The sequence below is a fragment of the Tachysurus vachellii genome, chromosome 8, assembly GCF_030014155.1.
Source record: "Tachysurus vachellii isolate PV-2020 chromosome 8, HZAU_Pvac_v1, whole genome shotgun sequence".
NCBI lineage: Eukaryota > Metazoa > Chordata > Actinopteri > Siluriformes > Bagridae > Tachysurus > Tachysurus vachellii.
This window is the reverse complement of record NC_083467.1, coordinates 4,982,290-5,097,166: the sequence shown is the minus strand read 5'-3', so window position 1 is coordinate 5,097,166 and position 114,877 is coordinate 4,982,290. Positions and strand designations below refer to the sequence as shown.

The following is a 114,877-nucleotide window of genomic DNA, read 5'->3' as shown; positions in this document are numbered from 1 at the left end:
AATCTCTCTTCATATTTTGTTCTCGCCAATCTTCACAAGGCAATGTTTGATGCTGTGCTGAAGAATCAAAAAGAACAAGAAGAAAACATTAGAATGCAGATGTTTCTCTGGGTGTTTTTCGTATCCTGCCCAAAGAATCAGGGAATCTAAAACTAAACTATAACTATAAACAGATCTATAGAAAATACCAATTTATTCTCTTTTTCTTTCTTTTTTTTAAGACCAAATTTTTAAATTTGTAATGTACTTGAATTTATGGCAGAATTCTAAAAATGGTGGGGACATTATTTGTGTTCTACATCAAATAATGTCACATTGTGTACAGAACAATAAGCTACGTAAGCTTGAAGCAGAATGTAAGAAAAAAAAACACTGATTATTAATATGATTAATACTGTACACAAGTTACTACTTATGTTTTCATAAGTTTACTTATATAAACCTTACATAAATCTGAGTAATGTTTACTTATAAGAAACTGCAGTAGTCTATTTGAACTAGGGATGAGCGAGTACAGCATTATCTGTATCTGTTAACCATATGAATTATCTGTATCTGTACTCGGAGTGGGTGGGGCCTAACCCAGAAGTAGGCGGGGCTTGAACCGGTATGTTATTTTAAGCATGCAATTGATATGGGTTGATCAGAAATTGTTATATTTATTGCTGATTAGAAAAATATTTACAGGACAGCATCAGGATTGAGCTTCAGATCAATGGTTTTGATCACGATAGCAAACGAACTATATTACAGAACAAGTTTTGCAACAATGAAAACAAAACAATGCAGTGCAATTATGAAGTAAAATGTAATGAACAACATAACTTTCTTTTTTAACTTTTAATTTTTTTATGATCAGTGTGATTTCGTTTTAAATTTTTTGGGTTTTTTTTTATTTCCACACCAGGTGTGTGTGTGTGTAGCTTAATAAATAATTTGTAATATTTATAACACTAGCTTACTACCTTTATGTTTTTATGAAATACAGCAAAAACGTGTCAGACACTCAGTGTCTGGTTACTGGTTAGAGACAGCTGAAGGTTTAAAAAAGAAAAAATCTCTGAGTCGCATTCTACCAAGCAAGCACCACGTCTGAACGAACCCACGTTTACCAGAACTCTACTGGTTAGTAAGTATGTATTACTAACGTTACAACCCGAAGTAAAAAGCTGAAGAAACCCTAAACGTTAACGGAAAAGACCCGCGAACCCGAGTGACTGAGGGAGAGACAGAGAGCTGTTCTGTGTGTGACTGTGAGTGAGCAGAGCGAGACACAACAACACAATACATCTGTATGTGTATAGGGGAGGGGCGCTGTGACTAGCCTATCACAGAACGCTGACACAGTCAGCTACCCAATGATGATTTTCATTCAATTCGAGCACAGATATTGACTCGTATTACTCGTATAATACTCGTACTCGGCAGAAGTGCTTTATCCGTACCGGATACTCGTTTCAGCCGAGTATCCGGCTCATCTCTAATTTGAACCCAAAGCAATTCAGATCCAATCACAATCATACTGTGTGTGTATATATAGGTTGTTAGACACAGATTAACAATCCAACGATAAACTGCCATCTATCCAGCGGCTTAAGCTGGGCCAAAATCGGATCATGCAACAGGGCGGTGTCCTTTAATACACCGGCATATCAACATCTAAAAGGTTGAATAAGAAATCAAATCCAGTTGAGTGCTGCCGTTAAAAAGTACCCTCAATCAATAAACTGAAGCAGTGGTGTAATGAGGAGTGGGACAAATTTTCTGTAAAACAATGTAAAAGATGACGTGCAGAAATAAACCTTTAGAGGAACCGAACATACACTTTGTACTATATTGTCAAAAAGTGCAATTGTGTAACTAAGAACTTGAGCATATGAGCAAGTTATGTGTGAGCAATTGATGATGAGACTCCAAAAAGTAGGGCATCAGGGTGGATCAGGGTAGAAGGTTTCAGGATCACTCACATAATGCCTGAGCCAGGAGAAGTCCATTCCCTTATCTCCAACACTTTCAAGTCTTTCTTGATTATGATCTACAGTATGGTGTCAAACACTGCACTAAAATCAAGCAGTACAAGCAAGAAGACCGTCCCATCAAACATCAGAATCAAGAAAATGAAGTCTGATCTCTGTGACCAAAAAAAAGCGTGACAACTGTGTGAGGAAACAACTTATTGATAAATGAGGTCAGAGGCAAATGGCCAGATTAGTTTGAGCTGACATGAAGCATACTATCATACTGTGTTGAGCAGAAAAGCATCTCTGCATGCACAAAACAATTAACCTTGAGGTGGTTGAGCTACAACAGCAGGAGAGTTCTGTTCCATACATGTCAGCCAAGAACAGAAAACTGAGGCTCACCCAAACTGGACAGTTTCTAGTCTTTTTCCATTCTTTAAATGTGCAGGTTGAAAAAATTATAATTATATATTTATAAAAATATAGGTTTTTTTTTAATTAACAATTTTTTTAATTAGCCCAATTATAATTTTATCTAATTCGCAAAATATGTGAATTATACCTTTAAAAACTTTTCTTTACTGTTTTGGTGTCAAACTACTAGTTGATTTCTCAAACCCCCAATTATCAAAAACATGATGCATGTAAACAACATGGACAGCAATGTCAATCACTTCTAATGAGGTGGACCTGAATTCTTTAACTCTAACTTCTCCAACTGAACATAACATGACATTTTGCATGGATTTGCACAAAACTTGAACCCTATTTGCTGCACCTGGAATCTGATTACAGAGCAATAAAAGGAAGGCTGTTATATAACTAGGTTGCTTTGTAAGAGACAGCTCTCTCCCCTGCCCTTTAATTATTTCAGGTCCCAAAAACAATCTTGTCAAATTTAAACATTTACAGAATCTGTAAATCTCATTTTGACAGACAGCCAGAAAAGTGAATTTGAATTGTGTGAACTACTTGAGGAAATTCAAGATCTTCTACCAGTCCATGGTGGCAAGTACCATATAATGTTTTTGGTCTGCTGGGGGTAGCATCAGTACCAGGGATGGCAGCAAGATTAACAAGCTAATTCACAAAGCTGGATCTCTCATTGGACAAAAACTGGAGATGTTTTGAGCCAGTGAAGAACGGGAGGACACTGAACAAACTTCTCTCCATCATGGACAATCCTTCTCACCTACTCTACAACACAATAGAGTCAGCTGAGCTTATTCTCCAAAAGACTCATTCAGATATGTTGTCACAGAGAATGTTACAGGAGGTCATTCTTACCATTCGCAGTAACATAGTACAACAGCTTACCTGTGTGTGACAGGGCATAACACTTTCACATTGCACTACTACAATGAACATAATTCTTCATATTCATTATCTACTGCCAGTTTGCACATGTGCACGTTGATGTAAATACTTATGTAAATGTAAAGGTTCTACAACTGTGTTTCATATCTGCTCTACTACATTTAATTTTACTTATTGTTGTATTCTACATTGTTACATTCTACAAAGTTTTTTTCTTAGTTCTTAGTCTTATATTGTGTGCATGTTGTGTATATATATATATATATATATATATATATATATATATATTTAAATATAAATAATTTTTTTTTTTTTTTTTTTTTTTTTTTACAGCTTTTTCCCAATATTAAAAAGCCACAGTTGTAAAAATGGAGTTTCAACTAATAAAGTACCATTCCATACAAATCCAAAGCCTCATCCATGTTGAGTCACACAGTCTAGAAGCAGATACCTACCGAAAGCTGCAAGAAATATCCAGGCTTACCAGCAGACTTGCTTGAACGCTTCTGCTCAGCAACAGGTGATCGATTTGATGATTGAATTTTGCCCTAAATGTTTTCTCATGGTTGCATTTTAATGCTCGTTTCACTTTACCACTAGATGTCGGGAGGCACCAGGGTGAGGGAGAAACCCTCATTCATTTTAGTGACTTAATTCAGTCATTCTAACATTTAAAAAACAAAAACGTGAACGTACACAACCTGCACCAACCTGATATGGGAAATGTTGGCTGGTTAAACTAGTAAAGAACATTTAAAAATAACCTTTAACTTGAATGGTCGCCATGTGCATGTGAACAGCATGGTATTTTTTGCCATGAGAAGAGTCATGATAAGGTGGTTGTTTTTAGCCCTGAACTCTCGCCATCAAAAGTAGTGTGAGTGAGTGGAGGGGATTCTGGGATACAACTTGCTTTGCTGTTATAGTGGAAGGAAACTGACGTAACTGAACGTCGCAAAATAATATAGCTTCATTTTTAGACTCCAAGTTAAGGAATGAAACGGTTTGACACGTGGACCTGGTAACGCGACTGGTCGTTTGAAACTTATTTTGTGCTTAATTATTTGTCGGTGTTCATTTTTGACAAATAGCACAGAAAAGGAAGCGCGAGTAAAGCGGATACACGCGAGTGTAAAGCGGATACACGCGCGACTCTTCCGCACCGGAAACTCTCGAAAACTTCTACATTTTTGGAGATTTGTCTTACACGAGAAGAATCTGATGAAGAATCTCATGAAGGAACAACCGATTTTCACTGTTTTCAAACTGAGTATAAAGTAAAAAGAACCGCCGTCCAATGGCTTCTCAGGGGCCGGGACGCAGAAGAACTCCGAACAGAACCGCAGTGACTCCAGAGGAAGATGCGCTGAATGTAATAGCACGAGAGGTGAATATTTATGTCTCTGTGTATTTATGGATGTAAGTTTCTATATAAGACACATACAGCTGCTTGTATCTTGACTGTTTCTGTGGCCACCCGGTAAAACGTTAGGACACCTACATTTACATGTGTTGGTCATTTGAATAGCTGTAAGTGTAAAGTTAAAAGTAGATTTTCTGTCTTATTTTATTTATCTCAGGTCGCTAATACTCAAGTCTGACCCCTAATCACAGTTGGTTTAGTAGCAAACCTTGCATTAGGTCATTTACAATCCAGCTGTATTTTGTAATATCTTTATTGTGTTGGATTTATTGAACATATGAGTAGTTGTTGTTTTTAATGCGAACTGTGAGGATCCCAATAGAGTCTCAGGTCAGCACAAAGCTGATATACAGTCACAGGTGCTGTGTAACACACTTTGCTGGGCTTAGACAATTTAACATTAAATACTCCTTTCACTAAGAAAGGAGTATTACTCTTTAAGTATTAAATACTCTTTTCACTAAGTGTAGAAAATTCATTGCATAAAATATATTACAAGATCTTAAAGAGCATAGCTGATTTTCATTCTAGTAATTTATGTAGCACCATCCAGTTCTCTTTTTTTAGTTATTTTGTAAAGGCTACTGTATAAAAAAAATCATATTATTGATAAACTTATTTGTTATTGATATAATGGCTATTGACTGAATTAACTGACTGAATCCACTGTAAATTTCTATTTTATGTAGTGTTATTTAGTGTTATTTTGTTTCAGCAGATATTAAACAGATATGTTTACAAAAATACAGTATTTTTAAGTAGGCCATTTGGAAGTAAAGAGTTTTAGTCCTTTTATAATGGAATGTATAAAATCTATTATAGATATTGAATACCCAGATGCCTGTCCAGATGATGATCATGCCATATAAAAGTAAACTTTGTATATACATCTTACTCTTTGAGCTATGAACTGAAGATGTGCTCATGAAGAGATGGTCACAATACTAGTCGGTCATCTACAGATCTTCTGTATGTAAAATTGAGTTTTTTACAGTTTAGGTCTGTTGCACCACATTTTTTAAGTGTACACACACACACATCACCAAAACAACACATATAGTAGAATTGTGGTACCATTCAGAGACAAATTATTAAATACATTTTATTGTATGTACATTTCTTTTATTAAAAAATAGCATATTAATCATTACTACACAATACATTATGGTGGTAATGTATTATCAGTTTTATATAGCATTTCTTTGTTCTAATGTTAGTTTTGACCCCTTTTTAAGTGCATACCATTTGATGAAATCTATATTTGCATTGTTTACACAAAGCTGTCTACTGTAAAATAGGTTTGCTATATGAAGTTTTATATTTCAGTCTTGACAGTAGGATAGTATATAAAGTTTTACTTTTCTAAAAGATTCTACATAATTTGAATGTGACTAAAATGTGTTTGGGGGATAGGTTGAGATCAAGGCTGCCATTAAGTGCTTTGAGTCCTGCACTGATTCTCTATAACAAGAGTTGTAAAAATAGAAGGCCCTTACCGTGTCAGCTGTCAGCACTGGCAGCTGTGATATGAGGCTCAGCACAAGGCCTAGAATTTCAACATAACATTTACATTTTTAGGGTCATATGTATATTGCCTTTTGACCATTTCCCAAAAATTAAGTGCTTGGTAACTTATAAGTGCTTTGAAAAATACAAATTTATTAAAGAGTCTGATTTCAGAATCAAGCAATAAACATCTAAAAGTTACACTTTTAGGGAACCAAAGCTGAAAGGCTGCCAGTAAGTTGTGAAAGGACTCCAGGATAAAGAAAAAAATTAAGAATCCACTTTAACTGAAGTGGTAATAAAAGTTTATTTTAGGTTCTACTGTTTAATCTAAGGTGGAAGGTTTTTATAGTGCATAGAGCTGAGGAAGGTTTAAATGTCATATGAAGTCAAAGCAATTTGTGTGGATCTCAGTGAAAATGTCCAAATAAGGATAATCAGCAGCAGCTAGTTTTCCAGCCAAAGAAGAAACCGACTAAAAACAAAGCACCATCGAAAAACACTAATAGTTAAATTCTTCAGCAATTTGTTCACCCAGCTGTTTCAGATAATCTGCTTTGCATTTGTGAGGTTTCCCTGTCTGACGTTTGCTTCCCTGATTTTAGCAGAACACTGATAATATATTTTAATAATGATCAGCTGTGTGGAGCATTCACATGGTGTCTTTGATCTGTCCATGTAATCATTTGCCCAAGAATCATAGATGGACTAAATCTAAATTAATACAAATGATCTTTTGAATGGAAATAAATTACTGAAGCTGTAATGATGGGGGAAATATTTATAAGATTGTGTAATACAAACTAAAGAGGATTTATAGATTTATTTAGCAGTTTTTTTAACCTTTCTTTTTTTATCTCAGGAAGAAAACATTAAATGGATGAGATTATACCTCATTTGTCTTATTGTCTTAGTGGTAAATTTTTATTTCTTGGCTATTTTTGCATCTCTCTCTCTCTCTCTCTCTCTCTCTCCCTCCCTCTCTCTCTCTCTCTCTCTCTCTCTCTCTCTCTCTCTCTCTCTCTCTCTCTCTCTCTCTCTCCCTCCCTCTCTCTCTCTCTCTCTCTCTCTCTCTCTCTCTCTCTCTCTCTGTGTGTACAATTAAAGGTAGGGTCTCCGATGTTTGAAAGCCAATGTTGACATTTGAAATCACCAAAACAAACATGCCCAAATGGGTCCCACCCCTGTATCGATACACATACATACGTAACCCAGGCAACTAATGGAAAGAAATGTGTCTTTATCATAGCTGAAGGGAAGAACAATACGATTGCAGATAATCAAACAAAAAGCAAAAATGACACACAAGCATAATCATGCAAAGGACGGCATATATTAGTTCTGTGAAACAAAGCAAAACCTGAGATTCCCGAGTCAATAACTCCTGAGCTAAACGCTGTTACTAGCAAAATGCGTTTGTAGCTGCTTCTCTACATTACTACGATAGAAAAGAGGTGTTATTTGTTTAGTAACAGTGTTTAGCTCAGGAGTTATTGACTCGCGGAAACTCCAATCTGTGAAGCCAACTTCCCGCTCCTTCAGTTCTCTCCAGCGCTGGAAAGCTGATCCTATATTAACACAGGTCCTACTTCTTTCTTCAAATTCTTGCCTTATCGTAAGCCTTTCTTCGCTTTCTTTCTTTTTTATCCTCCATGTCAATGTTAAAACCGCTTTCTGCTAATCTGCTCACACATGCGTACTGAACACTCTCTCCGCTCATATTGACAAGACCCGCCCCTTTCTGCTCATTGACTACACTTTTGTTTTGATTTTTGTTTAGTTTGTCGGCCCAACGCAGTTTTCTGAAGCATTTCTCAAACATCAGAGATCCTACCTTTAAGCCATACCTACAGAGATAATTCCTAATCCGTTTTTCCTAATTGGCAGACCGTTAATTCTGGTTCACTTCTGAAATGTACTAACGTGTAGTTGAGAGTAATTGAATGAGAGCATGTGGCCTGCCACAAAAGAAGCCTTGGACATGAGAGTGCAGATTCCACTCCTGGCCACAAAGAACATGTCTCCCTTGCATAATGCAGTCAAACATTCATCCTGTGTGGCAAGCTCTAGTGAGAGCTTGTGCCACTTCTATTGACTGAACTTTCCAAGCTTGATAGAAGGATTAAAATTGTCTGAAAACAGACCAGATTAGATGTTTGGTACAGGCTTTTCTGTATCTTCAACGTCTTGTACAGATAGCACTAAAGATTTTTAGTTTTGTAGTTTCATTTCCCACATATACAGCAGAGGCCAAACGTGTATATAGATATAGGCATTCAAATTCACAGCTTCACAGTTTTCATGCAGTTAGGTTAATTAGACATCTGCTCTATTTCCATTTTAAAACTTATGCAATTAAGATGTTTAGTAGGTCAAAGGTTTACATACTTTTTGTTAGTGTTTTGTGGTTTTGCCTTTTTAATTTTTTGAACTTGAATTGTGCTCTTGCTCTGGCATTTCCCAGAACACTGCAATTTTTGCCCATTATTTGTTGATCCTTCATTTTAATATTTACACAAAACCTTTGTATTTATTAAAATGTAATGTTGGATATAATATTTAATTCTCCTCCTAAATGTGTGTAAATTTCCACATTAAAAGACTAACCAGTGTACACATAATTTAATTGATTGATTTGGCTTTAAATCATAATTTGCAATGGTTCTGCACTTTTATTTACTGATTCTGGTGTCAAGTTTAAACTACTTATTTATTCATTTCCATTTGCAGGATTTAGCAAATGCTCTTATTGATAGTTAAGAGAGTTACGTGAATGCTCTTAGTACTTATAATATTTGTAATATCATTAAAGTATTAATAATATAAGTAATATTATTAATTAAAGAACATAAAAAAGAAAGACAGCACAAACATAAATTAAGACCAATATAACTAGTCATTTATTTCTGACAAAAGAATTTTGCTCTATAAACAGAGGATGGTCCAGTATGTATAATACTGATTATATTATTAAAAATATATTCACTTGCTTTTATGAGTCAAATGGGGTTCATTGCTGCATACTATGTTTTGTGTATATGTATATGTGTGTTTTAATGGTAATTCTGTATGAAACGGAGTAGTGATTGGGGTCTTGTTACAACTCATTTTCTATGAATAGTACAGGAAGGGTGTGATAAATGACTCAGCTATCTAACTTCCTGTTATGGTAAAATGAGTTCACTAATTTGTTGTGTGTAGTTCCTTGGTTTTTTCCCACAATTAAAAAAATCTAGAAAGGAAAAAGCATTATCAGTTTTTCAGGATTTTTCAATGTTTTTTATGGCTCCAGCTTTTTATGGCAGGAGGTGGAAGCATTACATTATCAGGTTGTCCTTCTGTCTGTTCATCCACCTTTCTGGGATTCTCATGAGAATGATCTCTCTAAAACAAGTGTTTTTATTTATTTTTATATTTTGAATGTTATTTTCATTAAACTGGCAAATTAACTGATAAGATTATGGAATTGATTCAAAAAGGGTCAAGGACAGAGCAAAGATTTGTTGCATGCATTGTTGGCACAGGTTTTACACTGCATATTATTCTTGACTCAACCCTCCCATTTTATCTAGGCTTGGGACTGGCACTGAATGTTAACTGAGTTAACCTCTCAGTGGCTGAGTCAATGTGAGAGCACAGGATCTTGCAACTGGGCCACTCTCTTCATCGTACATGGTTTTATTTTTTTAACCTCAAAATGGCAGTCAGTGACATAAACAACATCCTCCACAGGGTAGAGTGTGGGTGTTACAGTCCACTGTTCAATTAAGACTTTAAGAGACTTTAAAATAGAGGCTATACCACATAAAGCAAACCTCTCATCAGCAGTCGGAATCAGAATTGGAATTCACTAAAAAATAAAGATATGAACAACAACATTTCTGAGAGAAAGGCCAAAGTTTAGAGAGGAAAAAAGATATGAGCAATATCCAGAACTCATGGGTCAAGCATGGTGATGGTAGTGCATTGGCTTGGGCTTTCATGGCTGCCACATTCTGTCTGATTTGTATTGATGATGGAGCTCTTGATGATATCAACAGAATGAATTTGTAAAAAGTTTCTCTGAAATCTACTGAGAAATGCATCTAATTGGGAGGAACTTCATCATGCAGCAAGATGATAATCCAAAACACACTGCCAACTCACTGCCAAGGACTTCAGCAGGGCAAAAAAGACCTTACCCAGACCTTAACTACCCAGACCTTAACCCAACCCAGACCTTAACCCAACTGTGCCACATTTCACTTCCTGATCTGAACTTTCTTGTCTTTATTTACATGCCAGCCCTATTCCACTGAGGCCAGTCTTTTTGGTTATGGTATTTTGTAGTTTTCTATAGATTGTATTTTCAAAGAATTGCAGAATTGTGTATGTAAATATAAAATGTAATTACTGAGATATGTCAATATTTTTGTTTTGTTTTAAGGTGGGAATAGAACACAAGTGTTGACAAGTTATAGTAAAACTATAAAACTTTCTCCTTCAGGCAGAGGCCCGACTTGCAGCTAAGAGGGCCGCAAGGGCAGAGGCTCGTGAAATCCGCATGAAGGAGCTGGAGAGACAACAAAAAGAGGTAAAAACTGGTTTCTAATTAAAACTCATACAACCAGCAGTATAATATCCAGCTACTGTTAATTTTCACTTACAAATCATAACGTTTTAATGTGGATTCAGCACAGTACTATAGACTATATAACAGCTTTGTTGGATCACTTTAATAAATGGCAACATTTTTTGTACAGGAAATTAAATTCCCCTCTCATGTTAATCTCACTATATTTTGTATCAAGTATCAGATTAGAAGTACTAATCTAAGTTAATTTTCAGTTTTAAATATTAGCCTTAGCCTAGAATAAGTTTCAAGTAATTCGAAGACCTTGATGCAGCCAATCATTTGGAATTTGGTGGATTTTACATGGACTGTCTGTATGGCCAACCTCTTATTCTAATTTATTTAAGTTTATTTCTAGAGCACACTGCTGTGAATTGGAATTGGCACATCAACATTACAGCAAAGGACAGGGTGACCAGACACACTAAAATATAATAAAAGCTACAAAGTGTAAATGAATGGACATATGATGTAAAATATTAAGGATTAAACACAGTCAAATGCCAAGGAGAAAAAATTGGTCTTAAGGCAAGATTTTAATTTGTCAGTAGTTAATGTATTCCACAGGTAACATATTACACAGTTTGCAGGCAGCAACAAAGCATGCATGCTCACCCTTTGTTTTATTCACGAAATGGAATGGTTGGCAGTAAAGTATTAGTAGATTAAGGTGTGTTGTCTGAAGTATAAGTACTAGACATTTTAAAATTGATTCTATACTTGACTGGGCCGGTGAATAGATGTCTATATTATACTATACTATACTATACTATACTATTCTATACTATACAATACAGTATATAATTGTTAATGACTTTTGGTTTTCTGGTTCTCAGTGGAGCTATGGATTTAAGGATATCTGTGCAAGTGTAATTGCATATGTTTTAACTCCTTCAGATTCTTGCAAGTCAAGTTAAGTATGCAGTGAAATGCTTTAAGTTTTCGCATATCCCAGGTTATTATGAGCCTGGGGTCAGAGCGCAGGGTCAGTCATAGTACGGCACCCCTGGAGCAGGTGAGGTTAAGGGCCTTCCTCAAGGACCCAACGTTGATGTCTCAGCAGCTTGTGGGTTTGAACCCCGACCTTCTGATCAGTAACCCAAAGCTTTAACCACTGAACCATCACATCCTGTGGAAATCACCAATAATCAGCAATAATAACTACACTTCAAAGGAAAAATGATCTGACAGTTCACTAAGGTAAACTCAAAGTCCAATGAGGGCTGAAACCCATAATCCCCCCCACTGCAGATGTGCAATCTAACCAATAGTATGCTGGGTCCTGGCCTGCCCATTTACCAGGTTGTGATTAGAGAATGCACTTTTAAATGTGGACAGAACTCAGAACCTAATTATTGTCTCCTTGTTTACTGTGTATCCCGTGGTATTTCTATTTGTGAATGGTGCATTGGCAAAGGCTTCAAACACCAGCAAGTAATGGCAGAAAGAACCAGAGATGGATGAGAACCTGGCCCCCAAATTTCAGGCTGTAAATCTACAACAGAGGTCTGTACATCAAGGGGAGTTTGGTTGTCATAAGTTAGTATAGATAATTTGGTATGTGCAGAAAGAAGGTGCCTGCTGAGAAGGTGCCTGCCTGCTTCCCACAAATGTTCCTGCTTCTGCAAACAAAGTATTACATTTGGCACAATACAAGAATATTTAGTAACATTCAACAGCATACAGGAATAAATTATATAAAAGTGAAAGAACAACTGATTCTTATCTTCCAATCAGCTACATGGTGGTGTAACAAATGAGTTATTAAGCTGCAGGTCTTCTGGTATAAGTCAACTTTGAACATCTGGATTCCTCCCATTCCAGATTGCATGAAGACTGAACAGGAATTTTAAGTCATTTTGCCCTCAATCCTGACCAGGTTCCTCAGCCATGTTATACTTTGAGGATGTTGTTGTGAGGGTTATTAGAAGTGTTGGGTTTTCATCAAACATTTCATGACAGGGCCAAAAGATTTATTTTGGACTCATTAGACCAGGAACTCTCTTCCACTTTTGCTGAGATGTCTAAGAATAGAGATTTTATTCAGTATTAGTTTTCTTCTTCCCAGTGTTCCATAATCCCTGCTTTGTTGGACTGTGTGGCCTGTTGTTGTCCTGTGAGTAGCTGTGGATTTCACTGGCTCCTCAAGATATAAGCAAAATACTAGGTGGTTGAGGCATTATGTTTCTGTCTTGTCTGTCCAAAAATCCATCCCTCCAAATGTCTGTATAAGGTCCAGGAGTTATTGGGGTTGACAGTTTGGGTCTGTTTAAAGACTCTGCATCTTCCCTTTCTTGTCCTTGATCATTTGAGTTAGTATCAGGTCTTGGGTTTGGTTTTGAGATTTAGTTGGGCTGGAAATGTAGATGTGAACACTGTATCGTACATGGTCTGTGATATTAGCTCTTTATGTGTGTCTCACTGGTGATGGGTAACACATTTGCTACTGTTGAAGACAGTAGAAAAAAGGTAATTATAAACCCACTCAAATGGGCTGCTAGACTCTACACTGGATGGTCTTGATTACCAACTGAATATTACATTACTCTCATAATGTTGCAATTGGTCAGAAGGTTATCTCCTTTAAATTATGCAATAAGCTACTATATAGCAAATTTTACATCTGCCACATAAAATTTTGTGGTCACTGCTATAGACTGATCAGGTCAACTGAAGTCATCCTATTAAGGTTTGCATTATTTTGAAAATAACTTGTTTTTAGACTTAATTTTGTTTGATATTTACATTTCTGTTTAAACAAAATGCCTCTTGTAAAAAATCTTTTTTTTCTTCTCTGTCTCATATTGATTTGGCTTTCCTGCTCACCTTCCATTCGTGCTTTTCTGATGTTCCTTCTGTCCATCTGTCCTGTAGATATTTCAGGTCCAGAAGGTAGGACCCTTGCTTGTCCATTTGGGCCAACTCTAGATATATTGGCACCCTTTATGGAAATGAATAAAAATTTTAAACATTTAGTGTCATAAATTATTCTAATAGAAGATTTGGATCTTTGTGTATTTTATATAATTTGTTGTTTATACTCTTGCAAGGTGCCAATAAATCAGAAGTTGACTGTAGATATGCATCTGTAACATGATTTTTTTTTTTTTATATATCGCTAGTTTTATCTGTGCACACTTTAAATATCACAGATATCATGTCTAGTCATTGGAAAAAAATTGTACACGGCTCTGAAATCTGTCAAGGCCTAAATAACAATTGCGTGGTCCTCACCAACTTCTACTAACAGACAAATGAGTTAATTGTATTAATTTTTTCCCAAAAAGTAAACTATCATTACAAAATGATGTAATTATGTAATGATGTATTTATTTATGATGTAATGTCATTAGCATTACAAAATCCAGAGGGAAAAATAAATGCACCTTATAATTCAGTACCGTGTAGAACTACATGTAGCAGATTCTTTCTTTCAGTTTAGCAGTCTCTCACATCCTTTTGTAAAAACTTTGGCCCATTCTTCTTTACAACATTGCTTCAAGTCAGGGGGCTTTATTATTATTTCAATCCTGTACATTTGGTACAGTACACACTGAGACAAAACAACATCCCTCCAGAACCATGAAGCTGCAAAAAAAAAAAAACATATCACCTTTATGTCAATGTCATCTGAGGTTATTTTCTTGTTTAAAGAAGTTGATGAGGACTAGACAAATGTCATTTTAGCCCTGATAAATAGAAAGATTGAACTGAAGGAGGGTGTATCTTTTTTTTCCTCATGAATGTAAATATACAACATTAAAAGCCTTCACTTTGCAGTAGAAACAATGTTTTTTTCTATCTTGATGTTTTTTCCCTCTCTTTTTGTTCTGCCCTTTGTTTCCATCTGCAATCCTTCCTCAGAAGTACTATGGTCTGGAAAACCTGGAAAACAAATGGGGGGACATTGAGCAGTGGATGGTATTGCTAGATATTTTTTTGTGGAACTCTGGGAGCTAATTTCTCTCTCCCTCTCTTTCTCTCTCTCACTCTCTCTCTCACCTTCTCTCGCTCTCTCTCTTTGTGTATGTGTTTTTTTTTTTTGACAAAATATTGCAATAATGAGGTTTCAATGTAACTGAATTGCAGTACTTTCATCAAAACGCTGTAGTGTATGGCATTATAAGATCCATTAGCAAGAGTGAGCACTTTTTATACATTTATTGATAATATTGATACAATATTGTATTGCAATATTGTTTTAATGACTGATAAGAGTAAGAAGGAAAGTTTGTATAGGAGGGTATTTATATCATGTGTTAATGATTAAGAGGTAACTGTTTCTAATTTTTAAAAAATATTGAGCAAATGGTGTAGAACACATCATTGTTTGCGGATATTGTTAGGCTATATAATTGACATTAATGCTGAACAGTAGAGTTTATTCAACCCACAACTCCATTTAAGGAATTAAAGTGCTGTACAATTGCAAATCTAAAGGCACAGTGCCCCATTAACAAGCAGGAAGTGAGAACAGTAAGTTTAAGCTCATCATTTTTACTACAATATAACGAGCTTATTGTTTTTTGTTTTTTTTTTCAAATCTCTTCTTTATTGATATTGAAATATTTATGGACCTGACTGTATGCATGTCCAAAAACCAAAAAAAAACAACAACAAATGCTGTGAATCGGGCTGTATTCTCTTTGTGTTTCCTTTACTTTTTGCTTTTCTCCCTCTATTTTTTTTTTTCCTTTTTTTTGTCCTAACAGGAGGACAGTGAGCGGTATACACGCCACTCAGAGAGACATGTTTCGGTTTGTATATCCTTCTCTTCTTTTCCTTCACCTGCTGATTCTTAATTGTGCTTTCTGTCCTTTTTATTTTACCCTGGCTCTTTTCATAGCAGGCTGTTGAAACCTTTAGCATACTTGCATAAAAATAAGCAACCCTTACTGCAGCAGCACAAACTAATATCTATTTTAATAAATCTGTTGTGTAAAGATGTCATGTAACTTTCAATCATTATGAATAATAATAGGCTCCTGTGCTCATGCCACATAATGCAAATTTTAGCATCATTAATATTTTACATGAGCATGAGTTCATGAACTCAGAGTAGTTCTGGCAGTACCATGCAGTGTATCTTGATGTTATAAAAAATACTAAAACTCGTAAAAAAACGAATAAGTTGTGATTCAGCTTGTGTGGCTCAGCTATATTACATGCAAAAAAACCATCAAAATGTTGGAATCGACTTGTCTAAATTTATAATCTGATCTTTTTTTTGTTTTGTTTTTGATCTACGTGTCTTTACAGGTGTCAGATGATGAAGATTGTATGTCATTGGGGAGCAAAACCAGTGTGCGGGTGAGTGGACAGAAATTTATATTTACTTATTTATGTATTTTTCAGTAACACAAGTACACTGTATAGATGGTTCAGCTTCCACTGCAAGTGTTAAATTCACCTGTATCAATTTCTATACCAATTATAGAGGTGTGCATTGCCATTCTGTCCTGCCAGATTAGAAATTCCATCATATGAATGGAATAACACCTATATTTGCGTGAGCAAATTGTTTAAAAATATGATCATATGATTAAAAGTCATTTTCATGTTATGGACCTGTCGTTTTTATGAGGAATTTGGGTTATTATTAGGGATGCACCGATACCACTTTTTCCTCTTACGATCCGATTCCGATACCAGAGTTTGCCAGTATCGGCCGATACCATTCCGATCCGATATCTGTGTTCTTTTATACCTTTAAAACTAAAGAATGTACACAACTCGCTTAGTTATTAAGATTTATTTGTTTCTGGCAAAGAAATACAAAAATGCCCATTACTGGATGAAAAATGAAAACACAAGAAATTAAAGTAAAGTATTAATTAAAGTATTAATACAGTAGCGAACAGTACTTTTAACAGTTAGTGGTATAACAATCTAAACCATATATACTGCAATTATTAAATTTTTTTCTGAAGAAAAGGCAATATTTTAAAGTGAATCTTAAATTAGAACTCTTGAAACACAATGCAAAATGTATTAAACAGTAAACCTTGCACTCATCAAAAAAAGTGCAATGCAACATTGCAACAACAAATGGAACAACCATGTCTAAGTATATAGACGTCACCAATGACATAAACCTGTTTCAGGATTCGCCCTGACTTCTCCGCTTACCTTCCGGGGCCACAGGCAACACTCACCTCCATGCCCTCTCCCCCGTCCCCCTTTGTTCTGCACCCGGTTCTCCCCTTCTCGGGGGGTTTTCCAGCGGGGACGGGGCATCAGTCAGGGTCATCTGCTTTGACGGATCATCCTTTTTCTGCTTAACTTGCGCAAACTCCATGAGTTCTTTTGCAGGATGCTTCTGAAGATGCTTGATTAAATTTGTCGTATTGTAATTCAAAATACTACATTCCCCTCTTGAAACTTTGGCTTTACAGACATTACAATTTGCAGTGCTACACTTTGCTGAATCAAGCGTAAAATACTTCCAAATGAGCGGCATGTTTAACACACTGAGGTAAATGGAAAGGGTGCCTGCTAAACGTGCCTGTCTGTCGCAGGCGGTTGTGCAACATATTTCCTATAAAATTTATTGTATTTATTTTCATTAATGCAATTTAATATATAAGTGTATTTTTCTTATAAGTTCAAGCAATAGTCTATGATGTTTGACGTTCGTTAATTAACCACCACAGGTATCGGATTTGGATCGGTCACGCACCACCGATACCCGATCCACTCAATATGCTTGGATCGGCGTCGGTACGATCCAAAATATCGGATCGGTGCATCCCTAGTTATTATTTGACATTTTTAAGTTTAGCCATAAACTTGGCCCTGTTTCTTTGTATAGTTGGATTTGGAGTCAGTTGATTCACAGATTGGGGTAAGAATTATGCAAATGCTTTTTGAGAATGAGGATTTTATCAGTAACTGAACGACTGCCTGATGTAAATCAGTGGTTCTCAACTATAGCCCTTCCTATTTTTCCTTACTCTACTCTAACACACCTATTATAACTAAAAAGCTAAATTGCAGGTCGTTCTTATATTAATTTTGGTGTTTTTAGAAAAGGATAACACAAAAAATTATGTTCACAGTTACTCTGAACATTTAAAGAGTTCACAGTTAAAGTGAACATTTTGTAGAATGGGGAATTGATTTCTTTTGTGTTTCTTCTTTGTTTTTGTGCTTTGTTTTTTTTTTTTGATTCTTTTTTAGTAAACTGTATTATATAAGGTTCTTATTACTTTATGTATGAGGAATACTAAAATGTTGTAACTTCAGAGCATAAGCATTGATCTGGTATGGCAAATAACCATCTTGTATAAACACACATACATGAAAATACTGTTTTTGAAATATATAGTACAGCTGTGGACTTTATTTGTAGCTCTAATTATACACAGCCTGAGAAAATGAGAAAAGAGAGTCGCCCTTACTTCAGTTCATAACACTGGTGTGGTCCTCAATAACTTGTATAAACAAACAACCAACAAACAAAAAAAAGAAATTACAGGTGTAGTAATTTTTCCAGAAAAATAAAACCGCATTCAGAAACCAGGTGGGAAATATAAAGTTCACCCTATTTAATAATTAACAACTTTTAAGAACAATAACTTGAAATAAATGTTGTTGTTTTTTTGGTAAGAGTTTCAGTCTCTGTTTGGATGTTTGGAGAAAATGTTTGGAGAAATGTTGATGCACTTTTTTTTTTTTTTTTTTTTTTTTTTTTTTAACAACATTGCTTCAGTACACTGATGTTTGAGGGCATTGTTTATGTACAGCTCTCTGAAGATCCCATCGCAGCATCTCACTGGGGTTGAGCTCTGGATTTTGTCTTGGCTTACATTTGTCTTAAGAAAATTCTGGTATACAATTATATAAACTTTCCCAGGTCCTGTGGCTACAAAACAAGGCCATATTACCACACCAGCACAGTGCATAACAGTTGATATGAGTTGCTTTGCATTATACAGTCAGACCTTGGGATTAATCTTTCGGGACATTGAGTTTCCACTTGTCTTGAAGGCTCCTCATTTGTACACAATCTTTCTTGTTGTTCATTGGTGACAACTGACAAAGTCACACTTCTTGAAGATTTACTAATCCTGTGTATTTATTTAGTAATACATGGCTGCTAATTCCTCTCTTTAAAAAATAGCATGTACTTATTTTTACCACCTTTTTGAATGTTGGTTTAATTTCTAGGGACAATAGCTACATATCAAAATCTTAAATGTTGGATTACTAAAAATGGTGAGGACCATACAATCTGTTTATTCTTCTACTTCTCTAACTTATTATTGTGTTTCTATACAATGATGAGCATACTGCATGACTTCCTAGCATATTACTGTTTGGCTTTTAGTGAAGTTGGCATATTAAACCAGGTCTTCAACACTAAATGGTTACAGTGTAACCTGGATTTAACAACAGTTTGCCTTATTCTAATATATTTCTATGTTTTCCCCCCACAATCCATCAAACGTAGCTATCCCATACATCTTTATTTAATTCTCACAAGAGCACAAAGAAGAAGAAAAAGAAGATGAAGATCTCTTCTGATATTGTATGTTAACCACATTGAAGAGACAATGTCTCAAAGTTTTTTAAGCACATATTTGCCTTTAACACTGGTGGAAAAGGCATTAATGTTGCATGTCCCTTTGTACCATTATTTTTCCTCCAACAGAGTAACGGCAACGACAATGATTACAGAACAAATTCCAGTCGGGTTAGTATCACCACTAACCATGTGCCGAAAGGTCTTTTGTATGCTTTAGAAAATCACACTGTTATTTAAGTAATTTTCAGCATGACTTTTATTTGAATATATTTCATGAAGCATGAACTCACATTCAGCGATTTCTTCACTAGAAGTTGTTCTGTTGCAAAACTGGAGTGGAATACATGGGTTGTCTCAGAAGGAGGCTAATAATCATGCACGTTGTATTATAGATGACACTGCGAGTGTTGGGCTCTAACTGTAGACAGGGGGGGGTTGTTCTTTGTGAGATAGACCACAGATTCTGTACTACATTTAACAATTATTTGGATAAAGAATGTTGTATGTAGGAATGTTGTAAAAATACTGTAGCATGTACATAATGAAGCATGTACAGGTGAAGAACTCAAACAACAAAATCACCAGCTAACTTCCTTTAAATTTGCAAGAACTATAGACTAATACAATAACAGGCTTAAATAAACCCAAAACATAAGTCCACTTACAGTTCTCATGGACACGCGTTTTATCAACTGGCTAGTTATCCTCCAGACAGTGACGGACCACGTCTTTCTCTCATTTCGGCCGTGTGGCGCGCGTGCCCGCTTGCGGTGTGAAGCGCGTTCGCGCTATTCTCTGAGGTGCACTTGACAGCCTTTTGTGCAGTGGATTTTTTTTTTTTTTTTTGGACGACCTAGTTAAGGCGGTAGGGTTTCCCAGCTTAGGCGGGCCGCCCGAACTGCAAAGTGCTGTCCAGAGGTATTAAAATTGACTAAATTAGGGGGGAAAAGAGTCAGTTGAAACTGAGGTAGTATCAGTTTGTCAGAGTCAGTTATCCAATGCAGTTGGATTTGAAATAATTAATGATAGATTAATTATGCACCAAAGCTTAACCTTTATCATCTTTTGACAACATAAACACTGCAAAGAAGTCAAATTTTCAAACATGGGCCTTTAATGAGTTTGAAGAGATGCTTGTATAGCAGCATCTTGGTTGACAGCTCAATGCAGAACATTTTATTTTTCTTTATATTTTTAGGTTTGTGCATGTTGATTTTCCTCCTCTGGACACTAAGACCACATACAGTGAGGGAATAAATGATTAGATCCCCTGCTGATTTTGTACGTTTGCTCAGTGAAAAAGAAATTATCAGTCTATAATTTTAATGGTAGTAATTTTATAATTTTATACTCAGTGAGAGACAGAATAAATCCAGAACAACACATTTCAAAAAAGTTCTAAATTGATTTGGATTTTATTGAGTGAAATAAATATTTGATCCCTTTGCAAAACATGACTTAGTACTTAGTACAAAACCCTTGTTGGCAATCACAGCGGTTACAGACATTTTTTGTATTTGGCACCAGGTTTGCACACATTTTTGTCCCACAAAATTTTTGATTTTGTCCCACTCCTTAAAGGTAGGGTCTCCAATATTTGAGAAATGCGTCAGGCCACCAAACAAAACAAAAATCGTGTAGCCAATGAGCAGTAAGGGGCGGGTCTTGTCAATATGGGCGGAGAGAGTGTTCAGTGCGCATGTGTGCATTTGCACATATTCACAGATTCGAGATTCCCGAGTCAATAACTCCTGAGCTAAACGCTGTTACTAGCAAAACGCGGTTGTAACTGCCTCTCTACATTACTATGATAGAAAAGAGGTGTTATTTGTGTAGTAACAGTGTTTAGCTCAGGAGTTATTGACTCAGGAAACTCAAATCTGTTAATATGCGGCCAACTTCTCGCTTCTTCAGTTCTCTCCAGCGCTGGAAAGCTGATCCTATATTAACACGGGTCCTACTTCTTGCCTTATCGTAAGCCATTCTTCGCTTTCTTTCTTTGTTTTTATCCTCCATGTCAATGTTAAAACTGCTTTCTGCTAATTTCACACATGCGCACTGAACACTCTCTCTGCCCATATTGACAAGACGCACCCCTTTCTGCTCATTGGCTGCACGTTTGTTTTGATTTTTGTTTAGTTTGTTGTCTTGACTCAGTTTTCTGAAGCATTTCTCAAATATCGGAGACCCTACCTTTTAAGGTTTTGAAGCTGATGTTTGGCGGCTCGAACCTTCAGCTCCCTCCACAGATTTTCGATGGGATTAAGCTCTAGAGACCTTCTTTGTTGCCTTGGTTGTGTTTTTTGGCTCATTGTAATTTAGATTTAGATTTAAAGCATGTATTGTCATATGCACAGTAAGGAAACAAGTTTCCCAAGAAATTCTTTATTTGCTGTTCACAGTGAATGCCCGACAAGTAAAAAAAAAACTATGTAAAAAAAAAAAGTAAAATTAAGTAAGAATCAAACACACACAAATACAAACACAAACATCTTTTTTTTTTCCAATTATTTACAATTTTTCCTTGTGAGCTGTCATGTGTGAACAATATATAGAGGATGGGACTGAGAACACATACCTATGGGGTGCCAATGATTGTTGTGATGGTGGCTGAGGTTCTATTTCCAATCCTGCCAGTCAGGAAGTTCAGAAGCCATTCGCAGAGTTAGGGTGTAGTCCTAGTGCAGACAGTTTGTGGGTGAGTTTTTGGAGGATGACACTGTTGAGGGCGGAACTGTAGTCAGTAAAGAGCATCCTGATGTAGCTGTTCTTGTCTTCCAGTTATGAGAGGGAAATATGGAGCGCAGCAGCAATGGCATTTGAGGTGGACCTGTTGGGCCGGTATGAGTACTGCAGGGGTTCCAATATGTCCTGTATGCAGCTCTAAATATGGGCGAGCACCACTCTCTCAAAATACTTCATGATGATTGGAGTGAGTGCTACTGGTCTGTAATCTTCTTGGGAAGGGGGACGATGTTTGTGGTCTTACAGCAGGTGAGTACGGTTCTCTGACTGAAGGAGCAGTTGAAGAATGGTGAGTACATCAGCCAGCTCCGTAGCGCAAGCTCTGAGGGCCCGCCCAAGGATATTGTCTGGCCCCACTGCCTTATGGGGGTTGATCTTCCACAGTGTTTTGTGTACCACAGCTGATGATACAGTAGGAGGGAAGAATGGGGGTTGACAAGAGGTCTTGAAGCAAGCGTAGACGTTGTTGAGGTCATCTGGCAGGCTGTCTTAGGGGCTGATAGTAGTGCTCGCGCTGGGTCTGTAGTCTGTGATGTGCTACAGGAATCAGCATTAGAATAGAAACTAAACAGCTTCTCTCTATACTGTCTCTTGGCGTCTGTAACAGCTTTTTCAGACCGTACTTAGCAGCTTTGTACTCTGTCCCATTGCCAGATGTGAATGCAAATGATTGAGAACATAGCATGAGGAGTACCTGACTGTTAATCCAGGGCTTCTAATTCGGGAACCTCATGACTTGTATGGTGGGTACGATGTTATCAACACAAGCACTAATGTACCCAGTCACATACTCAGCAAAGTTCTGTATGCTGACAGAAGAGTCCTTCTGAGTTGCTGCAGCTTAAAACACATCCCAGTCAGAGCAAATCAGTCCTGCAAGATGCCTGTCGGTTCCAGATCTTAATCTGTTTGGTGACAGGGTTTGTTCTTTGAGTCTTTGTTTGTAAGCTGGGTCCTGTATGCACCATGAATGTTACTGTAAACATTGTCCAGCGTGTTCTTATTGCAGGTGGGAATGTCCACATGTTGGTGATACTTGGAAAGCACAGTCCGTAAATTGCACTGATTAAAGTCCCCAGCGGCGATTAAAAACAGAATTAAGATAACCATTCTCTAATGTGCTGAAAGCATTGTGTTGCTTACATCATTGCCTGTGGAGTTGGCTCATGGAGGAATGTAAACAGTAAATTTACTTAGTAGATAGTAGGGGACAGCGTTTCAGTAATAAAAACTCCACATCTGGCGAACAGTGCTTTTAAACAGTCTGTATATCTCCCCACCATGAGTTGTTGATAAACACACACACCTACCCCTTTAGTGTTACTGGAGGCTGCAGTTTGGTCACCATGGTGTATTGAGTGAGTCTGCAGCTGAACAGAGAAAACACGTCTGCCTCGGGGGTTCCATGAAGAGATGCTGGAATACGCATCCACAACCCATTTTCAATGCCCTGGCTGAGGGAAGGAGGTGTTCTCACAAGATTTGAGGGTATATGGCCCTGCCCTTTGATGTGGTGAAGTTGTCTTGTCCCCTTATCAGAAAAACACCCCAAATTATAATGTTTCCACCTTAATGTTTGACGGTGGGGATGTTGTTCTTGGGGACATAGGCAGCATTCCTTCTCCTCCAAACACAACAAGCTGAGTTGATGCCAAAGAGCTCGGATTTGGTCTCACCTGACCACAACACTTTCACCCAGTTCTCCCCTAAATCATTCAGATGTTCATTGGCAAACTTCAAATGGGCCTGTACATGTGCTTTCTTGAGCAGAGGGACCTTGTGGGTGCTGCAGGATTTCAATCCTTTACGGCAAAGTGTGTTACCAATTGTTTTCTTGGTGACTATGGTCTCAGCTGCCATGAGATCATTGACAAGATCCTCCTGTGTAGTTCTGGGCTGATTCCTCACCATTCTAATGATAATTGAAACTCCATGAGGTGAGATCTTGCATGGACCCCCAGAACGAGGGAGATTGACAGATTTAGTTTTTCTTCCATTTGTGAATAATTGCACCAACTGTTGTCACCTTCTCACCAAGCTACTTGAGGATGGGTCGTGTCCCTGATATCCTTGGACACCTCTTTGGTCTTGGCCATGGTGGAGCATTTGGAATCTGATTGATTGATTTGCTTCTGTGGAGAGGGGTCTTTTATACAGTTAACGAGCTGAGATTAGGAGCACTCCCTCAGCTCATTACCTGTAAAAAAGACATCGTGGAGCCAGAAATCATGCCAATTTATACAGGATCAAATACTTCTTTCACTGATTAAAGTGCAAATCACTTTTTTGAAATGTGTTTTCTGGATTTTTTTGTTGTTATTCTGTCTCTCACTGTTAAAATAAACCTACCATTAAAATTATAGACTGATCATTTCTTTGTCAGCGGGCAAACATACAAAATCAGCAGCGTATCAAATAGCTTTTTCCCTCACTGTATTTTTAGTAAGGTTCAATCCCAGAGACTTGAATTCCAGAAGATGGATATAATGTGGAGTAAAGATTCTTACATGCGCATACAACTGTTTGTACAGATCCATGTACACAGACCAGTAGTTGTTTAAAAGTAGTAGTTTGTGGTGGACCTGTGATACCAATCTGTGACTTTCTGGCAATCCTGCTTTTAAACTCACCACCCTATTACCTTCAGCTCAGAAACTTAACCAACTGACTGAGTCTCCACAGCCCGATAGTTAAATACATTTATTTTATATATTAAACTATGTACTTCTACACAGTTATATATGTTTACTGTCAACTTTAAGTTGATACCAGTACACATGCAGATCTTCCACACACAGTGTGTTTTGTTTTTTGCACCAATCTGTGTAAACTTTAGAGTCTATTGTGTGTGAAAATGTCAGGAGATCAGCGGCTTCTGAAATACTCAAACCAGCTCATTTGCTACTAACAACCATGACACAGTAAAAGTACCAGAAATCAAATTTTTTCTTCATTCTGGAGTTTGATGTGAACATTAACTGAAGCTCTTGAACTGCATCTCCATGGTTTTATGCATTGTGCTGCTGTCTTGTGGTTGGCTGATTGAATAACTGCATAAATAGATGGTGAGTGTACATAAAGCCTTCACGCTTCACCAGTTTTCAAACACAGCTTTTGAGTAAATGCTATGAAAATCCAGTGGAATCATGCAGGTGGCACAGCACTTGACATTTATAGCTGTCCTGTTGTAAAATTAAATGGAAACACAATAATCTGTTGAAAGCAGCAGTAGGTGTCCTTAATTAAAGTTAAAAAGACAGGTAGAAATATATTATATGCAGCTCACAGGAACATTTTCTGATGTGTCTGCTGTGTACATACCTATAATGATGATTTATATTAGTTTAGTTCTCTATCAAAAATACTTTCAAATCTGGTTAATGTTAACTACCAATTATTTATGATGACTTACCTGGGCAGTATGGTGCCACGGTGCGTGTGTTGCTACCTCGCAGCTCCCTGGTCCCTGATTCAATGATTTAGTAGAATTTTGCAGGTTCTCACTGTGTTCATGTGGATTTCCTTTCCTTCTACCTCACAGAAACATGCCTAAATGTGAATGAGGGTACATAAATTGAGAATAACTTAGAATATTTTAGTGAACCAAAGTGTGTGTTTGTGTATGTTCTCTCTGTTCACTCTGTCTTGTTTCTTTCATGCTTATTAGGGATCTTTATATGAAAACAGTCTCAGCAGTACATCTCTGCGCTCCAGTAGTCATACTGTAAGAAAAATGTCTGACGTTTACTTATGTGGAAACTAACTGTGCATGCTTTGCAAAAACATCGTTATTTTTGCATCCATTAACATATAGGAAATAAAACACTTGGGGGCATGCTTTTTTATCCATAATTGGGTATGGTCATATGGCCTGAGTTTGGTATGATTTCCCTGAAGTGGATTATTTCCTGTTACATGGCATTTCGTCACCTTATTCCTCTTAGACCCTGGTGATTTGTCACTGAATACATTGTTAATTTTAATGCTATTGCATGTCCACAGTTTGTATCATCACTTATGGCTATAAACAGCCATTCATAGCTATTCACACTGCATCTCTTTCAAAGGTAGTAAAACAAAACAGAAATGTGTAGCCACAAAATTCTGTCATGAAGAATCTCAAAAGGCAGAAAACATACTGGTGCAAGATGCTGATATTTGAGATTCCTTCAATGAATGGTACATAAATGGATCCTAAGAGAATGCTTCACAATATCAATGATTATATGTTTTTGCTCTTTGAATTACGAATTGTCCTTTTATAGGCACCATCTGATTTGAGAACTTGCATTTTGCTGGGATGCACCTTTTTATTCTCCAATACTGAGAGTAAGAATCAGCTGTTTGGCTGATTATAGATGTGAAACCAGCTCTCCAGCTCTCTGACATCTTCTGTCCATGATCTGGCAATATGACAATATAACAGCAATATTAGAATTTGTTCTTGGAGATATCACTGGTATAGTGACATCTTTTGTGAATGTCTTCTGACTTACAATTTTTAACACTGATTGAACTTATTTTAACACTGGACTTATTGTATTGGTGCATTTTTTCATGGATTGTTTGGCGATTTCCCTATTTGCCAGAATGCTGCAGTTATCCCAAATAACCCCAGCCCCATTTTTGGTTTTAGTAAAAGAAGTGTGTTTGTCTGTGTGTTTGTCTGTGTGTTTGTCTGTGTGTTTGTCTGTGTGTTTGTGTTTGTCTGTGTGTTTGTCTGTGTGTTTGTCTGTGTGTGTCTGTGTGTGTGTGTGTTTGCTCATTCACATTTCCCTAGTTGTCAGAGTATAGTGGCATTTTGGTCTCAAGCACCAGAGCATCATCCAGAGCGAGTTCCAGATGTGCTAGCCCAGTGGTGAGCTTCCCTTTCAGCACCATTTCGCATAAGGGTTTATGGTGAAACTTAATCTAGTGTTTATTGTGATGTCACATTGTACAGCTTCTGCCATTTTGAGAGCAGAATAGGATAGTACTAATTAAATGCTGTCTATTTGTTATGGTACTGGTAGCAATAAGAAAATTAATTTTTTTTAATCATTACAAGTAGATTGGTGCCACACAGATGCACCACTGGACCACAACAGAACACTACTGAGTGTAGTGCTTCACTTTAGATAAGCCCTCAAGTTAATGTTGTCCTGCATTAGCTGTAGTTATTACTTTAAGAAGTGCACTGACATTAGCTGTGTGTGTGTTCTGTATATATTTTTGGTGTCTCCTGGTGGTTTCCAGGAAAATAGCAGCAGTTCAGTGGCCAGTTTTTTACGAAAGGCAGGTAGCAGCAGTGGCCTCAGAGACTTGGATCATGTGACCGTTCCTGATCTGCCAAATGTGAGTTTGCAAACAGCTCAGCGTGTGATAGAATGTTTTTTGGTGTGAAATAAACAAAAATGTTTGGTATGGCATGATCTTGCTGAAACAAGACCTGCATGGTATTGTTGTGTTTGTGTCTTCGATGCTGCATGAAACACTTGTGATTTGTCTGTTTAAATGCTTAACAGCCATTGTGAAAGACTTCATCTCTCTGCAATTCTTGATGCAACTGTCATTTATCTGTCAAATATCATGGTGTCTGCAGCTTAAATATTCACATGAAATTGTGTTGTATATCGTAGCATTTGCTTCCCATTAGCCATATTTAAATCTTTCAAGGTTTTAAAGGTCTGTGTTGTTCAGCTTGAAAACAGGGCAACTAAACACTGTTCTCTGATGCATTTTAGTGTCCACTTGTGCATGCTGAAGATGCCATGCTGGCCTTCCATGCATGCTTCTCACACAACATGTATTGGGATTTAATTTAGAAAATTAAACATGATTATCAGTTTACTGCTGTATCTACTGATGTCAGTTGGCGAGAGTTTGAGGGCATGATAGAATAGTGGTACAATGGGTATAGAAAAGAAAGACCCGCTTTCAAAATGTTCAGCCTGAAATGAAAACAGGATTTCTTTTTAGCATTTATGAAATATATATTAATAATAATTAAAAATTCATCTTGATTGTGCATTAGGGTTACAGGCTTCCACCACAAGTTTAATTAGTTTGTTTATTTCAGAATAAAAGGAGATATTCCTTGTGCAATAAAGCACTTGGTTGTGTTGTTTAAAGCCTTTTTCCATCCCTGATATAGCATAGTCCATAATTCTGATGTGCAAGTTGTTTGCTAACACCAAGTCTCACTTAATTAGATGGCAGTGCAAGGTGGAAACTACTGAGAGAGGCTACCTCTGAAGAAGTTACAAGACTTTAGATTAGTCATTGTGAGCATGTGACAACAATATTACAAATGCTCAGAGAATCTGATTTATATGTGAAGGTTCCAAGAAACAAGCCAGATTAAGTCTCATTTGAGCTTTGCAAAAAGCAACTCGATTTTGAGGTCACGTGGGAAAAGGTATAGTGGTCAGGTAAGAATAAATATAAAATTTTGGCAATGAAACTAAACATCTGGCAGAAAGTCTATGCAGTTTACCGTGCCTACTGTAAAGTGTGGCAGTATAGTGTCCTGTTGTGGGAGTGTTTCTCTTCAGTAGGAAGTGGGACACGTGTTTGGATAGATGGGAAAATGGATGGAGTATATCCTGCTGGACTCTGCAAAAATTATTTGGGTGAGAAGATTCACATTTCAACATCACCTGAAGTGCACCATTAAACTGACCATACGGCGACTAAAAGAGGAACAGGGAAATATGCTGCCATGCTTTAGTCAGAGCACAGACTTTACTGAAAATCTGTGGAATGACTTGATAAATGATAAATCCTGTTTTGTTGTGGTTTCATTTGAGGCTGTAATGCAACAAAATGTAAATAATTTGAAAGTAAATAATTTTATAATTCTTTTCATTAACTGTAATTCTTTTCTATACCCACAGTATAGTGCACACATCTCATAATCCTAGTGTTTAGATGTTTTTTATACCTTTATTGTCATTCGCTTAATTATGTTAACAAGCTGTTTTATATGTGCGTGCATTTGTTGTGTGAATAAAACGTAAAATAGAAAAAAGCACAACTGCAGTTTCTTTTTCAAATCTTTTGCTTACAGTTGGATGATGGATTGGACAGAGATTTTTTTGAAAAGGTTAGCAACAATACTTTTTCTTCTATTTAAACGTTCTGTTGAAAGGGTGGTAATAACATCTGTTATTGACAGATGTAATCCATTAATTTTCTTTTGAGGGTTCCTCTCGAGCATCTACTCTATCCACTGCTACTCTGACTTCACTGGGCGGGGCTTCCTCGCGCAAAGGAAGTGGCAGTTCATCTGTCACTGCAGATACTGAGACATCCTTGCAGGATATTAAGGTACCTTCTGTGTTACTACTTTATCCACCACTGCCCTCAACCTCTTTTATTAAGTCTTTCAAGACTTTAGTTATATAGTCACTTCCAAGAGTATTGGTGGATGAGTACACAAGTGTTAAACATTTTCCAAGGATCACAGTTGTGTTGCTTATATATCATACTTTATTTTACCAGACTTTTCAATTCTTATTTTCAGTGGAGTATAGAATTGCATAGTACTGCCTCTATTCTTGATTTGGCGGATAAGTATCACTCAAAATTCGAATGATCAGCAGAATTCAGACTGTAAATGTGATGTGAATGTTTATGATGGTGTGGGAACATTGTCACCTGCAAGAGTAGATCAGATGATGAGTTTATTAACATAGTGTGGTGTCACATTTTGACAGGTTTGAACTACTATCCGTAACAGACAAGTTTATCTTGCTGTACGTACAACAGTTTATCTTGCTGTACGTACTTCTGGCCAGTAACAACCTTCCTCTCTTGCATAAGCAACTTTATATTTGTTTCTTTTATTGGTTCATGTGGCAATTTGTAAAAAATTGTTTAACTGGTAAATCAATGTTTTTGTGGATTTCTTTTTGTGTTATTTATGTACTTCAGACTGTCAATCTATCCCCGTTGCACAGATGATGCTTCTGTGCACACTTATAACCCAGAGATGATTGTAGTCAACTCCAAACACCAAGTGCTAATGGCTTATCCTCAATGTTTTACATAAACAGAGAACATGCATCTTCACTCACCTATTACAACTTACATACTACTGTGCTGTAGTTCAGCTCCATGATGTCAAGATAATGGTCTACTGTACCACAGTTTATCTCAGCAAGCTAGTCCAGTGGGTCTGATGGGTAGCAGCCATCAAACACATGACAGTGTAATAAGGGCTTTTCTGTAGGTAGTAACCACCTTAGAGTTTGATAACAACAATTAAGGTTGTCAGAAATATGGCAGCACTAACGGCACAGACTTTTCTGAAACTTATTTTCCTCCTTTCATTTCCTTTTATTTAAGCTTTTTCTACAGTGGGTTAGACTTTGAGAATAAGATAAACTGATATGCTCAGCCTTGTCTTGTCTGTGGCCCACATGCTTTGAACATGTGGAGAATTTATTTTCATTTCTCTGCACAAAAAATTGCTTGAAATATTCATTGACACTGTATGGTTTCAAACGGATCTCGTTAATCCAGTGAGATTTTGAAGCTTATATACACAGTGGCTTTATATACTCAGAACTTTTTGTCTGGTGTAAAATAGGCTCAAGAGAAGCTCCAAAATAAATAATTATGAATTTGTAGTTATCAGGTTGTTAACCCATTTGCTATACAAATACATTTATGTGGGAGTAAATAAAACTAATCAAGCTTTCACGACAGCTAACACATGCACTCCTATCTCCTAGTAGTGATTGTGCTGTGCACCTGTCATGAATAATGTCTCCCTTTTTACTGTAGAGAATGTATTGAAGAAGCAGTACACTGGAACATAATCATTTGTAGTTCACAGTAAATTCTGCAATGAGTTACTCTGTATTGCAGTACTTGTGTAAAAAAACATTTATTACATTTTTTATACTTTAGTTTGCTACTTGTCTCATTACTGCTGTCTCATGTCAAACTCATTTCTTCATTCTCTTCTTGCTCTTCCATGGTGTTTATTTAGGAGATTCATGAACTTAAGGATCAGATCCAGGATGTTGAGGCCAAGTACATGCAGAGCCTCAAAGAACTCAAGGTACAACACACAGTCAAAGCAATGTGGAAACTCTGATGTCAAAAAAATTCTAAAAATAATTATTAGTTTATGGTTTTCCAGTTTTTATGCTTCCAGCTTATTTGTACTTGTAGAGTACAAGACACACCAAAATCTGTTTGCTTAGATAAAAAACAAATTAATACAATCAGAACCATAAATATTTGGACACTTACAAGGTTATAGTCCCTATCCCAAACAATAACTTCATAGATCGATGTCCCATGTGATGTCTAATGTTGAGGTCATGTAATTAAATTAAATAACTTTTTTCTTGTCAATTCAGTGTTGTAATTATTTATGCCAATGTCTGTGGGGATTCACTGTTATGCTAGCAGCAATTTATAAATAACATGTTTATTTACCATGTTTGAGGAACAGGATATGGTAAACTGTTTCTCAAACATGGTAAATACTTTGAAAACAAATAATGATATATTTTTTTGAAATGATTTTTGCCTACAAAAATTGTTGAGCCTTTTTAGCAGGTTTTACACTGACTTTGTTTTTTCCTGTCATATTTATGGCCTTAAACACACACTGCAGATCTCCGCTCATGCCTTCCACTACACGAGTGTGTATTTGAATTTTGTTCGTATATTTGTGTATTTGAATGCGTGTGCTTGTGCCTAAATGGTGCTCATGTTTTTTTTTGTTTTTTTTTAATCACTTTTAGGATTCTCTGTCAGAGATGGAGGAGAAATATCGCAAGGCCATGGTGTCCAATGCGCAGTTCGATAATGAGAAATCTAATCTGATGTATGAGGTGGACACTTTGAAAGACTCGCTGATAGAGCTGGAAGAGCTTCTGGCTGAGACCAGGCGAGAGTGTGAGGAGAAGAGTAAGGTATGTTTAATTGAGAGTTAGGCCTGAAAGATGAATGCCATTTTATGTTGAATGTGCTGTGAATAAAACTGTGATTTAATTATTGTTCAGAAGAAACATTGGATCAGTCTTTTTACTAGGCTATAATTAGGGCTGTAATGTGCACACAGCCCTATGACTGCATGCTGTGAGGGTGTCTGTGCATGTAAAGGTCAGGGTTTCAAACCCAAATACTAGCTAATACAAAATTATACTCATACAAAGTGTTTATTTTTATTCTGTCAGAAATCCTATAGCAGTTGCTCATCTGATCATGTTTTGTTGGATTTCAACAAAAAAAGATTTAATAGCCTGCATTCTAAACATTTGGTTGTAACATCTGTGCCTTGCAAAAAGATTTTACTGAAAACTCTGGAATTTTTTTCAACCCTAAGTTAACTGCATCACTTTAAAACAAGCCGTCTTATACCAAAAATATACTTTTTTAATATATTTTTCAGGCTCGGAGAAAATAATGTTGACAGGTTGTTATATGGACCACAAAAAAATAGAAGCAAAATATGACCAAAACCCAAAAAGTTTATTTGGTTTATATTGCAAATGATCCTTCAGCCATATAGGTGGTATTGTGGTAATGAATTCTTACCTGTATTCAAAATATTGAGGGCATGTTACAAGTTACATGTTACTTATTTTCATGGATTTGTTTTATCAAACTGAAAATTTCCAAAGTGAATCAGATCAGTTCTGTACAAATATTCATAAACCTTTAACCAAGCTTTCATTTCAATCTGGTTGTTAGCTCACTTAACTAACTAAATGGAATTTTATTAATAAAAAAAAAAAAAGGTAAATTTTAATGTCTCTTCATAGTAATATTGTGTTCCATATAAGGTAGGAAAAGATTCTGAAATCTAACTTTCACTTTGACCGCTGAGAAATTTGCTATTTGCTTATTATTTCTGCTGTGAGTTTTGCCTTTTATGGAGATTTGTGGCATCATCAGATGCAGAGCTGCTGTGCAGTCATGTACACAGAAGAAATTCAGCGTATCCAAAACTTTTTTAAATCCAGATGAAACTTTTGTGTTTATCTGTTTTAATAAACAATTTCTGTCCAACAGTGTAATAACACTAAACAGCATCTAATATTTGTTATTTATGTAGGTATTTTTAATCAAATTTCTAAGGCTTTATTGGTATTTAGTAAAGATACAGTAAATGACAACGAACAATATTTTGGAATAATTATACAATCCTCTACGTCAAGAATCAATGGAGTGGAAAAAAGTTTAAAAGATATAAAATAGAATAAACTAAATAAAAAAAATTTAAAGAAAGAAAATGCCACAATAAAAAGTCAGGATTTTATGCATTACCCTGAATAAAAGGTCAGTTAATTTGTTGCGGACCTTGTATACGACTTTAAACTCCAACATAAAGCTCAACATGAAGATAATTGTAATCATAATTCTGATAACAGTGCGATCAATGTAGCAGTTGTTCATGATAAGTAAGTATTAAAATACATAGTGTTATGCCCGTGTACCACTTTTAATAAAGATGTTTGAAATAAGATAATGAATTGACAAATTAAATGTTGCCACATTTGTCATAGTCCCACTCCTGCAAGTGGTCGGAGTGATCAGATTACAAGATTGTCAAGTTGCTTTGAGACAGTGTCAATTGTTAAAAGTGCTATACAAATAAATGTAATTGAATTTGTTAATATGAAGGCTGAAATTGTCCTTAAAGGGTGTATCCCAATTTGGAGTGCAAAGAAGTTCACTTGGTGTTGAACAAAAATAAAAATCTCAATATTATTTATATAAAAAAAAAGTCTTAATTCAGTTACTCTTCATATGGACAGTGTCACCCTAATAAGAGTACTGCCAATAGCATTCACTATATAAATTAGAAGAAATAAGCCACAGCTACACTAGCCATAGCTTTTTAATGCACTTCTTTTCAACTGTTGATCATCCTTTCAGGATTTGGAGCGAGAGAAGCATGCCCACAGTATACTGCAGTTTCAATTCAATGAGCAAAAGGAAACACTGAAGCAAAGTGAAGAGCTGCTGACTGTGAGTACTGTTTATGCTTGTCCTGAAACGGTTCTTTTAAACTCATTACCTTTATTATCTTTTGCATTCTTACATCTTTTTCTGCTCTTTCTTTGCTTCTTTCTCTCCTTAACCCTTGGGTTCCGTATTGCTTCATACTGCTACCAGGAGATCCGTCAATTACACGTCAAACAAGACAGCTTTGTTAGGGAGATTTCTGACCTACAGGAAACTATTGAATGGAAGGATAAAAAAATTGGGGTATGCTGCATGAAGCTGTTCAGAATTCTCACAGAGCACAATATAGTTTGAACAGGCTGTAGTAAATAATACTACATTTGTGTGTGTGTGTGTGTGTGTGTGTGTGTGTGCATTCAACTATTGGGTTCCTCAGGCCTTAGAGAAACAGAAAGTGTATTCTGATGCTATTCGAAATGAGCGGGATGAGCTCAGGGATGAGGTGGTTCAACTCAAAGACATTTTAAAGGTAAATGTAAATGCAAACCTACCCCTCTCCAGCTCCTCACATACCCCTTATGTATTCCTTGTACACCGCTCACTCTATCACCTACCTTCATGTACCTTACCATAACTCTATCATGAGCATTAAGCTAAACATATGGACTAGAACTCTCATTTAACCGTAAAACCTTCTGTACAGAAACATGGCATTGTCCTTGGACCAGACCTGTGCGCCAATGGGGAAGTAGAAGGAAATGTGAGTGGTGGATCTGCAAGCAGTGAACTGCAACATGGGAGCAGTGTATTAGGTAAGCTTTAGTTGACCAAATACAAGTAGATATATTTTTGCTCTTGCATTGTGCTAGCTTAAGCTAACAGAGGCTTTTGGTGTTATGCACATTCTGGGCATGTTGACAGTGATTTCAAAATATTAAGTCTAACAGCTTGATTTCCCTTTTGTTATTCTAAAATGCACTTTAATTTCCATACTGCATTTTGAGTGTTAATGTTGCAAAATATGATACTTGGAAATGCTGCTGTTCCTGATGGCAAAAGCAGTTTTTTTTAAACTTTAGATTCTTCAATATCTTTCCTGACAAGTTTATAAACTTACAGTATGTTCCATCACCATTCCCATGGTGATTTATGACCAGTTTTTATACATAAAGATGCATCTCAAATATTAGAATGTTGGGGAAAAGTTCATTTATTTTAGTAATTTAACTCAAAAAGTGAAACTTGTGTATTATATAAATCAAGTACACACAGACTGAAGTAGTTTAAATCTTTGGTTCTTTTAATTGTGATGATTTTGGCTCACATTTTGCTTGACAAGCCTCTTAAGGCTGAGATGCACCTGTACATTCCCTTTTGGTCAAAGGCCAACAGCCCTTATGTGGAGCTTGAAAATCACTGTGAAGCTGAATTTATCTTGTCTTTTGCTTTCCATGTTTAATGGATTTACAACAGATTAGACATGTTGGTGCAGCATGTTCCTCTCTTATTATTCTCTTAATTATTCATGTTTGGTCAGTATCTGTGCTTTAAAGTAGCTATGCTTTGGAGCCTGTCCTCTCTTATTCTTCCTTTTTTTTATTTTAATTATAAAATTGTATATTTTAAAGAACAGACATTTTTCTTATTTCCTTTACCACTGATTCCTGAATCTGCCAGGCACTCAGGAGTTGCAGCTGTTTAGAGATGAAAATATAGGGAGCCCCAGAGGTGGCCAGTTCCAACACCCACAGGAGTTTGACCATGGAGTTCAAGAGAATCACCTGCCTCCATCTGCCTCTGCCAGTTCTTCTGAATCTCCTGTAGTAGCACAATATGTGGATGGGGGTCTTGTAAATGATTTAAATGACAGCATAGAGAAAATTCAAAACAACATTGAAAAACCCCAGACTGTGTTTGAGGCTGAAGCAGGGGAACAAGTTGGGGGGTGTATTATGGAAGATATGAGGACAGATCAGCAAGAGATTCCACTGTATAATAAAATAAATGAGACTATAAAAGAGGGAAATCATGATTCCACAGAAAACTTCCCAACTGAGACATCAGAAAAAGATATAGGCCACCTAGATGAAACTGTGATTGGAGATTCTCAGATTAAAACAGTTCCTGACAGTTCACCATCAGCAAAAATAGATACAATAAATAGTTCCAAAAGTGCCAGTGTTTCAGGAAAAAGAAAGAAGAAAAAAAAGAAAAATAAACAGAAACAAAAGCAGATCTCTGATGAAAAAGCAGTACACTCAGAAATGGGGGATGAGATTGACAATCAACTCACAGAGAGTAGTTACATTCAGACAGTAGAGGAAAACACTGTCTGTTCAGAGGAAGCAATAATAAATGAGAAAGTACCAGATAGTGTGAATGTTGATGAAAAAATAGGCCTTATGTGCAAAGGAGCAGAGTCTGAAGAACTACAAAGCCCTAAAACTGGCCCTGGAAACATTTTAGGACCAATCATTAATCAGACTGATGGCACTGATTCCATCCGAACTGTAGACTCCAAAACAGAAATTAAGATTGATGTCCCTACTTATGACAGTCCATTGGACATAACTACTGGAGAGTTTAATGCTTCTGTTGGCAAATACAAAATCTTAAGCAACACTGATGACACTGAGCTGAAAGACATTGTTACCGTCTGTGCTGATTTCCCTAAATCTGGTTGTGAGTTTAAACCTGAGAAAGAGGAAATTGAACCTATTTCAGATGTAATAAAAATGGAAGCAGGTGAAGAGATTATTCATTTTGAAGAAACAAGCACCCTTGCAGAAACATCGACAGACACACAGCTGGATGATGCTGTAGTTACAGCTGATGCACCTGAAAAGAAGGAGGAAACATCTTCAGACATGCAACTGGATGATGCTGTAGTTACAGATAAAGTACCTGAAAACAAGGAGGAAGAAACATCTTCAGACACACAGCTGGATGGCTCTGTAATTACAGCTGATGTACTCAAAAAGGAGCAAGAAACATCCACAGACACACAACTAGATGATGCTGTAGTTACACCTGAAGCACTCAAAAAGGAACAAGTAACATATAAAGACACACAGCTGAATGCTTTAGTTACAGAAGAAGTAGCTGAAATGGAGCAAAAAATATCTACAGTCACACAGGTGCATGATGCTGTAGTTACAGTTGATGTACCTGAAACGGAGCAAGAAACATCTATATATACACAGCTGGATGATGCTTTAGTTACAGAAGTAGTATCTGAAAAGGAGCAAGAAACATCCACAGACACACAGCTGAATAATGCTGTAGCTACAGATGAAGTAGCTGAAGAGACACAAGAAACATATACGGAAACACAGCTAGATGGTGCTTTAGTTACAGAAGAAGTAGCTGAAAAGGAGCAAGAAACATCCACAGACACACAGCTGGATGGTATTATAGTTACAGAAGAAGTAGCTGAAAAGGAGCAAAAAACATCCAAAGAGACACAGCTGGATGGTGCTCTAGTTACAGAAGAAGTAGCTGAAAAGGAGCAAGAAACATCAACAGACACACAGCTGAATAATGCTGTAGCTACAGATGAAGTAGCTGAAGAGACACAAAAATCATCCACAGACACACAGCTGAATAATGCTGTAGCTACAGATGAAGTAGCTGAAGAGACGCAGAAATCATCCACAGACACACAGCTGGGTAGTGCTTTAGTTACAGTAGAAGTAGCTGAAAAGGAGCAAGAATCAAAGGAGCCAACACACTTAGTTCAGGAATTCAAAGTAGAACAGGATGAAACTGAGTTTAAGTATGGAGAATCTTTTGAGTTAAACATAGATGTTATGAGGTCCGAAGGAAATTTGCTTAGAGATCCCGAGTGTCATCAAGAACACATTATTCCTGGGTGTGCAGCACAGAATTGTACAACCAGTAAACCACAAGAGCTTTCAGAAGATGGACATGAAGACCGCAAGCAACAGACAGATGAACAGAATATCTCAACAGAGAGAGACGAGGGTGTGACTGTGGAGCATACTGCCCCAACAGGGGGCAATCATAACAAAAGTCAGCAACAGTCTTTAACAGGATATGAAGAACAAGGATTTGAAGGTCATGAAGAAATGGTACCTTTTGACCACAGTGAAAGAGACAAGCAGGAAACAAGTCCAGCAAATGTTGGTCTTCAAGAAACAGGTCAGAATATGAGAGAGCAGGAAATCAGAGACGTCAAAGAAGGTGCATGTGAAAGAAACAAGGAGGATGCAAAAAATGGCTCCAAAAAGGAAATCAAGAAAGGAAAGGGAAAGAGTAAAGAGGACTGCAAAATGTCCTAGTAGCCATAGAAAAAGTGCTCCATAAAAGTAGAAAATGTCTTAAAATGTCTTAGAACCCAACTAAATCACACTTCAATGAAAATTTGTTTGAAAAGCTTCTTATCGTGAATAATGACATAAATGCAGAAAAATCATAAAGTGCATATTATATTTATTAAATCTAGACCAAAATTATATTTAAGAATGGAATAATCCTGTCTTTGAAGCACTTATCTTACCACCCATTAAATGTTCTGCTGTATGATCGGTATGTAAGCCAGGAGTGTGTGAGATGTAGACATTTCTAAAAATATCAGACAGCAGATTTGTTAAGGCTTGTTTATTTTGCACTAAAGTTCACACAATGTTTTATCTATAAAGATTTTGCATTTGCTTTTCACCTTTTTACACATAATGCAATAATTATAATAAAAAATGTTTTTTTTTTCTAAGATTTTTCAGGGACTTTTGGCTTTTCACATTATATTGATTTGTTTTTTATTAAATGTCCCATAGAGAAGAAAAGTTTTAGGGTTGTTTAACATTCCATTCACTGATAACACTTTTCAGTCTGAAACTTTCTGTAAGCAATGTCAAAAGTCCCGGGAGATTGTATGGCAATGATGGAAGACCTTTAAAATAAAGTATCATTAATTTAATGTAGGCTCATGTATGGTTGTTTTTGTGTGTGATCATGTAGAGTGATTTTGTTATTTTAATAAATGTGCACAAATCTGACAGAATTCAGTAAACAGGATCCTGCTGCATGAAGCGGTTTTTGTTGGTCCATGTTTACTCCTGAGTTTTATGCATGTGCTCCATCCTCACCCTCCACATATAAATATATCATTTGCATGCGCTGAATACTTCTGCCCATAAACCTGGCTCCTCCTAATCCTGTAAGTCTGATTTCTTTTTCTTTTTAACCATAGAATAACTTATAACACTTTGTATTGTATTGGATGGTGTTCAGTTCTGAGTCATGTTTACTTTAACTTAAAAAACACATTTACTTCAACTTAAAAAAAAAAAAAACCAGCTGTGTTTTAAGCCGTATTTTATGACCAGTCACAGCATGTCTATATCTAGTAAAATATATATATATATATATATATATATATATATATATATATATATATATATTTTATATATATCTTATGTTCTGTGTATAAATGTCTGGTCTGCTTTTCAGAAATTCGTCTAAGAAAATTGGTGGATGAACGAGAGAATTTAATAGAACAGGTAAGAATCACACATTTAGTAAATGTTCATTTCATTAGTGCATTAAGAATGTGGGTTAATTAATTTTTACGTCCTACAAGATCTACATTGATCTGTATTTTATAGGATGTTGCCACTTTGTAGTGGTTAATTTTGTGGGGGTTTTTCTCTCCTGTTGATTTTTAATAATGGACAGTGAACGTATACCTTTACTTGCTGACATATGGAGTTTTGATATATAGTTCTTATTGATGTCTCAACAATTATACATAGTCTTCCCTTCAAGGTCAAAGCTGACTGGTAGCAGGAAAAGGCTGTTAACCCAGTAATTGGCAAAAGAAATGTGTGGCAGCAACAGTCATGTAATATTGAGCATTGCTGAACCTTTTCTGTAATGTATTGAACTAGTACAGTATTTTTGATAGTTTAGAATTAAATTGTGGTGGAATTCATTTGACGGTAAAAGTGTAAAAACTACTAATGCAGAGTTTATGCTAAAGGACAAACACAAACGGAATATCTATCTGTCTATCTATCTATCTATCTATGATTTTTTATTTTTTATTTTTGTAGTTTAGTTTTAGCTAATTTTTTTATTATTATTTTAATTCAATACAGAAGTAAAAGTATAACAATATACACAAGTATGAGCTTAAAATTATGGTTGATATAAGCGATTTTAGCATGTAATTAATTGGTTTGAATATTTGTATGGTTTTATGCCATTATCAGTGAAACCAGCAAATCTACTAGATATACCAATTTTCATTTATTTGTATAGCTCTTTTAACAATTAACATAGCAGTTAAAGCTGTTTTTCAGGGAAATTCTGTCACAAACTCATACTTGGTGACAGGAATTTCTGTCTGTGTGGACTTTTATTGAAATAAAATACAAATATGAAATGCATTTATGTGGAAAGGTTTTATTTTATGTTTAAATTCATGGGTTTGTAAATAATGAAGTAAATAATGAAGTAGTAGTCAGTATGGAGGGCCCTTATCCACACAAATAAAAGTGAGACTTACTTATATATGTTCTACATAGTAAGAGTTTGTTATTGCAAAATAAATCTGTCTTTAGTTACACTGGACATCAGTAATCCTGAGTGGATCATTAGCAATATGTAACTGTAAAATATATTTAAAGCATGAAACCTGGCTGTCCTGCTTGTCTGTAGTGTAGACCATAATAGAAGTTAATGCATAACAAAATAGTACATTTATTCCTGAAAAATGACATACCCTTTATATTCAGGTGAAGAGTTTAAAAGAACAACTTGAGCAGAAGAAAAAGAGTCATAAAAGAGATGAGAGCTGCAGTCCTGAGGGACAAGTCCAGGAGAACAGCACTAACCCGGATGTCATGGAGATGCAGAGTATGACAAGCACACACCGTTTTATTTTTAATTGTTTTTACAAGTAGAGACAGTAGAGTAAATGTAGAGTAGATGGTGCTGAGCCAATACCAGTATAACGTGAACTTAATTAAGAGACATGATTGTATTTTTTTTCTTGGGATTTATGATGTGTAAACTTTAGACCACATTATATTTATTTGATGCACAACGTACACTTTTTTGTGTTAAGTTTAATTACAGGGAGTGCAGAATTATTAGGCAAATGAGTATTTTGACCACATCATCCTCTTTATGCATGTTGTCTTACTCCAAGCTGTATAGGCTCGAAAGCCTACAACCAATTAAGCATATTAGGTGATGTGCATCTCTGTAATGAGAAGGGGTGTGGTCTAATGACATCTACACCCTATATCAGGTGTGCATAATTATTAGGCAACTTCCTTTCCTTTGGCAAAATGGGTCAAAAGAAGGACTTGACAGGCTCCGAAAAGTCAAAAATAGTGAGATATCTTGCAGAGGGATGCAGCACTCTTAAAATTGCCAAGCTTCTGAAGCGTGATCATCGAACAATCAAGCGTTTCATTCAAAATAGTCAACAGGGTCGCAAGAAGCGTGTGGAAAAACCAAGGCGCAAAATAACTGCCCATGAACTGAGAAAAGTCAAGCGTGCAGCTGCCAAGATGCCACTTGCCACCAGTTTTGCCATATTTCAGAGCTGCAACATCACTGGAGTGCCCAAAAGCACAAGGTGTGCAATACTCAGAGACATGGCCAAGGTAAGAAAGGCTGAAAAACAACCACCACTGAACAAGACACACAAGCTGAAACGTCAAGACTGGGCCAAGAAATATCTGAAGACTGATTTTTCTAAGGTTTTATGGACTGATGAAATGAGAGTGAGTCTTGATGGGCCAGATGGATGGGCTCGTGGCTGGATCGGTAAAGGGCAGAGAGCTCCAGTCCGACTGAGACGCCAGCAAGGTGGAGGTGGAGTACTGGTTTGGGCTGGTATCATCAAAGATGAGCTTGTGGGGCCTTTTCGGGTTGAGGATGGGGTCAAGCTCAACTCCCAGTCCTACTGCCAGTTTCTGGAAGACACCTTCTTCAAGCAGTGGTACAGGAAGAAGTCTGCATCCTTCAAGAAAAACATGATTTTCATGCAGGACAATGCTCCATCACACGCGTCCAAGTACTCCACAGCGTGGCTGGCAAGAAAGGGTCTAAAAGAAGAAAAACTAATGACATGGCCTCCTTGTTCACCTGATCTGAACCCCATAGAGAACCTGTGGTCCATCATCAAATGTGAGATTTACAAGGAGGGAAAACAGTACACCTCTCTGAAGAGTGTCTGGGAGGCTGTGGTTGCTGCTGCACGCAATGTTGACGGTGAACAGATCAAAACACTGTCAGAATCCATGGATGGCAGGCTTTTGAGTGTCCTTGCAAAGAAAGGTGGCTATATTGGTCACTGATTTGTTTTTGTTTTGTTTTTGAATGTCAGAAATGTATATTAGTGAATGTTGAGATGTAATATTGGTTTCACTGGTGAAAATAAATAATTGAAATGGGTATATATTTGTTTTTTGTTAAGTTGCCTAATAATTATGCACAGTAATAGTCACCTGCACACACAGATATCCTCCTAAAATAGCTAAAACTACAAACAAACTAAAAACTACTTCCAAAAATATTCAGCTTTGCTATTAATGAGTTTTTTGGGTTCATTGAGAACATGGTTGTTGTTCAATAATAAAATTAATCCTCACAAATACAACTTCCCTAATAATTCTGCACTCCCTGTAGATAGATAAAGCTGAATGAAGTCATGTTTGTAGTTATGCTTTGCTGTTTTTTTTTTGTGATGTGCTTCAGTTAATAACAAAATATTTAGTATCAAATTTGGACAGGAAACCACCTCTATTTAGATAGAATGCTAAAAACTACCACAGTCCACCTCCCCTTAACCTCTGAACACTAAAGAAGGAATACAAACACTTTTTATTTTTGAGACAGGGTCAATATTTTTCTTATATTTTTATTAATATGAGGGCCTCATATGGGTACCATATTTAATGAACTTGTATAAAATGTGGATTTTTCTTTTGCTTTAGGAGATGCTAACAGGCAAGTCAGTGATCTCAAATTTAAGCTGGTCAAGTCAGAGCAGGAAGTCACAGCTTTGGAACAGAATGTGAGAGACCTTTGATCTTTTTTGTCTGCTTGAATGCATTGTTATAAGTCAACTTCTTTCTCCTTGGGCCAGTTGTACTTTACCTCCTGGTCATAAACTAATCCATTTTTATTCACAATCTCACTTTATGGCTTGAAGTGTCAAAGCATTATACCAATGTGCATTTTCACTTTTGCTGAAATACTGTATATACTGTATACATACTGTATATTGTTCTTAGCCAGGAGCAAACATAAGTCAAGTTGTAACCTTTATATACAGTGGAGATGAAAATAATTGAATATTTTGTGTAACATGAATCTTCATTGCTCAAAATTTGAAGGACAATTAGCTGAAGGTACTAGCACTGTTGTACTAACATGTTTTATAAAATAACTAAGGCACTTCATCAAAAAAAATAAATTGTAAAAATGTATTATTTGAGAAATTGGAGAACAATAACCACTTTGGACAAAAAAGATTACAACAATTATTTTCAGGGTTACAGTTGACAAAAATGAGTGAGAAGTGTAGAGGTTCTTTCTCTGAATGACTCATTTGCAGTCACAGGAAGTCACTAGTTTTTTGGTCTTTTTCTTCTTCTAGATTCTTCCACAGGCTGGTAACTGTAGTGTGTTTCTTGGCAGTAAATTTGCGACCAGTGATTTTCTAGATATCTTCAGATAATGTTAGCCAAATATTGTTAATTAAACAATTTGAATGACTTGTAAATAGCTTAGTCTTCGTAAATAGAAAGAAAATACACTGAACTGATGTTGGACATGTTTGACTGCTTAATTTGCACCATGTGGATGTTTGCATAACTGCAAGATCATTTTCTTTAACTTGTCAACATGACAGAGTTTGACCAGAATTTACACGGCAACCTTTCTGTATCTTTGGGTAAGCATAAGAGGTACGAAGACTCTTTCATTCTAACATAAGAAAACATTTCTCGCAAATTTGGCCACAAGTGTTCATCTTCGTCACGAGTATTAGGTGCTGCTGCTATTTCTCCTTCCATCATGAAATCCACAAGCGACATGACTGAGTGGCTTGTTAGACATGACTGGGCTTGAGTAGAATGAAATCAACTGCGGTTGTGCAAGCAATTGTTTGTACATGTACAAGGAGTTTAACAAATCATCTAACTTGCAAACACCAGACCACTGATTCTTAAAACCTGATTGCTTGCATTTGATTCTTCCTTTATAGTAAGTAATAAATATGCTTTCTGGAAATATATTGAAGTAAAAGTATATTTTATTCAGGAAATATTGTGGAGTACAAGTTGACAAACAATGTATTATGAATTACGACTTTGTTAGATTGATATAATGTCCTCTTAAGTGGCACACAGAATGTGTGTATTATATATTTCTTATTGGACTGGGGTAGACTTTCATCAATATATCTTCCATGTCTTATGGCAGGTCACAAGACTTGAAGGCCAAGTGACTAGGTACAAATCAGCAGCGGAGAATGCGGAGAAAGTGGAGGATGAGCTAAAAGCTGAGAAACGCAAACTGCAGAGAGAGGTCTGGTTTATTATTATTTTTTCCCCATCTGTTGATAAAAAATATCACAAATACAGCGGCTAGTATAATGATTTTAAATTTAGTGTACATAAATTACTCTATTATTATTATTATTATGATTATTATTATTATTATTATTATTATTGCCAGCTCCGATCTGCATTGGACAAGATTGAGGAGCTGGAGGAAAGTAACAGCCACCTGAACAAACGGCTGGAGAAGATAAAGGCATATCGAGGCACGGCTGCATCACCCTAGTAGCTTCTAACCCACAGCTGAGCCTTCACTGTGCCATTCACTGACTTCTCTGAAGCATGTTGCCACTTCTCTGTACAGCTTCCCAAGATTTTATGAAAAGTTCAATACACAAAAAATGCACTGACACTACAATATATTGTGCAATTTGTTATTTATTATTTTTTATTTAATGGTTAATTTCTAGGGTTAAAAAAATAAACAAGTATTTCATAGGAAGTGTAGGGAAACCTTAGTGAAACTTGTGATACCTGAAGAAGACATGACAAAGTTTGTTTTGTGTAGTTCAGACAGGTGACAAGTTAAAGGAAAAATAGACAACCACAAACTGGCAGAACAAATTCACCTTAGCATAAACACTGCAAGTATCTGAAAGTCCTGTCTAACATTCTAAAATCTCCCATAAGTGGGTTGAGATTTATTTTCACCCTCAACAGTGAATCCTTTCCTGTGATTTGGAGATTTGCCATCCTGGAAAAGAAAACTCTCAACAGGATAGAAAAATGATTCCAAGCTGACCCAAACTCTGCCAGAAGAAAAAGCCTTTATTATCACATATCCATTACAGCACAGTGAAATTCTTTCTTCACATAACCCATCTTTGGGTTAGAGCACAAAACCAGCCATGATGCACCACTCTTGGAGCAGATGTGGTTAAGCACAGGGGCCAAGCAGAACAGCGCAGAGGTTATACCACTTGAGCTACCACTGAAGAAAAGAATAGACAGCATCACAGAGCCCCTGTGTTTTAATTCATTTGTCTCCAGTCTGTATATGATTAATTATTTTTCCTCTTTCAAAATACAAGCCTGTCCTCAAACTGCATCTGAAGCTTCTGGTCAAGGTCACACACTGAAAGATCCCTGAAAACGTGCCCCATATAATGACATTTAATGCTACCATATCCATGGCAAGAAACTTTTTTCTTGGATGATGATTTAATCACCGGAAATTTTAATATATGCTGTGCAATAAAATGTATAATAACGAACAGTCAAGATTCTTTGTTCCACATCATCTTTACATATTCCATCTCAGACCTGGAAAGATATAAAACCAATAAGCACAAGCTAACTTCAGCTACAATATCCACAGGAATTGTCAACAAGTACAATTAATGCAAACTGAATTTTTCACCCTAAGTACAGTGCATTTCATGATCCTTATTCTTACCCATGAAAAGCATTATTATAATTTATATAATTTATTGTTATCTGTTCCATTTTCAGTTCCCCATATGTCATAACCCATGATTCTACCATGATGAAAATCACAAGCTCCTTCAAAAACTTTGAATGGCTGGTTAGAAATATTGTTATTGTTATGGTCTTGCAGCAAAGATTTTATTCTACACCACATGGCCCAGTTGTAGTGTTGCAGTTCAGCTTTTCAACATTTTAATGCACAATTTCACTACATTTCTTGGCTTTACCAAATAAATGATGACTCAAGCACAACTACTTCTACTGTAGTGTATTTTAATCAGAATTGCACCAATTACCAAAACTTTTAGTCTAACTTTTATTACAGCATTTTTATCTTTTCAACTAATCTTGACACCAAATAGTCACCAGTGTCTGAAGCTTCGTGATTATCAGGAACATGTTAAGTGATGTGGCCTACACCCCATCAGTATTTCTATGTTTAATCGATTAGCATGTGAATGTCCTACATGCCTAGATGGTTGCTGCACTTTAGCAAGTTCTGTCCTCTAGATTCCATCTCTATCACAGGAAAGTCACAGTACATCAGACTTTCAACTGATTTCTGTGGCCTTGAGAAAGCATTCCACAGAGATTCTGGCATGAGATACAGGAACAGTCCAAGCCAGACCAAAACATCTGGGTTTGTCCACCTTGTCCTGACATTGGATGCCCATGGTTGACCTTAGAGACCTTGATGGAACTGCTCAAGCTGTTTAGTTTGTTTCTGTACAGTGTCCAGGTTTCAAATCCATAGTGAAGTTTAATTAGTTATTTGCTGGTGTGTTACACAGTATGTAATAAATGTTAAATGCACAAGCTTCTTTGTGTAAAAGGAAATAAAAAGATATTTTTCTGAGCCTTGAGTAAGTGACAATAAACTGCGCCATCTACAGACGTGAGAACCAGAGGAACTTCAGCTTGGTAAGAAGCCTTGATAAAAACGAAACTAGTAAGACGTTTAAGTGGCTGATGAGGACATGATCATGTGATATGTGGAGATTAGAAACACATCCTACAGGGTGAAGTTCAGCACTCAGGTCATGTGACTGAGGGATCTTATGACGAGCAGTAAATAAAGGAGTTTTTCACACTGCAGCACTAAACGCCATGTTTCCAGTGTTTGTGTTCGTTCTGTTGTTCTGTGTGATCTCAGCTGAAGACACACAGCTGCTGTCTGTTGTAGTTAACCAACACACCGGGAAACTGCAGTTAAAGGAAGGCATTCAGACAGATTCTGTCGCATCCGCCAACTTGACAGATGACATTGTTAATACGGGGTAAGTCTGTGTGCTTGGACCTCACAAATCTCTCTGTTTGTTTTTGTTTTTATGACGTTTACCTTTTATTAACGTTTGATTAATCTGTCATTAAATAACCCTACTGTATCAGTGTTAGAAACTCTGTGTGTGAGAAGCAGTCCATATCTGCAACGAAAATAATTGGCCTAGTGAAATGTTTACCGTTTCATCCGTATTATTTCAGTTGGATAGCTGTTAAAATAAGCAGCACAAAACACTGCGGTTAAGACAGCGGCTCTTTCTGAAGGCGGCACAGTTAAAGTATATTTTAGGTGCGCGGCCTTTAGATACTTAGCGGTAAAAGTGATGAAAACGTAAAGCTGAGAGTGTCTGAGCTACAGAACAATAAATTAATACACAACAATTCACAGTATTTATGAGAATAAAGGCTTAACGTTTTAATAATCATTATATATTAACAATGGGTCCATAAAGAAAATTAAATTATTTTTTTAAATCTATTATAAAATATACAACCTTAATTGTTAATGAACCATTTCAGATCATTTGAGCATGATGTATAGAGAAAATAAAAATTGAACAATTTTACTTTTTAATAATCACTCTTAAAAATCTGACAATATTATAGTGCCAGGAAATGCATTTTAATCCATTATAAAATGGGAATTTTATAATGGAAATGGAAAGTCACTCAGATCTCTTCAGAATGATCTTCTCTGTTTACAATAAAGATCTGTCAATTTTACTGTGGGATCTTTTAATAATTCCTATTTAAAATCAACATACCTGTCAATATAATTGTGCCAGAAAGCACAATTTAATCCATCATAAAATAAAAAATGTTAAATATTGATAAATTGTATTAATGTTTATTTAAAAAACTATAAACAAAAAAATTTCATGTTTCAGTTAAAGGTGGGGTCTCCGTTGTTTGAAAGCCAATGTTGACATTTGAAATCACCAAAACAAACATGCCCTTAACCCAAATGGGTCCCACCACTGTATTGATAGCTCCGCCAACGTATACATACGTAACCCAGGCAACTAATGGAAAGAAATGTGTTTTTATCATAGATGAAGGAAAGAATAATACGATTGCAGATAAACAAACAAGCAAAAATGACACACAAGCATAATCATGTAAAGGACGGCATATATTAGTTCTGTGTAACAAAGCAAAACCAACGTTACTCACCTATTGAGAAGGAAAAACGCAACCTCAGCTTCCCATCGCAGGCATTCCCACCCCTTCAGTTCTCTCCAGCGCTGGAAAGCTGATCCTATATTAACACGGGTCCTACTTCTTGCCTTATCGTAAGCCTTTGTTCGCTTTCTTTCTTTGTTTTTATACTCCATGTCAATGTTTCAATCGCTTTCTGCTAATGTCACACATGCGCACTGAACACACTCTCTGCCCATGTTGACAAGACACTTTCTGCTCATTGTTAGTTTTACAAGTTAGTCTAACAAGTTAGTTTTGTTTTTGTGTTGTTTGGCGGCCAAACGCAGTTTTCTGAAACTTTTCTCAAACAAAGAAGCCCCCACCTTTAAAGTCAAATCAAATAAGCCTTCCAAGCGTTTGGCAAATGTCTAAATGTATTATTGGAATTACTGATTGAATACTACTGCATGATTTCACAATACTATAGTGAAATACTATATGTTTTAATATAAAATTACAGCAAGCAACTTCTCTGAGCATTGCAAGAAGCCTTTACTGTCTAAAGAGTGTAAATATTATAATTGAACATGAGAGTTATGGAGAATAAGAAATGACTTCCCTCTCTGTTAGTCACTGTCTCTTACTGCTGCTTCTTTAAATTAATGGTATATGCAAGCTTGTGGTTGTGTACTTAATTTCTCTTGGCTAAGGGATGGGCAAATAGATGACTTAAATCCCATGTCTGCCAGAAACCTCATCCTAATGAATGGCAGGCAAAAAGGGCTACATGGCAATGTCAAGAGGAAGAAGTAAACATCACCTCTTTTTTTTCTGTCCTTTTCAGGTGGTCATATCTGGAGGTTGTAACAAATGCCAAGTACAATGACACGCTGCAAGCTTATGCTGCTGGAGTTGTGGAGGGCGTGATCACCTCACAGGTATTTAGCGATAGTATTTTATGCTAAATCTGTCTCATAACACATCTCATCCAGACACTGATAAATAATCAGTACCAATTACTCATAAGTAAACATCCATTACATATTCTTTACAAATTTGGGGCTCAGTAGAAGATATGTAATTCTGTATGTAGTGTGTTGTGTTGAAGAAAGCACTTTTTGTTGTTCAACTAGTTTTTAGAAAATTATTTTACCAAGAAATAATCCAATTTATAATAACAACACAATAATACTTGACTAGGACTTTGCATCTATGCATGCATGCAGTTAAATGCATTTATGTAGTGTCTTACTGTTTATATTTTATAACAAACATAATACAAGTAACATTTATATTGTTATATTATTTATGTAATTAATTCATGTTATGTTTTTCAGAATAAATTGAGTTTTGTTTCATTGAACACATGAGGTTTGGTTAATGCGTCTGTGCTTAAAAATGTTTGAATATTTTTATGGCAATGGAGATAGGAGGATTATGGGTAGCTTAGCTCCGAGAGGACACTTCTTCATGTATCACCTGTTCATGATTCTCTTATAATTCCTCAATCAATAGATATGTGCAAAAAAGATGAGCAATTATGGGCATCATTTTAAGAAAATGTAAAGGAGCCAAAAGAGTTGTTTTTCTGAGATGAGCTAATTAATCTGGATTTGGATTGTATTTTTCAGGATCTTTACACTGTCTCTCATGATCTCTTTCACTCTTGTCCTTGTTCTCTCTCTCTCTCTCTCTCTCTCTCTCTCTCTCTCTCTCTCTCTCTCTCTCTCTCTCTCTCTCTCTCTGTGTTAGCTCATCTATAAGCACTGGACGAACACGTTGATGGGATATTGTGGATCGTATGACCAGGGCTACTGTAAACGTCTGAAAGAATACATTACTGCTAATCTACAGTGGGTGGAAGAGCAAATTGCAAAAGCTACAGAGTCACCTTATTGGCATCAGGTACTTTGGGTTACTTTCTTGTTTAATTATCTATCCATCCAACCATCCATCCATTAATCCAGTGTTACTCGATAATAAATCCCATCTTGGATGAATTCTGTTATCTTCGAGACAATTAAACTTATGTATGAACTTCGGTAAACTTAGGTCTCATATTCCAAGCCATATGTCTCCGTCCCTGGGGGGCACGGTGGCTTAGTGGTTAGCACGTTCGCCTCACACCTCCAGGGTCGGTGTTCGATTCCCGCCTCCGCCTTGTGTGTGTGGAGTTTGCATGTTCTCCCCGTGCCTCGGGGGTTTCCTCCGGGTACTCCGGTTTCCTCCCCCGGTCCAAAGACATGCATGGTAGATTAATTGGCATCTCTGGAAAATTGTCCCTTACCAGTGTCACGGTAATCCTGCTAATCACTTTCCCTGTGCATTCTACTACCGCAAACTCACCCGTGCGGAGGTCAACTATGACCGCTGGAACAGAGAGAGAGCTGCTATCTATCAAAGAATATTGGTCTCACATCTCGATCAATTTTGTCATGGATTTACCGAATTCCCATGTTTACCTACATGGGGCTGAATATCATCCTCAGTCTAATGGTCAAGCCAAGCATCTGGACCAGGAATTTGGTCATTATCTGAGATCATACTGTAGCAGAGATCAGCACTCTTGTAGTGACCACATCCCATGGGCAGATTATTCCCAAATCTCCCTGCTCCAGTCCACCACAGGCCTGACCCCTTTTTTTTTAGTGTGTTATCAACCCAATTTGTTCCCCTGGTCTGGAGATCCATTTTAATTACCGGCTGTGGGCGATTGGTTACAAAAAGCCAAACTGTTTGGGAAAGTGCCCGTGTTTGCCTCCAGAGGATCCTTAGGCACCAGTGTCTGTAGGCAAACCACCATTGGTGACTCAGTCCACCCTACCATTGAGGCCATTGCGACATACCATGACTTTTGCTATTGTGATTATTTGTTCTGCTCTCAAGTCTATGACCTTTTGCTCTGCTTTTCTTGCTTTCTGCTTTTTGGATTTTGCGATTTGGTACTTTTACAGGTACCGCCTTTTTTTTTTTTTTTTTTTTTTTTTTTTTTTTTTTTTTTTAGTCAGGGGGTTTAGAATTCTGCCTGGTTTTTGCGATTTTGTATATTGGCTGCCGATTTGTTTGCTGTGTGTTTATTAAACCACTCATGGATTCTACACATTCCACTTCTAGGGTTTCATCACACATAGGAGGATAGAGGTTTTTTCTTAGGAAATAATTATTTATGTGAATGATATGAGCTTGCGTAAAAGAGAAGTGAGATCAGACACTTATATCTGCACCCAAATATAGAAAAGCAATATGAATTTAGATAATGTTGTGAAGAAAGTATGTTCTTAATCTCCACTAATACACACTAATCTTGGCTCCTAAATAATCTCTGTTCTCCTTCAGGTCCATTTGTCTTTGCTGCAGCTGAAGGGTTTGGAAGATGGCTATAATGGACAGTGTACATTTCCAGACACAGGGCTCTACTTTGACCCCTTAGGATTTCTGTGAGTGGGTTGTAAACTTTGTTCTTCTGTAGGTTAATCATTAGCACCCTGATCTCAGAACTCTTGTTTAGTCAGTAACAAGCAGATAATGTGAAATTCATGAGGAAGTGTGGGCAGAACCACAATAACTTCTGCCAATAGTTCATCTGCTGAAGTAAAGTATGTTTCAGTCTAATAAAGCTGAATCTGACCTCAATGTGTCATTTGCTGAAACCTTGTAACAGTTTTATAATTTTTTGCAGCTAAAATTAGCTAGTTTTAGTCTAGTTTCAGTTTCAAAAATTTTAGTCTTGAGCATTTGATTTTTTTTTTTTTTCTTTTAAAGATTTTAAACAGGAAATTCATTAATTTCCAGTATTTCCGTGTTTTTTTTTTTTTTTTTTTTTTTTTTTTTTTTTTTTTTTTTAAAAGCTTTCACAAGTACAATCACCATCAGTGGTCCTCAAAGTATTTTCTTCCTGTGCAGATCTTTTTTGTGCAGAACAGAGCTGTGTTGTGTGTTTAATTGTCAAATTGTTGGTAGTGTACAGAGGTTCTAGCTTAAGATGCAGAAGGCCCTAGACTGTCCTAGAGTGTTTTTTTCATGTTATAAATTTACAGGAAAAAATTAAGGCTTTATGCTAAACATTTCAGCTTTCCCTGTGAGTTAACAAACATATTTGGTGGGAAGCATTTTCTTTTAAGTAAGAAAATGGTGCAAAGTGCAATATCTGGCAGCAAGTGATCAAGTGAATAAACTGTAATGTTCCAGTGTTTTTTAGAGATAGCTTTTTCACTCTGTTTTCAATTCATGACCCAGTCTTTTCCAGATGGGTGGAGACTTAGAGGATTTAGAGGCTGCATTGAACAAATCCAGTCAATCACGTACAGTGGGATCCGGATCCTGCTCTGCTCTAATCAAACTCTTGCCGGGTAACAAAGAGCTTCTTGTCTCACATGACACATGGAACAACTACCAGTCAATGCTGAGGATTATGAAAAAATATATTTTTTCATTCCGTACATCTTTGAAAGGTGATTCTCTGTCTAAATCAGTTAAACAGTCTGAAACTGACAGCTCGACTGAGTTTAAACACTTCTTTCACCACTTGTTTCTGCAGATCAGACATTAATTCCTGGTAATACTCAGGCTTTCTCCTCTTACCCTGGCTCCATCTTTTCAGGAGATGATTTCTACATTCTCAGCACTGGCCTGGTAACATGATGCTTATGATTGCATGCAGATAATGATGCAGATTATATTCCTGTGAAACTGCTTTGTGACAAAACAAAATAGTGACTATTGCATTTCCTTATTTAATTCAATTTAATACTTTTTGTATAGCAGTTTAAAAATGATTGTGAACTCCACACGTACAAGAAATAAAGTTAGATTCCAGATACCTTCTTATTGTATGCCTTGAATGACAGATGTCTCCTCCAATCAGCGTTAAGAATTCCATTTGAAAACTATACCTACCTTTTCCAGTTTGTTTTAATTGTTGTGTTTTCTGATTTGTTATTTTGTTTTGCTTTTCTTGGCTGCCATAGGTTACACTGGAAACCACAATTGGCAACAGTAACTCTGATTTGTGGAAGTTTGTGAAGCCTCAAGGCTCTGTCATGGAGTGGCTGAGAAACATTGTGGCAAACAGACTTGCTCAATCTGGGAAAGAATGGGCCGACATTTTCAGTCATTACAACAGTGGAACGTAAGGAGCACACACATACACACTGATTTGTCAAGAATAAGTCAGTTTGCTAGAAAAATGTTGCATGTCTCATGGTTAAGAAAAATCTTGAAGTTGCAAAATTCGCTGTAATTGTTTTTTTCCCCCTCTTTATGCTCTAGGTACAACAACCAGTGGATGATAGTTGACTATAAGGGTTTCATTCCAGGTAAACCCAGTCTCAAGAAAGGCTTGTTAACTGTGCTTGAACAAATACCGTAAGTGAATCATAATTTGGATTCAGAATTTGTCCACATATGGTACTACTAGATAGCAATGACCAGTACAGAAAAATTGGCTATTATTGTTGAGCCAAATCTAAAAGTTTTAAATATATCCACCGAATATGATACCTATGTCCACTGAATTAACTTTTAACTATGATGTTTGTACTTAATTAGTCTGAACAAAAACACTTTTTCTAAGTGGTTTTTCATTCCACTAATTTAACGTCTAGATTAAGGGCTATCTGTATGTTTTTTAGGGAAAATTGTTCCAGATCTTGCCACACATTCTGTCAGACTGAAGTCTGGGCTTGGACTGAGCCCTTTTACCACATTCTATTTATTCAAGTGTCACTTATTTCTTTCTAATGGACCTTGGCTTATAATGCTAGCTTATAAAACTAGTTTAATCATTATATTACTAGTAGTAGTCATACAGTATGTGAACATTATATTTAACACAAGTACGAGTGTGTTTTGCTTTTCTGTTGGCTTGTTCTGCAGACATATATTGTGATTAACCAGTTTGCACTTATGCAGCTATTATCCTTAATAACCATTATAACATAATATAATTTTTACTCCAGAATATAGAAAACAAATATAGGCAAATATTGAAAAGTTTCTTAGTCATTCTGGTACTGTTGTTGAACATAAGTTTATAACAGTATTTCCTTCATACTTAATATCTTTCTTTTGCAGAGGGATGATCCAGGCGGCAGATAAAACTGAAGAACTCTATAACACCAGCTACTGGGCCAGCTACAATATTGCGTAAAAATTAGAGCTCAAGATATTTAATTTATTCATAGGAATTCCTTCTCAGTAATGAGAAGATTACCAAACTCCTCATAGAGAGTGAGGAGAGTAATAGGTTTATGCCATCAGGAGTACGATTCACCTTTGGTCTTCTTTTGTAAATAATAAGGACCAATATTCCAGTATTCCAACCCAAAGATCTTCAATATTTACGAGACATGTTAATCAAACAGTCCCCACATTATCCAGTACCATCACCATCTCTGGCCAGACCTCATCCAACTCTACAGCCTTGCCACTTTCACTAACTGTCATAACCACAATTTCAACCAGAGATTTTTTGCATGATCACTAGATTAAAGAGTATCCCAGAGAGTTCCTTTCATCAATAAACAATATCCACAGTAGATACCCCTGAATTGCTCAGCTGAGCACATGATTTAGTCTCCCCCTCCCGAGTTGCCAAAACATTTGTCGTAATATCTTGATGCTACCCAAAAGTTTTCCTGAAGCCTCTCTGAAGTCCTCCTGCCACAGTTGGCAGCACGTAGTGAGATGCTTACCTGTTACCATTTTAGCCTATTTTGTTATTTGACAGAACAACCAAACTATTTTCACAAATGATAGCTTACCAAGGAAAATTAACAGACAACTTGAGCCAAAGTACCTTTTCAGACTAATTTTAATAAAGTGCACCACCAATACTGAAATCCGCCCCATTCAAATTTAAACAATTGTTTATAAATGAAAACACAGACAAGCATACAGGAAACTGTATCTAAAAATGTTAACTAAATTCAGTTTATTCAGTTTACTGCACCTTTTATAAACTGAGGACGGTGCAGATGATAAAGTTGATTGACGGGTGACTGAGTATTTAATAAGGAGCTCCCATGGCTCCCAGCTGTCCTCCACTCACATCGCACTGAATAATTGATCAAGCTTGTGGCATCAAATTATGCTCTCTCTGGAACAATGCCACTAACAGCTAAAATATTAGACTCTCCCATAATTAAATGTGACAGATGATGTGATTTATAACACGTAGTGGAGGATCGATCTCACTCCTAGATACCCTAAATAACTAAATACAGCTGCTGAATTTAACAACATGAACAACAGTAAAGCATCAAGTCATGCTCCAGCCCCTGTACAGAACCTATTCCAGTGCAAATATCCATTGTTTGAACCATGTCTGATTTGTAAATTTAAGTAGTTCCATGTAACTGTTTAACATAGGGGTAAATTAGAACATTTCAAAATCAATTACTAAACAAACAGTGAAGCCTAGGAACACCCTGTTCTTTAAATATTTTTTTTATATTTGAATATTTCTGATATTAATCATTCACAATCTAAGATCATCAGCCTTAGATCTTGTCAGTCTTTGTATTCTTAATGCAACTCATTACACTATTGCATAACTGTAGGTTAAAACCCTGATGCTTGCCTATAACAAGTACAAACTGTAGATACTCGTTGTATCTCATATCTATAGCAGTTATATAGTATTATGTATATAATAATGTGTATTTCTATAAAATATTAAATAATGTGTGCTTGGGTTTTTAGGTATTTTGATGAGGTGTTTAATGCAAGTGGGGGTCAAGATCTGGTGAAGAAGTATGGTTTGTGGTTCTCCTTTAGTGACAATCCAAGAGCGAAAATATTCCGCCGCAACCAATCCCTTATTACTGACATGGAGTCCATGATGCGCCTAATGAGGTACAAACCTTCTCCAACATCAAAATCTGTTTGATTTCATAGGAGGAGAGACTGAATTATCCCTCCTCCTTAACTTTAAAATGAATTAATTACTTCTGCCTTTTTTTTCTGTGACACAGGTACAATGACTTTAAGAATGATCCTTTGTCGAAGTGTGATGGCTGCATTCCAGCCCAAAATGGCGAGAATGCAATTTCTGCACGATCTGACTTGAACCCATCTAATGGCACATACCCGTTTGGAGCTCTTAAACAGAGGCCTCACGGTGGAACAGACATGAAGGCAGGAAATTAAAAATATCATATTTATAAGTAAAAAATCTATTTCAGTTTTAAAAAAATTTCCTATTTTGGGGGGAAAAAGGAAATGATAATACTTGATTTGTATGACCATAGAGGATGTTATTATAGGTCACACACACAACACTGAAGGTCTCTTCAAGTAAAGAATGTTTTGTCCTATTCAGAACTCTCTAAAGTCATCCAGAAATCTTGTAAATTATGACCTGACTACTTTTAGACAGCAACCTGTGAGCATTCTGAAACATTTAACTTTGCATCTACCTCTTCTCTTTATGTCTGTCTCTCTTTTCAGATGACATCCTTTGGCTTATTCAGGCAGTATGAGATGTTAGCAGTTAGCGGTCCAACATGGGACCAGGTGCCTGCTTTTGAATGGAGCACATCACCTTACAGCAGTTTAATGCACACAGGTCACCCAGACCGCTGGGATTTCCCTACTGTACATGTCAGGTGGTCTGAATAAAAGATATTGTAATATCATGTATTATTGGCCAATTTAAGGTTTATTTGTTTACTTTTCTTTTATAAAGAGGGCAGTATTTTCCTGATTACTTTATCAGCTATAAATACACAAAATACCTCAACAAATGGTTCATTAGATGAGGAAGTTAAGGAAGTCTGTATTTTTTTTTTTTTTACCTTTCAGATAAGAAAGTTACCTAACTATTAGACTTTTTGTTTGTTATTTTGTCCTTGGCCCACCCCGAAGAAACGCTATGTGCAGTTGTTTGTATATATGTTATTTATTCACTTTCTGAAAGTACACCAACACCTTTTTTTTTTTGTAGAAATTCTCTTTTGTGTTTTTTGTTCCTTACCCTTATTTAAAAAGGTATCAATTTACTGAATCCCAAGCTATAACTTAACCCTAGACTGGGTTGTAACAATACAGTTTCAGATAACTGTGATTGTTAAATTAAAGTATAACTTTACTCATAAGCACAAGAATCAATGGTACACAAGAAAAAAAACTGACTGTAATGAAGAAAATCCTAATAAAGTTATAAAGTTGAGTGGACTGACCCAGTTTACTTTTTTGGAGCTATTTTGTTGATGATAGAATATAGGAGAATAAATAAATAGGTTTGAACTGACAGAAAGCTGACCCAGGATAAGGTGGTTTACACCTGGCCCCTGAATACCTAAGAAAACAATTCAAATAAATGCACTGTTTGCTATGATCTCCCAACCTCTTTTGGAGGCCTGAGAAGCTGACCCAGAGTAAGGTGATTTGAACCCGCCCCCTTGAAAGCATAGTATAGCTCATATCTCTCTATTCTTCTACTGCCCCTGCAGGTACTTAGCAGTTACACTGAGTCTTGTATCAATTTTCAACTTCTCCAAATCTATTCACCATTCCCCCAAAACGATGCCAATGTAAGTTTCACAAGATCCATCTCAGTTAAGGTATCTCAATTAGGACCTCTTTCTCTGTCTCTACTCTGGCCAGGTTCCTGTCAGGTTTAGTGCTTTATTTTCAGAGTTCCCATTAGAGACCTATGGCTTATTCAGGCTGTATGAGATGTTAGCAGTTAGCGGTCCAACATGGGACCTGGTGCCTGCTTTTGAATGGAGCACATCACCTTACAGCAGTTTAATGCTCACAGGTCACCCAGACTGCTGGGATTTCCCTACTGTACATGTCAGGTGGTCTGAATAAAAGATATTGTAATATCATGTATTTTTGGCCAATTTAAGGATTATTTGTTTATTTTTCTGTTATAAACAGGGCGGTAATTTCCTGATTAGTTTCTGTCATCAGGTATAAATACACAAAATACCTCAACAAATGGTTAATTGGATGAGAATTTCCATGCAGCAAGTTATAACTTTAAATTTAATGTCCAAATGGCTTCTATTTACATGTCAAGATCCTTGAAAGCATAGTATAGCTTAGTATAGCATAGTACAGCCAATCAAAAAAAGAGGCTACACAATAGCCAATCAGAAAATAGCACTCTTGTATATGGGTAAGATTTAACTCAACAACCAATGAAAAAAAGCATAACCTGGAATTGTTCAGCATCATCCTCGTTCACCCACAGAGAAAACCACTGGAGCTGTGAGCATCAATTTGAGCACAGAGTAAGTCATGATCTCCTGTTTTAATGTTACAACAAATTCACAACTTGTTTGACACAAACAATGACATTTTGACTGCTGTTAGTGATGTTTCCCAGATCATCAGCATCAGTTTTTCATCAGTGTCTGTAACTTAGCCAACAGTTTTACAGCCTGTTCACTGACAACATCTGCTCAGAACAAGTAGTCTAGGCCAGTGGTTCTCTAACTGGGGGCCCTGAGTTGGTGTCAGGGGGCCCCGGGTTCACTGACAACACCTGCTCAGAACATGCAGCCTTGGTTTTAGTGCTTCCACATTCTAATGCTGATGCCGAGAGGGTATTTTCGATGGTCGGTTTGAACAAAACCTCAACACGAAACAGCTTGTCTCTGGACGGGACATTGTCCTCAATCATGACCCTAAAAATGGCTGGGCTTAGAGATGTCACTTTTGCCTGTCTTCAAAACTTGAGAGCCCTGAACACAAGTGTAGCTTATAAGGAAATAACACTTGCCTAAACAAATGGTCATAATATAAAGGAGGGATTTTTTAATGTGAGTTCGAGATCACCGTTTGTTGATTTAATAATAAAGTTTGATTACACCACCATCTGCTGCCAAGAGCGCAGTAATCACCGAGCGACGTCATATGCGTCATCAATCTGCGACGGAGAAACCGCAGGCCTGTATTCAGGGTCCCGCCTCTATTCAGGGTTGTCCAATGCTTCATTCCATCTCGATGCTCTGACTAATCAGTTCACGGTGTGTGAAATAGTTGACCAATCACAGTAAAGGGGCGTGGTTTGTAGAATACGGGTAGGAAAAGTGAAGGCGACGCAGATGTAGTCCACGTGAAAAAGTATTAACCATGGCACAAGTATCACAGGAGCCAGAGATTATTCTCGCTCAGAGACTGGCATCAAACGAAAAACCCATCAGGACTAAAGCCTTAAAGACGCTCAGGAAGTACATTCATCTCCGGTCTCAAAAAGCAGAAGGTAAATGAGATGTTTGTTAAACAGTGTCGTTAGCAGCACGTGGGAAACGTGGTGCCTTTAGCTTCATGCTAACTGACTAAACCTGGGCATAAATAATAAAAAACAATGAATCGTCTTTTTAATGCATGTGGAGTTAAGATTTTGGATGATGTATTTCAGTGCTGGTCTGTTTATTAACCAGATTAACGCTATGTTCTTTTAACACTTTACACTTTTAGGTGGTTTTACGAGTGAAGACTTACTGAAGATCTGGAAGGGGCTTTTCTACTGCCTGTGGATGCAGGACAAGCTTCTTCAGCAGGTAAAACTCTGTCCCTGGAGGTAAACAGTGGTGATGAACGTGTCTCCCTGTAGATCTCTGTGCTTCAGGATAAGAAACACGAGTAGACTGAAACCCTTTGGTTATTCATGATCACACACACAAGTTTAAACCTGCTTGTAAATGGTGGCTCAATTGGATAAAACTTTAGATGCTGTTGTTGTTATTATTATTATTATTATTATTATTATTATTATTATTATTATGGAACGTGACCTCATAATGTACAGTTTGTGAACATCACTCACACAGTTCCTTCTGCCAAAACAGTCTGAAATGGATTCAAGCCCTGATGGTTGGACACTCAGGACACTGTACTGATGATCATAGGCAAACTTAGGATATTAGTCATATCTGTACATGCAAGATGTATTAAGTCTATAAAGAAAAAAGAAACAGTGTTACAGTGTGATGGATTATTTATGTCTGGTTCCTACTATAACACATTAACGTGATGATGCTTGTCTTTGGTCTCAGGAGGAAATTTCACACAAACTCTCCGGCCTGATTCACAGCTTCAACAACACTGACACCCGTAAGTAACTTTATCTCAAAATACTCGTTTTTTGATGTGCTATGATGTACAATATCACATTATGTCTTTATGAAAGCTGTATACTTTATATCGTCTTTAGCATTGTTACAACGTGTGTTTCAAAGAAATAAATGGCATCGCAACAATTTGATAACAGAAACCTATTTGTATATAATAATGTCTAATTTTACAAAAAACAAACCTTGGAATTGCCTAATTTAATGAACGTTTTTTTAAATGATTAGTATAAACCGTAAAATGAGTATAAAATAATAAGTGAATTCTGATCTTATTTAAGAAACACAAATAATGTATCATCTTTATTCAGTTTAAATTACAAATGATACAAAGTTCAGCTATTCATTTCAGCTCTTTCTCCAAATGTAGAGCTGCTGTATTTCACAACATTTCTCCAGACTGTAAAGAGAGAGTGGAATGGCATCGACAATCTGCGTTTGGACAAGTTTTACCAGGTCAGTGCAATGCTAAATTATAAACGAGCTCAAAAACCCTAGCATGTTGTGTTGAAGAAAATTTTCTGGGGGGAAAACTGCCGAAAGAATTTGGCTGCAATGATTACAAAAATCTCAACGAAGTCCTGGAAGCATTGATTAGTTACCTGGTTTGTTGTTATTTTTATGTTTAAAGCTGCTTCAGCACCCAATCACTCAAGTGCGTTTTAACAATAAATAACAATGTGTAGAAAAAGAAAGATAATTTTGCACAGTTACTGCACTATTTTTTTGCTTTGTTTACACTTCATTGTGTAAGAGAGAACTTGTGGTAAACATTTTTGTAGCCCCATTGCTGGTTGGAAAAAAAAGTCATGCAATCCTAATAAATTTAACATCTCAACTCAAATTACACAATGGACACTCAGACAAAAACTTACCCAAACTGTACATTTCCTTGTATCAGGTTGTCAGGTATTGTGCTATTAAGGCTTAAAGTTTCGTGCCATCACAATTTGTCCTTCATCAGACTCTGATAAATTACCAGCTTTTCCCATTCTGACACCGAACATTCTACTGACCGAAATCCGGTCATTGGGTTGTATATACAGTATACAGCTCTATGAACTGCACCTGCTGCAGTGTTCATTTCCCAGGTGTGCTTATTGCTCCAGGGCTGGGGGTGGTCATAATGTAATGGCTCATCTGTGTGTGTGTGTATGTATGTGTGTGTGTGTGTATATTATAGAATATATATTATAGAATATTTTATATTATGTTTTATATCTAAAATATATGAAGTTTATGTTGATGTGATTTCTGCATCTCCCCCTTTTCTGAAAGCTGGTTCGCTTCATGTTCAGACAAGTTTTCGAGGTGCTGAAGAGGAGGAAATGGGAGCCCAGGTATAACCTATCACTTTTTTGTGCATTGATTTGATATTTTTGGATATTTTGTGCTTTAAGATGCTGAGATCCTCCCCCTCTTTCTCTCTCCCCCCCAGTGTGGTGAAACAGTTTTTACATGTCTTCACCAAGCAGCTTTTGCAGAACACTGAGCATGTCCCAAAAGGACTGCTTATGCATGTCCTGGACCTCTATATGACTGAGTTGGCTCAGGTCGGCACTACTGAGGTAAGACCTACTGAGGACCTGTTATTCATTTTTATTTGATGTTATTTCTCTACAGAAATGCATCTACTCTAATGCAGCTTCTCTGTGTATGTGAGTGCTGAACTCCGGTTTATTCCCAGTCAGGCTTTGGACACGTGGTCACTTGATGCTCAAATCAGGAGGAAACATATTTTGTTAATTGTACACACCTCAGCTAATCCACTGTGGCTCCAGGAGGTCCTTAATGAAAAGAAGTGCATGTTTCGTGACAGTCTACAAGGATAAATAATGATCAGAAAATCTGAACCATATGAACTGATTTCAGAGAAACAGTCTGTCTAAAGTCGACATTAAAGAGAAACCTTAACTGTCTGGAAAAAAAATATTATAATCTGTAATTGGCCCTTAATTGCACTTTAAGCACCAGAAAAAGATATGAATGAAATAATGAAATGAATGAAAGAAATGTATTTTCAGAAGTTTTATAAATGGAGTATGTGTACTGCTTAGCTTTTGCAAATTTAACTAAAACGTTTGATCTGACGTTACTGAGCTGTTCCTCTCCTGCAGCTGACAGCAGAACAGAACCTGACTTTCATCCACCCCTTTTTCCAAGCCATGGCCAAGACCAAAGAGTGAGTCACTTCATTGCTATGTGCATTTTGATACCTACCATTATAAATTTTTTTTTCCATTTTTCACGTTTTAACCCCAAATGCAGAGATGAACTCAGTGTTTATAAAACGTGGTTGTACATGGTGCTGTATTGCAGTGACTTGCTGTTGGCTCTCATCTCTAAGAACATCTTCAGGACCATTTTGGATCATGCACCTTTTGCCATTGAAGACCTGATAAAGGAGCTTCAGCAGGGAGTAGTAGATGATTCAGATTCTGTTCAGACTTCTGGGGAGGAGGAAGAGGAGCTGAAAAACCAAGTACTCAAGAAGACTAAAGTGAAGAAGGTCAATGGTGGGTGGATTAAACTACTATCAACTATCTGCTATTTGGTTTTTGGGTTCCAACCCAGTGTGATGTAACCTATGTTAAATTTAACAGGTGAATAATTATCAGGCAGGTTTTGGGCAGATAATGACCTGGCCTTCTTCCTCACCAGATTTAAACCCTATTAAGAACTTGATCCCTTCATGAGCATGGACTGGTGAAATAAGCATTGAATACTTTGAAAGACCAATGAAGTTATTTGTTTGGTGATTTTTTTGTTTTGTTTTGTTTTCTTTTATTTGCGTCAATGTTCTTGTTTACTAATAAATTTTTGAAATAAGTGGAGAAAAATCATTTATAAACTAATTATAATCTAATGTTTGGGTACACAGATATTTGAGAAAGCTGTAAAATTCCCCTAAGACACTTTTCACTGGAAGCGCAGACTTAAGTGGTGCCTTAAATGTAACACTGTTTACAAAAACATTAAACATTGATTTAATTTTATATTTATATTTTTTTTCAGGAGACATTTTTTAGCCCCTTTTCCACCGAGGCAGTTTGAGTGCTGGTTCGGAGCCAGAGCCTAATTTAGAACCAGTTCTTTCTTTTTCGACAGCCAAAGCACCGGCTCTGAACCAGGAAAAGTGGTTCTTAAGTAGCACCAAAATGTTGCTGGTCTAGACTTAAGAACCGCTTGCGTCAGGGGCTGTGGGAAGGGTTACTGTGACCAACAAGACAAAAGAGAACGTCGTTAGCACCATCTTTGAATAATTTGAAATCAGGATTTTCCGCGTTTGGATGCCAATGTAGGTTCGAAAATTCATGAGCGATTCTTAGAAGGCTTACCAGTGGAACCAACTTTGAACCAGCACTAGCTCTGAACCAGCACACGAGTTCATTTAGTGACTCAGGTGGATCCCTAACCTGATGGCCGGTGCACTAAAAGTAGTTTCTCAGTAATTAGTTTCTCAGCCACGCATTGTATGTAATTTTTGTATTGTTATCAGAACAGATTTAACCCCTGATTGTTTATTTTGTTTCCAGGCATCTCTGAGGTAATGGAAAATAGCAAGGGAATTAAAGAGGAGCAGGATTTGTACAGCAAGGACTCTGGCAATGATGATGGTGTTGGTCCTGTTCTACAGGTGAGTGCATCTGAGATATAAACATCTTCATCCTTCAGCAGCATGAAACCAAGATGGGAAGAATGATCACTTTTTTCCCTCATATTGCAGTTTGACTACGGTGCAGTAGCTGATTGCCTTTTTGAGTTCGGTAGCCGCTTGACTACACGGAACACCAACCGCAAACGGATGTACAGCTTTGTGACTGCGTAAGCGCTTAATTCAGTAGTTGCTGTGTAACAGTCTACTGTATAAACACTTGTTTCTAGTGCAGTTATTTACAGCCTGTTGTTTTCCTTCTCTTTTTTATATGCTTGCAAACGAAGGTTTCGCACTTTAAATGAAGGTGAGTACATAATATCTAGGATCTGTTACATTTGTTTAGAAGTGTAAAGTTTATTTCTTTTTTATTTAACAAACCAGCCTTTCACTTTACTGTTTATTCTGTCTTTTACATGATACCTTCATAATGAATAAATTCACACCACCATATTGGTCCATATTATTGTGTACAGGGATTTTCAACCGAGAAGAGAGTGATAAAGGTGAGGGGAGCAACACATCAGATAAAAAAGTGTTGAAAAAGAAGAGCAAGAAGAAGAGAAAAAACGAGAGGCTCACAACTGGGGATGAACCTGTGGCTAAGAAGCGCAAAGGTCAGCTTTAACTTTGAGTAAATTTTGAATCCTTATCAGAGGAAAGGCTGTGATATTAAATTGTGGTGGCCTGGGAAATCATCTTGCTATTTCTTTTATTTTATCTGTTGTAAATGTCAATCTTAGCATTCAATGAAGCTTCATCTGTGACTGATCACTTAGTGGGCAGATTGGTTCAATGTGTTTTATTTTATTGTCTACATTTCTGTATGCAGTTAGTTTAATAACTGATATACAGTTTCCAAATGTAATGGCACATAACCACCATGCATTATGTTCACTGAACAGAAATAACTACATTTAGTTAGCAAGCTAGAAATGAACTATTTCAAGAAACTATTCTGTTCTATTTTATAGCCTTGTTTGTTACACTGGCTACATTTTTATGTAGAATAACATGATATTAAATGCTGAGTTGGACCAGAAACCTTTGCTTTTATAAAGAACAAATACACCAATGATTTATCTCATTTACAAGCCTCATTTAAACAAATTAATTGATTTTTCTTTTCAATTAATACACATTTTCAAGCCTTTTAACTTCAAAGAAAAGGGAACTCCAGGCTCTCACCTAATGTACAGTGGAAAAACTGAAATTTCCATATACACAGGCTCTGATCTCACAAAGGTCACTAACACAGCTGAGATGTTAGTATTGTGCAGTTGGTCATGATACTTGCACCACAGTGACTTTTCTATAACCTTTGTGTTGAAATGCTGTGATTGAAAATGTTCTTTTTAAAAAAAGTCTTTTAGCCCTTTTAATTTAATGCTCCATGATCTCTCCAGCAGCTTGTCAAGATAAACAAAAAGCAAGCAATTCACTGCAAAATGGCTCATTGAACAATACCACAGAAGAAATGGAAAAAGAAAGAGTGGTTCTCAAAGAATCAGACTCACAAGACCAACTGGAGGCTGGTGTCACTGTCAAGAAGAAGAAGAGGAAAAGTAAAAAGGTGAAGACCATCTCACAGGACACCGAGAGAGAAGCAGCACAGGAATTTCAGGAATCTGATGGAGAACACAAGAGCAACAGTTACGAAGTGGAGATGAAGAAGAATAGTTTGAAAGCAACGTCAGGATTTGGGAACACTCAAACCAGCACAGAAGTAAAAACGTTAGGGCAGAAGCCTGAAATGGCATCAGTTGTAGAACATCCTGTGGAAGCTGCAGAGGCTGAATGTGGGATTTTTCGTACACAGGAGAAAACTACAAAGAAAAACAAGATGAAGAATGCGGGAGAAGACAAAATGGGCACAGAAACAGGTAGGCGGGTTATGGAAACGCATGGTGATCCTGGTGAGGTAGAGGCCAGTACCATGGAGAAAAAGAGGAGGAAAAGCAAGAAACTGTGTTCAAGCTTACAAGAAGTTGGAGAAGTAGTAGCAGTGCAAAGTCTGCCTAAAGAAGACAGTGCTGGTGATGAGATCACACCACAGAAAGAGGACGGCAGCAACAATGCAACACAAAGCCAACTGGGGACTAGCACCCTCCAAACAAAGAAGGTGAAAAGAACGATGTCTAGCTTAAAGAATCTTGGAGTAGAGTTTAAATCTCTGGCTGTATTGGGGAACTGTGAAGACGGAGTAACACAGTGTGAACTGAACGCAAGAACCACTAGGAAGAAAAAGGACAAGGGCAAGAAGCTCATGGCTCATGGCTCCAGCTCACATGAAAGTAAAGAAGTCGACTCCACGTCACAAGACAGTAGTGCGGTTGTGGTAAAAGTTATAGCAACACCTGCTGATGAAGTTCCATGTGCTGAATCTCAGTCATCAAAAGCTCCCCTGGTGAAGACCAAGAAAAGCATGAAGAAGAAGAAGGCAACAGAGGAAACTGGGAGCAAATATCAGGTAGATCTTGATGTCAGAGACCCTGAGGTGTCCTCAGACAGTGCACACATTACTACTACACCTAAAAATATCACCAATGAATGTCCTCAACCCAAAGTGAAGAAAGGTAAGAAAAAGAAACAATCTCTTTCAAATGAAGAGTCTACGCTTGAAGCTACAGAAGAACCTTTGGCAGAAGCTACTTCTACAAAACAGACACGCACACCATGCAAGAAGAAGAAAATCCAGAAGCAACAAGAAAGTCAGTCTGCAGAAGCAAGAGAAGAATCCGTTCCGACTGTAAAGGAGAAAACAAGAACAGAAGTGTCGGATACTCTGCCATCAGACAGCAGCATCTCCACACCTGATGTGATAAAGTCCCTCATCCCAATGAAAAAGGGCAAGAAGAAAAGGAAACTATGGACAGATGAGACAGAAATGTCTCAGAGTAATGGACCTGCACAGGAAGAGCTGAGTGGAAAGAAAGTTAAAGTCAGTGTAAGTTTGTAGATCTTTTTTTGATTTTATACACGCTTAGCTCTTGCTTTACATCACATGCAATTTTGTGATTGCCATTTTCTTTGTTTATTGGCAACAGGGCATTGAGGTTAACACAACAGTAACCCCCAAGAGGCGGAAGATGGAAAAATCCACACCCAAATCTAACTTTGTCTCCTTTCAGGGTCTAATAAAACCTCCCACTCCACTCTTCTGTAAAACCAAACCAAAAGTCAGCACACCTCAGACCAGCTTCAAGGTACCCAGTTTTTACACCCTGTGAGGTTTCAGAAAAGTAAACAAGAATAAAAATACAGCAAAGAGAATTTCTTTAGGGGGAAGATCAGCTGTCCTGAAAGCTTTGCCAGGCCACAAACCATCACACCACCCCGTCTGTTACGAGTTTTTCCTTACTAATTCGCCAGCCGTATTGGCTTGTATAAGTAAATAAATATTTTCAAAGCACTTTGTATATACATAAAGATTTAATATACTTACGCGTAAACATTGCTGTTAAAACAGAATGATTTCCATATTTGAGCAAGTTCATCTTATTAAATAAAACAATATACCAGACAAAAAGCTTCAGTCACTGTGAGAAGAACAGCTTAACATATCAAGGACATGGCCACTTTCATTTCTGCGACCGAATCATCTGTTAATGTACTCAGTGCCACTCCATACTTCACTTTAACACAGACTTTAATTACAGATTTTTTTATTGTTTTTAATATTTGGATTTATAATAAGCATACAAATTAGTTTTCTTTTTAATTTATCCAAGTTGACCAATTATCTTTATTATGTATTTGTGCATTTATTAATCTTAATGTTTTATTCTATTTTTAAAACCTTTTTAGCATAAATTCCAAACCCCAAAGTCAGAAACTAAGAAAGTGACCTTTGGGCTGAAGAACAATAAAACCACTGGTAAGTTGCTGGTGCTGGTTCTGGTGCCATGTTAAATGATTTTGAAAATGTAATTAATGTTGTATGAGTGTGTGTGTGTGCCCTGCGATGGGTTGGCACTCCGTCCAGGGTGTATCCTGCCTTGATGCCCGATGACGCCTGAGATAGGCACAGGCTCCCTGTGACCCGAGGTAGTTCGGATAAGCGGTAAAAGATGAATGAATGAATTAATGTTGTAATGCAGTAAATTAAAAATTTACTGATTATGTTTAATATTAACCACACTGATAATGAAGTATAAAGAGCATGTTTTTCTGAAATGTTCAAGATGACAAAGCTCAGCAACAATTTCTTCATTAAGTCATGTGTCTGTTATACAGTAGAACAGTAGTACAGTGGTTCTCCTCTAGTCTTGATGCAAGACTCACATTTGTCCTAATCATATCACACTAATCCTGACTTGAGCCATCAGTAGTATAGTACTATAGTAATATAGCGTAGTAGAGCTAGAGAAATCACATGAATCAAAATGGAAGTGTGGCGTTTAAAAGACTTGGACTAAATGCTTTTTTAGGAGCACTGCCCATTTTTCCTCCAATCTTTTATCCATTAGACATTTTAAAGTCAGGGCAGGCTTTACACACACAATCAACAGTGGTGTTGTCCATCTTTATGCTGACAGTCTCTGTATTTGCTACAATGATTTCTACAGTATGAGCATCAAACACACATAAATAAAACTTTGTTGTAGGTAAATAATGGGTATAAAAAAAGTCTTTACACACCTGTTTAGAGCCTGTATGCGGAAGCCAATGCACCTTTACTGATTAATCTGAAACTAGCTTTTCAGTATATAACAGGGTTCCCACGCGTCCTGGAAAATTAATGACCAATGTTCCAGTCCTGGAAAACACATAGAAAATGAGAGAAAAACTTAAATTGTCCTGGAAAAAATCTTGTTGTCCTGGAAAATTATTATTTTTAAATATTCTTGATCATTTAAAGAACAGTTTACAACTGGTCGAAACAATTAGTAACAGAAAGCGCTCTGTACAGGGACGCTGAGTTTTGACGGGTTTTTTGTTATGCTGTTTAATCTCGCTGTGACGGATGACGCTGTCTTGTGTTGGCGGTTTCAGGTGCTAGGAATGGTTTAAGTGCTCAAATGTTTTCAGCAAATGGTGACGGGTAAGCAGGTTATATTAACCTTGTTAATCTGAATATCATGTGCAAGTGGAATGCACAGCAAACTAAAGCATGCATGACGGCATTGGCCTGAGGAAGGAGAGGGTATTAATATGTGGTCTTTTTATTTTATAAATGTTGAAATTTCATTCACATGACAAATTGTCTTTAAAAGTATAGTTAAGTAATAGCCATAAAGTGTACATTGTTTTTAAGACTTCTGGAGAGAAGAATCTGTGAGCCTTGTATTTTTTTGCTCAATTTGAAATGTCCTGGAAAAGTCCTGGAAAATTATCTCTGAAAAAGAGTGGGAACCCTGTATAAGCTTAAGGCATGTCAGCAAAATCCTGCCTCCTGTAACTTCATTTGTACAATGCCAGACTGAAGTGTCTTCACACAGGAGGCCTGTGATTGGCTTTGTTACACAGTAGTGTTTTATTTATTTATGTTGTATTTATTATTGTGGCTCTAGTAAGGCTCATGGAACAATGTCTGTCCAGTTGATGAAGCCACATGTTTGAATTGCACTATGATGAATAGGCACAGGAGCTGCTGGCTGTGTGGAACTTTATTCAACTTAGTCAGATTAAAGGACTGGAAATGGACCGTAGTGTTTCAGATTATCAAGATGAAATTAAGATCTAAGCCTCCGTTAAAATTTTTATGATCATGTTACTGTTTTTTTCTGATTTGCAGAATTCAGGAAGACAGACAAGAGCTTGTTGGTGAGTCCTGTTGGCTCGTCCCGTGTGGCGTTCGATCCTAAAAAGATGCCCAGTTCAGGAGTTCTGAAGTCATCTTTACCATCTCCAGTCACGAGTGTAAAGAAATGTGCAGCCAATAAAAGAGCTACGGCGGCAGATTTCTTCTAAAACCTCCACATTTTTGGAACTTTTTCCCTACATGTTCATTTGCTTTGATGAAGATGATTCCTGATTCATGAGTTTAAACTGAATGACGGATAGTAAAATCTGTTATACAATAGAAATATAAGAAAATATCCAACAGTGTAATTTATTACAAATCTCTGTTGCTGACTTTTTATACAGAAAGCATATTAGTTGAAAGTGGACTAGATGAAGCCAGAGCATAAAACATTTTCAACCCTGTGACATATAGTGCAGATGTAATTTGTGTAATATGTTTTCAGCTGAACTGGGTTTTGTACTGTTACTTTAATGTACTTTAATAAATCAGTCTTAACTGGTACCAATCACCTTTGTCTTTGAAGCATTTTGTTTTTTCGGTGTTCTCAAAACGTGTAGCCTTTTCTCGCTGCAGGCTTCACCCTCCACACTGAGGGCTTTCAAGATAAAGCCTCAATTATGGCAGCTCAGGGTGATCGTTGGTGTTCTGCAGTCTTGCCGTCATGTAATAAAAAGCAGAACCATCTCAAGACAGTTTAGTTACAGCCTCATTTTGTGAAGTATCACAAATAATATCACAAGGATATCCTTCTTTCATCTCAGAAATATTGCTAAGATAAATATGGTCATTACAGTATGCAGAAACACTAGTTCATGCATTTGTTAGTCCGTAGGTTGGATTAATTTAATGTTTTACTGTCTGGATGTTCTATTAGGAGCATAAACAAGCTCCAGTTAGTCCAGAACGCAGCAGCTAGACTCCTAACTAGAACCAACCCTGTGACATATAGTGCAGATGTAATTTGTGTAATATGTTTTCAGCTGAACTGGGTTTTGTACTGTTACTTTAATGTACTTTAATAAATCAGTCTTAACTGGTACCAATCACCTTTGTCTTTGAAGCATTTTGTTTTTTCGGTGTTCTCAAAACGTGTAGCCTTTTCTCGCTGCAGGCTTCACCCTCCACACTGAGGGCTTTCAAGATAAAGCCTCAATTATGGCAGCTCAGGGTGATCGTTGGTGTTCTGCAGTCTTGCCGTCATGTAATAAAAAGCAGAACCATCTCAAGACAGTTTAGTTACAGCCTCATTTTGTGAAGTACATGTGGATGCTTAGTAACTTTCTCCTGCTTAACTCTGACAAGTCAGAAGTGCTTTTACTAGGTTCACAGGCAGCCAGAAGTAAGCTCACCCACCGATTACAGAGTATCTCTGGATGGTCTTTCTATTACATCATGTGCAGCAGTAAAAGACCTTCGTGTGATCATTTATACTGGTCTCTCATTTGAAGGTCACAAATAATATCACAAGGATATCCTTCTTTCATCTCAGAAATATTGCTAAGATAAATATGGTCATTACAGTATGCAGAAACACTAGTTCATGCATTTGTTAGTCCGTAGGTTGGATTAATTTAATGTTTTACTGTCTGGATGTTCTATTAGGAGCATAAACAAGCTCCAGTTAGTCCAGAACGCAGCAGCTAGACTCCTAACTAGAACCATAAGATATGAACATATCACCCCAATCTTTTATCTAAATACCTATAAAGTATTTAATGGTCACACGCCACAGTACATGAGAGATCTTTTGATTTTTTTTATGATCTTTCATGCCTACTTCCATAAAAAGGTATTTTTTAGTACCTCAAGTACAAAAGGCTACAGCAGGGGGCAGAGATTTTTCTCACAGAGCCCCACAGTTATGGAACAGACTTCCAATTAGTGTTCGGGACACAGACACAGTCTCAGTGTTCAATTCCAGGCTACAGTGTTGTTCCTCTCGGTTCTCTGAATTCTTACCCAGTCCAAAGACATGCATTATATGCTCATCTCTGAACTGTCTGTAAATAGAGGTGTGTGACTGTGTCCTGTGATAGACTGGCATCCTCTGCAGGGTTTACACTTCCTTGTGCCCTGAGTATCCAGGTTCCCCACAACCCAGTAGGATAAGTGGTGTAAATGATGGATAAATGAATAAGTCACAGATTATATATCATAATATATGTAGAAGTAGAGGCTTGTGTACAAAATATTAAAAACAGAAGCTATCTACTTCATATTTAGTTTTTGCAAATGTACAAGGCAAACTTACTTGTTGCGTACAAATGGTTGATTAGTTTAAATACAAGATAGATGGTCAGCCCTGTGATGGACTGGTGTTTTTATCCTGGGTATTTCCATCTTACACTCGATGTCCCTGGGATACGCTCTGAATCCATGGCCATATGGCCTAAAGTTTGTGGACACCTGTCCATCACACTCATCTCATTCCAGATTTATTCTTCCTCACTGTTATAATGAGCTCCAATCTTCTGGAAGGCTTTCACTCGATGTTCTAGCGTAGCTGTAGAAGTTTGTGTTCATTCATCTACAAGAGCAGCTAAAATGTAGTAATTGTTATTCAGTGATATGTGATAAGCAATCTCTGTTTAAACCACAGAGATGTGAGTGTCTACAAAAAGTTCTCAAGTTTTGAAGACAGGAAAGAGTGACATTCAAATCCAGTCAGAGAACCACTGGCCTACAGTAGACTATTTGTTCTGAGCAGGTGTTCTCAGTGAACCCGGGGCCCCCTGGCACCATCTCAGGACCCCTAGTTAGAGAACCATTGACCTAGACTACTTGTTCTGAACAGATGTTGTCAGTGAACAGGCTGTAAAACTGTTGGCTAAGTTACAGACACTGATGAAAAACTGATGCTGATGATCTGGGAAACATCACTAACAGCAGTCAAAATGTCATTGTTTGTGTCAAACAAGTTGTGAACTTGTTGTAACATTAAAACAGATCATGACTTACTCTGTGCTCAAATTGATGCTCGCTGAAGCTCCACTGGTTTTCTCTGTGGGTGAACGAGGATGATGCTGAACAATTCCAGGTTATGCTTTTTTTTCATTGGTTGTTGATTTAAATCTTACCCATATACAAGAGTGCTATTTTCTGATTGGCTATTGTGTAGCCTCTTTTTTTGATTGGCTGATAAGTGTCAGGCTCAACTAAAAACTCCATTACATTTGGGGGTTGCCGCATATTAAATATATGATAAACAGTCAAAAGGTTTTTCAGCATAAGACATACAATGTGTGGCAGGAGAGCATGAGAAAAGACCCAAATGCGTGACTGTCATGCTCAATGCGTGACACTTGACAGCCCTGTTCTACATACTCTTCATTTCACTACAAACGGATTATTTTGAGCTGCTGTTTATTATAATCACTTTCTGTAAGGCTTGTTACAGATGTTACTCTTAATCATTAATAGGCCACATAACCATAACATTTAAGTAGACTATACCTGTGCTAACAGTTTAATAACTTGCACAGAAGTCCACAAATTACCAGACGTTGTTCTTCTTTGACGAAGCTATATAAGTAAGAAATTTCACACAATAATCCTGTCAGACTGAATATCAGCATTACTATGAATCAGCTGTAGCCACAGAAGTGTCCAGTCAAATTAGTGGAACAGATCTAATTGTTCTATGAATGACATTAATATTTTATTATTTATAATTTATATATGATGTTATCATGCTATCATTTGAGTTTTATTATTCTGTTTTCACAACATAAGCCTAATCCAATCTTATTAGAGATTAGAGTCCACAACAAAAACAACTCCAGTTATTTGTCGCAAATGAATGTGAGAAGTAGACATTGCTGCTGTGGAAAATCTTTCTCTGTGGGCCTTGTTGGTGAATAGGTCATAGAGTGAGTGAGTGAGTGACTTATGTATGTGTGTGAGCAAATGAGTGAGTGAGTGTATGTGTGAGTGAGTGGGTGAGTGTGTGTGTGTGAGTGAGTAAGTGAATGAACCATTGTGTGAGTGAGTAAGTGATTGCATCATGGCGTGAGTGATTGAGTGGCTGTGTGAGTAATTGAGTGAGTGATTGAGTGAGTGAGTGAGTGGCTGTGTGAGTGATTGAGTGAGTGAGTGAGTGGCTGTGTGAGTGATTGAGTGAGTCATTGAGTGAGTGTGTGAATGAATGTGTCATTGATTGATTGAGTGAGTGAGTGAGTAAGTGAGCGATTGAGTGAGTGAGTGAGTGAGTGAGTGGCTGTGTGAATGAGTGAGTGAGTGAGTGGCTGTGTGAATGAGTGAGTGAGTGAGTGGCTGTGTGTGTGATTGAGTGAGTAAGTGAGTGGCTGTGTGAGTGATTGAGTGAGTGAGTGAGTGGCTGTGTAAGTGATTGAGTGATTGAGTGAGTGTCTGTGTGAGTGATTGAGTGATTGAGTGAGTGAGTGAGTGAGTGAGTGTGAGTGAGTGAATGAACCATTGTGTGAGTGAGTAAGTGAGTAAGTGATTGCATCATGGCATGAGTGATTGAGTGGCTGTGTGAGTGAGTGAGTGAGTGAGTGAGTGAGTGTGTGAGTGGCTGTGTGACTGTGAGTGAGTCATTGAGTGAGTGTGTGACTGAATGTGTCATTGATTGATTGAGTGAGTGAGTGAGTAAGTGAGCGATTGAGTGAGTGAGTGGCTGTGTGAATGATTGAGTGAGTGAGTGAGTGAGTGGCTGTGTGAGTGATTGAGTGAGTGATTGAGTGAGTGAGTGGCTGTGTGAGTGATTGAGTGAGTGAGTGAGAGAGTGGCTGTGTGAGTGATTGAGTACTTGAGTGAGTGGCTGTGTGAGTGATTGAGTGAGTGAGTGAGTGGCTGTGTGAGTGATTGAGTGAGTGAGTGGCTGTGTGAGTGATTGAGTGAGTGAGTGGCTGTGTGTGTGAGTGAGTGAGTAAGTGAGTGTGAGTGAGTGATTGAGTGAGTAAGTGAGTGGCTGTGTGAGTGACTGAGTGAGTGAGTGGCTGTGTGAGTGATTGAGTGAGTGGCTATGTGAGTGATTGAGTGAGTGAGTGGCTGTGTGAGTGAGTGAGTGGCTGTGTGAATGATTGAGTGAGTGAGTGAGTGAGTGAGTGGCTGTGTGAGCGATTGAGTGAGTGAGTGGCTGTGTGAGTGAGTGAGTGAGTGAGTGGCTGTGTGAGTGATTGAGTGAGTGAGTGAGTAAGTAAGTGTGAGTGAGTGAGTGATTGAGTGAGTGGCTGTGTGAGTCATTGTGTGAGTGAGTGAGTGAGTGGCTGTGTGAATGATTGAGTGAGTGAGTGAGTGAGTGAGTGAGTGGCTGTGTGAGCGATTGAGTGAGTGAGTGGCTGTGTGAGTGAGTGAGTGGCTGTGTGAGTGATTGAGTGAGTGAGTGAGTAAGTAAGTGTGAGTGAGTGATTTAGTGAGTGAGTGAGTGAGTGGCTGTGTGAGTGATTGAGTGAGTGGCTGAGTGAGTGAGTGAGTGGCTGTGTGAGTGATTGAGTGAGTGAGTGAGTGGCTGTGTGAGTGATTGAGTGAGTGAGTGAGTGGCTGTGTGAGTGATTAAGTGAGTGAGTGAGTGGCTGTGTGAGTGTCTGTGTGAGTGAGTGAGTGGCTGTGTGAGTGATTGCGTGAGTGAGTGAGTGAGTGGCTGTGTGAGTGATTGAGTGAGTGAGTGAGTGGCTGTGTGAGTGATTGAGTGAGTGAGTGAGTGAGTGGCTGTGTGAGTGATTAAGTGATTGAGTGAGTGACTGAGTGGTGTGTGATTGAGTGAATGTGTCATTGATTGATTGAGTGAGTGAGTAAGTGAGCGATTGAGTGAGTGAGTGAGTGGCTGTGTGAATGAGTGAGTGAGTGAGTGAGTGGCTGTGTGAGTGATTGAGTGAGTAAGTGAGTGGCTGTGTGAGTGATTGAGTGAGTGAGTGAGTGGCTGTGTAAGTGATTGAGTGATTGAGTGAGTGTCTGTGTGAGTGATTGAGTGAGTGAGTGAGTGAGTGAGTGAGTGAGTGTGAGTGAGTGAATGAACCATTGTGTGAGTGAGTAAGTGAGTAAGTGATTGCATCATGGCATGAGTGATTGAGTGGCTGTGTGAGTGAGTGAGTGAGTGAGTGTGTGAGTGGCTGTGTGACTGTGAGTGAGTCATTGAGTGAGTGTGTGACTGAATGTGTCATTGATTGATTGAGTGAGTGAGTGAGTAAGTGAGCAATTGAGTGAGTGAGTGAGTGGCTGTGTGAATGATTGAGTGAGTGAGTGAGTGAGTGAGTGGCTGTGTGAGTGATTGAGTGAGTGAGTGAGTGAGTGAGTGGCTGTGTGAGTGATTGAGTGAGTGAGTGAGAGAGTGGCTGTGTGAGTGATTGAGTACTTGAGTGAGTGGCTGTGTGAGTGATTGAGTGAGTGAGTGAGTGGCTGTGTGAGTGATTGAGTGAGTGAGTGAGTGAGTGGCTGTGTGAGTGATTGAGTGAGTGAGTGGCTGTGTGTGTGAGTGAGTGAGTAAGTGAGTGTGAGTGAGTGATTGAGTGAGGTGATGTGAGTGAGTGAGTGAGTGTGGTGAGTGAGTGGTGATGGCTGTGTGATGATTAAGTGATTGAGTGAGTGAGTGAGTGCGTGTGTGAGTGAGTGAGTGAGTGAGTGGCTGTGTGAGTGATTGAGTGAGTGGCTGAGTGAGTGGCTGTGTGAGTGATTGAGTGAGTGGTGTGTGTGAGTGAGTGAGTGATTGAGTGAGTGAGTGAGTGGCTGTGTGAGTGACTGAGTGAGTGAGTGGCTGTGTGAGCGATTGAGTGAGTGAGTGGCTGTGTGAGTGAGTGAGTGGCTGTGTGAGTGATTGAGTGAGTGAGTAAGTAAGTGTGAGTGAGTGATTTAGTGAGTGAGTGAGTGAGTGAGTGGCTGTGTGAGTGATTGAGTGAGTGGCTGAGTGAGTGAGTGAGTGAGTGAGTGGCTGTGTGAGGGATTGAGTGAGTGAGTGAGTGGCTGTGTGAGTGATTGAGTGAGTGATTGAGTGGCTGTGTGAGTGATTGAGTGAGTGAGTGAGTGGCTGTGTGAGTGATTGAGTGAGTGAGTGAGTGAGTGAGTGAGTGGCTGTGTGAGTGATTAAGTGAGTGAGTGAGTGGCTGTGTGAGTGGCTGTGTGAGTGAGTGAGTGGCTGTGTAAGTGATTGAGTGAGTGAGTGAGTGGCTGTGTGAGTGATTGCGTGAGTGAGTGAGTGGCTGTGTGAGTGATTGAGTGAGTGAGTGAGTGGCTGTGTGAGTGATTGAGTGAGTGAGTGAGTGGCTGTGTGAGTGATTGAGTGAGTGAGTGAGTGGCTGTGTGAGTGATTGAGTGAGTGAGTGAGTGGCTGTGTGAGTGATTGAGTGAGTGGCTGTGTGAGTGATTGAGTGAGTGAGTGAGTGAGTGAGTGAGTGGCTGTGTGAGTGAGTGAGTGAGTGATTGAGTGAGTGAGTGAGTGAGTGGCTGTGTGAATGATTAAGTGATTGAGTGAGTGAGTGAGTGGTGTGTGAGTGAGTGAGTGAGTGAGTGGCTGTGTGAGTGATTGAGTGAGTGGCTGAGTGAGTGGCTGTGTGAGTGATTGAGTGAGTGGCTGTGTGAGTGAGTGAGTGAGTGAGTGAGTTTTTTTCTGGCTTTACATGATCATGACTTTATCTGTGAAATGAGAAACTATGACCTGGGGTCTCATTTATAAAGCATGCAGTTATCATTTATAAAGCAGTTTTCGCGCAAAGGTTGTGATCTATAAAAAACAAACTTGAAAATGTGCGCACTTTTAAGCAAACTTTGAGACGTGCGCACGCACATTCTGGAGACATAGACACATTGGCGACACAGATGGTGAGGTCGTGAACTGAAGTTAGATTGTAGAAAATACATGTGAGAAGAACGATTATAAGAATTAATGACATTTAATTTTCACTCCATTTCATACATTATATCCACATTATCATGAAGATTAAATCCAACAGTGTTATTTGTGCCGATTGTTTTAGGCTATATATATCTAGTAAAATCCAAACGTAATTCAAAATGTATTAAAAATAAAATAATAATAATAATCAGCGCTACTCCATCCAGGGTGTATCCTGCCTTGATGCCCAATGACGCCTGAGGATAGGCACAGGCTCCGCGTGACCTGAGTAGTTCGGATAAGCAGTAGAAGGTGAATGAATGAATGAATAATCAGCGCTGCCTTACAGTCACATTGTCCACAACGGAAGAGCAGGAGGAGATGGCATGACTACATGTGATACAGAATAGCATGAAATACCCTTTTATTAGAGAACTACAGAGCACAGTGTAAAAACGAAATATTTTCCTTAATGTACATATAGCTATCATAAAATGTCAAAGTCTGCAAATACAGTCATGAAGCACATCCATCCATCCATCCATCCATCCATCCATCCATTTTCTACCGCGTATCCGGGGCCGGGTTGCGGGGGCAGCAGTCTAAGCAGGGATGCCCAGACTTCCCTCTCCCCAGACACTTCCTCCAGCTCTTCCGGGGGGATACCGAGGCGTTCCCAGGCCAGCCGAGAGACATAGTCCCTCCAGCGTGTCCTAGGTCTTCCCTGGGGCCTCCTCCCAGTTGGACATGCCCGGAACACCTCCCCAGGGAGGCGTCCAGGAGGCATCCAGAACAGATGCCCGAGCCACCTTAGCTGACTCCTCTCAATGTGGAGGAGCAGCGGCTCTACTCTGAGCTCCTTCCGAGTGACCGAGCTCCTCACCCTATCTCTAAGGGAGCACCCAGCCACCCTGCAGAGGAAACTCATTTCGGCCGCCTGTATCCGGGATCTTGTCCTTTCAGTCATGACCCAAAGCTCATGACCATAGGTGAGGGTAGGAACGTAGATCGACTGGTAAATAGAGAGCTTCGCCTTGCGGCTCAGCTCTTTCTTCACCACAACAGACCGGTATATCGACTGCATCACTGCAGAAGATACACCGATCTGCCTGTCGATCTCCTGCTCCATCCTTCCCTCACTCGTGAACAAGACCCCAAGATACTTAAACTCCTCCATTTGAGGCAGGAGCTCTCCACCAACCTGAAGGGGGCAAGCCACCCTTTTCCGGTTGAGAACCATGGCCTCGGACTTGGAGGTGCTGATTCTCATCCCCGCCGCTTCACACTCGGCTGCAAACCGTCCCAGTGCACACTGAAGGCCCTGATTTGAGGAAGCCAACAGGACAACATCATCTCCAAAAAGCAAAGACGAAATCCTGTGGTCCCCAAACCGGACTCCCTCCGGCCCCCGACTGCACCTAGAAATCCTGTCCATATAGATAATGAACAGGACCGGTGACAAAGGGCAACCCTGCTGGAGTCCAACATGCCCCGGGAACAAGTCTGACTTACTGCCGGCAATGCGAACCAAACTCCTGCTCCGGTCATATAGGGACCGGACAGCCCTTAGCAGATGGCCCCGGACCCCATACTCCCAGAGCACCCCCCACAGGTCACCACGAGGGACACAGTCGAATGCCTTCTCCAGATCCACAAAACACATGTGGGCTGGTTGGGCAAACTCCCATGAACCCTCCAGCAACCTGGCGAGGGTATAGAGATGGTCCAGTGTTCCACGACCGGGACGAAACCCGCATTGTTCCTCCTGAATCAAAGGTTCGACTATCAGCCAAATTCTCCTCTGCAGTACCCTGGCATAGACTTTTCCGGGGAGGCTGAGGAGTGTGATCCTCCCTCGGGATCTGGTTGAAGCTCTGCCGGAGGTGGGAGTAGAAGATCTCTCTGACCGGAGACTCTGTCAAACGTTCCCAGCAGACCCTCACAGTACGTTTGGGTCTGGCAAGTCTGTCCAACTTCCTCCCCCGCCATTGGATCCAACTCGCCACCAGGTGGTGATCAGTTGACAGCTCCGCCCCTCTCTTTACTCAAGTGTCCAAGACATATGGCCGGAGGTCAGATGACCACGACATGAAACAACCACAAAGTCGATCATCGACCTCCGACCTAGGGTGTCCTGGTGCCATGTGTACTGATGGACACCCTTATGCTTGAACATGGTGTTCGTTATGGACAAACTGTGACTAGCACAGAAGTCCAATAACAGAACACCACTCGGGTTCAGGTCGGGGGGGCCGTTCCTCCCAATCACGCCCCTCCAGGTGTCACTGTCGCCACCCACGTGAGCGTTGAAGTCCCCCAGTAGAATGATGGAGTCCCCGGTCGGAGCACTTTCCAGCACCCCTTCCAGAGACGCCAAGAAGGTCGGGTACTCTACACTGCCATTTGGCCCGTAAGCACAAATAACAGTGAGAGACCTATCCCCAACCTGAAGGTGCAGGGAAACGACCCTCTCGTTCACCGGGGTGGTTGAGCTGGGGGGCTATGAGCAAGCCCACACCAGTCCGCCGCCTCTCACCGCGGGCAACTCCAGAGTATTAGAGAGTCCAACCTCTCTCAAGGAGTTGGGTTTCAGAGCCCAAGCTGTGCATGGAGGCAAGCCCAACTATCTCTAGTCGGTATCTCTCAACCTCCCTTGCAGGCTCCTTCCCCCCAGCAAGGTGACATTCCATGTCCCTAGAGCCAGATTCCGTGTCCGGGGATTGGGTCGCCGAGGCCCCCGCCTTCGACTGCCACCCAATCCACATTGCACCAGCCCCTTACGGTTTCTCTTGCAGGTGGTGGGCCCACAGGAGATTGGCCCCACGTCGCTCCTTCAGGCTGAGCCCGGCCGGGCCCCGTGGGGTAAGACCCGGCCACCAGGCGCTCGCATGCGAGCCCCAACCCCGGGCCTGGCTCCAGGGTGGGGCCCCGGTTGCGCCATACCGGGCGACGTCACGGACCTTGCTTTATCAAATAAATTTCACAATAGTTCTATGAGTTGCCCTAGATCCCTAACCAGTAGAAAACGAAGGAGAAGATGTGGAGGAGTGGTGGAGTGTAAGACAAAAGGTCAAGATGAACAACTGAGCTGGTAGCTTTACTGCTGCAGCTTTTGTCACCTGTGTTGTTCTGTTGCTTCTTTGATTTGAAATCTATTAAGGCAGAAATTGGATTGAGTGGCAGTCGAAGGCGGGAGCCTCGGCGGCCCAATCCCCGGACACGGAATCTGGCTCTAGGGACATGGAATGTCATCTCACTGCTGAGGTGGCTCGGGCATCTGTTCCGGATGCCTCCTGGACGCCTCCCTGGGGAGGTGTTCCGGGCATGTCCAACCGGGAGGAGGCCCCGGGGAAGACCTAGGACACGCTGGAGGGACTATGTCTCTCCGCTGGCCTGGGAACGCCTCGGTATTCCCCCGGAAGAGCTGGAGGAAGTGTCTGGGGAGAGGGAAGTCTGGGTGTCCCTGCTCAGACTGCTGCCCCCGCGACCCGGCCCCGGATAAGCGGTAGAAGATGGATAGATGGATGGATGGTTTATTTGATTTTGTTTAATAAAAAACCTGCACTTGTACCAGCCTCTGTTTTCTTAAAGATAAAGTGATGTATAACTTCAGAAATAATATCAGGCCAAAGGTGTGCTTTGGTACTTGGTGTGCTTAATTCAGGTCAAAGCTCTGGGGAGTATTGGCTTTTGGGCCCTGAGACTTGAGGACAAACGAAAAGAAAAATGGTGTTTGTGGTGAATTCACTATAATCTCACAGGCGCCAGCACACTTTATAACCCTGCTGTTGTAAATGCCCTTAAGTGATGGCTGAGCTGCACCAGATGGCTATGGAAGAGGTGAGAATGAACTCAGTGATTGCAGTTTAAACCATCAGAGTCTGTAGCAGGTGGAAGGTGGGATTTTTCAGATGCCTTCTAAAGTAAAATTCTCTGTACATACAAAATGTATATGTAAAAACACAGTTTTATATGTATTTTTTATTTTTATTTATTCATATACTTACTGTCCACTTTATTAGGGACACCTACACACCTGCACACCTATTATTTTGTCAGCAGCACAATGCAAATAATACACATATAACAATGCAGATGAAGCTCAAGAGCTTAGACTAATGTTCAAATCAGCATCAGATGCCATGATTGGTTGTTGGTATGAATGCGCTGGTTTGAGTATTTAGGATCTCTTCTGATTTTCTGGAATTTTCACACACAACAGTTTACACAATGCCTAGAGTTTGCACAGAACGGTGTGATAAACAAAGCACACTGAGTGAGTGACAGTTCTGCAGGTGGAAACTGCTTGCTCATAAGAGAGATCAGAGGAAAATATCCCCATAGATTTCAGGTTTCAAGCTGCAGTGAAGTATATAATAGAAAAGAAATCACCTGGTCTTTTAAAGGTCAAACTATCCAGTGTGAGACTGTGCCTATGATCGACTCAGATTAATGTTTTTGGCTGACAGGAGCGGAAACTGATGTGGTCATCTGTGGCCAACCCACCTCACGGTTCAATGTGTTCTGAGATGCTTTTCTGCTACTACAATGCCACAAAGGAACAGCCTTTTAATTAATGTTTAATTTTAGTCAAACTCCATGAGATATAGCGTACAATCCCTCTCTAACAATTTGATTTAAAAACAAACAAACAAAAAAAAAAACATACAAGATAAATTGTCAGTAAAAATATTTATTAAATTATAAAAAAGAATCAGAAAATGAAGTTGGTTTATTTATTTATTTAGTGCATAATAATCTGTCTGCGTAGGCTCTCAATGAATTAGTTTCAATTACATTCAATATAATTTATTTATATAATGCTTTTTAACAATTCACATCATCTCAATGCAGCTTTACATATCTATATAAACAGAATAAAAAAATTTAAAGTTTAAAGTTTAAAATTAAGGTACTATATATATCGCTAACAATTTTCCCTATCAAGCTAGAGGTGACAGGAACTAGGAAATCCTCCCTGGGATGATATAAAAGTTTAGTCTTATATGATAGTTTAGCCTTACACAATACTTTACTGTATTTCCCAGTTCCTTTTGACACAAGCCAGAGGACATGGCAGATGTTCTATAAACAACCTGGCTAAGTACTTCCTGATCTTCTTTGAAACTAACTGATGATGGGGATAACCAACAAACCAACAATAATGGTTCGCCATTATTTGTGCCTCCTCAATTTTTTTTATAATGTGATAAATCTATGGATCCTCACATGATAGCAAGAGATAGTTCCTAGTAACATCTCTTATTGACTTTCCCAGCATTCATTTGTGTCCTGCAGTTATACCCATGTCTGTTTCTCATTCTTATACTGCATTAAATAAAATTAGAAAAGGGAACTGTATGTATTTACATAACTAACTGTATGGAATATCATAGTTAATTATTATGATTAGTTACTATTGATAGCTGGATACATTCTATGCAGTGTTACAATGTGCCCGCTGACAACAACTGAGACTCAAGTCGAGTCAAGAGGGTTTTATTGTCATTTCAACCATATCCAGCTGGTGCAGTGAAATGAAACAGCGTTCCTGCAGGACCCTGGTGCTGTATACTGTAAAACAACACAGAACTAAAGGTTTAAAAAAATTAAATTAACCTATTCACATTACGTGAATGTGTGCAACGTTGTGCAAACAGACAATACAATGCACTACAAGACAGATACATAAAATAATGCTGACCAGTATACAGTCTGTATGATTCTTCAGACCTGTATGTCTAGTATATAGTATATAAGATTTTCCTTTACAGTTTTTCTCGATTGCTAAAACACTAAACCCCATTCTCTGAATCAAATGTTCAGTGAACTAAACCAATTTGTCAAATCAGACACTCTTTTGGCAAAACTCTAAACACATTCTCATTCACTAAACACATTTTGCACTGTGATGCACTTGTGCTGCAAATTGGTAAACACACGCGGCAAACAGTAAACACAACTACAACACAGTTGTCATCTGTAAAACACAATGACTCAAAATTGAACACACTTGTTTCTAATAATGTGATTAAACCAATTGCCCAGAATATAAGCCAGTTCAGAGGGCACAGGTGTGTTGGGTGGATGTAAGAATGGTGGGAAACAATCTGAGAGGCAGAGGAAGAGTAAGAGTAAGAGGAGGAGGAGGAAGAAGAGGAGGAAGAGGAGGAGGAAGACCAAGAGCAGTCATTTCAGATGATATTCGAGCAACAGTCATAGACCATGTTCTTGTTCATGGTATGACAATGAGGGAAGCAGGCCTACGAGTTCAACCCAATTTGAGCAGATTCTCTGTGGCCACCATTGTCAGGACATTCAGAGAAGAAAACAGGTAAATGTTTCTTTTTATTTCGGTAATTGAAAGTTTACTGTATTCATTTGAGCCAGTACATATCTTTGTTATCAGAATGACTGGGGGGAAATAAGCATTTTCCCTTCTTGTAGAATTGCAAGACTACAACATGCGGGTGGAAGGACTGTTATGTTCTCCCAACAGCAAGAGGATCTCATTGTTGATATGGTCCTTCAAAACAATAAAATCCGCCTGCATGAAATACAGGAAAGAGCTGTTGAAGACAATGCAAACTTTGAAGGAATGAACAGTGTCAGCCTTTCGACCATTGATCGTGTCCTCAAACGCAAAAGGCTACACATGAAGCAAGTGTACAGAGTACCTTTGAGCACAACTCAGAACGGGTCAAAGAACTACGATGTCAATATGTACAAGTAAGTGTACACTCAGACACTTTCAGCTCTGATGCTTACAGTACAATTCTATGCTACTAGCCAACCGTTACTGTAAACTGCCCTTTATACTAGTGTAGGGTATGTAAATACTGTAAGGTGTGTATACAAATACACTTGCAGAAGTTTGTCTTTCTGTATCACTTACTACTGTAAACTAATTACTGTACTGTATGTATCCTTTTTTACATGTGTAGACAGTGTTTGAACTGGATTCCATGGAAAGGTACGTATTGCATTCACTTGAGTAAAAAAAAATCTACTCTGTTTTTCTGAATTAACGACTTAATATTTCAGGAAAAAAAAATTTTTGCTCTGTTTTTCTGAATTAACGACTTACTTATCTCAAAATTATGAGATAATTTTTCAGGAAAAAAATTTTTTTTGCTCTGTTTTTCTGAATTAACGACTTACTTATCTCAAAATTATGAGATAATTTTTCAGGAAAAAAATTTTTTTTGCTCTGTTTTTATGAATTAACGACTTAATGTGGATTGCATGGAAGTAAACATGTCCCGCCTTTCAACTTTAATCCGGTTTTATTTTACTTTGGGTTTGAGACATTGGGAGATTCTGCTGTCTTTAAGTAATATAAATGGTATTGTTATTAGTGCGTCAACTTTGCGCAGACACCTCAAGACTTTGCGCCTGTTCAGACGAAAAGAACATTCTGATCTGCTTGACGTTGCTGTGTTTCTCCAGGATCAGTTGAACCGATATGGTATGCTTCACGGATATAAGATGATGCATCTAAAATGCATTCAGGCTGGCTATGTGGTGACACAAGAGACAATCAGGCAATTGTTGAAAATACTGGATCCCCATGGAGTGCAACTGAGGCGCCGGAATCGTCTTCGGCGACGTTTGTATCATAATCCAGGTCCGAACTTTTTATGGCATGTTGATTCATATGACAAACTCAAACCATATGGGATCTGCATCAATGGTGCAATCGACGGGTTTTCACGAATGCTGATATGGCTACATGCATACTCTACAAGTAGTGATCCCAAGGTCATCGCTGGATACTTTATTGATGCGGTGTTAACAAGGAATGGGACAGCCACCCGAATTCGCTCAGACTTAGGGACAGAGAACTGTTACATGGAACAGATGCAGATGTTCATGAGACATGATCATACGGACGACTTTTCGAGAAATTGCTATTTGTATGGCTCAAGCAATCATAACCAACGGATAGAGCATTGGTGGGGATTTTTGAGGAAACAGCATGCACAGTTCTGGATCAACCTATTTCAAGATCTAAAAGATTCTGCCGATTTCTCCGGTGACTTCCTAGACAAAAGTCTAATACAGTTCACATGTCTTGAAATAATAGAGGTAAGAAATGTGCTTTAGACATGTAAATTGTGATATGTTATTCAGCTATAGATTTTGTCAATATGCCAAAATGTTGTGACATGCAGCATAATTATGTCATTTCATAGGTCTAACAACTGTTCCATAACAGAAGCAAATGGACAATAACCATTAGTTATTTAATTAGATTATGAAATTAATTTGTAGATCACAATTTTTCCCTTCTTCCCATATAGTTGACTTTTTAAGAGATGGATCTCAGTATAAGTAGTTAGAATTAGCAGCAGCCTACGTCTACAACAATAAAATGCAACACAAACATTAATGCAGCTGTAATATTAATCCTGTTATATGTATGTTGCACAAACTGCTATCTAATATTAACCCAAAAACATCATAATATAAAACACTGACAAGGAAAATTTACCGCACTATGAGTAGCCTACTTTTATTAATTTTATTCTGGTTTTTTTATGTACATTTTGGTGAAAGAAAATTGTTTCTCTGCATTAGTGGGACACAGTATGTGAGAGAGGGATGACTTATCTGACCCTGATCATATAACACAAATCTTAACATACAGAGATTTATTGTTTTCAAATATAGAATTTAACATGCATGAAACTGTTTGAGAGAACGGCTCTACTGTATCATACTGGACCATAAGCATTTATTTTGCCTGCAGGTGCTATTGCAAAGGTGTGGACTAACTTTCTTACTTTCCCACTCTTTTTCTTTATATTTAGAGAGAGCTGCAGGATGTTGTTCACCTCTGGAACACACACAGAATTCGCCCATCCAGAAATGCTGTGTCCCCATGTGGACGTCCAGTGATGATGTACACCCTACCCCAACTTTTTGGTGCTAGGGAGTACCTTAAAGAGGCATCCCAACAGAAGATACAGGCTTGTAGGGAGGAATGTCGTGAGAGAGGACCATATCCTTGTGATAATACAGTGTTTGACATTTGTTGCCTTGCCATGGCAGAAAACAGTCTTCATCCACCAACCTCTCCAGAGGAAGCCATTGATCTTTACATGTTCTTACGTGCTTACATACGTACCCAAATTTAATAATCACAAGTTGTTCTACTGGATCAAATGACTGAATGTGAGCACCCACTCATAGCCAAAAAAACAACAGAATTGCCGTTTGGACGGAAAAGGATATATACCATGACATTCACTGTAAATGTTTGACAGAAGTACTGTGTTTAAGCAATCGATAATAGACAACTCTTTCATAATGGACATCTCCCAACTGAGCTCCATATCATCTCTTTTTATTCATCATTATGTAAAAAGTACATCTCATCAACAGAACTGGGAAAAATCCTGTACCTGCAAATGAAAGGTATCACATGTTGCCATTGTCAAAAATGGCACATTTGTCCTTATGGTGGAACTATTTCGCATCACCAGATGTGGTCTGACACACTTTGGGCTCATTGTAAACAGGGCAACCTACATGATGTTTGGATGGCTTTTAAATCAAACATATTATTGTATCTTGTTATCATGTGTCTCTGGGCTGCACATAAAGCACTTTTTTACACAATTATTTGGCATCATATAAATACATGCTAAACCAGTAAAACATTTTTTCTCCCCAGTGTGATTTACTGTGTATGTAGGAAATAGACCTATTTGTTAATGTAGAGATGACTGTTTAAATATGTTGTCTAAAGAGTACTGGTGAATGCAGGAACTGCAGTGCAGTTGTCAAAACTCAGTAATTCTATTGTGTGAGACAAAATTTGTGTGTTATCTGCAGTAAAGACCCGATTTGTTTGAAAACATCTGTACAAAACGAGAGAAACCTGTGCTTTTTATTTGTAAAAAGCAGAACACCTTCTAATGTACAGTGCTGTATGTTAGAACAGATTTCCAAACACTGGCAAAATTTAGATTTAACATGAGCTGACATTACCCCAGGGTCCAAGTTAAAATGCAACTTTACAAGAACATTTCTTTTAAATTGTCCCAAAAAGTATGCTCCTAAACTGCTAACAGAAATGATGGCTTACATAAAAGTACATAAAAATACTGGTACATGTATCTAAATCACTTAAAAATGAAAACCACATGCATTTATAACATACATTGTGTAAAAGGCTTATAATTGTTTTTTGGTTAAATGGACCTTAAAGTATACTAACAAAATGTTCAGCCACTCAATATGTTTCTACAGACAGTTTAAGTCTGGTAATAACAGCAACTGCATATGAAACGTTGCAAAACATGTTGCCATTGTCAAAATGGCAAAATTGGTCCTCATGGTGGAACTATTCAGCATGACCAAATGTGATTTGACACACTTTGGGCCCACTGCAAACAGGGCAACCTAAATGGCATTTAAATGGTCCAGTATCATTATCAATAAATCAAACTGATTATTGAATCTTATCATGTGTAAATGTTTCTATGGGCTGGATATATTCGGAGTCCATCAACAAAATGCTCATCAGCCAGTAAACATGTTTCCACAGTAAGTTTGGTAATGACATTTTGGATAAAACTTAAACTGAAAAACAAAATAAATAAATTACTCTGCGCTCATTATGCACCACCCGAGTTAATTACTTCCCCTATGTGCTCTGTCTTACATTCACACACTATCTAAAGGTACTGTAAACAGATGGCACTGATAAGGCTATAACTGGGCAAGAGGGAAGAGTGTGTACATGTGAGTGAGAGAGACACTTCTATGCAATGTCCATTGCATAGAAGTTGCTGGACAGTATAGCCTCCATTTCAGCTCGGAGGTCAGGATAGCTGTTGTAAGTTGATGGCAGCTCTAATGTTGGGCCACAAGTATGTGCAATAGGCCGCCTAGATAACCCTTCCAAAGGGGTGAATATGACTTGAATGTCTTTAACGTAGATGACATCAGACCCTGTCATGAATCTCAACATCTTCCGGAGGCCTATCTCATCCAATCCCCTGATGTACTGATGTAAAAATTGCAAACTTTGGTTCTCTGCTGGAGTAGCTGGAGAGGCCGTGATCAACTTTAAAACCTTCCGGGTTGATGGTTTAAGATTCTCATACATCTTCTGCATATCCAGCACACTGGGGAAGAACTCCCTGAGAGTTGGTCCTGCGACTGCTGCAATGTTATCCAGTGCATATTTTGGTTGCTGGATTATTTGCTTGTGGGCCACTTGGAGAAGCACAGCTTTCAAGTTCTCTTGTGTTGGTACTGTTCTTACTCCCATGCGATCCATAAGATCAAGAAGCTCATCTTTATCATCACCATCAAGGGCGTCTTGCAAAGCAGTGGACAAGAGATCACGCTCAGACTGACTAAGATACAACATTAGTGAGTCAAACAATAAATCAGGTGAGACAGTGTGTTCACCAAATATGATTGCTGCTGTAAAGGCTTGAGCCAGCCGAGAAGGAAAATATCCATGTTCCTTTAATCCCTTGACCATTATCCTACCAACGGATTTCCATTCTTCCTCTTGCCATTTTGGGGATAGTGATGGCACTCTCACATCTGCACCCTCTGCTGCACAGTCTAAAAACTCTGTCCAGAAGGCAGCATATACATCCCTGGACACGCCATCAGCATCTGCCCCCATTTCATGAATGAAGCTGTATTTCACAGAGTAGGACATAATCACTTCATCCTTGAATTGGGTAATCAGTTCCTCCAAGAGATTGACTCTGTGGAGTTTCACTGTCACATGCAAAGGTTCATAAGTAGGACTTAATGGGCCAGCAGGCACTGTGTCAGAATGGACAGGAGTTGAGCTGTAGGCGTTGATGTTTATCTGTGCCTCTTCTATAGGCTCATGTAAGATTGTGTCATCAAGATCTTCTAAAAATGGTCCACCTTGCAAAGGGCCAAAAATGACCTCCGATGTATCACACAAAGATGTAAGATCAACAATCTCTACAGCAGTAGAGACAACATCTTCTACAGTATGTGTCTGCTGTTCACTGTCATGTGTTTTTTGTGTCAGCTGCTCATTATCTTCTGTTGTGTTTTTCTGTTGCTCATTTAGCCTCGCTGCATCTGTCTGTTCATCAGTTCCTTCTGTCATCTCTGTGAACACTTCATCTTCATTTGTCAGGTGCTCTGTGAACAAGTAAAATCTTAAAATCCCCAATTTATGTGTCTCATAGAGCTCTCCCACACTAACACCCTCATCAAGGTATGCTTCCTGAAAGTCAACAATGTTGTGACTGAACTCTTCCCACTTTCCCTTTCTCGATTTCTCATTGGGGAAAAATAGCTTTTTAGCTTGTGATAGAATCTCTGTTTTTGTGGCTTTCTTGGAAATATCAAGAACTCTGGTTCCTCCACCATTGCGTTTTCTCACTTGTTTCTTGTCGTGTATCCATCCTAGTTCTATTTTCCTTGTCATCTTCACGGCCCTTTTGTTATTTCTCAGATGTATCTTTGTTGGCTGCATAGAATGCTCCTCCTCAAAATCTTGATCTGTGTCTTTATTGCTTGTCAATGTGCCCAACTTTCTTCTAAGTTTTTCAAATAAGGACTGTCTTTTTAGATCATCACCACCTTTTCTCTGTTTTTCCATACAGAAACGCCTTGTAGCAATCCTATCACCATATGCTGGAATGTAAGCAGTCATAGTGGCATCATCTATTTCTCCAACTACCGAGCTGTCAATCTGTAATAAAAACAAAATAATACAGTAAGATATATTGGTTATCTTAAATCTAAGAGATGGCTATATTTCCATATGAGTGAAAATTAATTTCTTAGCAGTAGCTACAAATCAGCAATTTATTTCTATTTTTCTTCACTTGCTTGTTTCTCTTTTCACATGGGAATAAAAAGGAGCTAAGATATTAAGTAATTTAACACAAAAACTGCTGTCTAAAAAATGGTTGTAACCATAACAATGAAGTTTGAGTGACATAATGATGCTGAAAATAAAGTGTATTAACAGTGAAAATCCTTGACATCAAAGTTAGTCAGGGGACTGATTACTTTCATGTATTCCTCTTTAATTACATAACTATTTACCTCAATTACAAGAAAAGCACTTCTCCCTTATATTACTGCTATTATGTACTCCATAATATTGCTATTCCATATTGATTCCATACTTCAGCTCCCAACCAAGGCCTGTGCTGGCATCTAAACATTACTCCATCCTTTTAAAACAATATCAAATCACAACAAAATGGAAAGCAGTTATTGTAAGGGCACAATATTTATTTTGTGTATTTATTTATAATTTCAAACATATAAGTCAGCACTTTGCCTGAATGTATAATGGTGATGCTACTGCACAACTACTGTTACTTGTTTATGTAGGGTAGAGACCAAAATATAGTGTGAATTGACTCCTAAATATACCTATAAACCTTATTTTACAGGGCTAGAATAGGGAAGACATGAATGCATTGTTGGGAGAGACAGGTGTGCTTGGCTTAAAAAAGAAATCGGAAGCACTGGCACTAAATGTGATAGGGTTACAATTTATGATTACTTGTATAATCTGCAGAGATTCAGTAAAATGTAAAACAATTAAAATTAATATATTGCAGGAATGAATGTGCTGTCACCTACATGATCTTGCTGCATTTTCTGAATATTTTTCTCAGGAATCCCTCGGCTCTGAAGAAACATCCACAGTCCATCATCTTGTGGGAGGGGGGTATTTGAAGACGTAGCCATAGCTGGCCCTGAACAAATGTCGGAAAAAGGCAGCATTTATGTAAATATGCGTTGCACCACAAATATAAACAGATTTAGGACTGTACCCTCAAAAGTGTAATTGCTTTAAATATCTCAAATATGTATTTCGGCCAAGAGTGTGATAACGTTGCTAAAAATGGATGTTTCATGTATCAACTGTATAGGCCAACTATAGGCCTTTCTTATCACTTGGAAGTCAAACTGTCTTAAGCATTTGAATGTGCTCACCTTTAACAGTAACATTACTCAAATCATAGAGATGGCTAGACTCAAGAAGGTCAATAGTGTATAGACACAGGCTATACAGTATGTACTCATTTATCTGTGATTCACTGCACAACTGGAATCTAGTTTCTGAAAAATATATAACTTGCTTTGGAAAGCTTCAAAAAGCTAGCTTTGTTTCTAAATTATTAAATGCATCAAGTACACAGTTTAGAAAAATATCAACAAATAAAACAATTACAGGACACATATGCATAGTGACAAACCAAAAGAGAGGGCACAACTAAAGAAACCGAAGCAATGTCAGAATATATTCAACATTATTATTGGTGTAGCACGCTGAACACTATACTAAACGTCCGTGCAAAACTTAATCGAAATAGTATCCCTGCTGGCTTTGAAACTGGCAAAGTTCTGAATGTTTGTTTACTGTTATATAATGTCGCGATGTCCAACATGCAGCATGCACTGTGGATTTCTGACGTGACTTTTTCACTCCCCCTGACAGCAGCCTCGCTGTGTTCGAGGACCTCTTGATTTACAAATTAAGCACTAAAGTTACAGCAAATAGCGTGGTTTACTTATCTTAGCCAACAAACTGAAAGAAAGGTGGTTAACGTTATATTCCTCCTAAAAATAACACGTTATTATCCCCTCGACCTTAAAAGTTAAGGTTCCTTTTGCTGACTAATGATAAATATTAGCTTAACGTTACATAAGTTAGCCTATCAACTGCAGTTGATGGTGTAACTTAAGTTAACGTAGTTAGTAAAAATATGCCCGTAACATTATAGTTAACATACGTTTATAAACAGCTATTCTAACCTCGTTTTACATGTCGTGACGCGAACAGTTAGCAGACATCATTTGGCATTAACATGTAGCCCAACTATAATAACTTCGCTATCTTACCTGCACTGAACCCATGTAGGCCTGGCACTGTTGTTGTTGTTGTTGGAGGGTCAGGCTGATTAGCATCAGCAACTGTGGCCTGACGTTACTTCGTGCAGGTGAGAGCTTCTCGTAGGATTTTGAGGGATCTCGTTAATTCAGAAAAACAGAGCAAAAAAAATTTTTTTTTCCTGAAAAATTAAGTCGTTAATTCAGAAAAACAGAGCAAAAAAATTTTTTTCCTGAAAAATTAAGTCGTTAATTCAGAAAAACAGAGCAAAAAAATTTTTTTCCTGAAAAATTATCTCATAATTTTGAGATAAGTAAGTCGTTAATTCAGAAAAACAGAGTAGATTTTTTTTTACTCAAGAGAATGCAATACGCTTCCGTAGAAAGGCCCCATGAATGCATTTTCGTTGATGAAGCAGGGTTCAATCTGGCAAAGAGGAGAGGGAGAGGCAGGAACATAATTGGCCAATGTGCCATCGTGGGTGTCCCTGGCCAGCGTGGTGGCAATGTCACCCTTTGTGCAGCCATAAGTAACCGTGGGATTCTCCACCATCATGCAACCCTGGGGCCATACAACACTGAACATCTTTTAACCTTTCTGGGTGGTCTTCGGGATGTTCTGCTTGAGCGTGAGCACCAGGATTATCAGCAGGCAGTGCATGCTGTGTATCTGGTGGTTTGGGATAATGTCAGCTTTCACCGGAGTGTCCGTGTACGTGAATGGTTCAATATCAACCAACAATTCTTAAATGTTTTCCTTTCACCATACAGCCCTTTTCTAAACCCAATCGAGGAATTTTTCTCTGCGTGGCAGTGGAAGGTCTATGACCAAAACCCATATAATGGGGTAAGTCTTCTATGAGGCTATGGAATTGGCCTGTGGTGACATAGGTGTGGAATGTTGTGAAGGCTGGATCCGACACACCAGAGGGTTTTTCCCCCGTTGCCTGGCAAGGGACAACATTGCCTGTGAGGTGGATGAAGTCCTCTGGCCAGACCCAGCACGAAGATGCGACGCTGAGGCAGACTGAATTGTGTAAAACAGACTTTTCAGTTGCACAACATTTGAGTTTATTATGCTTTTCATTTATAATTTTCTTTGACAGTACTAAGTGATGGTTACTGTAATATTTTCTTTATTGCAAATGGAATTTACGTACTGTGTATACAGTAACAAACAACATTTTCTTTAACAACATGCCCTGGATGCTGTGTTCTCCATTTTTTTGTGTTGTGTCTAATGATTGCTCCATAGTGTTTATATATTGATGGGTTGTGTTTATGATCTGAAAGCATAGTTTGATTTTGAGGACAGGTTAAATAGTTTAGGGGCGAGTGTTTGATTTTGCCAGAAGAGTCAAAGGTTTTGGAAATTTAGTTTGAATATTTGGTTTTGTGTTTACAGTTCTGAGAAAATGGTTGACTGTTTCAAGAAATGTGTTTTAGCAATCGAGAAAAACTGTAATGACTTCCAAAGCTGTTTGAATTTTGGTGTGATTTTTATACATTGTTGGTATGGAACCAATAAATACAGGAGGTTTGTCATACCAGTGCACATGAACAATTACATTAAGATAGACTCACTAGGAAAGGAATAAAAAACATCAAACAGAAGATGTGCTTTTAAATCCACTTTTGAATGAAATTCAGTAGAATTAAACTACAGATATTACAATTCCCATGCCAACATCGCCTTAAGTAGATTCAACACACAAAAGTCCATTGTTGCATTTTATGCTGTGTTTTAGATAAAAGTATATGATATAAACAGATATAACAGAATCTCATTGAAATGCTTGATGAAAGCTTTTGTTTAAAACTCAGCTTGTACTTACTGTCCCTTTTATTTGTGTGTGATACAATGAGTCATCACATCAATATTCATTATCAACCTTACAGATTTAGAAGAAATGCCAAGGAGCTGCTGTGATCTTGACACATGCAATTAAGTCTCAGTGAGAGCTATTTTTCAGATGCTCTCCTAAGGTCTCTCTTACATGCTCACTGATCTCAGGCAACAGCTTTTGGTGCAATTATTTGAACAGAAGTTTCCATTAGGCCTCAGACAATAGATACAGATGTCATATAAAGAGCCACAAATTTACCTTTCAATGCCACCAAAAAAACAAAAAAATAAACAGAAATATATTGCACCTCCAAAGAATCAGAAATTCCCGATAATAACACAAAGAAGTATTAGAAAATAGAGCTAACATGGTTTTCCTTAGTTACAGGATGATCACATGTTTTTTATTCGTTATCAGATGAGCACGAGTTTCATTATATCATTACAGTTTTTCTCAATTGCTAAAACACTAATCCCTATTGTCTGAACCAAATGCTCAGTTGCCTGAACCCTCTGATTGAATCAATCACTCTTTTGGCAAAACCATAAGCACTTTTCACCTGTTTAGACACAACTTACCAACACATTTTCATTGCAATGCACCCGTGCTGCATAATGGTGAGCACAGGTGACAAAAGTCAAACACAATTAAAGCACAGGTGTCACCACTTGAACACAACAACTCAAAATTGATCACACCTGTGGCTAATAATGTGAGGGAACATATACAGCAAGCCAGTTCAGAGAGCACTGGTTTGCGAGACCCTACAATGGATAGAAGTCTGAGAGGAAGAGTTCGTGTGAGAGGAGGTCGAGGTGGTCAGCAAAGACAAAGAACAGTAATATCTGATGAAATCAGAGCTACTGTGATTGACCATGTTCTTGTCCATGGTATGAGCATGAGGGAGGCTGGACAAAGGGTACAACCAAACATCAGTAGATTCACCGTGTCCACCATAATCCGAAGATTTAGAGAAGAGAACAGGTAATTACCTTTTTTTGACATTATAGTACAGTATGTAAATGTTGACAGCAATTACTGTATGACGTACTATATACTGTACCACAGTATACTGTAAGTAAATATGTTTCAGTACATCACTGTACCAATGTACTGTAGTATTGTAATGGAGGGTTGGTCTAACTATTTGTAGGCCTAGTATTCCATGTATATTTTTTGTAACTCCATGTTCTATTTTTGTAGGATTGAAAGACTGCCACATGGGGGTGGGAGGACGGGTATGTTCTCCCCACACCAAGAGACCCTAATTGTTGATATGGTCTGTGAGAACAAGGCCATTAAACTGAGTGAAATTCAGCAGAAGATCATTGAGGTCCATGTAAATTTTGAGGGTATCAACAGTGTCAGCCTCTCTACTGTTGATCGTGTCCTTAAGCGCAACAGACTGCGCATGAAACAGCTATACAGAGTGCCCTTTGATCACAACTCAGACAGAGTCAAAGAGCAAAGATTCCAGTATGTACAGGTTTGCATATATCCAGACACATTCAATGTTGATTACTCTAAGTAGTGATTTACTGTAGTGGCCTAAATCACTTTTTCCTTATCACTCACAAAACTATATCTATTTCTACAGAGGGTTCTTCAACTGGAGGTAATGGAAAGACCCCATGAATACGTGTACATGAAGGAAGCTGGGTTTAATCTCACCTAAAGTAGAAGGAGAGGCCGTAATGTGATTGGCCATCGGGCCATTGTTGGTGTTCCTGGGCAGCGTGGTGGCAATGTCACATTATGTGCTGCAATCATGGGGTTGTCTACCATCATGCCAACCTGGGGCCCTACAACACTCACCAGCTCCTCATTTTCCTCAATCGCATGCGAGATGCTCTGTTAGGGCAGCAGGATGAGCATCCCATCTATGTTGTTGTTTGGGACAATGTGAGTTTTCACAGAGCCCTCCAGGTTAGAGAGTGGTTCAATATGAACCAAGGTTTTATCAATCTTTGCCTTCCACCGTACTCCCCTTTCCTAAACCCCAAAATTCTTCTCCTCATGGCGGTGGAAGGTATATGAACGCCAACCTTACCAGGGTACATCTCCTGCAAGCCATGGGACTTGCCTGTGGTGACATAGGTGTGGAGGCATGCCAAGCCTGGATACGGCATGCCAGGGGTTTTTTCCCCCCGTTGCCTGGCCAGACAAAATGTGGCCTGTGATGTGGATGAAGTCCTGTGGCCTGACCCAGTACGGAGACATGATGCTGTGGCTGAGTAATGCACTTATTTGTGTATTTTTGTACTTTATTTTTACATGGGTTTACTGTACACAAGTGGCAAACGCATAAGATTTCTGTTTGTTTTTACAAATGCTACGTGTAAATGCACAAGATTTGTGTTGTCTTTTTGTACAAGTGCTAAATGCACAGGTTTTTTTTGTTTTGCAACATGCATTTAGCCTACAGTGAACAATAAACGTTTATTTCTCCAGCTTCATGTCCTGAGCATTGTGTTTTCTATTTTTCTACGTAGTGTTTAGTGACTGTTCCGTAGTGATTTTAATTTTGATTGACTCGGGGCACAATTTGACAACATAGTTCAGTTTTGAGCACAGATTGAACTGTTTTGAGGTGAAAGTTTGGTTTTGCAAGGAGAGTCTGAGGTTTTGTGAATGTAGCTTGAGAATTTTGTTTTGTGTTCACAGTTTAGAGAAAAGGAGAGCAGCTTTCAAGAAATGTCTTAGCAATCAAGAAAAACTGTAATGTAAAACATAGATTGTTGAATTTAATATTGAATATTTAATTAATTAAATTAATATTTAATTATATTAAAATATTTTGTATTGGTGATTTCTGCTACAGTGGACATACTAGAGGGGGGGGTGAAAGAGAGAGAGAGCGCGAGAGAGAGAGAGAGAGAGAGAGTAGGAGAGAATGTGTGAGAGAGAGAGAGGATGCTGGAAACAGAGCGCGTGAGAACTGATCCATGTGCAGGGTCACGTGTGTGAAGTGGTATTCGCATCACAGTGGCTCTGATTTAACGAGCTCTGGGACACCCTAAAGCACATCTAGAACAGGAGGTTAGTCTGTGTGTGTTTTACTCCACTGTACAGCTCTATGAAGATATTCTTCCACTACATGGAAAGAACAGCTGGAGCGTCGCGCGCCCGGTGAGATCCAGCTGTTTTGAACGGGAATATTAAACAGATGTGTATGTGCTACGTGTAGTACGAGACACGTTGAATGAAAAACGTCCTGTAGACTACTGAGACTTGGGTATCTTCTGTGTTTATATCAAAAAGGAAAAAGTATTATCGTGATGCAGAAAAGCCTTCGGACGTTTCGTGACGTTTAAAGCACTGGATCGCGTTTCATTTGGATTACATTGACTTTTCCCTTCTGTTTCTCCCGAGCAGAAGGTTTGTTTAGCAACAATGTCCAAGGTCCGAGTTCTTTTTCTCCTACAGCACTTCGTTTTTTCGCTTCTATCTGCGAGAATCACTAAAGGTAAAGCTGTTCGTCTCACAATGTGTCCTGTTCATAGAGCAGACATAAGATGGGGTTTATGTAGGGCGTATACAGTATACTGGGTACAGTATACAAAGAATATATATATATATAGGATTGAATCAGATTGACTCTACAGGACTCGTCCATGATACGTTTACACCCAGTAGTGATGTGTCTTTGGGGATATTTATTATAGAAATTATTAAAAGACTGAGTTTAAGTCTGTATGCAATTAAGAAGCAACTATTCACTGGCATTGCACTGTTTATTAGTTCCAACTTACTATGGTATTACCACCCATCCCTTATAATACTTTATAATACTGTGGCACTGCACATCAATATCATCATTGCCCACACAGCTTTGCATATTGTTATTAGTAGTGGTGATATTTTACACTCAGTGTCTACAGTACAACAGCTCCCAAAGATCTAACCTTTTAAAGCGTCTTCTAGCAAGTTTAAACTGCAGGTTTGATATGCGTACAGAAGTGCAAAGGTTAGGAAATAGGACACAAAATTTTAAGGACATATCACTGTCTCAATATATAGATGAACAAAGCTGCTGAAAATGGGAGAGATGCACAAATTGGAATGCACAAAATGTGTCATAACACTAGAATACACTGGGAGCCTTTCTCTCTGCTTGTGTATGACAGCCTAGATAAAAGTGGTTTGAAAAAGGTTATAAAAAATTCTGGAAATATCAAATAAGTAATTAAAACTTATTTTCTTCATCCATTCATTGTTCTTTAGTATCCACTTTATCCTGGTCAGGATCCTGAGTCTACTGCATCAACACTGTGTGTGAGGTTGGAATACATCCTAGATGGGAGTATGCCAGTTGTCTTGTAATTACAAGACACAACAAATATTCAACCATCCCTAGAGGCAATTTCCTGTAAAATTCACCAGGAGCTAATGGATGACAGTGAAAAGATACAGCTTCATATAACACAGAGAAAGCACATATTAGTCTTTACCTTATGCATTGATAAGTGCATTGTCTTGCACTGTTTGCACCAGGTTGCACAGTTGCATTTTATGTGGCTAGGACTACTTACTAAAAGTCCTTAGCCCTGTCTTTGTTTTATGTAGCCCCACAATCCTGGAGAAATGTTGTCTCATTTCACTGTGTACTGCAACAGCTATATATGGTTGAAATGACAATAAAAGCTTCTTGACTTGACTTGACTTGACTTGAAGGGATGAGGATTGGAAAGCTGGCTAGTAGGTCTGAATTTGGCAATGGTGAATGAGGTCATATAATAATCTTTTAAAGGATTAATACCTTCCATGAAATTCTATGGAATTTCTATGTCTAAAACTATGTTGCATAAAACTATGTTGCAGAACAAAAGTTGATAAACTGAATTAAAGAAGCAATTAAAGCAAAAATTGCTCTTTAAATGTTTAAGCTGCAAGAGTGTGCTGTTATTCGGCAAGTGCACTGATGACGTAACCGTCTCCAAGACCATAACCACACCAATTAGAATTTGTGGATGTCTGCTAAGGTGTGTGTGCTGCTGATGTCTAGAGACAGCCTTCAGAGCAGGGGACAGGACAGCCCTAAGAACAGCAAGGCCCAAACTGTCCCAAGCCATCAGAAAAGCAATCCGCGCAGATGCCCAGACATTCCACAGCCACTTTTAGGACAGCGGAGACACCTGGCACATGTGGCAGGGCATACAGGCAATCATGAACTACAAGACAGCTTCATCTGCCTGTGACAGTGACGCCTCCCTCCCAGATGCGCTGAATGAATTATTTGCTCGGTTTGAGGTGCAGAACCAGGTAGTGGCAAGGAAGAACATCCCTCCCCCAATGACCAGGTACTCTGTCTTTAATACGGCTGAGGTGATGAGAACTCTATGCAGAGTTAAACCAAGGAAGGCTGCTGGACCAGACAACATTCATGACAGGGTGCTCATGGAATGTGCAGAACAGCTAGCGGATATCTTCAAATACCATCTTTAATGGACTCACATTGTAATGAATGCATCGAGAGTAATGAAAGGCTCATCATTAGGCACAGCAAGACCCAGTTGCCACCCTCTCTGGAGCCCCTGCAGTTTGTGTATCATCCGAACCGCTCCATGACCAATGCAATTGCCACGGCTCTTCATAACAACGAGTCAGCATACAGAGAGAAGGTGCAACAGCTAACTGCCTGGTGTAAAACCAACAACTTGTCTCTGAATGTTGATAAAACCAAATAGATGGTTCTTGACTTCAGGAGAGCACAGAGCGACCACTCTCCACTAAACATCGATGGATCATCTGTAGATGATCTGTGATCATCCTCGAGAGCACCATATTCGTTGGTGTTCATCTGGTGGAGAACTTCATCTGGTCACTCAACACCAGCTCCATCACCAAGAAAGCCCATCTGCAACTTCTTCTTCTGAAGGCTGAGAAAAGCACATCTCCCTCCCCCATCCTGACTATGTTCTACAGAGGGTCCAATAGAGCCTCCTGAGCAGCTGCATCACTGTCTGGTTTGGATTGCAAGACCCTGCAGTAGATAGTGAGGACAGCTGAGAAGATCATTGGAGTCTCTCTTCCCCCTATCACAGATATTTACACCACATGCTGCATCCGCAAAGAAAACAGCATTGTGGATGATCCCACACACCCCTCAAACACTCATCACCCTCCTGCCATCTGGAAAAAGGTACCGAAGCATTCACAATCAGTGTGTGCAACAGTTTCTTTCCACAAGCCATCAGACTCCTCAACAACTAAACTTTACCGAGCACAACACACACACAAACACACACACACACACATACACGCACACACAAACACACACACAACTGTGTGGACTGCACTGACCTACACCAAATACACACTCTTCCAATATGCAGTACATCCATGTCTGCAGCACCACCATATCAAACTGTTTACATGCTGTTTTTGCTCACTTGCACATGCTGTCTTGCACTTTCAGTCAATTGCTCATTACAATACCTCATATAACTGCTGCTATTATAGTTTTTGCACATGTACTGTAGAATATACAGTATGTACACTGGTTGGCGCTGCTTTTTTGTATTGTCTTGTAGTGTTTGTTTGCACTGTCCTTTGTCTCACAACTGTTTGCAAAAGGTTGCACAGATGCACTTTATGTGGCTAGGACTTACTAACTGAAAGTCCTTAGCTCTGTGTTGTTCTATGTATCATCATGGTCCTGGAGAAATGCTGCCTCATTTCATCTATTGCTTCAGCTATATATGGTTGAAATGACAATAAAAGCTTCTTGACTTGACTTGACTTGACTTATTGGAACAGAAAGGGAAAAAGCAGCTTGACAGATTGATTGTTGAGTCTTATCAACTCAACCATAGGGGAAAAGACATACACTAGATGACTAATGTGAAAAGGCACTAAGTAAAACAAGTATAATAAGCTTCATCTTAAAACTTAAACTGTTAAACAGAAATGGGGCCTTTTAATAAAATCTTGCTGAAACATCAGATTTTAGACAAATATATAAATGTAACAGACTGCTGTGTAATGTGCATTGACAGCCGTAAAGCATTTTGTGTTGGAATCATGTGACACTCCGCAACCCATTTCATCATCGATCCAGACACATTCATCTTCATCTCGCTCTCCCTCTACTCCCCGCTCTTCATCTCTCCCACCTCTCTCTCATCACCTTGCTGCTTTTTTCTGCTAGATCCTTCATTTCCCCTTCTCACACACATTGTCTCTCCTAGACATCAGCTGATAAGCCATTCTATTTTCACTTTTACAAACACTTTGGCATCTTGAGAAAACTAGAAGCCATTGAGACTATTGCATATTAAAAAATCTGTGTATTTTAATGAACAGTTTTATTTTTTATTTTTGACATTTTTATCCTGGGAAATTACAGGTATATATAACTTATTAAATTAAATTGTTTGTTGTCATATGTTGTCATATATCATTTCTACAGTAGCAGCTCATTCACTAGGATTCGTATGGTCTGCCCTGTACATAATGTAATGAACTGATTAAATCATTATTTAAAAAATGTATTATGGATCTTAAATGTTTTTGCAAGAAGTCAAGATAGACTCTTATAGCTAAAAAGACTGAGTGGGAGAATAAAATCTGAAGGTGCTTCAAAAAAGCATTAGTTTAGGGGTGTGCATACTTATGTAACTGTTGAATACTAATTTTAAATTTTTTCCTATTTTTCTAAAAATGTTTCTGATTCTTTTTCACAATTTTGATACTTTAATTTCACATTCAGGGTAGAAAAAGTTCTGATATGTTTTATCTTACTCACAAAACCCCGGCCTTGTGTACAGTGGTGTGTGTAGACATTTTATATTCACTATATATAGATATGTGTGATGATCGTCCTGAACATCCTTTTAACACTCTTACTACTGTTTTATTATTTTGTGTATAGCTGTAGACATGTAGAAGAAATAAGTCAGGTTCATCTCATGGTTTCTTCCTCATGTTGCTTCAGGGAGATTTTCCTCATCACACGATCATTAGGAATATAAATCTACACCCAAATTGAAGCTGCTTTCTGCTTTCTCTTTATACAAATACAATGAAATTGATTGAGTGTTTTACACTAATTACACAGATTTTACACAAACTGCACAAATAACTTGCTCAATTTCATGAAAAAAAAAAAATACGCACATCCATCCTTGACTATTAGAGGGTTGGATAGAATCTGTACTTCTAGCTACAGACTTCAGTCAGCCTTTTATAATCTAGTGTGCAATTAGCAGAAAATCACAGAGAGCACCAAGAATAAACTACAGCAGTTGTCTTACAGTGTAGATGTAAGTGTAGAAGTGTAGTTTCTATGCAGTGTAGAAATGTACAGATTTTATATTACAGTTGTAATAATGCTGATTTAAAAATGTGTGGTAAATTAGCTAAAAAAATCTGAACTTTAATTGTCATTAAAGTCAAATAAAAATTATATCATTCATAATCCTGCATTGTAGATATTATTTCATTACATAGTATCTGATCATTTTAAACCTCACCTTAAGCTTTTTTTTAACAACATTATGTGTACTGGTTTATGATGGTGATAATGTTACAACTATTTTTACTTGAACAGAACACACAACATAGTCTAATTTCCTATCACAGTATCATCACCATCAGTCATACTGACAGTCACCACTTCTCATGGACTATAAACCTTTTCTTCTGCTTCTGCCTTCTCCAACAACTTCGTCTTCTCCTCCTCAGGTCACAGCACAGGCAGACCGGATGTGCCACTGACCACCGAGGAAACATCATATGGTGGTGGGCTTCACTCTGTACTGCAGGATTCAGTCTCACCAGCCTTTGGGGCCACCATCATAATAATCATCACTGTGATTGTGAGTGGAAGCGCCTACCTCTGCTTTCTCAAGTATGTTTGTGCTGGCTGCTGCAAACCCACACAAGTGGCTCCTGTGACTAATACGAACCCCAACAAGAGCGAGGAGCAAGTGTAGTGAGAAGATTGTTCATAAGCTGCTATGAAATACTTTCATAATTCCCCTTTTTAAACACAGTTCACATGGACACACTCCATGTGGGATTCGTACTCTCTTTCAAACATTGATCTGAATACATTCCATTAGCAAATCTGTATCATTAAAAAGCTTCACTTTTCACAGCAATGACTTATTCTTCATTTTCTCTGTAAATTTCAGAGTTCTTTTCTGGGCCTTGTCATATCTCTACATAGCATATTATATCTTTATTTTGGTTCTTACATATTCCAGTCGTGTAAAATGTAAGACATATAGAATGGGTATTTATATACATATTAAATAGGATTAATAGTATTTTTATTTAAATTCACCAGAGACTGGATCTTGTTCAATGTCATAATTTGTGTATTTTCTTCAGATGATTCCTAAATTGTGATTTGTGTTGTGCAGTTTGTGTTTGTTAACATTGAAGGTTAAATTTAGAAGATTGTGTTGAATTGATAGTAGTTTGTTACTATGTTGTTGTTGCTGTTGTTGGCTGTTCCCTGTTTGGGAACACAGAGGATCGTCCGATCTGCATATATTTGGTTTTGGCATAGGTTTTACACTGGATGCTCTTTGTGACACAACCCACCCATTTTATCTTGCCTCGGAATCAAACCTGTGCTGTGGCTGTGACAGTGTGGAATCCTGCTGCTGGACCTCCAGGGACCTGATAGTAGTTCCTATAATGTTGAAAAATCAAATGTATTTTATTTATTTATAAGATTAAAATCTTTTTGATATCCACTGTACTAAAGCATCACATTGAGGTAATATTTTAGAATTCAGTACATCATCACTCTTACAGATAATCGGTGATCTCTGAGTCTGAGATGGAAGTGTGCACTATTCCACAGGGTGAGGACACTGAGACACCCAAATCTGTTGTCTCTGATCCTGTGTTTTTATGTTAAACCTCCATAAGGCAGTAATTTACAGCAACACAGCTATAAATGTAAATTTCTAACACTCTGATCCTGCTCCATGTGCCTCAGTGCGTGAAGTTTCTTTGAGATTTATATATACGTATATATGTATATCTGCATTCGTTTGTTTAATTATTATGTTGTCAGGTCTAGAGTTATCCAAGATCAATCAGTAATATAATATAATACTTGCTGCTTGGCCACACATATGCTCAGAGAAGGAGAGCCATAGAAAGAAAAATCACAGACAATAGGGAACAACTCTGGTTGTCATGTGTGTCACTACTCATTTAGTTTCTCCCCAACACTTTGTCCCAGAGCAGACCTGCACTAAATCCCCAAGTGCTATAATGCATGATACTCAGTTTAATTATTCATGACATTCATGTTTATTAATGCTCATAAGGACAGGCTTTTCTTTGTACACCTTTTTTATATCATCTGAACAGAAATCATGATTCTACCTGTAGATTCAGTGATGCTTTGTGTTTTGAAGTTTTGTGTTTTGGTATCAGGAAGCACTTTTTTTCTGCAAATCTGTACACACATGACCTCTTCCTAGCATTTTTCCTTTAACTCATGGTCTTTCTAGCGCTGAATACCTAATCATGTGCAATACAGAAGACCGAGGATCGTCTCTGACTGTTTGTGCCAGGTTTCAGTTGTAATTATGCTAAATGTACGAAACTGAAGTTTAAGCATAAATGTACAGTTTATGCAGGGATTCTGTCCCTCATCAGAAGACTGTAGGGTTTAGAAATGGAAAGTGCAGCTGATTACATATTGTGTTTGATTTACTAAACACTAGACAGTCAGCACTGGTCAGTTGTGTGAATATCAGAAATTGAGACTGTATTTTGATCTTTTTGATCTTGTACATTCTACAATGCTGCTTCTCCATTTGTGCCAGCATTTCTGGCAACTTTGTTCACAGAGCATATGCCAATCAGTTATCGCATCAAATTCCTCATATTTAACAAAAAAGCAACATAGTAAACACCAGATTAGTGACATTTTATTAAAATTGTTGCAGACGAAAAAAGGGAATATAGTTGAATCGAATTTTACTTTTCCTCATGGACGCCGAGCAGAGCGAACATCAGAGAGTACAAGGTGTGTGTGCTTTTATTGATGGATTGCTATGATATGACATCTGCATCGGTGCAGTTCTTGTAATTGCAGTTTACTGGACCAATACACAGTTCGGTTTCTCATCCAATGCGTCTTCGCTGCGTTCAACTTCAGCCCTTATCACAAGTGTGATAGTTGTTTTTTCTTCCAACAAAAATGAAGCGATTAACACCCATGAAAACATACTTTAGAAAACGACCATGATTTATTTTAATTGACCTTTTAAAATGTAAAACATATTATTGTGTATTTCGGCATTACAAATATGCAGCCATGCACAGAAATGATTAAAGACACACATCATTATATTGTCTGAAAGCACTAAATGGCACAGAGAGAGAAACATCATGTGGAGTTATTTTGTTTTGTATTATTAAACATAATTTTATATATATGAATCATTAGTGTATCATGATACATATATTAGAGTAAGAGTAAAGGGATTTGTGATTTTTTTTTACAGTGAAATACAGGGAATACAATGGAATAGTGGATTGCAATAAGGTTAGTAGTATACAACCCTACCCTGGGGGCTGAGCCCCCCAAAATGAAAATTCTAGAATCGCCCCTGTCTGTGAGAAAAGAGTTAATCTGTGAGAAAAGAGTTAATCTGTGAGAAAAGAGATAATCTGTGAGAAAAGAGTTAATCTGTGAGAAAAGAGATAATCTGTGAGAAAAGAGTTAATCTGTGAGAAAAGAGTTAATCTGTGAGAAAAGAGTTAATGTGTGAGAAAAGATAATCTGTGAGAAAAGAGATAATCTGTGAGAAAAGAGTTAATCTGTGAGAAAAGAGATAATCTGTGAGAAAAGAGATAATCTGTGAGAAAAGAGTTAAACTGTGAGAAAAGAGTTAATCGGCTTTTATTTGAAATACTTTATTTGTATTTTCCTGAGAATGATGAGGAAAGATCTGTATTGTGTTTCTACAGTCACTCACGTGTCTGGAGACTGTAATTATGCTCTGTATTTCCCATTTGAAATTAATTGCTTTGGAATGATAATGGTAAACAGTAAATAAAAACAACACTCAAATTCAAATTCTGTTCATCTGTCATTGATTGTAGCTGCATTGTTATTATTTTAATAATCAAAAAGGAAGTTAATTCACCTTTGTGATCACTCCTTCAGCTGCAGAGATGTACAGTAAAGGAGGCAATAGTACACATTTATTCAGTTATGTGTACAAAAGATACATCGATAAACAATTCCTTCATGGTTTTCTCAGTAATTACTGGAGCATGTGTTTCCATTTGCAGCTTATCTTGCCATATATCAATTATATATATGTACTACTGCTGGACTGTAATTTAGTCTACAAAAGTAATTTCCTAATTCTGCCTCATAAAGGCATCAAGAACAAAGTTAAATATAGGCTTTAAATCATTCATTTCAATTAAATTTTTAATTTTTAATGTGCTTTTAACAATGGACATTGTCTCAAAGCAGCTTTACAGAGCTACGTTTTGTAAGTTTTGTAAAGACAGAATAATTATTGGCCTTAATTCCTCCACTTTTCTCATTAGACTGAGCATTACCTCAGTTGCAATTGTGACTGAGCTCAGTTGCAAATGCTATTTTTGTCTTGCACAGAATGTTTCTCTGCTGCAGTCTCCATATATACTGGCATAATTAGTAATAGCAATAATACAGCTAAATTGTCAGAAATGCTCAGAAATAAAGCAGTTACAGATTATGAATAGCAGTTATCTATTTTAGAATTCATAAGATGAATATAAGCTGAGATACTGAGGCAAAAGTCTGTTTCCATGTCATTTATAGTACAGTATACTGTCAGTTCACGGAAACACAATAAACCAGCCATTCACAGTAAACAAATTTCACAGCAAACTGTGGGTGAAAATGCCAGGAGATCATCAGACTCTGAAATGCTCAAATGCCAACCCAAGACACAGAGATCACATGGGTCGTCATGGGCACAGTGACCGGTCTGTGGCTATGCAGCTGTGATGCTCTGTTTGACCTTCCTAAAAAAAATCAATAAAAGAAGCACAAAGCCTTGTAATCACTTGACTCCAGAGATGTCCTTGCTACACACACACACACACACACACACATACACACATTTTAGAGTGGTGCTGAAACCCGGGAGGAGGAACCAAACAGAACTTTCACCACTTAGCGAGGTCAATAAATCCCTCAACAGCCTAAACCAGGCACATCATGTGTCTCACATCAGGCTCTCTATGACCTGCACCATGAGCAGCAGCAGCAGTTTGAGTTGACACTGTTGACACTGTTGACACAAAGCAGGTTAGGATCATGCATTCATGGTGCTGCTGGTTCTGCCCCTGCCATCTGCAGAAATCAGTATTTATTAGACAGTAGGCATTTTTCCTACCTGTCCAGTTCCTGTCCTGTCTGCCCACTGAAGTCTCAGAGTCTTATTCTTTGCTGAATGTGGTTTTGTTTTTTTAAAGATAAAATCTTTTCATATTTACAGTTGAAACCAGATATTTACATACACTTCAGAAAAATAGGGTGGTATAGTTGGTGCAGTGTTTTTGGACCTTAAGAAGGCTTTCGACACTGTGAACCACCAGACTATTATCAAAATTATCTTCTTATAATTTCTCAGATGAGGCTATGAAATGGATGGAGTCATATTTAACAGGAAACAGTGCGTACATATTGGTAATTCTTATTCTTCATACCTTGACTGTAATATTGGTGTACCCCAGGGGTCAGTATTGGGCCCTATTTTGTTTAGCCTGTATATTAATGACTTGCCTTCAGTTTGTCATGGTTATTTATTTGCATACTAAGACCAAACAACAGGCAGCAACTGAATTAACCAAAGCATTGGTGCATGTTTCTGCCTGGCTAAAAATCTCAGATCTGCATCTTAACATTAACAAAACAGTCTGTATGTTCTTTTCTAAGAGGTCCACAAATGTACAGCAGGCAGATGTTTTTATAGAAGGAGAAAAAATCATGGAAGTGTCCAATTTTAAATACCTTGGTATTATTTTGGACTCTAATTTAACTTTTAAAAAGCATGTAAAAAAAAGTGTCTAATACCATCAGATATAATATGGCTAACTTTAGACACATTAGGCCATATATAACAATAGAGGCAGTCAAACTATTTATGCATGCCATGATTTTTTCTCACATATCATACTGTTTCACAGGCTGGTCCCAAGCAAATATGACAACTCTAAAACCAATTGAGACCCTTTATAAGCAAACCTTAAAAATATTAGATCAAAAACCTATCAGTCATCACCACTGTAATATTATTACTAAATACAACGTATTCAATTTTAACAATTTCTCACATTATCAAGATGCCTGTCTCATTTTTAAAATTTTACATGGGCTTGCACCCCCACCACTGCGTGAATTTATAAAACTGAGGAATAACAGTGATAGGGCAAACAGGGCAGCTACCAGGGGAGACTGTGTTATACAGTATAGGCGAAGTAAGTTTGGTCAAACAGTCTTTTCAGTACGGGCCTCAAATTATTGAAATTGTCTCCCTACTGAATTCAGAAAGAGCACCAGCTATTCATCATTTAAACTCAAACTCAAGAAATGGATTAAAAACACTCAAAATTGCAATCATCAATAGTTAACTTATTTTATCTTTGGTACTGCCCATTTTTGTATTGTATTTATTATTATCTATTTAGTGTTTTAATCTGTTTTGTGTTTTTCATGTATTTAATTTTTGTACTATGATATTGTGTTGACCTGCCAAGGGACTGCAGATGAAAAATAGCTCTTCAGCTAATTCTGGCACATTTACATTTTGAGTGTAAACAAAAAATGTTGATTGATGTGCATTGTCCCTTTCAAATAAATAAATAAATAAATAAATAAATAAAACACAAAAACTTTTATTTCTTTACTGTCATACATTAAATCAGAGTAAACCTTTTCTGTTTTAAATCAATAAATATTAACATATTTTTTTCATTTGTTAAATGTCAGAATCGAGCGAGGGAGAATTTTTATGTATTTTTATTATCACTTTCATCAAAGTCAGAAGTATACATACACTAAGTTTTTCATGCCTTTAAACAAAACAAAAAAAAACTCCAGATGATTCCATTCAGAGTTTTAGAAGCTTCTTATAGGTTAATTGATTCAATTTGAGTTAATTGGTGGCACACCTGTGGATGCATATAAAGGCACACCTCAAACACACCACTTTCTTTGACATCATGGGAAATTCAAGAGAAATCCACCAAGACATCAGAAAAAGAATTGTTGACCTCCACAAGTGTGGCTCATCCTTAGGTGCAATTTCCAGATGCCTGAAGGTCCCACGTTCATCCGTTCAGACAATAATACGCAGGTATAAAAAACATGGGAATGTACAACCATCATACCGCTCAGGAAGGAGACGGATTCTGAGTCCCAGAGAGGAACGTATTTTGGTGCGAAATGTGCGAATCAACCCCAGGACAACAGCAAAAGATCTTGTGAAGATGCTGGCTGAAACTGGTAAGACAGTGTCATTATCCCAGAGGTGGGTAGTAACGAATTACAATTACTTCATTACATTTACTTGAGTACATTTTTTTGGGTAACTTGTACTTTTTGAGTATAATTAAAGATGCGTACTTTTACTCTTACTCAAGTAGATTTTTAGTGGAAAAACTTTTTTTCTTCGCTACAATCGGCGGCGTTCCTCCGTTACTCAAATGGTAATAAATATGAGATTTAATAAATAATAATTAGTTTACATGACAAGTCTCACGAGACATTGGAGAGGCTGCTTCGCGAGAGTATGCTGCGCATCTCCCGCTGAAGTTTAGCGCGCCTTTAGTTGGAAGATGATGGCTGAAGCAGAGGAAGACGTTTGCGCTTTATCAAAGGCAGATCACCCGTGGCCTCAAATTAATTCTACTGTATATTTTCACTCCAAGTTGTAAAACATAATAGCTTTATAATGCGATGCATTCTGTGTGCACCAAAACAAACAGACATCGCAGCTTACAAGAATTCCAGCTCCAACCTAAAAAAACACGTAGCGGTAAGTGTCAAAATTATGCCTATTCGATGGTAAGTTGGTAAGTATGGGCACTTTGACCTTAATGTAATACTACATTTCACACAATGTGTGTATATATATGTATATATGTGTATATGTATATATGTGTATATGTATATATATATATACACACATATATATATGTGTGTGTATATATACACACGCAAATCCTGACATCTCACTTAAGTTTTTTTGACTAAGTTTTTTTTCACTAAAGTGTAGAACATATACAAAATAAAAACGGGATTATATTTTGTTTTATCCCTACCTAAAGAATAAATGTACTTACTTATAAAATGTAACAAATGTAAGAATAAAGTAAAACATAGCTGCAAGCATCGATGGCGGGCCCTCGCACGTTTTTTATCGCCATACGGTGCCTCCCAGAAAACAATGCATGGTGGGCAAGTGCATCAGGTGGTTAAATATCAGTGGACTATTTTATGTTGTTACTGACCCATTTGGGGACTGTAGGTAAATGAAACCCCACATTTTAGACAAACGGGGGCGCTAGTGAGCCACTTAAGATACACACCTTTGTCTGACCTTTTTGTCCACACTTAACAGCGGACAAATGTGATGTATGTGTCAAATTTCAAGTTAATCTAAGCACGCCAAAAGCCTTAAATATGCCTGAAATAAAAGTAAAATTTTGAAACGATGCCATGGCAACAGTGTTTGAGATATCAAAAATCCGTTCCCAATTTCGCATCTCCAATATCTCTGCGTCATGGTTGCCAAGTCTGGTCTCAATTGCATGAATCCCCTAGGAGGAGTATTTAAAAGTTGCAAAAGTTGCCGCATGCAGCTGTCAAATAATCCACCTTTGTGACTGACACACTTCCTGGGACCTGTTGGTGGCGCTATACCCAGGACTCACAATAAGCACATCGATGCGATCGGAATCCTTGGCCGAACATACACACCGCGTGTCATCACAATAAGACATTTTTTGCTTTAGATATTAGACGCTTTCTGTTTCTCTGAATTCGCCATAATTAGTCGCCTCGCCATGGCAGCACCGTTTGAGATATCAAAAATCCCTTCGCAATTTAGCAAGTGCAATGTCTCGGCATCATGTTGACCACTTTTGGTGTCAATCGCATGAATTCCCTAGGAGGAGTATTTAAAAGTTCACCACATGCAACTGTTGTGACTGACACACTTCCTGGTGCCTGTTGGTGGCGCTATGTCCGAGATTCACAATAGGCACATCGATGCGATCGGAGTCCTTGGCCGAACATACACACCGCGTTTCATCCCAATAAGACATTTTTTGCTTTAGATATTAGACACTTCCTGTTTCTCTGAATTCGCCATAACTTTGTCGCCTCGCCATGGCAGCACCGTTCGAGATATCAAAAATCCCTTCGCAATCTAGCAAGTGCAATGTCTCGGCATCAGGTTCACAACGTTTGATGTCAATCGCATGAATTCCCTAGGAGGAGTATTTAAAAGTTCACCGCATGCACTTATAAAACAATCTAAAATGGCCGACTTCCTGTTGGGCGGAGCTCATAGTTTAGAGCGCGAAAGTTGTTCGGGTCGATGAGATCTATATGCGTACCAACTCTCGTACATGTCGTACATACCTTGAGTGACAGGTGTCTTGTCCAATCACAAACTATACCAACCGCTTCCGGGTTGTCTGAAATGTCGTTGTGTTTTCTGATTTGTTAATGTGTTTTCTGATTTGTTAATGTGTTTCGTGCACCGATTCAGACAACCCGGAAGCGGTAGGTGTAGTTTGTGAATGGAAACTTACCGATCATTGGACAAGACACCTGTCATTAAAGATATACAGGTGAATGAAAGGTGTCTCGTCCGATGATGGTAAGTTTCCATTCACAAACTATACCAACCGCTTCCGGGTTGTCTGACTTGTTAATGTGTTTTCGGATTTGTTAATTTGTTTTGGGATTTGTTAATGTGTTTTCGGATTTGTTAATTTGATTTGCACTTCCCGGCCACCGTAGACTGGTGCACTTTACAAAATAGATGGCATCATGAGAAAAGAAAATTATGTGGATATATTAAAGCAACATCTGAAGACATCAGCCAGGAAGTTAAAGCTTGGGTGCAAATGGGTCTTTCAAATGGACAATAACCCCAAGCATACCTCCAAATTAGTTACAAAGTGGCTTAAGGACAACAAAGTCAAGGTATTGGAGTGGCCATCACAAAGCCCTGATCTCAATCCCATAGAAAATTTGTGGGTGGCACTGAAAAGGCGAGTGCGAGCAAGAAGGCCTACAAACCTGACCCAGTTACCCCAGTTCTGTCAAGAGGAGTGGGCCAAATCTCCAGCAAACTATTGTAGATACCCAAAATGTTTGGCCCAAGTGAAACAGTTTCGGGGCAATTCCACCAAATACTAAGGAAGTGTATGTATACTTCTGACTTTGAAGAAAGTGATACTGTAATAAAAATACATAAATTCTCCCTTGCTCGATTCTGACATTTAACAAATGCAAAAAAATATGTTTATTTATTGATTTAAAACAGAAAAAGTTTACTCTAATTTAATGTATGATCGTAAAGAAATAAAAGTTTTTTGTGTTTTTTGCTGAAGTGTATGTAAATATCTGGTTTCAACTGTATTTAATTCTTTCAAAACAGGAGCAATATATTTAAAAATCTATGATTCAGAGCTGCATGTAAAAAATCAGAGCTGCATGTTACAAAACACAGAAACTAGAAAGCCCCTGGACAATCTCGAAAAGATTTCATTAATATTTAAAAAACTGCACTCACATTATATTTGTTACTCAGATTTAAACGTATTATTTTTTGCAAATGGATATATTGTTCACAACTCATTTTTTGTAACTCATTTAAACTGATTTCACTTTAGCTGGTGTTGCTATTTTACCTGAAGCAAAGATTTTCTTTAAAGATTTATTGCCAAAAACTATTAAATATCAAATATTTAATAATTAAAAGTGCACAATTTGTAGTGCCATTATAGTGGAAAAGTAATCATTCACAATTGCACTGTTTCTTCCTTGTCTTCTCAGGGAGTATTTCTACCCTAACCTCAACTTTGATCATTATAGATCAAGAATTCTGTAATATGGCTTTGTAACAAAGTTTATCCTTAAAAATGTCTCAGAATATAAATGTGTTGAATTTCCACAATTCTACAAGCAGTATGAGATGAAATCTCAGCTCCTCTGTAATATACTATAGTGTACCAGGTGGGGTGTTTGGTCTCTGAATGTAGCTGTGTTAGTTATGCTTTTGGACTAGGAGGCTAATGTAGCTAACAAATGGTAGAAGGTTTCAAATCATTCAAATGGTATAGATAAATACTGTATTTACTATAGGAGCAAAAGTGTCTGCACCCCTGACCATCACATTTCATTCCATATTTATTCCCCTTTGCTGGTATAATAAGCTCCACTCTTCCCTTTCACTAGAGTTTGAAGTGTTGCTGTAGAGACTTTTAGCTGAATAAATCTGGCGCGTTTTCTTTTTTTTTTCAGACAAATGGAAAAGGCCAAGAAAGGCAAGAATCTGATTATGTCCTTCAGCTCAAATGAATGAATCTGAAACCTCACAAATCCCTGCAGGTAGTGACATAAAAGGAAACTGCTGCAGCTGAGATGAAGGACATAAAGCAATTTCAGTCATTTCCTGTCCTGCAGAGATGTACTGAATGTGTCCTGGGCAGAAAGCTTCTGATGCAATTGACTTGGAAAACCATAAATTACAGTAAATTCACCCTTCGCTCATTGCTCTGCCCCTGCCACAAAAAATTAAAAGCATTTAAAAATTTCAGCAGCAAACAACACCACACACACACAACCACACCTCATACACTAACACAGACACATAGACACGCAAACACACACATACACTTACACCTCACACAGACATCCACGCATGAACATGGACATACAGACATACACAGACAGACACCCCCTGCCCCCAACCAACTCCCACCTACCCTCACACACACACACACACACACACACACACACACACACACACATACAGATAATTAGTGCTGCTGAACATTATTGATCATTATAGAGATTATGTGTTCCATCCTGAGCATAACACAAATTTCCTCACTTCAGAACTGCAAATCTCATGGCATTTCACACTACATTAATAAACTGAGTAGAGTTTTAAAAAAATGTTGTAAAATACAGTAGATATTTTTAACTACACAATTCTCATCTCATAACGTAATGTATCAGACAGACATGTTTGGTGACTGTAATGTTTTGTGCTGGAGTTAAAGTCTGATGCACTTTAGCTAACAAAAGAAACTTGTTCCTCCAAATCTTCATCATGAGCAAACATTCAAATCATCAATCTTCCCACGGCCCACACCCCAAGACTGAAAGTGGATCAATGTTGAAAACATCTAAGAAGGCCATCAGG

General features: G+C 38.0%; 4 protein-coding genes and 1 long non-coding RNA gene across 55 annotated transcripts; 4 read left to right on the top strand and 1 right to left on the bottom strand.

Annotated features, from left to right (window-relative positions):
- The first annotated feature begins 4,158 nt into the window (after positions 1-4,158).
- Positions 4,159-45,821, top strand: lrrfip1a (leucine rich repeat (in FLII) interacting protein 1a). Of its 50 annotated transcripts, none has more exons than XR_009648937.1 (26): positions 4,165-4,665; positions 10,694-10,780; positions 13,694-13,711; positions 14,684-14,740; positions 15,532-15,576; positions 16,079-16,129; positions 17,631-17,663; positions 19,272-19,349; positions 19,473-19,514; positions 25,759-25,815; positions 26,872-26,949; positions 27,327-27,425; positions 29,140-29,175; positions 29,274-29,399; positions 31,069-31,140; positions 31,835-32,005; positions 33,975-34,067; positions 34,215-34,307; positions 34,441-34,533; positions 34,708-34,816; positions 39,477-39,526; positions 40,763-40,883; positions 42,977-43,056; positions 43,897-43,951; positions 44,469-44,573; positions 44,724-45,821. XR_009648937.1 is itself a non-coding variant. In XM_060875881.1 (26 exons), exons 1-26 carry the CDS (start codon positions 4,576-4,578, stop codon positions 44,829-44,831), a joined length of 2,034 nt encoding a protein of 677 aa, XP_060731864.1. In that variant the 5' UTR covers positions 4,165-4,575; the 3' UTR covers positions 44,832-45,821. The 50 variants fall into 50 exon arrangements, 49 of the variants coding, with proteins under 49 accessions (XP_060731869.1, XP_060731864.1, XP_060731866.1 ...); XM_060875881.1 differs by having other exon boundaries at positions 43,897-43,938; XM_060875883.1 differs by having other exon boundaries at positions 4,166-4,665; positions 42,980-43,056; positions 43,897-43,938.
- Positions 45,822-47,074: 1,253 nt separating this feature from the next.
- On the top strand, positions 47,075-57,623 carry plbd2 (phospholipase B domain containing 2). The gene is made up of 12 exons (XM_060875834.1): positions 47,075-47,310; positions 49,299-49,392; positions 50,207-50,359; positions 51,791-51,891; positions 52,691-52,905; positions 52,992-53,086; positions 53,422-53,582; positions 53,723-53,818; positions 54,527-54,598; positions 56,156-56,308; positions 56,428-56,590; positions 56,903-57,623. The coding sequence occupies exons 1-12, from the start codon at positions 47,141-47,143 to the stop codon at positions 57,071-57,073; spliced, it is 1,644 nt and encodes a 547-aa protein (XP_060731817.1). The 5' UTR covers positions 47,075-47,140; the 3' UTR covers positions 57,074-57,623.
- Positions 57,624-59,373: 1,750 nt separating this feature from the next.
- LOC132849877 (ribosomal RNA processing protein 1 homolog B-like) lies at positions 59,374-70,450 on the top strand. 2 transcript variants are annotated; one of them, XM_060875833.1, is made up of 16 exons: positions 59,374-59,669; positions 59,888-59,970; positions 60,466-60,523; positions 60,911-60,996; positions 61,819-61,880; positions 61,979-62,108; positions 62,658-62,722; positions 62,860-63,056; positions 64,077-64,177; positions 64,268-64,365; positions 64,483-64,502; positions 64,672-64,812; positions 65,605-67,142; positions 67,243-67,401; positions 68,003-68,072; positions 69,933-70,450. In XM_060875833.1, the coding sequence occupies exons 1-16, from the start codon at positions 59,540-59,542 to the stop codon at positions 70,106-70,108; spliced, it is 3,114 nt and encodes a 1,037-aa protein (XP_060731816.1). In that variant the 5' UTR covers positions 59,374-59,539; the 3' UTR covers positions 70,109-70,450. The 2 variants fall into 2 exon arrangements, with proteins under 2 accessions (XP_060731816.1, XP_060731815.1); XM_060875832.1 differs by having other exon boundaries at positions 65,602-67,142.
- Positions 70,451-85,756: 15,306 nt separating this feature from the next.
- LOC132849876 (uncharacterized) lies at positions 85,757-88,202 on the top strand. Its single transcript, XR_009648936.1, has 2 exons — positions 85,757-85,818; positions 86,544-88,202. It is a non-coding gene; the product is annotated as an uncharacterized LOC132849876 (long non-coding RNA).
- A 299-nt stretch (positions 88,203-88,501) lies between these two features.
- On the bottom strand, positions 88,502-92,744 carry LOC132850526 (uncharacterized). The gene is made up of 3 exons (XM_060877168.1): positions 92,614-92,744; positions 91,348-91,463; positions 88,502-90,439 (listed from the first exon to the last, which is right to left on the bottom strand). The coding sequence occupies exons 2-3, from the start codon at positions 91,453-91,455 to the stop codon at positions 88,502-88,504; spliced, it is 2,046 nt and encodes a 681-aa protein (XP_060733151.1). The 5' UTR covers positions 91,456-91,463; positions 92,614-92,744.
- Between the last annotated feature and the right edge of the window lie 22,133 nt (positions 92,745-114,877).

What these genes read in the sequence shown, in the direction of transcription:
- lrrfip1a (XM_060875835.1), top strand. Translation starts at nt 4,576, where the DNA reads ATGGCTTCTCAGGGGCCGGGACGCAGAAGAACTCCGAACAGAACCGCA. An exon ending in GGGACATTGAGCAGTGGATG is followed by an intron (nt 14,741 to 15,531) that starts GTATTGCTAGAT and finishes TTGTCCTAACAG; the next exon opens with GAGGACAGTGAGCGGTATAC. An exon ending in ACAGAACAAATTCCAGTCGG is followed by an intron (nt 19,515 to 25,758) that starts GTTAGTATCACC and finishes CATGCTTATTAG; the next exon opens with GGATCTTTATATGAAAACAG.
- plbd2 (XM_060875834.1), top strand. Translation starts at nt 47,141, where the DNA reads ATGTTTCCAGTGTTTGTGTTCGTTCTGTTGTTCTGTGTGATCTCAGCT. An exon ending in GATGACATTGTTAATACGGG is followed by an intron (nt 47,311 to 49,298) that starts GTAAGTCTGTGT and finishes TGTCCTTTTCAG; the next exon opens with GTGGTCATATCTGGAGGTTG. An exon ending in ACGGTGGAACAGACATGAAG is followed by an intron (nt 56,591 to 56,902) that starts GCAGGAAATTAA and finishes CTCTCTTTTCAG; the next exon opens with ATGACATCCTTTGGCTTATT.
- LOC132849877 (XM_060875832.1), top strand. Translation starts at nt 59,540, where the DNA reads ATGGCACAAGTATCACAGGAGCCAGAGATTATTCTCGCTCAGAGACTG. An exon ending in CTTCAACAACACTGACACCC is followed by an intron (nt 60,524 to 60,910) that starts GTAAGTAACTTT and finishes CTCCAAATGTAG; the next exon opens with AGCTGCTGTATTTCACAACA. An exon ending in GCCATGGCCAAGACCAAAGA is followed by an intron (nt 62,723 to 62,859) that starts GTGAGTCACTTC and finishes GCTGTATTGCAG; the next exon opens with TGACTTGCTGTTGGCTCTCA.
- LOC132850526 (XM_060877168.1), bottom strand. Translation starts at nt 91,455, where the DNA reads ATGGCTACGTCTTCAAATACCCCCCTCCCACAAGATGATGGACTGTGG. An exon ending in AGAAAATGCAGCAAGATCAT is followed by an intron (nt 90,440 to 91,347) that starts GTAGGTGACAGC and finishes TTTTTATTACAG; the next exon opens with ATTGACAGCTCGGTAGTTGG.